Genomic DNA, 132,230 nt, shown 5'->3' with positions numbered 1-132,230 from the left:
GTACTCACTAATTCTGTGTTCACACTGACTCTATAGAACATTAACTACCGCAAATAATGAAAACTGACTTATTTCTTACTTAAGCCCTTGTAGTCTGAGATTAACCTTTACCTTAACTAATACAAGATTCTAATACAGTTTCTATTATCCTGAAACAATACTGTGTTTATTGATTCTAAGGTATACATTGTATCATCAGTGTTCCTACGGGAAACACACAACACACTCGGAAGGGGTAAGGAAAGAGTTTAATAATTAAGAACTATTTACAAAAGTGTAGAGTAAGGGGACTGTACTAGGTTGAATAGTGCCCCCAAAGATTCATGTCCTACCCAGAGCCTCAAAATGTGACCTTATATTGAAGTAGGGTAATTAGTTAAGATGAGGTCATCCTGGAGTAGGATGAGCCCTAAATCCATTATGACTGGTGTCCTTATAAGAAGAGAAGAAACACAGACACAGAGGGAAGAAGGCCATTTGAAGATGGAGGCAGAACCTAGAATTATGCATCTCCAAGCCAAGAGATGCCAAGGATTGCCAGCAACCACCAGAAACTGGAGGAGGCTAGGAACGATTCTTCCCTAGAGTCTTCAGAGTGAGCATGGTCTTGCTGGCACCTTCATTTCAGACTTCTGGCCTCCATAACTGTGAAAGAATAAATTTCTGTGGTTTTAAGCCACCCAGATTGTGGTACTTTGTTGTGCCAGCCCAAGGAAATGAATACAGGGACTAATAAGAAAAGATGGGACACCCTGGGACTAGCAATAGGGGAAACTATTACCAGCCCTAGGCCCAAGCAGCAAAGCAAAGGAGTGGTTTCCAGAACCCAGAGAGAGAGACCTGGAGCTGTAGGGAAAGGGTTGCCCACTAGCAACTATAGTCTAACTATGCACCTAACATAAATGTAGTCATTGTCAAAACTTGGCTTATAGGGAGGGACCAAACAGAATAAATATCTTAACCTCTGTCTCCAACTACCTTTTGACCATCTCTCTCCACCTTCCATGGACTGAACCCAATCAGAAGCCAGAGACAAGAGAGTCTGGTGGATGCAGTGCTTAGTGGTCAGACTTCTGAGCCCAGAGCAGGGTGGATGGAGAAGGAGAGAGAGTGGATCTGAAGGCACAAAGACTATACAGCATATATTTTCCCCACATTTGTATCTGAAATCTGAATACATCTTATAATCAATGGCATATCATAGTTCAATTGGCAATATCTTTTTACTTTATTAGTGGTACGTAAAAAAATGGACTGTATTACAATGGAAAGAGCCTTAGATTCAATGAAATACTGCTGCCCCATCTATGTGCAGCAGAATTCCAGATATTCAGGATTGACAGAAATATAGACATATTAAACACTACTCTATGTCTCCTGTCCAGGTGAGGAAACGGGTATAGTAAGTGAATATATTAACAATGCAACCAAACTGACAAATAAATATTTTACAACTGAGTGTATCTACATGCTCAACTGATCTGTTAGGACTGGACCAGAGGTCATGCTCTTGGCCCATAGCATAAATATGTGACCAGTCTCCTTGCTGCTCAGCTCTGGTCTGAATGGTAGCGCATTTCCCGTTCTAGGTGAGGAGAATATAGAAACTTTAAAGACCATCCATAGGAGAGCCACAAAGATGGTAATATCTTTGAGGAAAGGAATATCAGAGTGGGTCCCCTAAGAATCAGACGGCAAGACATATAGGGGGAAATCCCTATAAGTGATAAAGAGAGAGGGTGCAGGAGTAGGTGGGGAGAATCTCTGAGTTCTATGCAGGGAGAGTGGAAGGAAAGACGATTGGATGGGAAGAGCCTTAGCTCTGTGCAGCGCTGAGAAAATCTTAGTCAGACTGGAGGGGAGCCCCAGCACGGAGATTGGAGGAGCCCACAGTGGACAGGAATGGCCTGATTCTAGCTCCGCTGCAGGCACACTCACTGGCTGGGAGTTGCCCAGGAAGGGCATGCTCTTGGTGTAAACACTGTGTGGATTCTGAAGGTGTTGCTGTGGACATTGTTAGCTAACTACACTGCACACAGCAGGCTCCCACTTACAGGGAGGTTTGAGCAGTGCACTCCCATGGCTGCCACAAAAGGTTAACAAAACACTAATGTTTCAGTTTGGTTAAGGCATGATTTAAGTCTTTTTTCTTCCACCATCACAAAAATATATTATAGCTAAAAGCTACTAAGACTTTAGGTGATGGAGATCAACATGCATGAGTTCAAATCTCGGTGTTACAACTAACCAGCTGTGTGAACTTGGACAATTTACTTCACTCTCTGAGCCTCAGTCTTCTCCAATGTAAAACAGGGAGGAAAATAATAGTGATTTCCCCATAAGTTTTCTGGGAGGATTAAGTGAGAAGTTGTAAGCTCATGTAACACACAGTGCCTAGCACATTGCAAGCATGCAATAAATACACCCTTAGGGCTCCCATTTCCTTTAGTATACACCAATGCAGGCATCCAAAGGGAACTTTCAGTCTTAAAAAGCACGTACACAAGATGGTGATCAGCAACTCTCCATCTCAGTTGGGAACAGCATAAAAAGAAATAAGCAAGAAATGCGTAGTTGTAGAAGAGAATTATCTGATGAGGAGAACAATATCCAGCGCTCATATCCCTAATGCCCTAATGTGGGAGCAAGGGGATATGTGAGTTCTCTTTCAATGAGGATGACTGGAAAGGAGATGGGAATGTTTCTGGTCTTGGAGGCTTGGGGACCACAGCTGGCCTCCCAGATCCACGGCTTGCTTACAACTTCAAAGAGCAACGCTCCTTCCTTCCTGACCAATGCTCACAGCTGCAGGGCTTTGATGGACTTGCCCCAAGTTTGTCCCTTCTGTGACCTCTGGCTCACCACATTCAAAATCGGCCCCATTTCAATTTTTAAAAGCAGACCAAAGCCCACCTCTCCCTTTTAAAGCAAGAAGGCTGCTTCGGCCATATTAAAATTTTGGGGTGCTCATCATATACAGACAACAGGCAGTTAGAAAAGATAATGGGAGGTGTCGTTAATAACAGCAACACAAAGTAAAATACCTAAGAATAAACTCAATAAGAAATATGTAAGAACTAGATGAAGAACACGGAAATACTTCTGAGGGCAGAAAAAGAAGACCTAAATGAATGAAAACATATATGGATTTATTATTATTATTAGATAAGAAACTGTAACATTTAAAAAATGTCAATCTATAAATAATCTCTACATTTAAACACGATTACTGTAAAACTACCAATAGGATTTTGGGGTATGAGAACTAGGCAAACTGATTCAAAAGTTCCAAAGGAAAACCAAAACGAACCTGGGGGCTCGAGGGATGCGGAGTTATATGTTTCAGAGAGAGAAAAAAAAAGGGATGGTCTCATTAAGGATACAACTTGAAACGGCTAAAAACAGAATCTCCCAAAGAGCTGTTGGCGGCACAGTGCAAAACCATGTAAATGACATGAGGGGACCGTTCCTAGGTAACCGCAGGGACTCTCCATGAAAGGCCAGAAGCTTCCGACCAGCACTACAGTTGATAGTTGCCGCCTTTGAGCTGGGTGGTCATGTGATCATGGTGGGGCTGAAGACCCTAAACCTTTGATCCATATGTTCTTTTGTTCACATGCACAATGATCACAATGAGAATGATTCTTCTCCAAATCAAGACAGGGATAGAGCCCTTGTGCATTGGTTTTGAGATGTGGGGAGAGAGGTGAAGGGAAGATGGCCAGTGTGAAGAGAAGATGGTCCCCAGGAGGGTGAGATGTCACAGTTTCTATCTAACCATGTATAAGTATTCCTTGGCAGTGTCACAGTATGAAATATATACCTGCATTTAGAGGCCACTATTTACCCTTCTCTCTTCTTATCCCTTCTAATTACTGCCCAAGGTTTGGGAATGCTCTCAATTAAATTAAAAAAAAAAAAAAGCAAAGCAAAACAACACACAACACACACTCACACACACACACACACACACACACAAACACACACGAGATTGGAGCATTTTGAAAACTAAGCAGCAGCAGTGTGCTTAGAGGAAAGAAGATATTTAGGACAGTCATAGCTTTAATTCCTTAGCTCACACCAGCAGTCTCAACCATGTAGGTATGCAACCAGTTTCTTAGATGGGTTCAGATGTTCCTGCAAAGCCTTGTTAAAATCCACGACATAAACCCTCAGGAAAATCTGGAGAGTGAAACCACTTGGAGTAATCGTGAATGGCTGGCACCATTATAGTGTTATAAAAACTTTCAGTGAGTCACCCAGAATGAAGGAGGACCTCAGTGTAAGATTATGGCTTGTGTACCTAAAAGCAAGTAGGCTGCCTTAGGAAGGCTGGGGCAGATTGAAGGCTGGAGAGCTGAAGTTATTTGCAAGAGGGCTAATTAGCCTCTGGGACAAGCTGGTAGGGGAGCGGCCGGAAGGAGCCAGCAGAGGTATTTGGCTGCAGCCTCAAGTTCCTAGCAGCCTCCAAATTTGGCTACTGCTTAGTGGTAAATTTGTTCAAAATAGCAGAGGAGGCCTTTTATTAGCCATGTGGTTTCCTTTGCCACTTAAAAACAACAACAACTAATGTCTAAATGATCTTCTTGAATTTTGAAAATGATTTAGAAAACAATTTAGACATGATTGGTGTGTTGTTTTGGTAATGCAGTTTTGCAAAACTCAGTATCAGTGACATAAAAGTTCCCTTGTTTATCATTTTATTGTTTATCTCAAAGTTGGCCATTAGATCTTAATTGAAATTCATAGACTTCCTGGTACTTGCTAAATATTGAAAGAGATAGCACAAATCTAAGGGTGAGAGGGTCCCTAATGAGCTCTGTGAGCTTGTGCTGGGGATCTGTTCCCAAGTCCAATCCTTGCGTGTGGTTGGGGAACAATTGCTGCCTATTATCCTCCCAGGCGTAACAGCTGGTAGGGATCAAAGGCACCTATACTGTGTGGTGTTGCTCAGACTGACTTGTGGTCTAAACCTCAGGAAATGGTGCCAGGTCCCCAGAGAGGGGTGGGCTCTACTAAGCTGAGGAGCACATCTGAGAAGAGGTCTGTCCCCCTAGAGTCTCTTTGGAAATGCAAGAGGGAGAGGGTAAGATACCAGGGGAGGCCACAGAGGTAAGGAATTGGTTCTCAGAGCTGTGGAAATAGGAGTGGGCAAATACTGAGCTTATTTAGGCAGAGACATCACACCCAGTAGCAGTTGCCTCTTCAGGTCCTCCTCCACCATTTGCAGGGCCTGAGTGGAGAGTTCCAATGGAGGGAAGTCCACATATCTATGTCTAAAGATTAAATAATCATGACTCAAGCTAACAAATGTATTCTATCCTCCTATCTTGACTGTACCTTCAAACAACAAAATTTAGATATCTACGTATGAAAACTATGATTTTTATGTGAATGAAAGCTGGTAAAATATCAAAGACAATGAAATTTAATGATTGTGGTGCGTCTGGTGTTCTCTTGATGGGCCAGTGAATGTTGAATGAGTGGTAAAACAACATATATAATTCACAAGTTATTATGTATTTATGTTTTGTCTTCATTTCAGCAAAATTGCTAATTATGCTGTTTGGATTGTAACAGCATGATTTGTGCTTTATTGCCAGAAATGCCAAGTAGATAATAATTTTTGAGTCATTATAGTTCTTAGGTGGTTTTTTATTAATTTCAATTTTGAGATACTTCATTCTGCTGAAGTGGTAGCAACTGGCTTTGTCAATAAATTTCTTAGATTCAGAAATGAATCCTAAATTTTACAAATCACATTCAAGCATTGTATTGGAATTGCATATGATAAATTAACATTATTGCAGAAAATATTTTAATTTATTTATAAAATATTTTAATTTCATCATATAAATTGTTATCATTTATATTGCAATGTTTCATCTCTGAAAGCAATATCTAGAACCATACAATATTTCTTAAGATCTTCTTTCCAAGTTTCCAATTTGTTCGAATCTCTCTTCAGTTAAGACTATACCTTATTCTTTAATGGCCAGAAAATAGGCTGTATTGAAATTAGTTTAGGATTGTTTATGAATGACTCTTTTCCTTCAAAGTCATGCAAACATTTTCTTTTCCTTGTTTTGATTTCTTTATGTTTTATTGGAAGGTCATTTTTGTTCCTATGTCACACACAGTTTCATTCAATTTAAATAACCAATTTTCTCTAAAATTAAACAAGTATTTTTGATCCTTTTAAAAGCAAAATAGACAATCTTGAACCTATTTGTGGTTCTTGTAAGCTTTTTTTTTTTTGTCAATTTTTGTTTATTGCAGTAACATTGGTTTATAACATTGTATAAATTCAGGTGTACATCATTATACTTCTATTTCTGCATAGATTACATCATGTTCACCACCCAAATACTAATTACAACCCATCACCACACACATGTGCCTAATTATCCCTTTCGCCCTCCTCCCTCCCTCCTTCCCCTCTGGTAACCACCAATCCAATCTCTGTCTCTATGTGTTTGTTTATTGTTGTTATTATCTACTACTTAATGGAGGAAATCATACGGTATTTGATCTTCTCCCTCTGACATATTTCACTGTGCATAATACCCTCAATGTCCATCCATGTTGTCACAAATGCCTGGATTTCATCGTTTCTTCTGGCTGAGTAGTATTCCATTGTGTATATATACCACATCTTCTTTATCCATTCGTCCCTTGATGGGCACTTAGGTTGCTTCCAAGTTTTGGCTATTGTGAATAACGCTGCAATGAACACAGGGGTGCATGTATCTTTACGCATTGGTGTTTTCAAGTTCTTTGGTTAAATACCCAACAGTGGAATAGCTGGATCATATGGTAGTTCTATCCTTGATTTTTTGAGGAATCTCCATACTGTTTTCTTGTAAGCTTTTGATAACGTTATTAATGGAAAGTGATACTTACACCACATAAATGTGGATAGAGCAAATTTAAAATTAAATTTCATCTTCATTCTTCATTTGAAGATCTATTGTTTCACTTAACTCATCCCACACATCTTTTATCTTGTCTAGATTAAGTCTAATTGCTTTAGCAGCATTTAATAGGCACTCACATTGTGTGTCTGAAAGGTCAATTTTGATATGTATTTCATCAAGAGGTGACATCTCTGGGCAGATCCAGAAAATATTGTATATAATCTTTGAATTGTTCCAAAGAATGGCATTGCTATTAGCACAGTTGAAGCCCTGTCTCCTGAAATAAAGTGAAACTGTGCACTGCTCTACCCACTACGGCAGTCATCAAACACATAAGTATTTGAAATGTGGCTAGTCCGAACTGAGATGTGGTGCAAGTATAAAATATACACCGGGTTTCAAAAGCTTAGTACCCAACCCCCAAAAGAATGTAAACTATCTCATGAATAATTCTTTAAATATGACTTGCATGTATCTAATATTTTAGATGTATTAGAATTAAAGAAATTATTAAAATTAATTTCACCTGTTCCTTTTCATGTTTTTTAGTGTAACTACCTGAAAATTTAAAAATTACATATGTGGCCTGCATTATGCTTCTATTGAACAGCCCTGGTGTACAGTACAAAGAATGCTTCTGGATTTTTGGTCAAAATTCTGACTTGTACATTTTTCCCTTTACGAAGATGTTAGCACTGTTACAGACTTGCCCTTAGCAATGTTTAAAATCAATGCCTACAATTGAATTTTTTTTTTTATTTCTTCAATTCTGTACTTGAGTGAAAACTTGTACTTTTTACAACAGGCATGAAACTAATGAAACATTAATTTTGACTGTTTTAGCTTTAACTTTTGAATTCATTTTTATTAAATCTATAAATTTACCATTATTTTCTGTAAATATTGTGCTGTTAGTGCTATGAAAAGCATCATTGTGTCTGCCTAAATATTGGACACGTATTATTATTTTAGGACTATTACATGGATGTTTTATATTGGTGTTTAGTTGTCCCTTTGGAATACCATCAATTGCTGTTTATTTAGCCTTTTTTTTTTTTTTAGTTCATGTGGGATTTTTTTTTGCACAAGTGACAGTCGTTTTCTTTTAACACAGAATCTAAATGTGTCCTTTCACAAGTCCCATCATCAGCCAAAGCTAATCATGAAGACAGTTGTGAAATGTGAGAGAAGCTACAGAATATTTTGTCTTTTTTTTTTTTTTTTTGGTGAAGAAGATTAGCTCTGAGCTAACATCTGTTGCCAGTCCTCCTTTTTGCTGAGGAAGATTGGCTCTGGGCTAACATCTGTACCCATCTTCCTCTACTTTATAGGTGGGATGCCTGCCACAGCATGGCTTGACAAGTGGTGCATAGGTCTGCACCCGGGATCTGAACCTTCGAACCCCGGGCTGCCAAAGTGGAGCGTGTGAACCTAACCACTATGCCACTGGGCCGGCCCCCAGAATATTTGGTCTTTGTGCTTAGAATATAAAAGTCAGGGCCGGCCCCGTGGCTTAGCGGTTAAGTGCACGCGCTCCGATGCTGGCGGCCCGGGTTCGGATCCCGGGCACGCACCAACGGACTGCTTCTCCGGCCACGCTGAGGCCGCGTCCCACATACAGCAACTAGAAGGATGTGCAGCTATGACATACAGCTATCTACTGGGGCTTTGGGGGAAAATAAATAAATAAATAAAATTATTAAAAAAAAAAAAGTCAGTTTCTATAGTTTCTCCATTTGAAGGAATTTTGTTGTAAAATGAAATATTAGACTTTCTGCCAAGTTCATACAATGGAAAATTGAATAATCATTTATTTGAATTGAATTTTTTTTTTGCTGGAAACATTCTCATACTGGCAGAAGGATGTGACGGTCATTTTCCAGGATCCTTACCCAAAAAATATAGCAAAGTTCCAGAGGTCTCCTCTTTTTCATCTAGCTTGTGGATTTCATGGATGTCATTTTCTTTATCTCCTAATAGACAGTCCAGGTTAGCATTTGAGCTTTTGGAATGTAATTTACAAGGAATAATTCTCTTTTTAAATTCTCATTGCTTTGATTAGTCATTATTTCTCCATTTAGTAAAGAATTTGAAGGTGCGGAGATTTTCACTTATTCAAGGTGTAGACTTGATGAGAGTAATTTTCTAGCTAGATTTCACTGTTTTGATAAGTAATTAAATATTCATTAAAGAATTTCTTTTTTTTTTTTTGCTGAGGAAGATTTGCCCTGAACTAACATCTGCTGTCAATCTTCCTCTTTTCGTATGTGAGCCGCTGCCACAGCATGGCCACTGACAGACGAGTTGTGAAGGTCCACACCTGGGCACTGAACCTGGGTTGCCAAAGTGGAGTGTGCTGCACATAAGCACTAGGCCACTGGAGTTGGCCCTCATTAAAGAATTTCTAATGTCCTGTTTGCACATTTTGTATGGTCGTGTTCTACAGTTTAAGGTTTAAAAAATTTAAACAGATCACTCTGAAAATTTTCTATTTGTTTTTTTCTTTCAGCTTTTTTTCTGCTCTGAGTTCCATTTGGATATTTTCTATCACAATCTCAACTAATACTCATTGTCAGTGACCTAAGGGATTAAAAAATAAAATGTAATAATAGTCAGTGGCCACAAAATTTGATATATCTTTATTAAAAACATGTAAATTTGAAAAAATCCAACCATTTAAATTATTTTTACATATGTTTTTAAAAGGTTATTTTTAAATATATTAAAAATTATCTATTAAATTAAAAGGAAAATACAAATTATAACTAATGAATTTCAAATTGTTAAATCAAAATTATTAAAATAAAGCCAAAAACAGTTATTTAATTTTTTGAAATTTTATTAAATATTATTAAACACTTATATAAAAATTATTTCCAATTCTGGCATTCAATGTCCATTTCTAGTTGCCAATGTAAAGCACTAGTATCAAGCTTCATGCGTGTTATGTCCAGACCCACATATACACAAATTGAAGAATAACATAAATCGTTTACTATTGAAAAAACTTTAGCTGGCATATGCATTGTAAATACTGCACTTATTCATGAGTACTTCTGGAATCAAGAATTGGAGCACAGAACAGAAGCAAGAAAATTGTCTCCCAGTAATAACATAATCATTACACGCAAGAATTGACTGCATTCCTGCCATCTGAGAGGAAGGACTTGACAATTAATTTATCTCTTCTCATACCTAAGGGTTTCTGCTGACAAATGTCCTCATACTCTGAAGTAATTCATTCTCCAACATCAGGAGCATTCACACATGGTCCCTTTTTGTTTTGAGGACATAGGGCAAAAAATATGGAGAAGTAGTTCCCTGAAGACTAAACAGCGTTGTCATTAAAGTGATGTTTAGGGTTACAGGTTTTGCTGTGCTAGCCCCCAGCCCTCCCAGATGACAGAGGTACTTGCGTTGTCTTTAATAGTTCTTTTGTAAATGTGTTTGTGATACACAGGGCCCTCTCCAGAGTGGGGCTCAGGCAGAGGCTCTTCTTATCTGGCCTTAAATGTGGTACTGATCCTCTTGGAAGCTTATGCCACTCTCCTGAGCTTGAGGGATGCACACTAACTCTGTCTTGCACTGCAGCCTCTTCCCCAGGCACCAGCCTCCTATACAGGGCCTGACAGGCCAGGAGACTGGCACTGACTTAAGACAGAGAGGGCTGTATTCTACACACATTCCTAAGAATGAGGCCTTCAAGAACCACTGCTCTGTTCTTCAACTTGTGTGACATCTAAATAGTGTTCCAAATTGAAATCCTTGCTCCTCCAGAACTCTATCACACATATTTGTTTTAAAGCTTTTATCAATAAAAACTCATCAATAATAATAATTGTTTTAATTTGTATTTGCTTTTGAATTTGAAAAGCATTTTCTTGTAGGTTGTCTTACCTGCCTCGTGAGATGGCATTTTATGAATGAGGAAACAGGTTCAGAGACATTCGGTGACTTCTCCAAGGACACAGAGCAGAGCTGGAACTTGAACCGCAGTCTTTCCATTACTGTACACTGTCCTATCATCAGACCATAGACCTTGAAAACCCTCCACTAACACTTCAGTCCTTCTTCTATGAATCCCTTGTTTCCGCTGAGTCAGAGTGACTTTCTGCCAGTCCTACATGCCTAGCTTATGGGTAGATCAGACCTTCCCCCTTAACCAGGGGGAAACTAGTCTCAGTGATTTCGTTAGACAGATGGGCCTAATCCCTTCCATCCTGGCCTGCAGACTCCATCACCGTAATGTGGCTAACATAAAGATGTGTCCGATGAATCACCCTCTTATCCGTAAAATGATGGTGTTGGCCCATATTGGCAGACTCAAAGTCAGTTCATCCTAAGGTTTATTTATCTGTCTACCATAAAATGAGAAAAAGAAGGGCAATATTGTGAATTTTGATAGAATCTGAATTTATCAGATTAAGGATTATTCTTTATTCTGAGATTATGTCCCTCTTAATTTTTTGTAAGGGTGGAGAGAGAGAAAGTTTTAAAATATCCTTTCTTTCATAAAATCATGATGTTACTATTACAAATGGTAATTTAAAAAATTTAAGGGGCAGTCCGGTGGCATAGTGGTTGGGTTTGGCGCACTCTGCTTCAGAGGCCCAGGTTCACGGGCTCGGATCCCGGGCGGGGACCTACACCACTTGTCAAGCCATGCTGTGGCAGCATCCCAAATACAAAATGGAAGATGGGCACAGATGTTAGCTCAGGGCCACTCTTCCTCGAGCAAAATAAATAAATAAAATAAAATAATAAAAATAATTTAATGTCCTCACTTGGCAAAGTAACAAAGTGGCAACCTTATGTCTTTCCCCAAAATGTGTTAGGAGGCTTTAATGGTCTTGGAATTCCAGACATCTGGAAACCACTAACATTCTTTCGCTCCCAGGAGTGTCACCAGTGGTGTTCTATGGCCTCAGTGAGCGAATGGGTAGCTGATACAGCTCTCCAAATGTCATTTGGCTAAAATGTTAGCCTTGGGCTCAACACACAGCTCTGGCACATCAGTGTCACCAATTTCTACCAAGTGATTTATGAAAATATCAACAGAGCAGAGTAACATGATGGATGACACACCTCTCAATTATACAGGCTTTTTACGTGTTGAATAAAAGGAGGGCTCTAGACATGCTGATGTCTCAAACATGACTCTGGAGTCAGACAGCCAAGAATCAAGTCCCAGCTCTATGTCTTATCATGTCACATCCACTAGAAAAATTACTTATTCTAAGTCTCAGTATCCTCATCTTTAAAATAGAAGTAATGTTAATGGTGCCAACTCTCTAAGATTGTTCTGAGGAATATAGATACATATATAGTGATTTAATATAGTGTCTGGCATATAGCAAGCACTCAATACACATTTATTATAGATAAGCCAGGAGAGAAACGCAATAGGACTGTAGGAAAAGAATTCTGAGGTCCCCATAGGGGATAAGAAGAGTGACACGACTTGGGGAAGTATAAAAATGTTTTTAAAGGTTTCTCTAAAAAGAGAAAACAGAATGGTTTAATTTGGGCTTGATCCGAGTTGCTGTAAAGCAGCAAGAAATCATGGATCCAAAGGGCAGGTAAGAGAAAATGGAAAGACTAAGAGCCTTTATGGGACACGTGGCTCTGGAGGAGAGAGCCTGGGAAAGGGAGCTTTGCTGCACCAGGGCTGGGTCAGGCCCCAGGGCGGGGCAGCACATTGGTCTGAATATCAAACCCACAATTTGTACCAGAAGTTGAGCAACAAAGGATTTCTGTCAAAATCTTGGTTTAAAAATGTGCTAACTAGACTTGGGGACAAGACAGATCTAGGATAACCACAGTCGCCAAATCTAAACTTGAGATTGCGCCACACAGGTTGAAAATAACAATACAAATTGCACAACAAAATTACCGTGAAAAGTAAACAACATAACTCGATGCAATGCAATCTATCTTTATTGAACTCCGAATTAAAAGAAAATTAGTTAAAAAGCATTTTTGGAACTTCTGAGAAAATTTAAATAAGGCCTATATTTTAAGTGATATTATTTAATTGGGGTTAAATTTCTTTGGTGTGATAACAGTATTGTGGTCATGAAGAAAAAGGTTCTTGCTCCTAGTTGCTGCATGTGAATTATTTCAGGGTAAAATGTAATGAGATCTGCAATTTACTTTCAAATAATTTAGGAGAAAGAAATCTCTCTATACAGATAGATAAAGTTAACAGGCAAAATGCTAATAACTGGTGAATCAAGATAAAGGATACAGGAATGTTCATTTGTATTATTGCACCACACTTGCAACTGTTCTGTAGATTTGAATATCTTCTAAGTAAAAAGTCTGAAGAAAAACTAACTGGAAACTGGTCACGCCTCTACTTACGACTATAATAAAGTTATAGAGAAGGGGAGAAAAGTAAGAGACAAGGCCATTTCTCACTCTTCCCACGTGCAAAGTGCGGAGGAGGTGGCTGCAGTTTCAGGAGCTTGCTTGGTCGCTGGTTTCTCTCTTCTGGGCGCTGTGCCGGGATTTCCAGCAAGGGAAGCCGCCTACATTGCATTGGCTTCCGGGCCCCACGCTTACCTTCAAATGTTTTCTAAATTATTTGAATTTTAGTGAGAATATGTGGTTCTGGGGAATGTAATCATGGTGATTAAATGGGGAGATGTTTTTTCTTTTTTTAATGACAATACGAAAAGAACCACGCGTACGCGTGGGGGAAAACGAACTTGGCAAGTCAAAGCACCGCGCACGGGGATTCGCCACAGGATGCTCCGCGCGTCGTGTGATGCTCGGTGAGCCGGCGATGCTCCGCGCCCTTGGTGATGCTCTGCGTCCCGAGTGATTCTCCGCCGCGGGTGAGCACAGGGTTAACGGCGGGCCGGGGGGCCCGCACATCCTCTGCCCGCCCACATTCCGCCACTGAATGGAGGCGATGGCCTGATGCCGGTGGGGTGATGTCGCTGCTCCGCGTCCGATATTCCCACTGGCCAGGCCCGCGCCCCTCCCGGGCCAGCCCCGCGCTCCGCAGTCACGTTACTTTCACTGCCATTGACGCAGCCCGGCGGAGTTACAAAGCGGGTCATTAAGAAGTCTTCGGGCGTCACAGAAACTAGAAGCGTGGGGCCAGGAACGTGGAGACAATTACCGTGGTTCTAAAGGCCCCCGTCGCCCAGCCTTGTAATCTGACCCCTTCCGTGATGTTTCAAGGGGTTGTGTTTGCAGATCTGTTTCTTTGTCTGAATTTTGGAAATAAAGCCTGGTACAACTTCAGAAATGTGTGTGTTGTGCGTGCCTGCTCTCTCTCTCATTAAATCCATATGAACTGAATAAAGTGGAGACACTTTTACTGATTTGCCTTTGTCTAATTTTTATAAAGCATATCTCATAAAATGTAACTGTTTTTAATATTAGGGAAAAAAAAACAGGGTTTAAGTCCTCGAAAATCGAAATGAACTTACCTATTTTCATAAATAACTGTCCTGAACCAAGTCTAATCATGTAAACTTCTCTTGTGACAAACCACATTTTTGGGTCTTTTATCTGATAGCTTCAGCTGGCAATATTTCCTAAAATATTTCATAAAATATAGAAACATAAAATAGTGTAAATGCTTCATATTTATTATGTGATCCAATGACCATGAAAATGAAAGTGTGATTAACTGACATTAACATGACATTTATCATCACCAGAGAAAGTAAATTGGAATGGTCGAAACGAGTAAAAGAAAATGTCCAAATAGAAAATTAGTTCATTCCTTCAACCAGTACTTAGAGAGCCCACAATGTGCCAGGCTCTGGGGATTCAAGGGTGAGGGGGACACTGGTCCTGCCCTCCAGAATCTCCCAGTATTCCCGAGGAAGAGCGGCCAGTATAATGAAAGGGTAAGTACCAGGCACTACAGGAGGAACGCACCACAGGGTCAGGTCATGGGTGTGTTGAAGGTGATGGGAGAGAGTGAATCAGGAAGGCTTCCTGAAGAAAAAAAGAGAAGTTACGCCAGTGGTTCCCTAACTTTGCTGGGCATTAGAATCACCTGGGGAGATTTTAAAAATCCCTGTGGCCCAGGTTACACCCCAATTAAATCAGAATGTCTAGGGGTGAGAGACTGGTATCAGTGTAATAGATACATATAATACACATATATATGTACACATATTTTTTAAGATCCCAGGTAATTCCAATGCACAGCAAAGTCCAGGGAATTACTAAGGCAGAGGGAGGGAGGCTGATGTTTTTCGGTTTTCTGAAGGAAAACATTTGCCCAGCAGTCATGTAGTAGTTGCTGGTCTTTGTTCTTTGCTTCCTCCTCTCCTTTGCACTCCAGTACGCTTTCAGGAAATGTTTATTGACGTTCCAGCAAATGCTAATCAAACTCTAGACGTGTGAGAAAACCAGGCCTTCCTGAAGAACTCACTTGATCACGTACTGTCGACTAACTAGGTCGACAAACTGACCATGGCAGGTCCTCACCTAACGAGAATGTAAAATGCCGCATTTTGACAACTGGGAAAAAATTACTCTACTCTCAGTTCACCTGCCCCATCTTCAGTCATGAGCTGTAATGGTCGCTTCATAGGCAACAATTAAAGGACTATTGTTTCTGTCTCCAAATGGCTTCCCCCTCTTTATTAACAAAGCACAAGGCCTGTCAAAATTATGAGGACATTAATCATGAAAGGTCAAGAACAGCCTAAGGAGGAGGATACATGAAAGAATATTCCTTTATGTTAGTGGAGGCAATCTGTGCCGGCTGGAAGCTCAGGCTGTCTCCACCCGGGGCCGCTTTCCATGCCCGCTGCTCTCAAACAGCGGCAGGATTTGCCCACCACGCTCTCTCAGCTGGCTGAGTATTTTTTGCGATTCTACTCTACCTTGGCATGAAACAGCCTCTTGCAATTTCTCTCCTGTTTCAAATGGTAGTTCCAAGCCTACAAGCACCTTAACAGGGAGAGGGGAAAGAAAACCTTTTTTAATCCAGGCTGAGGCGACTTGCGTTTTCATTAGATCAGAGACCACGGAGTATGAACTCCTTTTTTGGGAAGGGTGGGGGGGGGTGCTATTGTCTGACATTCTAAAAGACCCACTGAAGCCCTGACTAAACAGCATGATGTCACACCACTCAAAGAGAGCCCCAGGGAGCCAACCCCACACTGGCTCTATTTTATTAATCTCTAGAACTTTTGCATCTCTCTGTAGGAAAGCGGGACGGCAAATGCAGGGAGTTTATTCCATTTCATCGGTCCTCCCCTGAAGCATTGGGTGCAACTGTGACCCCATGGGATTAACAAGGGCAATCTTGTGCCTACATTCAAGCCACAAACGTTCTCCCAAATCCGGGGGACTCGGAAGGAAGAGGGCCAGGAATGGGTCTGGAGGAAGAGCATTCTTTTCATTAGTCCGGCACGCGGCGCAATAAGGAGGCTGAGCCTCTGAAACCCACCAATCAGCACGGAGCCCCGAAAAGCGGGGGCTGACCTAAAATGAAGTGAGTCACAGGCGGAGCCCATGGACAAGGAAGGAGAGCGTGTTTCGTAGGAGAGTAAGCAGGCATTTTGAAGCAGGCTCTCCAAGGGTAGCTGGAAGCTGTTGCTGAGCCCTGAAAATAAATCCGGCTCTTCCAAATCTTTTCCTCTTGGGCACAGTGAGATAACGCCTCCTCACATTTATATGCAGCTTATAATTTGCTAAGTATTTTCACAGACGTTACCTCATCTGAGCCTCACAGCCACCCTGTGAGGTCGGCAGGGCACGCGTGCTCTTTCCCCTCTGTAACATTGGGAGAAACTGAGGCTCAGAGAGAGTAAGTGTCTTGACAGGAAAATCTGCCCCCTTGAACCCATATCTGACTCTCAAGTGCTCTTTCCACTCACTGTTTTTCCTGCAAATCTGAGCAGAGCATTAGTTCTATTTGAACCACCTAGGGAGCTTGTGGAAAAATACAGATTTCTGGGCCCCACTCTCATTTTGCAAAAGTGACCCTCTGGGGCAGCGCTTGGGAGACTATTTTTAACCTGCAGATTGCCCAGGTGATTCTGGTAAGAATCACATCTGGTAACTACCATGCAACTCACCTAGACAGGACCCAGGAGTGTTTCATTTTGATTTGTGGTTCTTCTTGTGAGCTCTTGGATCTAGTGTTTTCTTGGCCTTATACCAATTAGACTCGTGAGCTGCTGGAGAGTACAAAAGTCTACCTACTGCCTCCTTCCGCTAACGTCCTCCCAGCGGTTCTGCTGGAACGCCTGGGATGTCCACTCCAGAAGCAGTTCTTTGGGTTCAGGTGGTGTGACAATAACATGCACAGACATCATCTGGAGGAGCTGGTTAAATGCCGTGCTGTCAACTTAGGACACAGGCTGTCCAAAGAAGGTGAATGGGGATCTTGGTACTAGGAGAGAAAGATGTGGGCATTGCTTGGGAGGCCCATATTCTGGTCCTGTTTATACCAGATGGGTGACCTGGAACAAGTTGTTCAACCTCTCTTGGCCTCACTACTCTCTTCTGAAATCCAAGGGGCGTATTGGACCTAAATCCTTATTTCTAACAAAATCTTCTGCTGAACACCAATTTGCAAAACAAGCGAAGGCTGAACCGGGCAGGAGAACTGCAGGAGCCTGATGTGACAGCTTCCAGGAGTCCCCCAGGACTTAGCAAGCCCAAGAGTGCAGAGCACTGTTGTGTGAGGCTGCCTTTCAGGTGTCACCTCCATGAGTCATCTTTCTTCCCCTCATAGCATGGTCCACTGAGATGGAAATGCAAATAAAACAATACCCCAAATCATACACATCTTAAAAACAGATGTAAACTCTTAAGAGTTTTTCCAATTCTATGAGAATCTCAGACTTGAGCTAAATTGCTTTCTAGCTGGATGAGAAAAGAAATTAAACAGAATGATAACTATACCACACTGGAGAATGATTAGAAAATTCCCCCTTTAGATGGAGGCAACACTACACTGACATGGAAGTATCTTGGAGATATACAAAGAAAAAAAAGCAAGGTGTCTTGTGTACTACTATTTCTGTTAAAAAAATAAGAGAAAGAAGAAACCCATATATATATATATTTGATTATGCATAGATTCTCTGGGGAAATACACAGGAAACTGATGATGCTGGTTGCGTCTATGAAGGGAACTGAGCAGGAGGGGATGGAGTGGGAGGGAGGTTTGCTTTTCATTTTTCACTTTTCATTATATCCTTTCATATCTTTTGATTTGCACTATGTGCATTTTGCTTTTTTAAACCGCCCTTTGGTTTTCCCTTTGACCAGCAATTCCACTTCTGGGAACTGATCCTACAGATATACTGCTACATTCAAAACATGACATGACCATATAGTTGTTCACTGAAGCATTTCCTTTTTTTTGTAATGACAAATGTTTGAAACACTGTCAATGTCCATCAATAGGAGAGTGGTGAAACAGACTGGCACGTCCACAAAATGGAATGCCATGTATTTGTAAAGGAGCTCAAGATGCTCTCTATATTCTAATATGGAAAGATCCACAAGATACGTCATTGAGTGAAAATAGGAAGAGGCAGAACAGTGTGTATAATATGAATTTAAAAGGGGGATCAAAAGGGGCACATATGTATGGTGATGGATAAAAATTAGACTACGGGTGGTGAGCACGATACAGTCTATACAGAAATTGATAAATAATAATGTACACCTGAAATTACACAATGTTATAAACCATTATGATCTCAATAAAATAATTGAAAAAAATTTAAAAAATAAAAATAAAAAGGGGGTTAAAATGTATATATACACACATATATATTCATCTTTGCTTGTATATGTATTAAAATCTCTGGTAGGGTACACTAGAAACAAATACAGTCATGCACCACCTAACACCATTTCGGTCAATGACAGACCACATATACGACAGTGGTCCCCTCAGATTAGTAGCATATAGTTTAGGTGTGTAGTAGGCTGTACCATCTATGTGTTAAGTATACTCTATGATGTTTGCACAATGACGAAATTGCCTAATGATGCGTTTCTCAGAACGTGTCCCCGTCATTAATTGATGCATGACTGTAACAGCATTTATCTAATGTGGGAGAACTGGGTGACTGGGGAATGGGGATAGGAGAGACTTTATTGAGTATCTTTTTGTACTTGAATAATTTTGAACCATGTAATTATAATACCTATTCAAAACTAGATAATATTTTAGATAATATTTTAAAACAAATATATAAAAATTACACTTTGGCTTCCCCCTCCTTTACACTAAGCACTGCCATTATGATTTTGCTTCAGGGCCAGAAAAAAACAAAACAAAACAAAACAAAACAAAACACTCTTTTAAAGAAGTCAGCCCTTGGGCCTCCCTTCATCCTTTCAAATAGTGACTTACAGAAAATCCAAAGCAGCATCTCTTCCCCTCTGGCTTCCTAGTCTTTGGAACCATTCCATGCCAGCTTTTTATCCCCTCTTTCCCCTACCCACTCCCTTACCCAATTCTCATCAATCTTCCCTGGGTCTCCCCTCTGAACACTGCCGTAGCCACCAGAGCTCTGATTTATAGCACGACTTCGTGCCTGGAATTATAGGACAGCAGAAGCATGGCTCTGAACATGGGTGTCTCAACAGCTCCCTAGGGTTGGCCAACTCCTGGCTCTGTTGCAAGCTTTTAACTGGCCCCACATCTCATTTCCTCATACAAGTGACATCCCAGTTTCCTTCAAGGGATAAATAATTGTCTTTCACACTGAGTCAGCCTTCTCACACTCAAGGCCAGCTGAGCCTGCCCCCAATCCTTGCTAAAACTCCCACATACCCTGGTCACCCATCATGTGCTTATCTTTACCTGCTTCCTCCAGTTAACTCCAAACTTGGCTCAAACTGGTTCTCAGAGCCTCCAGCTCTCCCCACTACCCGCCAAAAGCCAGTGGTGGGTCTAAACAGGCTGCCACTCAGGCCTTGAATCAATAAACTCCCAAGGTCATCATTGCACTCATTTAATACAAATGTCCCTGGCACTGAGCTGGATGCTGGGAAGATAGTCATGATCAAGACTGATGTGGTCCCTGTCTGCATGGAGCCAGCAGCCCAGTTGGAAAGGTGATTGAACAAGGGATCAAATACTACGGCTCTCAACTATGGCCTCACATTAGAATTTCCTGGGATCTTTTAAAAAATACCAATACTCTAAGTCCACTCTTGACCAGTTGAATCAGAATCTCTGCAGGTGAGACTCAAGCAGCAGTATTTTTTAAACTCTCCAGGTGATTCTAATGACAGCCAGTGTTGAGAACCCCTAACACAATGGATTTACACAACCTCCTACTTAATGATACAATCTAAATGATTCCTACATGATAGCCTTAAATGAATCATAAAAATTGAATTTATTTTCTATAGATTCAAAGCTAAGAACTAGGGTACTCTTCTGAAAACCTATTTCATACCACAACAACACAAACAACAACGTTTAATCCTGACAATAAAAGACAAAAAGCTCAAATACATGCTTTAAAAAATATCCAATGGCAGGCATACAATATTATAACATACCATAGAGTAGTCAGGGCCTATCCATAAAACAGGATGGACCACCTTGAGGGTAAGAGTCCTGGGGAATCAGGAAGGCATTTTCCAACCTTCTTACCTGATAGAGTTTTGCATTTCTTGGTCCCACTCCATTCCTTAGAGGGTTCCAATGGAATTTCAACTACATAAACAGTCTTCTACCACCCCAGGCATCCGTTGGCTGTACATTGGGGGCCCAAGCATGTGGTGATGTGATGATGTAACTCTTCCGTCAGTGGGCCTCACAGTACAGAGTATCACTCCTTCCACACCCTCTTTGGTGGGCAGCTCTGAAGATTTCAGAAGGCAGCTGAAGAGCTGTGAATGAGAATTTTCCTTGAAACTTTATTTGGGGGTGGAGTGGAGTTAATGCTTTTAATTTATTATCTCTATGGGGGTCTAATTAGGCCAAATGAAAAAAATAACAACACATGGGAAATAGTGTCAGAACAATGAAATACATACAGCTTGCAAATATTTAACCCCCAGTTTCCTCATCTGTAAAATGGGCATCTTTATAGATAAAACAACATAGGTTTGCTATGAAAATTAATGGTTATCATTTAGGTTAAGACTCTGATATATAACACCACACAGTAGACGATCTTTGTTATTATTTCTTTTAGTATCTGAAAAGGAGGGCTGGGAAATGCTGTTTTATGATTTTATGATTTACAGATCTACAAATTAATCTCCAGAGGGGTTACACCAATTAACACTTCCACCATCAGTATATGAGAGTACCCATTTTTAGTATTACTCTTAAAAAACAATTGCCAATTTGGTAGATAAAATTGTTATTAAGTTGTTTTAACTTTCATTCATATGATTAATTCTAATGAACTTTTTCTCTTGTCATATTTCTGGCCTATTTTGTATTTATGTATTTTTTACATATCAAATTAAATTTTAAAAATGTACTCATACCTCTTAAGCTGATTTACAACTTCTTTTCCTTTATGCTTCCTCATCTTGAGATCATATAAATATTCACCTTTATCATCTTCTAGTTCTATTTTAAGAAAATATTTGACTTTTAGATCCACTTGGAATTTATTTAAGAATATGATGTGAGGTAACGATTTAACTTAATTTTAATTTTTCTCTAAATAGTTAATCACTTGTATTAGGACCAGTAATTCATTCTTTCCCCATTGATTTGAAATACCATTTTTTATTCTGTTTCAATAATTTTCACTCTCTTCTTTTAATAACAGCACATATTTTAATTCATTATTATAGCCTTATATGTTTTAGTATCAGGCAGTGCAAATTCAAGAGAGTCTTAATACTGCATCTTGTTTGTGTGACACACACTTGTTCAGGCACATTGTCCCCCGAAGTAAAATGTATTACTTTGGCTAATGTAACCTAAGTTGCGATACTTTATTCTATACGATGGGACACTATGCAGTCATTGAAAATAAACTTTTATAAAAACAGATATTTAGTAACATGGGGAAATGCTTTGGATGTAATATTAAAAGAAAAGATTCAGGTTAAACAATATGATCTGGCTTTGTCAGAACAAAAACAAATTACCTACGCATATGCATAGAAAACAGATTGTAAATAAACACACCAAAATGTTAATGGTAAGCTGTTTCTAAGTAATGGGATGACAGGTGGTTTTTACTTTGCTATATTTTTCCAAATTTTCTACAATGAATATGCTTTACTGTTACAATCAGAAAAATCAGTGATTAGCATTGCTTAAATGGATGTTTTAAGGCCCACCCCCAGCGCTTGTCAGGGCAGTTGGAGCAGTCAATCCCACGCCAGAGAAGAGACGCTCTTTCACTCCATGGGGAGTCATAGATGGGTATTCAGCCTGAAAGGGGATGCATTTACCACTTCAGTTCAGTCCTTTTGATTGGGAGATGCTGCCATTAGAAGATGTTAAATGCCAAATAACATCATCTGGAATCTCATGGTGACCCTTTGTGTCGCCAGCTGGGAGAGGGGTGTGTGGTGTCACCTCCTGCTCAGCCCTCTCCAAACTCCACCCAGAAGGTCTGGGAAGACACAAAGACAGTGTGTTACACCAGGGTGGTGTGCGAATGCCGGCATGTCTCTGACCCTCTAATCCTATCAGGAATGCTTATGGTGTTAATTTGACCATCTTTCACAGCTCATAAATCTACTGGTGGGCAAAGCCGAGCTGCCAGACGCCATCAAGCAAAACTCCTTCTGAGGCTGGCAGTTTGAGTAAAGCAGCCAGGATCAAGCCTCAGAAAAGTCCAATAAAAAGCTTTGTATCTGGGGGACTGGAAAGCAGCTTCTCACATTTGGATACAATAGAACAAAACAGGGGGAAACGTGAATGTCTGATTATCTGGACTGGTGGTCTCCCCTATGCCCCGCCTGCCCACTGAGCCATGGATCCTCATTCATTCACAATTCTTTGCATACAGATGGATCTATCTTGCTCCCAAACAATTGCCTGCACAGACTCCCATCGGATTAGTTTATTTAATCCCTGTCTATAAATACAAATTGACTATATTTGCTTCCACTGGAATCTGCTAGCCTTTTTATATTAAAATGTATTAATCTTCAGCCAGATCATTTCTTCCTAGATTCATTCTTCCTTTATTCAGTGATCAGAACAGAAACATTTTCCTTTTTCTGGGACAGAACACTCCTCCAGAGGAGTCCCAACTATTCCCTCTTGACAAATATGTAGGGTTGAAACTGCCACTAGAAATCAGTTTCAACTTCTGGATTACAGCTTTATCCAGAATCCATCTGCTCCTCCAACTGGTCAGTTTAAAATTCAGCTGCTTAGAGATTCTAAATAAAAGCATCCTTTCCAGCATCTGTTTCAAGAGGGGAGGCACTGAAACAGGCACAGTTCAATTTTCATCAACTTCCTCCTGGTCCAAGCCTCTTCAGAGGAAGGCAAGTCGGAGCAGTTTTCTGCCTTTAGGGACAGAAAATTCCTCTGACAGAATCTGTATGCCGACTGGGGTGGGGAGGAGTGCTGGCTCCAGGAGACACACAGCAGTTACTCCCCACGATCTGAGACTGGAAGTACCAGAAAAGTGGCAACACCTATGCGTCCTGCATCTCTGTATGGTGCAGGCAACCAATGACTTCCCCGCAGAACCTTGAGAAAAGACTCCCATCTCCTCAGGGCTGATGTACTGCCCACCAGGAGCACAGCATACTGAGGAGGCTTGAGGAGCACAGGGGAAAGGGAATCTGAAAAGATTTACCAGCCTTGGCCTTGGGCAAGTTTCTTTAACTCCTGAGCTCCAGTTCCCTCATCTGAAAGATAATCTACATGGGATTATCTGGTTTATGGTGCAGGGATTTAATACGTGGTAATTGTGGATTATTGAGATAACTGGTAGTGAACTTGATAACTGTCATTATTGATATTATTATTACTGGTGGTGAATTTTAAAAATGATAACTATGATGATTGATATTATGTTATTGCTGGCAGTGAATTGGATACATGACAATGATGATTATTGATATTACTGTATTGCTAGTGGTGGATTTGATAAATAACTATGTTGTTATTATTGTTTCTGCTGGTAATGCCACTATTATCTATTGCTCTCTCCATATGATGGTAAGTAGACTTTAAAAGAACTGAGTGAAGATCATATAAGCCCGTTCACTCACTTAACAAGTGTTTATTGAGCACCATCTATGCACCAGGTTCTAGGCACTGGGTTACATCAGTGGAATCCATCCTTGTGAAGTTTACCTTTTAGTGGGAGGAGATGGACAATAAATATAATAAATAAATAATGTTGAATTTAGAAAGAGAGCAGGGTAAGGAGGATTGGGAGCGAATTGGGGGAGAAGGGGCAGGATGCAATGGAATTTAAAATAAGGTGGTTCTTGGGCCGGCCCCGTGGCTTAGCGGTTAAGTGCGCACGTTCCGCTGCTGGCGACCCGGGTTCGGATCCCGGGCGCGCACTGACGCACCGCTTCTCCGGCCATGCTGAGGCCGGGTCCCACATACAGCAACTAGAAGGATGTGCAGCTGTGACATACAACTATCTACCGGGGCTTTGGGGGAAAAAATAAATAAAAAAAAAATTAAAAAAATAAATAAATAAAATAAGGTGGTTCTGGAAGGCGTCCCTGAGAAGGTGATGTCTGAACAAACAGGAAGGAAGTGGGGGAGTAAGTCATGGTGAATGCTGGGGGAAGAGTGTTCTAGGCAGCAGAAACACACCTGCAAAGACCTGGCAGGGGGAAGCGTGCCTGTGTGTTCAGAGAAGGATGGAGTGTCCGGGGGTAGAGTGGGAAATGGTGTTACAGGTGTGCAGAGGCAGGTCATGTGGGTCAAGCTGAGCATTTTAAGGACTTCAGCTTTTTACTCTAAGTGAAATGGGGAGTCACTGCAGAGTTGTGAGCAAAAGGCGTGACATAGTTTGACTTAGGCTTCAACAGGATCACTCTGGCTCCTGAGTTGAAAATAGACTACGGGCTCTGGGGTGGGGAGCAGTGGGGGACAAGGGTGAAAGCAGAAGCAAGGAGACTAAGGGTTGATGTGGGCTGTGAGGGGAAGAGGATGACGACTCCCAGGTTTATGTCTTGAATGACTGGAAGAATGGAGCGGCCATGACCTAGAGGAGGAAGATTGAAGATAGAGCAGGTTTGGAGGACTTCTCAGTTCAGTTTTGGTCACGCTTTTGCAGACTTATAGCTTAAAAGAACTCAGATATTACCTAACTCAAATCTCATCTTTAAACAAATTCTATTTTTATTTATTTATTTAGTGAGGAAGATCAGCCCTGCACTAACATCTGCCAATCCTCCTCTTTTTTTTTTGCTGAGGAAGACTGGCCCTGGGCTAACATCCGTGCCCATCTTCCTCCACTTTATATGGGACGCCGCCACAGCATGACTTGCCAAGTGGTGCGTCGGTGCGCGACCGGGATCCGAACCGGCAAACCCCAGGCCGCCCTCAGTGGAGCACGCACACCTAACCACTTGCGCCACCAGGCCAGCCCCAACAAATTCTATTTTTAAATGAGTGCACAGCATAGAAAATTCTCAGTACAACGAATACAGAATGGAGACTCAGCTTTCATTCCATCCCTATGTCTCCTGCCACCCAGATCTCCTCCTCGGATTACTGTTACCACTTACTTGATTTTTCCCCCCAAAATAGCCTATATGTTATTTCCTCTGTATTTATTTTTTTACAATGGTAACTGACCATACACACTGTTCTGAAGCTTGCTTTTTTTCTCCACTGAATAATCGATCTTGATCAGTACACACAGGACCCGCTCATTCTTTTCATGACTCCAGGCTTTCTGGTGTCTATAATTTACTTACCCAGTCCCCTATTGATAGACAGATATGCTATTTATAACTTTGTCTTTTCAAATAACACTGTGATGTATTTCTTTATCATGGGTTCTTTTACTCAAAGGGTATATCCACATAAAATTTGGACAAGTATTGCTCAGTTTTCCTTCTAGAGGTTGGTTCTCCATGATGCGAGAGAAGTATTCTCCTCCACCAGGGCTGATAGGCAGCTATATCGCACCAGTGGGGCTGTACCGGTTGTTGAGTAGCAGCATCCTTCCACACTCACTGGTAACCAGCTGCTGCTCCAAGCCCCCTGAATGCTCCTCTCTGATATCTCAGGGGCTCCGGTTCCCCCACAACCTCTCACGATCCAGCAACTAAAGGGTTAACACTAGGCAGAAGAGGAGTCTTCAGAGTCTACTGCGACTGGCTGGCCAGTGCCTGGGTGTTAAATATTTTGACTATCATTCTTCACTAATATAAGTGATGGAAAATGGTATCATAGTATATAGTTAAGTTGTATTTCTCTTCTTTAAATGCCATTTTTATTTCCTTTTCTCTATATTGTTCATTTTCTATTGGGTTGTTGTTATTTTGCTTCTTGATTTTGAGGTACTCTTTATATGTTAAAAAAGCCACTTCCTTGCCTGTTATGTGTGTTGCAAATATTTGTCGCGGTTTGCCATTTATCTTTTTATTTTGTTTGCAGACATTTTAAATTTTTATGAAATTGTATTTATCAATCTTTTTGTTCCTAGTTTCTGGGTTTTGGATTATAATTACAAAGGTCTTCGCTATATCAAGATTAGTAACATCATTCTATGTCTTCCTGTAGTTTTGTAGTTTCATTTTCTATCGTTACGTATTGGACTCATCTGAAATGTATTTTATGTGAGAAATAAGGCTTGGGTCCAACCTTATTTTTCCCAGATGGCTCCCCAGTTGTTGCAAGACCATCATCTTTCTCACAATTTCATAATATACTACCTTTATCATATACTGTGGATTTCAGACCATTTCTGGACACTCTTCCATTCCATAGTTTATGTGCCTGTATTACTGTTCTAATAAGAGTAGCTTCAAAATATTTTAATATATGGTATGGCTAGTAGCCCTTCAGTACTCGTCCAGATTTTTTTTTATTGTGGAATTTTTGTTGTACATTATTGTTTGTCAGTCACCATATAAATGCATCCCTTCACCCCTTGTGCCTACCCCCCACCCCCCCTGCCCCTGATATCTTCCAGATATTTTTAATAAGAATCCTTGTACTTACTTTTCCATAGTAGCTTTAGAATCAGTTTTTATAGTTTCCCACTCCTTCCTTCAAAAGGGTTGGTATGTTATTAGGTCAACAATAACGTATTGGTAAATTTACATACTAATTTAGGGAGAAATGAAATCATTATATCATTGAACCTTTCTGTCTCAGAATAGCATATGGTATTCTATTTGTGCCAGTACTATTTTCTGTCTCTGACATTTAATATTTTCTTTTTATTGTTAAGTTTATTCTTAGGTATTATATATATATATTTTTTGTTATTATAAATGGGATCTTTTCCTCCATTATATTTTACAAGTGCTTTTTATGTGTAAATAGGAAAGCTATTAATTTCTGTTTATTCATTTCGTACCTACTAATGTTACTGAATATTCTTATTGTTTGAAATAGTTTTTCAGTTGGTTTTCTTGGGTGTTTCAGATAATATTAATTGTAAGTAAAAATAATTTTACTTTCTCCTTTAACATTTTTTTTCCTTTCTTTACTAATAGCATCAGCTAGTACCTTCAGAACAAGGTTAAATAATGGACAGTCTTATCTGGTTCTTGACTTAAATCCTTCTAGTGTTTCTCCACTAAACATGATGCTGGCTTTTGGCTTATATATAAAGTTGATTTATATATAAATATTATATTAGGAAGTATCTATTTCTATTTTGTATATATGTATGCTTTTATCAAATGTCTTTTCATCATCCAAGGGGATTATCATCTAATTTTTGCCCTGTGAGCTACTGATAGGGTGAATTATATTATTATTATTTTTTTTTTGTGAGGAAGATCAGCCCTGTGCTAACATCTGCCAATCCTCCTCTTTTTTTTTTTTTTTGCTGAGGAAGACTGGCCCTGGGCAAACATCAGTGCCCATCTTCCTCCACTTTATATGGGACGCCACCACAGCATGGCCTGGCAAGCGGTGCGTCAGGGCGCGCCCGGGATCTGAACCAGCGAACCCCGGGCCACCGTGGCAGAACGCGGGCGCTTAACCACTTGCGCCGCTGGGCTGGCCCCTATATTATTTTCTAATGGTGAACCATCCTTGCTTTTTTGATATAAACTCTAACTGGTTATATATTATTTTTTACCAACAGCTTTATTGAGGTATACTTTACATACCATAAAATCCACCCATTGTAAGTATACAATTAAACTAACTTGAGTAAATTTATCACTGATACATGTTCTAATCCAGTGTTGGAATGTTTCCACCATCCCGAGTTCCCTCACACTTATTTGCAGTTAATCCCTACTCCTGTGGGTTTTATTCTTTTAATAGTCTGCTGGATTTTATTTGCAATTATTTTAAAGATTTGTGCATTAAAATTCATTTCTTTTTGTGTTATCTTGTTGAAATATTATATTAATTCTATGCTGTAGCTACAAAAGAAATTAGAAGCTTTGTTTTTGTACACTCGAGAACAGTTCAAATAGCATTGGCATTATCGATTCCTTAATGGTTTGTCAGAAGTTGCGTATGAAACTCACTGGGTTGGGGGTTGTTGGGGTATAGCTCTTTGACAGTATTCTCTGTCGTCTTTGGCATTTGGCTTTAGATTTGCACTCTTTTCTGGGGTTAGTTTTGGTCATTTACATCTTAATAGAATATCACCTTAGGTTTCATCTATGTTTCCAGATTTATTTGCATGGAGTTGAGCAAAGTGGTCTTTGAAAATTCTTTTACGTTTTCTCTGTATTTGTGGTTACTTCCCCATTTTAATTTTTTATATTGCGGATTTATGATTTACTTTTTCTTGATTACCTTATCTATTTCATTCCCTTGAAGAACTAGTTTTTGCATTTATCGCTTCTACTCAATTGTCTTCCTATCCCCTAGTTTCTGCTTTTATTTTTACTAAGTCCTTCTTCCTTGGTTTATTTATTTACTTTTGGTCCTATTAATAATTTCTTCAGTTAGTTTATTTTTATTATAAGTACTGAAGGTCTCAAATATTTTGGACACTGCTTTTGGTGTGTCTCATATTTTGAGTGTTCTCTTTATCCTATCTACTAACTCTTCTGCAATTTCAGCTTTAACTTTCTGTTTGAACCAAGGAAACACCTTTAGTATCCAGGTGTTTAGGATTTTTTGTTTGCTAACTTTGTTGCTAATTTTTAGTTTTGACGAATTGTGAACAAAGCGTATTGTCCTGCATTATTTCCAGTTTTTGGAATTTATTAAGGTTTTCTTTATGATCTAATGCATGGACAATTTTTGTAAATGTTCCATGAGTACTCGGGGAACAAGGTTCTATATGTATCAATTAAATCTACGTTATTATGTTATTTAGGTCTTCTGTATCTTTTTTTTTCTCCTTGATCTTTCACGTAAATGTCTTAAAATAACTGTTTGCTAGATTCAAAGTCCTAACTATCCTTCTGATTCATTAACCATTTATGCAGCACTTACTATGTGCTAGGCCCTATGACAGGGGCTTTCCATATGCTAGTTTTAAGAGGTCTTTCATCGACCAGCTTCTGCAATCTTCAAAAATTGTTTTGCTTGAGAATTATTTGGTAACAGGATGATACTACTAAACTCACTTTGACATGCAGTCACAGATTTCTAGTGAACCAAAAGTTTAGAGGCTGGTTTATGAATCTTTTCGGTCTAGTGTTTCTTTATCAGCTGACTAGGGGGCATGTCTATTTCTACCCCCCTCCTCCTCAACTCTTTCTTTGCCACACTTTTCTTAGCTCTTCTGGTTAGTGCTTAACATAATGGCTGGCATACAAGAAATAATCAGGAAGTGGCTATGGAGTGGCCCCATTAGTAATGATCTTTTATTATTGTTGCAGCAGAAAACAGATGCCACAATCAAAGCATGATAATTCAAGGAAGATTTAATAAAGAAACTATTTACAAAGGTACAGAGTGGAGAGAAATCACAAGGGATAGTGCAGTCGAGTGAAGCTGTTAAAACGCCTATGCCAGAAGGAATAAGTGGAGGGAGTAGTATTGAAACCTAGAAGAGTTGTTAAGAGGGAAGGCCATTCTGGGAGGAGCAGTGACTTTTTTAGCCAAGGGGACATCTAACCTAGTGGTTTCCACCCAGGGTGATTTTGCACCCAAAGGGACATTTGGCAATATCTAGGACATGTCTGGTTGTTACAACTGGGGGAGAGGTGCTATTGGCATCTAGTGGTTAGAGGTAAGAGATGCTGGTAAACATCCTACAATGCACAGGACAGCCCCCACAACAAAGAATCATCCTGCCCAAATGTTAGTAGTGCCAAGGTTGTCCTGAGATGACGGGGCAGGATGGGAGCTGGGGAAATAGATGTTCAAATCTCTCTCTCTTCCCTTCCCCTCTCCCTCCCTCCCTCCAATATCCTGCTGGAAGCCAGAGGGCAAGTGGATTTGTCCACATGGTCCATAAAGCTTAGTATTCCGGGGCAGAAAGGAGGGTGGATAACAGTGAAGAGTGAATCAGGAGGGCAGAGAGAAGACAGTCATTATATAAACATTATTGCTGTCCATGTTATGCATTCTGCTATATGCCTCCTAGAGCCCCTGAGCAAGGGTTTCCTCCTTACATACCCAGAAGTAGGATTTTTCGTTTTACCAGTAATGCCAAACTGTTTTCCAAAGCACTTGGACCCACAGCAATGTGTAGGAGATCCACATCCTCTAACACTTGCATTGACAAGTTTTTCACTTTTGTCAGTTCCAGCAGGTGTAAAATGGTATCGTATGGTACCTAATGTGCATTTCCCTGATTGCTAATGAGGCTGAGCACTTTTTGGAATGCTTAGCGGTTACTGGGGTTTCCCATTTTGAGAAATGCCTATTTATCTTTTACTCATTTTTTGTCTTTTCCTTACTGTAGTTTTTAATCTATCCTGCATATGAATCCTTTGCTCTTTATATGCGCCGCGAATATCTTCTCTCACTTTGAGACTTGTCACTTTACTTTTTGTGTGTGTGTGAGGAAGATCAGCCCTGAGCTAGCATCCATGCCAATCAACCTCTTTTTGCTGAGGAAGACTGGCCCCGAGCTAACATCCGTGCCCATCTTCCTCCACTTTATGTGGGAGGCCGCCATAGCATGGCCTGACAAGCGGTGCGTCAGTGCGCGCCCGGGATCCGAACCCGGGCCACCAGCAGCAGAGCAGGCGCACTTAACTGCTACGCCACGGGGCCGGCCCCACCTCTTTACTTTCTTAACGGAGATTTGGGTGAACTGAAGTTCTTAATTGTAATATAGTCAAATTTACTAATTTTTTCTTTTAGGGTTAGCATTCTTTGAAGCTCAGCTAAAAGTTCTTCCTTATCCCCAAATCAGAAAATCTTCTTCTTCCAAACATTTAAAATATTTCACTTTCATATGTAAAATCCACGTGAAATTTATTTTTGTGTATGCATCCATATATAAATCTTTTTTTCCATATGGTTAACCAGTTGTTCCATAACAAATTATTCAACAGTTCCTCCTTTCCACACGATCTGTAATGCTACTTCTGGTGTATATAACAATTCCATAAATAGTCTGTTCAGTTGGTCAAATGAGTCTATCGCTGCACCAATATTACCCTGAGTTACAAGAGCATTAATGTTATTCTTGATCTCTGGTCCTCCTGCCTTACTGCTTTTTTCTTCAGGACTGTCTAGCCTATTCTAAGCCCTTTACAGATATTTCCTATTCACTCTAGATTCTTTTATACTTTTGAGGGAAAAAAAAGTGCACGAGTCACCTGTTATTCCCATTTCTATTGGAGTGTTCATTTACTTTTTGTCTTTCACAGTTCTAAGAGTAATTATCCTTAAAAATTTAATATGTATACTTAAACTCCAAAGTTCATCAATATCTTAAGGTTTCTATTTCCCATGTTATTGTCAAGTAGTACTTTAAATTCCACCTTGTTTTTAAAATCTCAAATGTACAGTATTTTTATAGACAATGCTTATTTTATAGTGTTTTAAATAAATAAAATAGTCCTGGCACAAAATTCAAAAGGAATAAAAGGGTATACAGTGAAAAGTCCCTTTATCACTTCTGTCTCCCAACACCGAGGTGTCCTGCCAATAGTTTATGTGTATCCTGGAGGTATTTTATGCATAAAGAAGCAAATGCATATTGTACTTTATCTATATTATACAAATAGTAGCAAATCATACATACTGGTCAACCTCTTGCTTTTTTCATTTATTATGCCTTGGAAGATATCAGTCCCTGTCAGTTAATAAGGCATTTATTTATTCTCTTTTTACATGAGTACGAGTTCAGTCCGTTTGCCAACATGTTTACTAATTCCTTTGTTCACCAGCTTATGGCATCTCACTCCTTCCTTCTGGATTCAATTGCTTTCTTTCCTGAAGACCAATCCTGAGTTCTTTCAGCAAAATCTGAAAATATGTTGTTTATCTTCTCTTTTGAATAGTAATTTACCTATTAACAGAGTTCAAAGCTAACATGAATTTTTTCCCCAGCACTTGAAAGTTATTTTATTGTCTTCTGATCTATATTGCTGCCATTGAAAAGCCTGCTGCCAGCGTAACTACACCTTTGTAGGTAATGTCTTCTCTCTTGTGGCTTTTAGATTTTTCTCGCTTTTTTGCGATTCTACTACATGCCTAGAAGCAGACTTGTTTTTATTTACTATCCTAGATATTTTTTATGCTTCTTCGAGGATCCATATCCTTTATAAATTCTGGAAAAACTCTCAAATCTCTTCCCTCTCCTATTCTTTATGTTGGATCTTCTTGTTCTAGTCTCCACGTCTCTTAGCTCTTCCCTATTTCCCACCTCTTCCTCTGTTATAATCTGGGTATTTTCCTGCTTTTTCTTCTAGTTCACCAATTCTCTTCAGATACACCCATCTCTTTAGATATGCCCAATCTGTGGTTTAATCTGTCCACTGAGTTTTTAATTTAATTATGTATTTTTTAAGCTCCAAGACAGCTTTTCAAATCAACTTTGTCTTTTTCATAGCGTCATCTTTTCTAATGGCTTTCATGCTTTCTTCACCCCTCCCCCCAATCATTTTAAACATTTTTATTCCATAGTTATTGTGTTATTTGAGTTTGTATGGGTGCGAATCTTCGAAGACTGTGTCTGCTGACTTGTGCTCACAATGGAGTGTTTTGGACTTTTGACCATGAGTCCACCTGAACAGGGCTTGTTTCTTCTGTACTGTGGGAATATGATGCAGCTTGGGTTATGGGTATGTCTTCCTTCCCCAACCACGTTGCCGTCATGTCTGTATGCCTTTATCAGTAATTTTCAAACTGAGATCCTCACACACCTAGCGATTTATACACTTGACATTTTGAGTTTCTTAAGATTTCATTTGAACAAAGGGCTCAGTGGCTAAGAAATCTTGCTGCTTTGAAATTCTATGTTCTCTGTTTCCACAAGTGAGAAAATTCAACTACTAGTCCTGGAGCATTCAGGGAAATAATAATAATATTAATTACAATAAGCAGTTATTGCCAAGTATGGCACTTAGTGGCACAGACAGAAAATCATTTAGTTCTCTCAACACCCCTATAAGTACTTTAAAGTTTATGAAGATTATGTAGTTTGTTCAATGTTGCACAGTTGGTGAAGGATAGGATAAATTCAAATCCAGACCCATTTGACCCTAGAGCCCAATCACTTAATCACTATTTATTTATTCAACAAAAAGTTACTGAGGAACTACTATGTGCCAGGATGTGCTAGGTGATGGGTCTAGTAGTAAACAAAACAGGTATGTTTTTTTTTTAAAGATTTTATTTTTTCCCTCCAAAGCCCCAGTAGATAGTTGTATGTCATAGCTGCACATCCTTCTAGTTGCTGTATGTGGGACTCGGCCTCAGGATGGACGGAGAAGTGGTGCCTCGATGCGCACCCGGGATCCGAACCCGGGCCACCAGCATTGCAGCGCGCGCACTTAACCACCAAGCCACAGGGCCGGCCCCACAGGTATGTTTTTTAATAGCTTTCAAATTATCTGTGAGGGATCAGTTTTTTTTCCCCTCTTAATTTCCAATCTGTTGCAGATGGATATTTTGGTAAAGAAATTAAAACCACTGCAGCAATGTCAAACTGCTATAAAAGCTTCCTCTCAATTTTTGTTTTCATCTTTCCATGGGCTGGTAACAGTTCGCAGACCAACCCCCTGCAGGCCACTTTTGTGTAGCACTGCTCTACAGTATATGGGCAGACCACCTGGGGGGCTCTGTGTATACCTGTGGGATGGGGATGACAACCGTGGGGGGATGACGAAGTGGAGAAGACACTTCTGATAACGGTGGCTTGTGTGTCAAGAACAAGAATCTTCTAAGAGGGTATAATTAAGTATTTTACGTCAGTATGCCTAAGCTAGTAAGCATGAAGAAGGGTAGAGATTCAGGAGATAGTGAAAAGACCACATTGCAGTCTAACTTGATAAAAATTGGACAGTTCTCCTGGGGAAGAAGGGTACTACTACTACTTGCTTCCTCTGTCATGCTAGTCCTCTAACAGGACAGGACAGTAGGTAAATGGCCAGGTAGGAATACTAATGACAAAAGCTGAGGGAAGTTTATTTGTACGTTTTCTTTCCTCATCACCCTGCAAACAACTGGATCACATCATACAGTGACATGCATGTTTAGGAAACAGCAAGCAAACACTTCAATATTATCCTAACTGAACCAGTACGATAAAGCTGCTGAAATATATTTCAAAGCCAAATGACTTATGGGTTATTTGCACCATTATTCTCTTACTACAAAAACTGATCACATACCTGGACACTTAGCATACTGAAATCTAAAATACATATGTTATTATACTTTCTTTTATGAGTAATAAATACTTTTTTTTTGTGAGGAGATCAGCCCTGTGCTAACATCTGCCAATCCTCCTCTTTTTTTGCTGAGGAAAACTGGCCCTGGGCTAACATCTGTGCCCTTCTTCCTCCAATTTATATGGAATGCTGCCACAGCATGGCTTGCCAAGCAGTGCGTTGGTGCGCACCCGGGATACGAACCAGCGAACCCCGGGGTGCTGCAGCGGAGCACGCGCACTTAACCACTTATGCCACCGGGCCGGCCCCTAAATACCACTAACTTTAAGATTTGAAAACTTATAAAGAATTTTTTATATGACATAGAAAACAAAAATATATTCTTCTTTATAAAGTTAAGAAGACAGACTTTCCAGGAATGACCTTTAAGGTTTGCCAAAAGTTGTGCTGGATGGACTAAATGTCTAAAAAGCATCTTACAGATACTTTCATCTTAAAGCATCTGAGCAGGTATGGTCACAACATTCAGTATTTCAAACTTTAAACAGCTCTCTTTATCACTATTAGACTCAGAACTACACTGTTTTCCTGCAATTGTGATTTATTGTAATCTTTATCCATTTTCCCAAAGACCATTCAACACATTTATTCTATTCCAGTAATTACCATGCTACCCAGAAAAACAAGTGAACAGTTTATTAAGAATTAAATGAGAGTATGGAATGTGATACAGTACAAGTATGACACTCAAGATGAATATAATAGTACTACTCACACAAAAAGTTAAATCTCACTTCAAAAAAAAAAATCACAAGACAAAAGAAAAAGCAATTCCATCATTATAAAGTAAGGTATTTCATGCAAAAACTCCAAAACCCTCCCCAAGCCACCCAAGCCCCCGACAAACAAAAAGCTATCTGAAAATATTGCCATGCTAACATATTAACCACAACATAATCATTCATAGAAAAACAACACGCTAAGTAAGCAATGGATTAGATGAAACAACACAGGTTGCAATATTGTAAATTCATAGACCACGATGATTTTACATGATAAGAAATTCCAGATTCACTCATAGGGTGAGTAATATGGGCTAAATGTTGAGAGATAAGGTATGTAAATATAAATTCCATTAACTCATCTCATTATCTTCTAATTATAAAACTGGAAGCTTCCAGAACCTGAAAAATCTTACAAAATTTGGCATATTCCATTTGTGTTCCAAGAAATGACTTTACGATCATATTTGCAATTATTAGAGATCTGTATAAAAGCACTTCAAGGTCAGGAATTTACCTCTTAAATAATGATCACAATTTACATCATAGAAACAACTCCAGATAGGCATTTACTTTAACTCTTACTCAAGACAAGAAACATGGTTTTCTAGAACTTTATGTACAAATTACTGCAAAGGGCCAGTTAATTTAGAGACTAAATAAAATGTAAAACAAAGGTGAACTGGTACAGAAAGTGAAACGGAACATCCTTAATTACAAAGACTTAAGGGGGTAAAAGTCCTGCCTTGACTTCTGATGGAGCTGGCATCAACAAATAGACTGCAAGCTGTAACTCATGTCTTTGTACCAAGACGTTTTAGCACATTTCATGGAAAAGATAGTTTTATGTTAGAATATAGGAATGGCATTTTATGGGATAACATTCCCCTCCACAGCTGCCAAACTGAACACAAGCCTGGTCATTGTGTGATGCACAAACGAAGTGGATTTCCAATTGAGTGTAACGTCATGATGAGGGAACCCACGAGCAGGAAGTGCCCATCTCACTGCACCTGCCCATTCAGGAGGCCAGGAGAGAACCGGGACACCCACATTTCATGGTTCTGGGTTGAGTTTACCTATGGTGATTAGACTGGCTATAACAGCAAGGCTAAGGAAAAAGAACAGGAAAAAAATACTTAAGACAAAAAACTACCCACTCCCATTTGCTACTTTTTTTCCTTTAGGTTTAAGGTAATTAGAACAGATTGGAAAATTATTCAGGATTACCCTTCCCACTTCTGAAATTTTACTTCCTATTTACATTCCATGAACACTAATTTTTCAGTGGCAGGATTTAGCCTCTCTAAAAAAATAGAAGCACTCGTGTTAATTTTCACAGAATGACAGGAGAAAATTTTCCAATGAGGCACCCAGAGTCTGAGGCCAGTAAAGAAGCTTCTTTAGCAATCAGGACCATCAGAGGTAGAGCTCTTTGGAATGTGTCTTATACATACAAAGGTATCACAAATTAAATCCCCAGAGTATTCATGAAACAAGTTCTTAAATGGGAAAGATTTCTAACGAGAGATAAAACTTCCATCAGCAAATTAAATCTGATAAATAAATCTTTCCCAACTGACAAAGTCTCTGCTAACAACTCAACATAGCCTCTGGAATCAAATGTAAAGATCACTCAATCATGATGATGAAAGATGAAGTACAGATGAGCAGTACATACGAAAACAATTTGTAAACGGCTGCAGTTCTAAAACAGTAGATTTATATTACAAAGCAATGTAAATAAATATCGGGCTAGTACAAAAGCTCTTATTTACAGTTTTACAATTGAAACTGTATTCAGTGTAAATGCTGCGTTTTAAAGAACACAGTACTGTATTAGTAAAATGAAATCTGTCGAGGGGATTACAGTTTCTGTTAGAATCAATGCATAATGTATAAAAGATTCAAGTTAAATCTGTTTATAATTCAGTACAGATAAACCCAGTTTAACCTGGAATGGCATCTGTTAAAGTGCTGAAAAACAGGAAATATTTAGAAAACACTGTACATTATTAAAGCTTTATCAAGTCAGAATGTTAAACTTCTTTCACATTTTTTATCCTTTTGCCACAGGCTTGTGGACAGATGATTTTTCTCAGCAAAGGAGTAAAACTTAAGAGGCCACCAGCTGCTTAGATGATTTTAGGTTCAGTGGAGTTAAGTTTTCTAAAACAACTATTTATCCATCAACCATACCTTCAGGCCTCACAATCTGGTACGTAATTAAATATTCGGGATAAGCCTGGAAGAGACAGATTAATTCAAACATTGGTAAACAAATTTTTTTGAAATGAGATTTACCATAAGGATTCCTAATCTTTAGGGAAGAGGTGCTAAATTAGTGCTGTGGACCAGAATCATCTAAGGGCATTTTCTCAGAACATCCTTACCTTGACTCCAATCCTTTAGGTTCTGAATCAGCAGGTCTAGGATCAGTACTAAGCATGTGTTTGTCTGTTTTTAATAACTGAGGTGATTCTGCTACATATCCCCAGTTCAGAACACTGCTCTAGAGATGCTTTTGACTGGATCTGTGTTACTAAGAGCAAGAGGGCTTTGCTACAGACAGGTTAACTATTAAATATAGGATTCTGATCATTTACATTTTATAGAAGCTAGAAAAAGATTCAGTATAATAGGCAAAATCTGAATAAAGTCTACAGATTAGATATAAATTATATCAATGGTATTTTCCTGATTTTAATAATTTTAAGAGAACGTCCTTGTTTTTAGGAAATACACATTGAAGTATTTAAGGGTAAAGGAACACACCTATAACTTATTCTCAAGCAGTTCGGGAAAAAAAAGCATGTATGCACACATACACATACGGAAGAGGGAATAATAAAGGAGAAAAAGAATGATAAAATGTGAACATTTGGAAAATCTGAGTAAAGGGTATAAGAGAATTCTCTTTACTATTTCTGCAACTTTTCTGTAACTCTGAAATTATTTCCAAATAAAAGTCAAAAAGAAATCCAGTTCTTAAGGCAACATGTCTTGTCAATTTAAGAGCTTAGTAAGAAGAAGTTAAAGTAATGGCTCTAAAGCATTTCCGAAGACGAACAAATAAAATGGAATTACCTGTTCTCCTCTGTAAATAACATATTCAGCTAATGCTAGGCCATTTACACTGGGTCGACCAGTGACTGAGTGATGTCCTGGAGGAGAATGTGCCATTTTCATTGCACTGAACTGCAGGAAAGACTTTCCCAAGGTTACCCGGCAAAACAGCAGCTGCCTATAATATGAAGAGAAAAAGATCTTGAAGACAAGGCAGCATACGACAATTTAATTTGTGTACACTGCATAAGCCTTTTAACGCATTTATACTTAAACACTTATGATTGTTTTCATCATTTCACCCTTAAAAGAACTTTGTAAGAATATCTTCTACTCTTACTAATAAAAGAATCTGTCACTTTAATTAATCCCTGTTTTAACTATAAAACCTAAAAATGTAATAACCTTATAGAGATGCAGACTCTGCCATCCGGTTTGTATCCCAGCAAAAGCACAAATCATAGGCCAAGTGGGAAGGAGGAGAAGGTTTAAGGGGCTTTCAGGAAGTGGTTTGCAAAGGTGGATAATTATCCAACTAAAGTCCAGTTGATTCCACCTTCAAAATATATTTGAAATCCATTCACTTCTCTTAATTCTGCCGCCACCATTAAGTCCAAATCACCAAAATTTTCACCTAGACTGTAACGATGGCCTCTCAACTAGTCTTCCTGTTTCTATTCTAATTCCTGTCCAAACTATTTTCCATCCAAGCAACCAGTGGTCTAGAAAAAAACAACAAAAAACATAAATCAGATCACATCACTTTCTGCTTAAAACCCTTTAGAGGGTACCCACTGTACTCAGAAGAAAATCTAAATTCCTTACAATGCTCCAATTTCTCTAATCTTACCTTGTGTTCATTATGCCCCAGGCACGTTAATCTTTTTTCTTCACACAGGCCAAACTTGCTTACTCCATGGCCATCATACTGTTTCTTCTACCATCTAGAATGATTATCTATTCTACCACTCTTCACCTGGCTAACACTTATTTTTCAGGTTTCAGCTGAAAGGTTACTTCCTCAAATAGGTCTTCTCTTACCAGAAGTTTAAGCAGATTACACTCCCATTCCCCTCGGGCATATGATTTGGCCTTCCTTAGTTCCAACGTGCCTTTTTAAAATTAATTCATTGTTTCTCTCCCTTATTTTCATTTTTTTAGAGGAGAACAGGAGGTTTTGGTGGATCAGTTGATGATTCTGTTCTCCAAAGAAGACAGGCTATATACTTTTTATTCTAAATACACCCTTTGGAAACGTTCTTGGCATTTCTAACAGATTTTCTATTATAGTCACAATCAGTTCCATGATAATCCAGAATACAGAAGTCTTAAGTTAATAAACTTATTTCCGGACAACTAAGCATTCTGTTCCAAAGACAGTTTAGAAGAGGTACAAGAACACTGCTTATTACTAATAATCAGAACTATTTAGCCTCCAGATAATATGACAAGTAAAAACAGTAGTGTTCATTTTACAGACTCTCAAGAAATTACAAGCCTCCTAAGCAGTCCAATTTATGATCTAAAATAGAAGTGGGTGGGAGATCATACCCAGGAGGGCCGACTTTAAACACCTACATGAGTCTAAATTTGGGGGTAAACAGCAAGAACAAAATAAAAACAGACCTCGTTTCTCTCCAGGACTACAGTTCTTCACCTTGGCAATCTTTCAAAATCAGCTCGGAACCTTTAAAAAATCCTAATGCCCAGACTGTATCCCAGACCAATTAAACGAGAATCGCTGAGGGTGGGACACAGGCATTGGTAATTTTTAAAGCTCCCAGGTGATTCCAATGGACTACCAAGGCTGAGTACTACTACTCTAGGGTTTTTTTGAGATCAGTGATTGGAAGCATCAGCATCATCTGGGAACTTGGTAGAAATTAAAGTTCTAGGGTCCCACTCCAGACCTACTAAATCAGCAGCTCAGCAATCTGCATTTTAACAAGGCTTCTAGGTGATTCTGGTGATCTAGGTGATTCTCTAGATCTTTATAAGAGTGCCCTAACTGTAGAATAAATCTCAATAATTAATATGACTTGATTTTTTGAATGGGAAAAGATAACATATTTACCTATGAGGATTTTATCACTTAGGGCCAAGTTATTTGAATGATTTTAACAACTGAGTTAGACCAGGGTAACTAAAAGTGGAAAAAAAGAGTGCAAAGTAGTTATTTGATAACAATGTGCTTTCTAAAGGAACTGATGTGTTTTATTATAACTTTCTGACTAGTAACATCACAAATTGAGGATTAAGATCATATCACAGTGGAAGAGAGACTCCCTCACCCATTGCCATGAAATGATTAGACCTGGCAAGTAATGTCATTTTAGCATTTGAATACTGTATTTTTAAGGAGTCCACAGTCCTATAAAATTCAAGGCTACAGTAAAATCTTTCATGCCCAATGATTATTTTCTACTCCATATTCTTTAAAGCACCAGGTGTTCTAATGGTTAAATGAGTTAAATAGGTCAAGTGTTTAGAACTGTGCTTGGCCCATACAGATCACTTAATAAATATCAGCTATTACTATAACTGGTGAGAGGGCCAAAAGCAACCTGGAACACACCTAGCTTGGATTCCTCAAGTTGTCCAAGATAGTGCCTTGGCCCCCAAATTTCTCAAATATGACACCAGTTCTTATCTGATTCTTATCAAAATAAAAAAGAACAAGTGATCTCTTACCTGTGGCAAACGTAACAAGATCTGTCTTTGTGAACTGGACACCCAGTACCTCCTCCAATTCCATATACATACTGATTACTTTTGGAAGAGTTTTCAGCAAAATAAATCCCAGCTCCAAACATGCCACCTATGTAGGCATGCCTTTCATCGAAGCCTTTATGGATAATTGCATTCACAAAGGGTGATCCTAAAATATACACAGATGGATAACAATTTAAAATTATCTTAGAAGAAAAAGAACAGAAACTAAAGACTCTTAGAAGTTAAATTCTTGGGCCAGCCCCGTGGCTTAGCGGTTAAGTGCGCACGCTCCACTGCTGGCGGCCCGGGTTCGGATCCCGGGCGCGCATCAACGCACCGCTTCTTGGGTCATGCTGAGGCCACGTCCCACATACAGCAACTAGAAGGATGTGCAACTGTGACGTACAACTATCTCCTGGGGCTTTGGGGAGAAAAAAAAAAAAAGAAGGAGGATTGGCAATAGATGTTAGCTCAGAACCGGTCTTCCTCAGCAAAAAGAGGATTAGCATGGATGTTAGCTCAGGGCTGATCTTCCTCACACACACACAAAAAAAAAAAAAAAAAAAAAAGTTAAATTCTTAAACATATATATACCACCAACACAATAAAGCAAAATCAAAAAAAAGGGTAACAAGTTAACGGTCAGCCGGTTCACTACTTTAGAATAAATAACTATTTTAGAAGAACTGCTAACATCAATTAATATTTTTAATAGTGTGACGGTTCAGATGCCAAAGTAAGGACACATATAGATTCAACCAGAAAGACAGATCACTTGAAATATCAATGCTAGAGTTATCAAATTCTAGACCTCAAATCTATAAAAATCCAGAACCAAGAGTCTCATAATTCACCTCATATAGCAAGGTTGAATGAAATTAGGCTTACAATGACAACTATGTTTGTGTACTTTTTCTAGATATCAAAAGTGGCCAAAGTGGCCTTTTCATGTTCATTCTCTCCTTACACCTGTTCTCTTCTACCCTTCACTTCTCTGCCTTTCGTCACCTGCTATAGCAGATTCCATCTACAAATGTGGTGTGTTCCTTCATCTCCTGCATATTGACTTCTTTCTCCTCCTCCTTTGCAAGTGTGCCAAGAAAGGGAGCTTAGCCAAAGGGCAGGTACTGAGCATGGAAACCAGGCCAGGGACTGGGGTCAGGGTGGGGGTTGGGAAGAGCCAATAAACATAGCCAAAAAACTGATTCACCAAGATCAGTGGCCCTGTTCATAAAGGACAGGAAAATACACTGAATTCCACTTTACAGAAATACTGAACAACAGAATCATTTATTTGAATTAATTTGGAAAAACCAAAACCATACATATTATAAAAGGGAAAAGTCACTCATTATAACCATCAAGTCAATACATAAATAAATATTATGCTCTGTGCCAAGAGATTACCATTGATGATTTTTAGGCTTTGGGAATGAGAAGTACCGTTTAGATGTTATACACCAATTTAGTCTGCTCTAGCCATTCTTCCAGGGGATTGTGAAATTTAAACACTGTGTTTCACAGAACTTTACAGGTCTCTAAAAATTTCCTGCAATCAAGGCCAAATTAAGGAACAGACCGGAGCTCATATGGGTTATGTGCTTGGAGACTTGAGAAACACTACATTAATATCTATATTCATCTTTGCTATGAACTTGAAAGACCAATCAACACCTGCCAACTTGCAACATAACAAAAAGTAACGGTGTAGGGCCGGCCCCGTGTCCTAGCAGTTAAGTGTGGTTAAGTGCGCGCGCTCCTACTGGCGGCCAGGTTCGGATCCCGGGCGCGCACCGACGCACCGCTTCTCCGGCCATGCTGAGGCCACGTCCCACATGCAGCAACTAGAAGGATGTGCAGCTATGACCTACAACTATCTGCTGGGGCTTTGGGGGGAAAAATAAATAAATAAAATTAAAAAAAAAAAAAAAAGTAATGGTGCTCTCAATTTAACAAAAGTTCTCAGAAACCTCCACAGATTCAATGACATGGCTCTTTTAACAGCGAAGTGACATGTAGTTTTGACACTCAGAATTAAAGTCAGAATAGGAGGTATACATTCTTCTGAGGTGATTTTCAGATATTACTTTAATTCACTCAACTAATTAAAAGTAAAACCATTTCTCAGAATGATCATAATAAGCAAAATCTACTATATAAAGAAAAAAGGAAAATATGAATAGTCAACATTCTCATTTCTATCTTTTTTCCATTATGGTAATCCTATTTACAAATCATCCATTATATAATATACAAATTCAAAAGAGCTTGAAAATACAAATATAAATGTACAATGTACAGACATAATTAGGTTTGTTTTTTTTCAAATGACATGAGAAATATGCAGATTCATTATTATTTCATACCTGACAAAAAACTATCCTAATGTGGATGAGGCTGGTGGCAGGCAGGGAAAGGAATCTTACCGTGGAATAGCATTCTTTCATTTGCATGGTTGTGGTTTTCTTCGGAAACTTCTTTTCTCCTGTGAGTATATCTTTCCCATAGTTTCTTGTTGCAAACTTTCTGAATCTATAAAAGAGAAACCAGAAAAATCAAATCTTTAGGTTATAATAATTACTTATCTACTTGTTCATCTTAACCAAACATGGGCCACATACTCAGCCAGAAGAGAGTCAAAACTTCCCTCTGAAAGGTTAACTATGTGTCATTTTAGTCAACTAAAAATATTCTGTCCCAGCCATGAAGATGGAAATATAGCTACATTTTGGAAACCAAAACTTCAAACAGGAAAAAAAGCTACATATGACCACAGGTGACATAAAGTCAAGAATACCGTTAATTGATTAAAATACTTTCAGTCTCATTAATTTAGAATTATTACTAAAACATCTCCAAATCAGACATGCCAAGTTCTGTATTTAAGCATTAGAAAGAATAGTACCATTTTTCCTGTTTTATCTGGCTCAAAGTACCATCTTTATCTGTTTTTAATTAAAAAAGTTTAAAACAGCCACACCAGAAAACATCCTTAAAACACACACACACACCTACTACTCCCTCTACCTTTCCCTATCCCTCCAATTCCTAGAAGTTTTGTCTAGAGAAGAGTTAAAGACGGATGATGGTCTCATTAGGAGTATTTCCAGGGTCAAAATTCACTATCCTAGTGCTGTTTCTCAGCTCTGTTTAAAGATGCTACAGCCCCCTGCTGGTCCTAGAGCACATCTAGGAGCTGGTGGTTTGGCTCAAATTAACTCAAAATACAGTCACAGATGTAATCAAGGAACACAACTGGCATAAACAGATCTCATTTATGTAATAAATAAATAAAAGTTTTATTACTGAATAATTTTTTAATGAACAATGCATTAAAAAACTTTTATAGAGAAAGAAAACAGTGTATCTTTCTCAAATTCAATAACTTTGAAATCAAATACATATTCTCTCTCCTGTCCTCACCCTTAACAAATCAATACAATTTTGTTACTGCTTGCAGATAAAGTGGACTTGACTGAAATTTGCCTGTAGTAGGCAAAATTATTTGTCTTATTAAAAATTATTATATACCTGTGCATGAATGGAAATCTCCAGATGTCATTTTTAAGTCATACTATGATATAAACTAATAAAAATGAGCTCCCAGAAGTATTATCCCTTCACCTGAATAATGTGTGCTTGTTTTTTATTTTTTATTTTTTTAAAGATTTTATTTATTTATTTATTTTTCCCCAAAGCCCCAGTAGATAGTTGTATGTCGTAGCTGCACATCATTCTAGTTGCTGTATGTGGGACGCGGCCTCAGCATGGCCGGAGAAGCAGTGCGTCGGTGCGCGCCCGGGATCCGAACCCGGGCCGCCAACAGCGGAGCGCGCGCACTTAACCGCTAAGCCACGGGGCCGGCCCTGTGTGCTTGTTTTAAATCATCTAATTTCTATTAGTATAAAATAGCAAGCTCAATGGTTTGTTAGTATTCACTAACTCTAAAATATGACATCTAATACTATAATAGTATATTATTGTTAACCAGTAATACAACACAGCTGAAAGATTTGATACTGTTCACTTTTAAGTTTAAAATTGAGGTATTAAAGACTTGGAAGCAACCTAAGTGCCCATCAAGGGACGAATGGATAAAGAAGATGTGGTATATATACACAATGGAATACTACTCAGCCATAAGAAACGATGAAATCCAGTCATTTGTGACAACATGGATGGACATTGAGGGTATTACGCAAAGTGAAATAAGTCAGAGGGAGAAGGTCAAATACCGTATGATTTCCTTCATTAAGTAGTAGATAATAAATAAAATAAACAAACACATAGAAACAGAGATTGGATTGGTGGTTACCAGAGGGGGAGGGGAAGGGAGGAGGGCGAAAGGGATAATTCGGCACATGTGTGTGGTGATGCGTTGTAATTAGTATTTGGATGGTGAACATGATGTAATCTACGCAGAAATAGAAGTATAATGATGTACACCTGAAATTTATACAATGTTATAAACCAATGTTACTACAATAAACAACAAAAAAAAGTAAAAAAAAAATAAAATAAAATTGAGGTATTAGAAAGACATCTGCCACATTTTAATTCTAACCATAAATCAGATGTAGTTAATACAAAACCATTATGCATCCCAAGCTGAGTATGCAGTTTTGCTTGCTACTCAAGAAAAACATAGCAAAACTGGAAAACGTCCTGAGAAGAGTAACTGATATCAATAAGGAGACAGGACTCTCATCAGAATGACTTAAAACATCTTTTAACGATTGTTTTCGGAAAAGACGAAGATACAGAGGGAGTGCTATTAAAATTATAAAAAAGTGGTATGTACAGGGGCTCACAGAAACCTGTAGTCATAGGACAAATAAAAAAAGCATAATATAACTATAAAGATGGAGTTCTTCCATGAACCACAAAAAATCTGCACTTTGTTACCATAAAGTACCTTAATAGTAGTTTATAGGTTTAAGTCCTAATCCTATAGGATTTATTTTATCCCAAGATAAAGCATAATTCCCAAATTTGAACATGTTCAACAAGGGCTAAAAATTACTGGTTATAAAAATAGTACAGGGATTTTGAGAATCTTAACCTCCCAAGGATATAACCTTTCCCAAAATATCTCCTGATGCCATGTCAAAGACTTATTAGGCTGGACAGATCATTATATTCTCATGAAAGCTAATTATGGCTTCAGGCTTTGAAAACTATGGTCTCAGCAAACTTATTTTCACTAACTTATTACCTTAAGAATATTGTATCTGTTGAAGATTCCACCTGCATGACCTCCATCTCTGTGCTCTCGGACTGTACTCTGCATCTGATGGAAAAATATTTCAAATACATATGTATTAGCTTTTATGTCTTTTCTGATTTGAGGAATATGGTTCTTGACTCATATGATTTTATTTTTGAGAATACAAAACAAGTTTTTAATATTTTTGTTAAGGAATATGAGTTCTATAAGTTCACAAGTACTATTTTCTAGAAATAGCTGTTAGCTGGTACAATGTGAAAACAATATTTAGAGGTGAAAATTATATAATGCAAACTAAAGAAAGAAAAAGAAACAAGCAGATGATAAGTGAGATAAACATACAAAGCTAGCCACTTGAAATACTAACAAAACAAAACAATGATTTATTTGTTCCCATTTGTTTTGCCCTAATAAAGCACAATTTGTATTTCACTGAGAGTTGGAGTTTCTTAAGTTTTAGAACTAAGTCTCACTTAATTTTGTATCTCTGTGCTCAACTCACACATGTAAGGTACGTGCTCTTCAAAGTGTTAAGACTACTCAAAGATTTCAGTGGATCCAAGAGTTTTGTGGAAAGAAAGCTGGAAGAAAAATTTCCTGGATAAATAGCATCCACATGTTCTGGGTCTAGTCTGAGCTACTGGGCTTTGCAACTGCTTTCATGAAGGGAGAGAACAGGAGCATTTTCTTTTAAATGACAGCAATCTCTTCTCCAATAGAATTCTGTGCTATTATTAATTGTAGTGCTGACCCAAGTTACTGGAATTAAGGTTTATTGAGGGAGTGTACCTTAAATGCTGATTTTGAAAGTTTTCTAGGTGGTAAAGAGTTAAGGACAATTAAATACTCCTACTACATGTTCAAGCAGATCCAGAAACCTCCGGGAAATTTAGCTACTGAACCAACATTTATTTAAGGTATATGAACATACCTCTTCCTCCACAGACTGAAACTCTTTGTCATCAGGGGACAGATCTATGAGAATTGTTCCGCTTCCAGAGGTGTTCAGAGTTAAATATGGGTTAAGACCTATCAAATGAAATTTGAAGGTAAAAAAAATTTGCCAAAAAAACTGTCAACATCAACCAAAAACAACCACCTAATTTATCTGATGCTTACTACCAATTTTTAAAAACTTTTTATTTTGCAATAATTTAGATTTACAGGAAGGTTGAGAGAGAGTACAGAGAGTTCCTGTGTACCCTTCATTCAACTTCCCAATGTTACCTTTAGGAACATTAATGTTCCCATTTTATATAACCATAGTACAACAGTCAAAACTTATTAATTACAGACTTGATTTGGATTTCACCAGTTTTTCCCACTAATGTCCTCTTTCTGTTCCAGAATCCAAACCAGAAAACCACATTGCATTTAGACAACTAATTTTTCACCTGACAAGTCATAACAGTTTTGTGGGAATAGTTCAGAGACTCTTTCTATTGTTTACTTTTACTGAGTTTGTCAAACGTTTTCTTCAAATCATTTCCTTTACTAACTATGCAGCCCTTTCAGCATTTAGTCCTATTATTTTTTGTAAATATGAGGAAGAATTATGACAGAAACTTGCACAGCCTCAGATAATTTTAAATAATCCTAGAATGAGAAGTCCATAAAGTGTACTAACTACTGAATGCTTATTCTAACTCATAATTCTTTAATTCAGCAATGAATTTGTCAAATTTTCAGAATGTCAATGGTTAAGATAACCATATATATTTTTGTATCTTTACTCTCACAAAAGCTTTTAAACAGAATCAAACAGAATTTCTAATTTCTTTGGTATACCTGTAACATAACTCTCCTTTAATCTCTACAACAAGATCTCTAAAGCTCCGCTGTTTTCCGAGGTAGAGATCAAATCCTTTTCTGCTGGGTTAATGTGTAGCAGTTTGCCTTTGGAGATTAAGAACACTATTCTAGTTCTGAGTTCTTGTCTGAATAATAGGACTACCACCAACATGCCAACCTCTAATAAAGACTTAAAGGTACAGCTGAATTACAATGAGTGTAAAAGTATGGAGACTATACAGAGTAGGGTATTTTACAGAATAAAGACAACAATATAAAGACTGTGACAAATGCTTGACTAGGGCATCTTTAGACCACCTAAAGAAAACATTTATCAGTGCTCAAACATCAGGACAAGTAATCTATTGACTTGGCACACTGAATGATACCTAAGGCTGTCAAGTCAGCAAGATGAGACTTTCAGAAGATTGCCACCTGTTCTACTTTGCAAATTAGGATATATAGGTATAGAATCCTAGCTTTAAATGAAGATGAAGAAGGTGGTAACCTTATGTAGGAAAGTGACCCTGATGTGCTAGATCAGACACAGTCATTCTATGTCATGACCACATTTCTCCTCCATGTAGAAATGAATGTTCCTACCCAACTATAGCTGGATGTATCAGAATGACTACAGGACCAGAGGTGGCATGGAAGTACGTACCTCTGCCACTTGGAGAACAGTGTATCTGTTTTCGTCACTGCTTCCCAGGCCTTTCAACTGGGTCTTAACAACTGTATGCCCGACACTATGATGTGTTTAATGTATAAATACTGTCTGCTTTCCTTTTTAACATGCCTTTTTCCTAAATGACCCTTGTTATCCCAGTGCTCCACTGTAACTGCCACCCTACCAGATTGGTATTATTCTAGTAGTCGCAATAGCAGTCCACAACTGAGAGTTCTAGTTCCTCTTTTTGTTGCTGTTTATATTGCATACTAACATTCCAGGGAGCCATGGGTTTTCCCTCTTCTTTATCTTATAAAATTTTGTCATCTGTACTAGAAATATCCGAGGCTATCTCACATTTTAAACATTTTGCCCTAGTCCCTACCAATTTAAAGCATTCCTTAGCTTGAATCACCTAATTTTTAGAGATGTACTTTTTTCTTCTTCAAGAGATGGGCCCCATCGTGGCTAGCATACATTCTTCCCTGAAAATCCCCTCATTTTTGCTAGTGGAGGTTTATCTTCAATCCTAGTTGTATAGCCAGGACTTCAATTATAGGATGCTTCTGACCCCAAGGTAAATCACTCCCTCAGTTTAACAGTAAAGTTAAAATGTGGTTTTTGACACTTAAAACAATTCATCTTTTTATAGCCAGGACCTGGTACAAAGGAAGTGTTAACATGTGCTGCACAAATGCAATTTGCATATCAACCTTCAGGAGAAATAAAAATACTATTCAACTTTGTTTTGTTAAATGTCCTCAGCTGCAACATTGTTACCCAGTATTTTTACTGCAAGTGTTTCGAATTTAACTATTTACAACAAGAGAGATTTATAACATTAATTTATGGCCAGGCCTGAACATCTAGTCATCACCTATTACATTACCACTAAGATAAGAAATATCCAAGTTTCAGATTTTCTAGAATCATAAAATTTTAGAGCTAGAATGACTTCAGAAATAACTGAATAGAAATAACAGAAATAATGTCAGAGCTAAAACAATCCCCAAATTTCTGAATGGCCCAGAAATTTTATTTAGGTTCACACACAGTTAACAGCAGCTCAGGAAGCTTAACAGTAGCAGAGTTAAGACTTGATCCCAGGTTTCCCGAATCCTAATCAGTGCTTTTCCTACTAAATGGACTCTCTCTTACAGATTTTTAAATTGTCATTTAGTAAGTTGAGGACTGCCTTTAGGCAAACTGATAAACTGATGATAGCAATGATTGAAAATGAAATACCTTGTTGTCCAGAGATAAGTCTCTCAACTCCTTTAATTAGTTTGTGTCTATGTCCATAAGCATTGATTCCAATCTCCTTCAGCTCCTTGTGCCCCATCTCAACTAATACATCCAAAGTGATCTTACAAAAAGAGGATGAAACTGTTTAGAAGACTTACTCATTTGGGAGACATTCATTTACTAGTGTTCTCACAATATACTAGATTCATACATTTACCTCAAATTATTTTGAACAGCTTAGAAATGAAAGCAAACCAGTTATTAAACTGAAAATGAAAAGTTGCAGCTAACTAAACAGAAAGCTGAGTCATGAACTACCAAAAATATCATTATTTTCATTTAGCATAAGAACCCGAGCAGAACTAAACTGCAAAACAAAAATGCATTTTCAAATTAACCACATTAGGTACACTATTTTATCTTTTCCACCATCACTCTACATCCAACCTATTTACACGATGCCTTCAATGGTTCCTCCCGACTCTGGACTATGCTAACTGGTACTTCTGCATCATTGTTCAAACTAACTCTTTTACCTCAAATATATTATTCCTACTTTGTGAAACTGAAGACATTCTTTAAAATCCTATTTTATTTACACATCTTCCATGAAGCTTTCCCTGAATAATCCAGCTTAGAGTAACCTTTTTGTCTTTGAATTTCTAAAACCCATGCCAAAAATTTAACTTTTCATATGTTCTTTGTTATAGCTCCATAACTAGAAAGTAAGTTCCCTAGGGGCACGAGTCTATAGTAACTATATTTTCTGAATCCAAAAAATCAGTAAATGTACTTTAAATTGGGACTGTTGTAGAAAAGCCCAGATGTATAGTTGGTGTATCTATATCCCCTCTCATAGCAGCTAGCAAAGTTTCAGGTTTAGAGTGGGTAGTGACTGACACAACAGAACTGAACAAACAGAGCTCAAGGATAACTTACTTTAAGGACTGAATAAGCAAAATAAGCTAAATTTCTATTCAAGCAAGCTATTTTACTATTACTGTATGTGTCAATCTTTATGTGCTAATAAACTAAATGGAAATTCAAGATCAAGCCAAATTAGAAGAAGACTTATTTCCAGTTTTAAAAAAACATCCCCCTCACCCCCCAACAGGCTGAATGGCTCAGGGCATTTCAAGTATGTCCTAATTTTTACTTGAGGATCCATAAAACACTAAACCAAGCAAAACAATCCATGTACTCACCTGTTCTCTCTCAAATATATCCATTAGGTGCTCAAGCCCAAGATTTCTTACAAACTGAGTTATGCTAAAATCTACTCCTGGAACTGGAAAATAAAAAATCCAGAAAAAACAAAATTTCACATCAGAATAATGAATAATGTATATCAACATTATCCAGTAAAGTTTTGTGATATTACTATATATGTAAAGATGTAGCAAAATATTAATAGCTTGGGATACAATACTGAATACAACATCAAAAATTATAAAGAGAAAGCTATAAAATTTCATCATTAGAAGAAACACTTAAGCAATGGGGCACTCAGGTTAAAAAAATTTTATTTTTAACTGTATCTTTAAAATAAAGTTTCCATATAGCTGAAACTAATATAATACGTCAATGACATCTCAAAAAAAAAAAGTTCCCCTATCTGTGAGGCTGTAAGCTACTTCACAAAAAAGTTGATGAAAATAAGTTCCCCAAGGTCGCATAGAGTGAGATAAAGTTTAACAGGTAAAAAGGTAGCGAACAGCTCTATACAGACTGTAGGTACGTGTGTCTCTTTTCTTTTTAAAAAATGATTTTCAAAATTGGGTCTTTTCTGGATTGTTTAAGATGTGAAACCATAAAACTCCTAGAAGAAAACAGGCGGTACACTCCTTGACACTGGTCTTAGCAGTATCTTTTTGAATACCATGTCTCCTCAGGCAAGGAAAACAAAAGAAAAACAAATGGTACTACATCAAACTAAAAAACTTCTGCACGGCAAAGGAAACCATCAACAAAACGAAAAGACAACCTAACGACTGGGAGAAGATATTTACAAATCATAAATCCGATAAGAGGTTAACATTCAAAATATAGAAATAACTCATACAACTTAGGAAAAAAACCAAAAACCCGATTAAAAACTGGGCAGACCATCTAAACAGACATTTTTCCCAAGAAGATATACAGATGGCCAATAGGCACACAAAAAGATGTTCAACATCACTAATTAGTAGGAAAATGCAAATCAAAACCACAATGAGATAGCACCTCACACCTGTCAGAATGGTTATTATTAAAAAGACAAGAAATAACAAGTGTTAGAGATAACGTGGAGAAAAGGGAACCCTTGTACACTGCTGGTGGGAATATAAATTGGTGCAGCCACTATGGAAAACAGTAGGAAGAGTCCTCAAAAAATTAAAAATAGAAGTACCATACGATCTAGCTATTCCACTTCTGGTTATTTATCCAAAGAACAGAAAAACACTAATTCAAAAAGATATATGCACTCCTGTGTTTACTGCAGCATTATTCACAATAGCCAAGACCTGGAAACAACCTAAGTGCCCACTGATGGGTGAATGGATAAAGATGTTGGGGATATGCATACATATATGTACATACATACACACACACACACACACAACGGAATACTACTCAGCTATAAAAAGGTGATATCTTGCCATTTGCAACAACATAGATGGAACTTGAGGGTATTATGTTAAGTGAAATAAATCAGAAGGAGAAAGACAAATACCATATGATTTCACTCATATGCGGAACATAAACACATAGATACAGAGAACAGACTGGTGGTTACCGGGGGGAAGCATGTGTTGGGGGAGGGTGAAAGAGGTGAAGTGGCACATGTGTACAGTGATGGATGGCAACTAGACTTTTGGTGGGGAACATGATGTAGTCTATACAGAAGGTGAAATATAGGTACACCTGAAATTCATACAATGTTATAAATCAACGTTACCTCAATAAAAAAAGAGCTAACGCAAATAAAGACTACGTATATTAAAAGAAAAAAGACAGACAAGTGTTGGCGAGGATGTGGAGAAACTGGAACCCTAATACACTGCTGGCGGGAATATAAAATAGTGCAGCCACTCTGGAAAACAGTTCTTCAAACTGTTAAACATAGTTACCAGAGGACCCAGCAATTCCACTCCTAGGTATATATATACTCAAGAGAAATGAAAATGTGTCTACACAACAACTGGTACACAAATGTTCATAGTAGCACTATGCCTAATAGCTAAAAAGTGGAAACAATCCAAATGTCCAACAACTAATGAATGGATAAACAAAATGTGATATGTATACCCATACAATGAAATATGATTCAGCCATAAAAAGGAATGAAGCATCGATACATGCTACAACGTGGATGAAACTCCAGCACATTAGGCTAAGTGAAAGAAGCCAATTATAAATATATATTGTATGACTCCATTTATACAAAATGTCCAGAATAGGCAAATTTATAGAGACAGAAAGTAGGTTAGCAGTTTCCTAGGGCTGGGGAATAGAGTGAGGGATGGAGACTGACTGCTAATGGGTACAGTGTTTCTTTCTGGGGTGATGAAAATGTTCTAACCTGAAGATTGTAGTGATAGTTGCACAACTTTGCAAATATACTAGAAAACCATTGAATTGTATACTAAATGGGTAAATTTTATGATGCGGTTTGCATCTTCATAAAGATGTTCAACAAAACAAAACAAAAACCAGAACTGGGTATTCTGACATGGTGTAAAAAGTATTCATAACTCTGTAATAATACACTGGAAGAGGTAAATAAAGGCATAACTACTCATCCAAAAGGACTTCTAAATCTTTCAGAAAGTTTATTTACATCTAAAGAGTAGGTTAGCAGCATAAGACTCATCAAGTTCAACTTGGAAGGAGAAAGTTTCATTAGGAATTCTAATAAATAATGTAAAAGAAACAATAAAAGGCTAAAGCTTTTAGGCTATGTTAATCAATCTGATTACTAATAGTTGTATTTAAGGTTAAAAATGACTTTTTACCATTCTAAATGACAAATATGTGGCTACAATACCAGTTAGAAAGTTATTTGCAGAATGTCTCACCTTCCTTTTTCTCCAAACTGGAAGCACCCTCTGTTCCACTTGAACTAACTACTGAAGACAGTTCAGAAAAACTCCCAGATAAGTTGTCAAGACTGCTGGCTGCAGAAAGGCTTGATGGGCTGGATGCACCTGAAGACAGAGCATCTGCAGTGGCTCCTGGGCTTCTCACACCATTGAGCACTTGAGGTTTATAACATGAAGGCAGAGCAGAAGGGGGCATGGCTGCTGTCAGGAGAGCACTGACATCATCTGCCTAGGGTACATGTCAGAGAGAGATGAAATCTGAGACAAGCAAGTTTTAAAATTCTACTATTCTACCCAATACAACGCATTCAAAAATATGACAAAAACCCAGCAGATTTATACCAGAATTGCTTATTATATAAAAATGATTATTTTAAAAAGTGAAGCAAATAAGTGATATTCAATTAAACTATTAAATATAAAATACAATTAAGAATATCTCTCCCAAGACACATGGAATCACAATAAAACTGTTAAATGTGGCAAAGCATGAAAAAAATCCTAACTTTAGAACCATGATTGAAAACTACTGAAATGAATTATAGAAATATTATAAAAACGTAAGAGCTTTTGACACTATTGCAACTACTCTGAAAGAAGTTAATTCAACCTACACAGAACTTTAGTGAACAGAATGATTGTATTTCTTGGAAAATATTCAGCAATATATTTGTTCCTCAAAATTGAACATGGGTGGGGGGAACAAAGATAATTATTGTAATCAAATCTGCTAGAATAGAAAAAAAATCTCCAAATTTATTGGTACATTAATTTATTAGTGACATACACCATTCTTTCACAATGCTCAATTAAGACACTAAGTAATTAACATTCAGCAAGAAGTAAATCAGGACTTGTTTTCAGGGTTAGTCATTCATACTATTGCAATCCTCACCTTTTTCTTCCCTTGAGTCTGAGGACTCCCATGGCACTCAGTTTGTATATAACTTTTTTTTATAATATTAGCACCATTTATTACGTGCTTTTTACGTGCCCGATACCATGCCAAGAACTTTAAGTACATTACCTCATTTAATTCTCATACTAACCAGATATATTTTATCCCCATTTATACATGAGGTAACTGAGGCTGAGAGGTTAGGCAGCTTGCAAGACTGTACAACTGTAAGTGGTAGAACTGGAATTCTAAGGCAGGTCTGTTTGACTCTAAAGCCCACGCATGTTCTCTAGAGCACTCTGTCTCACTGTCACTTAATTATGTCTGGTAGACTAACATATGGGCGGACTGAATTAGAAAAGTTCACTTCTAAGGCAGTTTGGAACTGGAAAGACATTTCCCTGAAGAAATAATGTTGCAAATATGGTTGGCGTGTCAGCCTGCTAAGAAAAATCTATTGAATCCCCACTGTGGCTGAACTAAATCAGCTTCTCAATGTAACTTGGAACAGTGGAATCTCTCTCAGTAGAAAGTCTGTAGAAGAGACTCTCCTTCCTTCCCACCTCAAGAATTTCTTCTCCTTTTCCCTTCACTGCTCTGGTCATGTCCTCAGTGGAAGAGGCAAGAGAGGTACCTGCGTCACAGTAGCCAAAGCAGAGGTAGAGGCTACAATGGATACTCCTACAGAGTTTCCTCAGGAGAGGAAGGAAAAAAGGACTTCCACAGAAAACTGGAGGAACACGCTTGTTTCATGAACAGTTCTGGTGGGGTAAGCAATAAGAACTTTGGGATGAGGCAGTGTGGGAGGGGAGGGAATCTCCACTAGAAGCAGGCTTTTTGGCTGCACACTGAGGGCAATGCTCCCAGCTGCGGAAGTTCATAGACTCATGGCTTGTACTACCTTGCACAGCATGCACTATAACAGCCTTCACTGAGGGCCTGTGCCTGTTTTGTTTGCTGACTAATGTAAGCAGCTACAGCTTGTATTTCTTTCTCCCGTTTCCAAAGGTACGCAGCTGACTGACAATTCTATTATTTACTTACTATATTTTAATACCAAAGAGGTCCTAAATTTAAGTTGGGCTAAAAACCAGATTTTGCCACATTCACCATGAAGACATTTTATACATAGCAAGTGAATTTTAAAAAGTCACGAAAGTATTGTGATTTTTCAAAGAGCCCATCACTTACTGAAACTAAATCTAAAGGTGTTTGTCCTTCCTGATTTTTAAGAGTAGGATCAGCTCCATGGGCCAATAATAAAGCACAAAGCTGTGTTCGTCCCTTTTGGGCTGCTTCATGCAAAGGTGTGAAAGCCCATTTGTCCGTGGCATTGACACATGCATTATACTTTATGAGTAAAGCTGCTACATCTACATGCTGTAAAAGAAAACACTCCTGTTACAGTCTGAAATATTATTTTATCACCCTTTATTTATTTATTTTTAAAGATTTTATTTATTTATTTTACTTCCCCCCAAAGCCCCAGTAGATAGTTGTATGTCATAGCTGCACATCCTTCTAGTTGCTGTATATGGGACGCGGCCTCAGCATGGCTGGAGAAGCGGTGTGTCGGTGCGCGCCCAGGATCCGAACCTGGGCCGCCAGCAGCGGAGCGCGCGCACTTAACTGCTAAGCCATGGGGCCGGCCCTCACCCTTTAGTTCTTAACAAGAAACTAGGTACATATCTATTTTTCCATATTTTCAAACTTACTCTAGAAATGAAAAGAAAAACCATGTTTCTCCCCAACATCATAATTTATGGGTAGTTGATTAAAAATTATAGTAGACATTTCAATAACTTGAGAAACCATCTAGAAAACGATTAAGAATTCTACACAAGAGATAACTAAACTAATAGGACTTGAACAATTTCTCATTTATTCAAGTGTTACAACTGCTGAACATCAATTTATAAACCTTAGCAGCCTTCCTCAATTATTCAAACTATACTTTTCAAGATAGTCAGTACTGATTGTAACATTCAAGGCTATTATAAGACAGGAACAAAGCATCTGATCTCTACAGATTCCTATGAATATCAATGGATTTTCTGGGCACCAAAAAATAAACAAAAGCACCAACATCCCACTGAAAATAAGAGATGGGTGCTACGGAAGTTAATAAAACAAAAGATAAAGTGTGTTGCATGTCACACGGCAAGCTTACAATAAATTCAAAATTGAAACTTGAAAGTTATTTAACCTCTTTAGCTCTCATATTTACTTTTCTGTAAAATGAGAAAAGTCAAACTAAATTCCCTTTGGACTGCAACACTGATTTTCACTTTGGAAATTTCAGAGATTTTTAAAGGTAACATGAAAGAACTCACCCCATAAGATGCTGCATTATGTAAAGGAATAAGTCCTCCTTTGTCTTGGGCATTCACATCAGCTCCATGTTGTAACAAATACTCTGCAACTTCTAAATTATTATAACCAGCTAATTTAGAAAAAAAGCAAAATTACTTTCACTTGTTAGTATAAAAAACAGCTAAATATATGTATATGTATTTATCTATATATACACATTATTATATGTATACATACATGTATATATGTAAATATACACATTATATCTATATATACATATTATAGACATTATTTACAAGATAAAAAGAGATTTTACACAAATCTGAAATTCTCCATTGGAGTCTATTCAGAATTTATCTATGGAAAAAACTGCCCACTGGCCTCAAGTTAGAAGCTTTCAGTGATGACATCTACTTATTTTAGAGACTCTCAAAGTTATATTAATTGATTTGCTTCTATCTTTTTTTTTTAAACCTTACCAAAGTCCCTGCCTTCACGGTTGTTGTATATACCACTTCCTAAACTCCGGTACATGATCTCAAGGGCCGCAAGTAAAAGGCATCCAATCAGATAAAAGCCAAGTTAGGAACACAAGTGGCTGGCAGAGCAGGAGACAGCACACCAGTGTGGGTCTCAGGGTCCCACCTCCCCAGAAAGCCACAAGGACATGCTTTCTGCCAGAGAGAACTTAGCGGTACACATCTCTACAAATCTGGCAGCAGAACCTATGTGTTTCTAAAGCCATGAAGTAAAACTTAGTATTTTATATATGTATATAACTCCCCAGCTGTCATCTTGGGAATTGTCAGCTACCTTAGTACATACTTCTAAGGTAAAGTATATTTTATTGGACACATAACCATAGATTGAATGCAAATCTGAAACTTAACTTGGCCAACATAAAACTATATATCACTTGAAACTTTAAAACAGTTCAAAATACTCTATTCATTTATTTTTATTGTAGTTTTTTTAGCCTTTTGCTGAAGGAACTAAAAGCAAAAAAATTTAATAAGATCAAGTAAAGAAAAACACAAGTACAAAACTACCATATGTTAACTATTACACTGAATTCAAAAGTCGTTCCAGGTCTCAAGGTATAATATTGCACAAGTGGGCAGAAATATTTTGTGTATAGAACATATTGCCACTTACACAGACAACATAGACTTAAATAGTAATGTTAAATGTCTGGATAAGCTACCATAAAGATACAAAAAGCTATTATAAATAAATATGCACAGCACAATTCAAATCAGAGGCCAGGTCACATCTTGTCTTGCATGGACTAGAAATTCCTGATTGCCAGTGAAAGTAGAAAGGCTTTTTCTCACCATGTTAGCATTTGTGGCCTATCACTTCCAAAATGCTCTAAAAGACACATAGATGGAGTAATTCTTTTCCTTGGACAGTAGGGTCCCAACTTACATGGGGTGAGAATTTAAAGGGTAAAAACCACATGTAACTAAAATTCTCTCTTAAAAACTAGGAACACACTGAGTTACACTATGAGACTGAAATGAACTGAAAAAAGAGACTTCCATCTCCCATATTATACAAAGGGGCAGAAACACCTGCATTACTTTTTTCTCTTTTAAAACCATATGTATTTAGATAAACTTGTATGAGTCAAAAGTGCCTATGATGCATCTCCACTGAAGTATTAGCTGTAGCTCAGCGACTTCAATGGCCCATTCCCTAGCATCTTTAATGCAGCTGAAAAAGCTGTACCGAAACCACAGTTGTATACCTGCACTAAAAACAAAGGTACACTGGGCCAATTTTAGGAGTGAAAACTTAGAATGAATGTTATGTACTCAATTGTGTCCCCCAAAATTCAGATGTTGAAGCCCTAAACACCAGGACCTTAGAATGTGACTATCTGGAGACAGAGCCTTTAAAGAGGTAATTGAGGCAGGGCCAGCCCAGTGGCGCAGTGGTTAAGTTTGCACGCTCTGCTTCGGCGGCCTGGGGTTCACAGGTTTGGATCCCCGGTGCGGACCTACGCACCACTCATGGAGCCATGCTGTGGTGGTGTCCCATGTACAAAACAGAGGAAGATGGGCACAGATGTTAGCCCAGGGCCAATCTTCCTCAGCAAAAAGGGGATGACTGGCAACAGATGTTAGCTTAGGGCCAATATTCCTCACCAAAAAAAAAAAAAAAAAAACCCCAAAAAACCACACAGAAGTAATTAAGTCAAAATAAGGCTCTTAGGGTAGGTCCTAATCCAACCTGACTGGTGTCCTTATAAAGAGGAGATTAAGACATAGAGACACACCAGGAACGTTATGTACAGAGAAAAGGCATGTGAGGACACAGCCAAAACGTGGCCATCTGCAAGCCAAGGAGAGGGGCATCAGGAGAATTGATTCTGCCAACACCCTGATCTCCGGAACTGTGAGAAAATAAATTTCTGTTGCTTAAGCCACACAGCCTGTGGTTTTGTTAAGGCAGGCCTAGCAAACTAATACAATAACTTTCGCAAGAGATTTATATAACTTCTGAAAGGCTTTTAAGACTTTTTTCCCCTGCTTGGGCTTAACAGCTATCATTGGAAGAATGGAAAGCTTTAGCTTCCCATGAGGAAAGCTGGCTCAAGCGGCATATTTTTCAAGTTTCTGTAGCCAAAACTCACTCACCAAAGATGACTCAAACAATATGGTCCTTCCATAGCACATGGTGACTGGCAGAGGCCCTTTCGACTGTTCTTACTGAATGTAACATACCAGTACTAAAGTGAACACGAAGTAAGGCTGCCCTGAACAAATACACTAGAGTATAATGGCGGTATTAGAAGATATTTGATCTGAATCTTTCAAGTTTACTTACAGCAAAGATTTTAGTCAGGTAGAATGAATCTTAGATGTCGCCAACCTAAATCTATGAAACTTCATTCACTTACCTGCTAAGTGTAAAGGTGTTGAATGTCGGCCTTGGGTATCACGGCAATTTACATTATCAGGTGAAGACAACTTCTTCACTCTGGCTAAACAACCCTTCTTGGCAGCATCTAACAAAGCTGCGTCTCCCCTAAGTAGATCTTGGATATCTGTATCTCCATCTTTAACAAGATCCAAAGGGGTATTTCCATCCCTGTTTTTCTTTGTAGGGTCTGCACCATGCTGGACAAGTGAAAAACAGAAAGGGAGGAATTGGCTTAAGTTTGCCCTTGGTCAATGAAAAATCAATGTAACTATACCAAGGAAAACTATTTTATACTGAGACTCTACCTTAAAGGTTAACATGTTTGTTATTAATGTTTAATTTAATACACAGAAAATTATAATTAAAACACAGAGGCTGTTAAAAATAACCTTTTGTGTATGCTATTTTTAGTTTTCATAAACATTGAAATAAAGTATAAATTTAACTATACTCTTGTTTTTACTGTAAAATATTTACATTGGTACCTGTATTAAAACAGTACTATCAATTTCATTAGTGGTAAATAAATCTGGCTTATAAATTACATAATCCATCAAACATTTTGAGGTTAAAATACGAAATAGGAAAAATAAAGATAATCAGAGGACTATTAAATGATAGTTGACTTTACACAATAACAAACCTAGGCGTAGTAAACATACTTGCAGATTAAAATATAAGTGTTTACAACATTCTGAAATCTAGGTAGAGAATTAGATAACTTTGCTTCCTACCTCCTTATTAGTTTAAATTTATATTAGAGTTATTAGAAATATGATAACCATATTCTATATAATACACCTTGTCCACAGTAAGTACTTTAATATACCTGGAGCAGAAGTTTGCAAATTTCGTATTTTCCTTTTGCTGCAGCTTCATGCAAAGGTGTAAATTTCCATAAGTCAGCTACATTAACTACTGCTCCATGCTTAACAAGAAGTTCTGCAACTTCATAATGTCCATAAGAACATGCGTTGTGCAAAGGTACAAGGCCTCTGAAAAGTTAAATAAGCAATGCAACACAAAGATATGTTTTAATTTAAATAATTACAAATAGCTGATAAATTTCCTGAACTGCATAAGAGGTCATACTGATTATATTTTATAGAACCTATATTTATTGAAAGAAGAAATGGAATTATTTTTTGGGGGCGTCAGGGAGGAAATTTTTAAAATATTTAAGATTGCAGAGAATATAACAAACATTTATATATTCAATATCTAGAATTGAGAATTGTATATTTTCAAAGAAAAACAATTTTAAGATAAACTGGAGGAATTCAAATATTTTCAATGCAAACTAAAAATTTTACTACATTAAAAATCAATATCACATGAATGTTATAATCTCCGTGGCCATTATAAAATTACAAGACATTATGCAAATAAGTCTTTATATAAATGCTAACCATCACAAAATCTTAACTGAAATTAAAAAGGTATATTTACGCCAATCTTTCCTAAAAAGGTCAAAGAGCAGCCATGGCAACAGCTGGTACTTGCCCTTTATCTTTAGCGTGCACATCCGCTCCGTGCTGCAGCAGGTATTCCACCACAGACACCCTATTATAGCCAGCTGCAAAATGGAGTGGGGTAGACTGACGCCCTTCAATGTCTCTGCAGTTGACACTCTGAACAGTACACAATTTCTATGAGAAGGAAAATAGTATACACATGATGCTACATATTCTGACTTATTGTTTTCATTCATTGAGTAGAAATTTCAAGTATCTGCCTTATTTTCTTGTCTCATCAAATCAGTATTCTCAGAAACTCCTTGCTATTTATTCTTCTTATTTCATCTTGTCATTTACTGGGAATCCCTCTGGTCCTCTCATCTATGCCTGAATCATCATCTTTTGCTAAAGCTAGTAGGCAAATTTTATCATTACCACTACTATTATTTACATAAAGGTAATCTAAGTACCAATTACCAGCAATCAAAACTTCCATTTTGTGGCAAACATATGTTGAGGTACACTGGATCATGGGAGCACTGGCCTCACCCGGGGGCTTGTTAAAAACTCAGAATCTCAGACTCTCACCTACTGAATCAGAATCTGCATTTTGACAAGATCTCTAGGTAATCTGTAAGCACATTAAAGTTTGAGAAATAGTGCTCTAGACCAGTGGTTCTGAAATCTTCATGTCCCCTGGGTCCCACCTCCAGATTTCCTAATTCAATGTATCTGGGGTGGGGTCTGAGAATCTGCATTTCTAACAAGCTCCCAGAGGATGCTGATGCTGGTAGTTGAGGAACTACACTTACAGAATTATATCGCACTGTATGGAATGAATCAACTAATAGAATGCTACTGGTTATGTACCATCCTTAAGGAGAATTAAGAAAAGTCACTCAAATAACTTTTTGTGTTTCTTTGGTTCAAATGAGGAAGCATAGCTGAGAAAGGCTGAAAGAGTAACACTGAAAATACTCAAGAGTATTTGTGTGAAATGTATGAACATTTGGAGAAGGCAGCATAGATAAATAAATAAATAAATGGTGCTCAAAAGAATATCAATATTAGTAAAAACCTTTTCCCTTTTTTAAACATCCTACCCTAAAAGTAGGGATAACCTAAGCTTAATTAATAAATCAACCAGCCCTGGTAGTCTAGTGGTTAAGATTCGGAGCTCTCACCACCTTGGCCCTCAGTTTCCAGGTCAGGGAACCACACCACCTGTCTGTCTGTTGGTTGTCATACCATGGTGGCTGTATGTTGCTGTGATGCTGAAAGCTATGCCACCGGTATTTCAAATACCAGCACTGGGTCATCCACGGCGGACAGGTTTCAGCAGAGCTTCCAGACTAGAGAGACTAAGAAGGACCTGGCCACCCACTTCAGCTAGTTGCCTTTAACTCAAGTGACTTGTTTTTCACAAGTCAGTATAGTCAGTAAGAGAAACAAAATCTTCCTTTCCAAATCTTACTAACCTCCCAATTCAGGACAACAGAATGTAAATATAAAAGAAGTCAAACAATAAAACTGCATTATAATATCATTTTTTCTTTGAGAAATGAAATTAAAAAACAAAATCTGAAGGTTTTTGGAGATGATTGTACTATCTACTCAGATAAAGCAGTAGCAATGGATCACATGGACTTTTAAATCAATTTCCAGAAATCTCTCTTTTTAAGAGCACAGTGAATAAATTTCCTCAGAGCTCAAGCAAGTTCAAATGAGACCAACATTTGTATTTCCTCCTCAGAAAATCTAAAATTGACTTTGTGGGGTAGGTCTTAGGTCTGTTCAGGATTGAGAACACCATATAGAAAGACAGTGAAATTTCTTCAAATAGCTACTTCTGCCATGAATCAAATCAATAAATTTCATTTTTTATAAAACTTACTTTCTGTCACTGCCCCCTTAAACAACTGTTTTGAAAGTCTAGAGGCAGGGGGAAGGGGGAACACAACAAAGCTTTTTTCCTCCTACTAGCTTTGGAAATTAAAATAACTTTATCGCATTACTAAAGAATTATTTAATTTATGAAACATGCTGAGTTAATTTTAATTTATATTAGTTGAACTGAAAAGTAGTCTTGCTCTTTCAAAATGTTAGGCTTCTGAGTTATTTACCCAGATATACAGTTTCTGTAGGTAACAGAAACATCTGGTAGTATAGGCATTAAGACATTACATGATTCTACAGTAAAAAGCAAAGCAAAAGTTGAGGAAGGGTTATTCTAGAGAAGACTGCTATAGGAGATGGGCCATGTAAGGAGCTGAAGTTGGCTCTTCTGAGAAAGGAAACAAAATTTCAGCTTAGATGAACTGAAGATTATTAGGAGACAGTGCCTCTGAAGAGTGGCAACGCTGTATTATCACCATATTTAAACACTGGGTCCTCACAGAGGTAGAAGGGACAAAAAAATGAAAAAACCAGAAGAAATGTGTAGACAGAGTGACACACTGTTTAATCTTCTTCCCTTGTTGTTTTATGTGTCATATGTAAACAATGGACAATAATCTGATATACCTTATTCTTTTAAAGGAACAAATAGGTTCTTTAAACAAAATCCATTTCCACACACATGCAGTTTATTTAAATTTGTGACTGTGATGTATTTACTGAGATCCATGTGAAACTAAAAAGCTTCTTTCATTACTCAATGATCCTTATTTGCAAAGAAATAGATTAGCATCACTTACCTTTTAAAACAAGGCACATATAAATAACTAGGCTTTTCATTATTACAGATTCATTAAACATTGTCAAAATAAAACTCCAAAGTTAACAAAAATATAAGATCATATCTTACTTTTACAGTTTCTACATCTCCAGCCTTCGCAGCTTCCAGCAATTGTCTGTCTGCCTCTGAATTACCTAATGGGATACCCTCTAAAAAGAAAGAGTAAAGAGTGATTAACTCTTATTTAGAAGGTGGGAACAAGTTTTAAGGGAGGCATCCTATCTAAAAGTAAAGTTCTTTTACAGTTTGGTAGCTTATGTAGGAAATCTCCATGGTAGTAGGGGAAAAACAGATTTTCTTAAAACTCTTTTTTGAAGCATAATATATATATGAAATGTATGTAAATGGGAATAACTGAAAATGTGATTTAAGCAATATAAAGGAACATGAACTGAGCAACTCACTCAAACTTTCTGGACCTCAGATTTTTTCGGTTCTAAACAGAGAAGTTGGACTAGAAGATATCTAAAGTCATTTTCAGGTCTGAAAGTCCATGTTTTATAGCTCATTTAAAATCTCATACGAAAGGAAGAAAACATGTACCTTGTATCTTAGAACAAAATAAACGCTAGATGGATTCAGGACTAAAGTATAAAAAAATTAAACCTTAAAAATACTAGAAGAAAATGTAGGTGATATTTTTTATCCTGGAGTAGGAAAGTATCTTAGAGTAGTATATCAAAGGCAGAACCAAAATTGATTTGGAAAAATATCTGTCAGGAAATAACATAGCATTAAACAAAGTTACAGTCAAAGAACAAAACAGAAAAAATACTGCTACATCTTAGGAATGTAAATTAAAATGAGATAGTGGGTTTTATTTTTCATCCATTAGCGGGCAAAGAGCAAACAGGGAGCTGCACTGACAATATTTCTATAATTTGCATTTAAAAAAGCATGTATTACTTTTGTAATTCACACACACACATTCGCCCCATGGAAAAGATTAAGAATCAGAACATCTAGTGCTGACAAAGAAAATAGGTCCTGTCATATACTGTTAGTAGAGGATGATTTAACAATTATGTTATCCTTTGACCTGGAAATTCCTTTATGCTAAGAAACTGGCTGGAAAGGTAAGTAACAGCACTTAGCATAAAACTAGCATGTCCATCACCAGGCAACTGAACAGGACTAGTGTTATTACCCCCAAACTGACACTGAAACAAATGCGTGGCATATGAGGAAGTAAAGGAAATCCTGAAAGCAGTCTTGTAGTTAGTCCAGTTTTGGGAGTTCCCAGGAGGTTTTATCAACCTGCCTTCATCTATTCAAGCAGTGTTTTTCTGAAAATGTGGTTTCCAGACTATAGGCATAAGGATCATCAAGGTGACTGTTAAGGATACAAAAGGCTTGATCTGTTACATTTCTTCTCATTTGAGCTTTGCGATGTCAAAGATACTACACTAAATTCTAATAAAATACAGAGATGTAGGCAGACACTGTAAAATTTATGGGACCAGATTTCTAGGCTGAAATGTTTAACCTATGCCAAATGTGTAGATATTTGACCTAAACTGATTTGATTTTAAAATATAATGAATATCACTGTATTCAATAAATATGTTTTAATAAGTCAAATAGTTGGTTACCTTGTTCAAATTCTACATACCTTATGTAGAAAGGATCTAAAAAACAGAGTGAAGAGGCAGGGCCAGTCTTTAGAATATTATTTATCACTATGGTTGCTGCTCTTCTAAGAAACATCTACCTTTCCCAGTTTTCCCTTCTTTAAAAAGAAATAACTATTGTATCTTACTTTTAAAAAATCTTTCCAGATAAAAACTTAAAAGCTAACTATTTACTCAGAGAAATTGGGCAGCAAATGCTACTGGAACAAAATCATGACTAAGACTTAATAATATTTGGGCATTGAGTATGAGCTAAGCAGAAATAACAGCCAAAAATTCTAAAAAATTTTCTTTTTACTACCAACTCCTACATGACGTGAAAAAATTTAAAGGTTAATTAAAAAATTAATTTCACGGAAGCATTTAATACCTTGAAGAAGCTGCTGCACATTTTCATTTCCCATCTGTAAGGCAGTAAAGCCCTGAAGGGATATAATGTTAGGATCACACCCATAGCTCAGGAGCAGGCGGCAGGTTTGCAGATGACCACAATGTGCAGCTCTGTGCAGAGAAGTCTGACCAAGGTTATCCAAAGCATTAACCTTAACAATGGAGAAAAAAATTGAAATTAGCCTGCAGTGCAAAATTTAAAGCATCCAATCATGTATTTAACACTGGCTACGTATTTAAAAAACTCAATTATTTTCTTATTATTAGTGCCAAAGCAAATATTTTTGTTCAAATCTAGAGCATAAATTCACCAATTAATGAAGGTTGACATAGGAAGGAAGGAATCCAACTTTGGATTGAAAGTGTGAAATGTTGAAGAACAGTTGTGTTCAGCATTCAAGTATTCACAGATTCACATTTAGAGCTAGACATTGCCTAAGAAAGTCTAAACCATGTATTTTTATGATCTGAGGTCCAGAAACATGGGGACTAACTTCAAGATAGATAATAGTCAGTAACAAAGCCAGAGACTAAATTAGCATTAAAACACTTATTTCTATTGGCTTAATCTTCTACCTTATTTATCATGTAAAATATAATCTGCATGGATAAAGACACTATGGCATATGCACACAAGGAAATACTTCTCAGAAATAAAAAGGAACGAACTATTGCTATGTGGATGAATCTCCAAAACATTATACTAAGTAGAAAAAGTCTTACACAAAAGAGTATATATTGTATGATTTCATGGACATGAAGGCCTAGAATAGGCAAATCTAATCTATATCAGAAAAAATCAAAACGGTTGTTATATCTAGGGGTGGAGACTACCTTGGATATGGCACTGCCTCTGCCATGAGATGATGTTCTATATCTTGATGAGTTCTGGTTACACAGTTGTATGCATCAGTCAAAGTTCAGTAAAAGTACATTTAAGATTTGTGCATTTCATTGCATGTAAATTTCACATCCAAAGAAAAACTAAACAAATACTGACCTCTAGTTGATGCCTATTTGGAAGTATTTAGGGAGATGTGTATGGTAATTTGCTAATTACTTGGAAATATGTCAAAAAATAAGATATATTGATGGATAGAGGGAGAAATTGATGGATATGTAATAAAAAATATAGTAAAAGGTTAGTGATAGAATCTAGGTGGTGGGTATATAGTTATTCTCTGTAGAATTCTTTCCACTGGGTGGTATTTTTCAAATCTTTCATAGTAAAAAAAAAATCACCTGTAAGACTTCCCCTATCTTAACCCTACTCCCACCCTCCCCACCAGGAAAATAACTGTACAAAACGTAACTGAGAAATTAAATTCTTCAGTAATTAATCCTATGGCGACTAGTGTGTTTTGAGGCACTGTACAATTCATATTCATGGAATCGGAGAATATTTGAAGAGGAGTATAGTAAGACTTTCTCAGTGAACCTAAAACTAGATTATAAACAGCTAGTCTTCAAGTTTACAGAATCTGAAAAATCCATTTTCAATGTGCAGGGCAATTAATCTATTTATTCACATATCAAAACTCACTGAAATGTGAAATATAGCCACTTGAAAACTTTATTTCGGTACCACTCTGTGTTAACAGTAGAGTGACCAACTTGTCCTGGTTTGCCTGGGACTTCCCTGCTTTTAGCACCGAAAGCCCTGTGTTCGCAGAAATCCCTCAGTCCTGGACAAATCTGAACGGATGGTTGGTCACCCTAGTCAAGACTGTTTCACTGAGTTTCACAACTCAAATTTAATATGCATCCAGATACTCTATGAATAATGCACCACCATTACATGGTGCCAGTATGAAAAAAACAATCAACGAAAAGTTATAGAACAGATAGACAAATGAGATATGCCAAGCAGTAAGCAGAAATAAACTTTATTTTTTCAATAATTTACAATAGGAAAGACTGAGATTATACATTATCAAGAATCCCCCCAAATCAAAGAGAAATTAGGACACTGAGAGGCAACACCAAAACAAATTATAGAATTCTAAGTGGTTCCTTGACTGGAAACCCAAGGAATGACAGATCAGAAAACTATTCTGCAAAGTACATTTAGGGAAGAGCCTTAGGGGCAACCCAAGTGGTAAAAGGGTCTCTATTCCTTTCTTCTCCTTTCATGCAGAGCAGCTCCATTCTTTCTGTTAAATAATGTATTCCTACCGAAGATTTTGTTTGAAGAAGGCAAGGATCTGTGGCTAAAAACTATGAAAACTGCTGAATTAGGTGACTGTCATCTCTTCAATCTGGGATGCTATGTGTTTCTTTTACTGAGTAGTATTTTTTAAAGTTCCTGGGTAGGAAATGATGATTTTTAGTCTTGATGAAAACATAATTATTCCTTGAATAAAATGCTTTGTGTACAAATACCAACTAAAGAACAGTAACTTCCCAATATGGGGAGCTATGTTTTTAGTCAAGTTATTTAAATAATTTATTTCCTTCTGTTTCAAGTTCTTTGGCTCAGGCACAGAAATAATAGAGGTACGTAAGAAAGACCGTGGCTGGGGTAAATAACAGTAGTTATCATGGAAACCAAGGAAAAGAAGACACAAGTGAGGAGAAGACTGGAAAAGATGATAGGTCAGAATAGTATGTCTCTGGCTGGGGATATTCTCAAGAGTGTACTGCTAGAAAAAGATCTTAAGGATAACTCGACCAGTAGGGCGTGGTTAAAAGGAATGGAGAAGGAAGGATATATAGGAATAATGTATTTTTGAGTAAACCATAGGCTTTTCTAGCAAAAAAATTAGTACAGAAAAAATGTCTGCAGGACTGTTTTTAATTATAGATTACGAGGAAAAAAGTAATACTTATGAGAGAGTAAACAGTTTAGGAAGTCAGGCATTTCATCTGCTGAACAGAAAACAACTCATTGGATTACCAAAAAGAAGTATACCTTTGCTTCATGTTTCACCACTACTTCAACAACATCATTATGAGCTTTCTCAGATGCCACATGTAGAGGAGTCAAGAATCTTAAAGAGAAAAAGTCAGCCAGACAATGAGTGTATTTTCCAAAAAATAAAACGTCAATAATTTTTAATTATTAAAAGTATACTTACTCTTTAGTCTTTTCATTGATGTTTGCTCCTTTTCTTAGCAACAGCTCACATATTTGCTTTCTTTTGGGATACGGAGATGCGGCAGCACAATGCTAGATAATTTAAATTGCAGCATTAATCAAGGACTATACATAACTGATTTTTATTTAAGAACATTTGTTTCCAATCAAGAACAACCAAGAAGTTATTTCACTTCTTCATTTTATTTCTGACTTAACTTTGCTCTTCAAAGACTTTCTATTGGATAGAATGCACAATGATTACCAAATTCTGACAGGGCCTGAAAATTCTATCTACCAGGGTATCTGTTATTAAATATTCTGATCTTTATAGTTGCCCTACATCTTTGAAAAAGCCGCTACTGATGTGATGAAGAACTCAAATTAATGTGACCAACACTCCTTTCAAAACTGTTTCCATACAACACAGTGTTTATGTTATTCTAATAAAATATCCGAAAGGTTGGGGTTTCTTTACATGAAGAAATAACATAGCATGCATCAGCTCTGGATTCTGCTTGGTAATACGATTGATGGGATAGCTGACAAGCCGAGTAGTATTTATTTCTCTCTCAACGAGTGGCTGCAGCAGAATAAGGAGCCTGGATTATCTGTTGGGCAAAATCAGTGGTAGAAAATAATCACTCTGAGTTGGAGGCTGCAACAACTATATCTATGACTATCAAAGAGGAAGAGAGACAGGAGGTAGAGATTTGCCTGTTATAAACCTAATAAGTATTCATTGTTATGTCCCTAATCTTTGCATCTCAACATTCAGAATGATACTCATATACGACAGGTGTTCACTAAATGTCAGAATGAGTGAATGACTAAATCAATGTATATATATCTTAAAAGTTAAATTTGAAATCTGAGAATTCATGGAATAAAAGTTCTGGATAATTGTTAAGCTAAGTTGCTCTACACATCTAAACACACAGTACACATGAAATTTGTTCTTTGATTTTAACCTGTTTATAAAGCTTATATGATCTTCATGACTTTGCTTCAGATTCGTTCTTTGATGCCGTTGCTGTCACCAAAATCATTCCTTTGCCCTTGATAAACCCAGTTCTAATTGGTGAATATAGCTCCTTGGGTATGTTATGAGTAATCATCCCAGGACATCTATCAGAATAGCACCGAGAATGGAAGTAGTTTATATTCAAGAATTCTTGATCAAGAAGTTATTTCACATCCATTTCAAACTGTACCCCTATTCTTCTGCCCCATCCTGGCACAGGGCCTGTAATCTCTGGAACTTGGAAGACACTGCTCCTGCAACACAACTATCCACCAATACTTAACTCCTAGTATGTTTTAAGGTTAATAACAAAAATAAGTCATTTAATAGCAGAATATTTAGGGGAAAACAACATGTAGTATTAGCTTTTCAGACCAGAAAATTTTCCATGTCAGTTTTTCCAAGTTTCTCTGTTTCTCGGCTGTTATGATTTTAATTTTGAACTAGGATTTCTTATTAGTCTGTAGCTTTGCTACTTTTTTACAAGTTAAGTAGCAGAAAGGTCTAAAATGCTTTATAGATAGGTTTCTATATAAACTTCACAGAATTGACATCATGGCATAAGGAAGAAAATTAACCATACAAGACATTGGGTAAGCAAGGCTACTATGAGAGTTAAATCTTGTCCTAAACACATTAATTTACTTCGGGTCATCTTCCCTCACCCAAAGCTTAGGCACAGAAATAATAGAGGTACGTAAGCAATTCATACAACAGGACTTACTCTGTTCCTTTTAAATTTCTACTTCTCAGGTACCTCTGATTATACCATTCCCTTCCCTATCTTCCATCACTTATCCCTATTGGCTCCTATTCTTTTCTGACTGCTTTTCCACAGACTGTCTGATTTTCATCTACTTTGTTATAGCTCCACAGAGTCGTCATTACCTTTATCAGGGAGATAGCCTCTACTCACACAGATACTTTATTCACACAGTATAGAGGGGATACACGTAGACTTTAGATCTAATTTTGGAAAAAATTACAATACTGGAAGGAAAACCAAGTGGTTTTTATCTTGAAGGCAGATTTTTTTTTTTCATTACTTTCAGTAGGTTCCAAATTTTCAATCATAAACATTTATAATTTTCTTAATAAAAAAAGCAAATGGGGCCGGCCCCGTGGCTTAGCAGTTAAGCGCGTGCGCCCCGCTGCTGGCGGCCCGGGTTCGGATCCCGGGCGCGCACCGACGCACCGCTTCTCTGGCGATGCTGAGGCCACGTCCCACATACAGCAACTAGAAGAATGTGCAGCTATGACATACAACTATCTACTGGGGCTTTGGGGGAAAAAATAAATAAATAAAATAAAAAAAAAAAGTTAATGTTAAATGGGGCACACCTCAAAAAAAAAAAAAAAAAGCAAATGATATGTACCATTTCTGATATAAAAGTTACATATAAAATATACCAGTATATGAATAAAATTTTTTCCTGGAAGGATACTCAAATGAATAATAATATTGCCTTTTGGGAGGTGAGACTATCTATTTTTCTATATTGCTTGAAATTTTTTTATGTATGTGCAGGCCTTAATTTCTAAAAAACACAAATTTTTAAAACAATGCTATTACTGTATCCTGTATCATCAAAAGTAGGACATTTATTAGTTTAGCATGTTTTTGTATTTTTGTATTTTGTATTAGTTTAGCAGTTATTAAATTTTAAAAACTTAAATCTGAAACATTACCAATGCTGTTTCATGTGTTTGAGGATGCTTAAAATTCACCATTTCCAGAGAGAGATGTTTTTTGATTCGTGTAACATCAGCTTCCCGTGCAGCTTGCAGCAATGAGTGGCCTTTAAATTCATCTAAATGAAGAAAAAGCATTTAAATCTTCATGAGAATTATCAAATTGATGGGACTTACCTAGTAAAAGACACTTAATACCATCTACCAAAATAGCCAAACAGAAGCTCTAAGGATATTCTCCAAATATAACCTCTGAAAAGGGAGACAGTGGTACTCCAGTTCCCCTCAGTTATGACCCAATTCATCCCCAAGTGTATACACAGGTTTAGCCCATGGCCAACTCAAGGTCTATTTTGGTCTGGAGGTATCTGGAGTGCTGTAATATATTCCCAGACCAGAGAGTTCTAAGAATTTTCCAAGGCACAGAACTTTTCTCTGTAAAGAAATAAAACAAAGGGCAATCACAATCCCTACACTAACATTATGGCAGTAGCAGATGGTTTTGCTCACACATCAGAGAAATGGGGACTAGACAGCTTGGATATTTCCTAGAGTAACGTACTGATGAAAAAATGAAAGAGGGTATTTTCTCAAGATCCCTCTTTTATTCATCAGACTTGTGAAACCACCCATTATCCTTTATTATTCCAGAATAATACAAGTTTGATATAAGTTTCCTATTTATGCATAGTAATACTGTATCTGAACCAGGTGGCTATTTCTCATTGTATCTACTTCAGTTATAGAAAGAAAACCATGGAACTGCCCAGATATCAAAAAATATTAGATGGAAAGGTCTGGGGACTATGTTTACAAGATAGCAATCCTACAAAATAATACTTTGACCTCACAGCAGATTAACTAGAAAGTCATATCAAAGATAGGAACAAAACTCAAATTCTTTCTTTTCAAAAGCATACCATCTATAAGACTAACATAAAAAGCATTTAATTTGACTTGAAAAAACGAATACAAATATTATTTTCTTTTCATAGCATCTTAAAAGCAGAAGGAGTGGAAACTTCTAAATGATTAAATATGCTAGTCTGAACAACAACAGATACCCGTGGCTAAGGAAAATATTCCATTATTTAAAAATTCCTCAAAAACTAACAAGAAAGAAAAAATTTTTAGTTTATTGATATCATAATATCCTAGCTGAACATTCATCATTTTATACTCACATGCTAATCTTTCTTTTAACTGTGGTGTGGGAGCCAAGTCTATGGCACTTTTATTGTGACAATTCAGCAGTGTTGGATCTGCACCATAACTTAGGAGAAGAGAACACACTTCAACCCTGTTCTTAGAAGCTGCCTCATGAAGAGGAGTGAATTGCCACAAGTCCATTGCATTTACGCAGGCACCATGCTGGGGGGAGGGGGGATAAAATATATGTTTAGTGTTCAATTTTTAAGAGAATTTAGAATTATTAGTACTGTGAAATTTAACATTATAAAAGCTTAAACAAGTTATGTTCCCAAAGTTCACTTTATAAACTAATTACTATTTTAGAAAGAGAATACATTTTTTCCCCATGGAAAAACAGTAGCTAGCTGCTACATCTACCCACAAGGGCCTATTTAACTCTATTATTGTTAAAAACAGTAAAGAATGAAGATTTATATTTAATTTGCATCTTTTCCAAGAACTAATTTTTTCCTTTTTTGAGGCATAATTTACATATGGTAAAATGTACAGCTCTTAAGTGTATAGTTTGATGAGTTTTGACAAATGCATATATCTGTAATACCATCACCTAATTCCAGATACAGGGCACTTTCATTATCCCAGAATGTTCTTTCATGCTCCTTTTGTAGACAACTCCTGCCCCCATTCTGACTGTAAGTACCATGTATTAGATTTACCTGTTCTTGAATTTCATAAAAATGAAATAACACAGGATGTACTTTTGTGTCTAGCTTCTTTCACACACCATGTTTCTGAGATTCATTCATGTTGTATCAATAGTTCGTTTTTATTGCTGAGTAGCATTCCATTATGCAGATATACCATAATTTACTTATCCATCATCCTATTGATGGGCATTTGGACTGTTTCTAGTTTTTGACTATTATGAATAAGCTGTTATGAACATTTCATATACAAGTCTCTTTATGAACACATGCTCTCATTTCTCTTGGATGTATCACTAGGAGTAGAACTGCAGGGTCATATGGTTGATATGTGCTTATTTTGATATGTGCTCAGTTTTTATTAGAAACTGCCAAACAGTTTTCTAAAGTGGCTGTATTATTTTTGCATAGCCATCAGCAATGTTTGAGTTCCAATGCTCCACACACTTGCTAATACTTAGTATTGTCAGTCTTCTCAATTTTAGCCATTTCCAAGTACTGGAGTTGGATGGACCACAGAAGTCACTCTAGTTCAATCTCTCACCAAACAAAATCTCTTTCATAGCATTCTTGCAGAAGGCAAACCAGCTACTTACTCTTTTGGTACTTTCAAAAATGGGAAACTAATTCTCAACTAACAAGGCTTTTTATAACTACTAGATAATTCCTGTGGTTAGGAAGTTCTCTTCTATATTAAGTTAAATACGTGCTTTAAACTTTGACCTATTAGTCTTCTTAGCAGCAAAAGAAATCAATATTCTTCTTTGCAATATTTGAAGGCAGCTCTTACGTTTTCCTTTTCCAGTCTAAACACCTTCAGCTCCTTCACTCATCCTTCTTAGCAGATGGTTTCTAGACTTTCTATCACCCTAGTGGTCCTCAACTAAACATACCTCAGTTTAAAAAATTCATTTAAAAAATATTGAGAACTTAGAATAACAGCAGATTATCAATGTGGTTCGACTGTGAAAGTACAGTGCATCCATTATTACATTTGCTCTTGACACTATACTTCTGCTACTGGCATAAAATTATGTTAGCTTTTCAAGCAGTCACATCCCAATTTGTACAGTGTCCTGGTCAGGAAAAGCAGTCACTGAATGTTTGCTGTTAAATGCCAGCTTCTGCTAGCCAGACTCTTTGGCAAGGGTTGCCAACTAACTCAGTGTTGCCCAGGACCTCTGCCTGTATTCCCTGTCCCTTTCTACATGCTGTCTCCTGACTCTCCTGAACTTGTCTACTCTGCTAAATGCCTGCACTCTCATCTCAGCTAACCTCCTCTATATGTATGACCTCTAGTCAGCCTCCCATTCTTATTTAGTGAACACTAGGTCTTAGGAAAACACCATTTGGTTGTCTGTAAGTCCCAATGCAATCCGTCTGATGTTTCACTCTCATCCACAATAACATTCCACATGTTCTGTTGAATTGAAGATTCAGTTTTACAATAAGCAAAAGCACTACTGCTATAAATGTATAATACTGCAGCCACATCATAAAGTTAAAAAGGCTTACGGGCTACTCAAGAGTATCTAATCATTATTATAAAGTTGTTTCTGTGGGAAAATGTATTCTGTGGTAGCACATGCCCAAAAGGAAGCACAGAGATTAACAGAAACAAATGTCCTCTTTCCCTTACCTAACAGCTGCTCACAGAACGAGAAAAAGCATTAAAGGAGCAGAATGGGTACTAAGTAAGAGAAGTCTAAAGAATGTGGTCAAATACATATGTACAGACTGGGGACAAAAGGAAATGGGTGTGGGTAACATCCATGGATCCACTCTCAAGGAGAATATATATCTTCTGTTCTCATCCAATAGGGAGCAAATTAAGTTTCTTGACAGCCCTGGGAACCTGCGTGTTAAACAACAGCCACACAGCATACTGGAAGGGAAGCTTACCAAGTGAGCCTGTTTTGACCCAAAGTACAACTAAGCAAGTCTTGCAAATGTAACTGGTGGTTTTCATGATATACAGTTCACTAAAAATTACCTGCTGATATTTTCAAGAGTTTTGAAACTTCACCTTTAGCCATAAATTACAGAATCACTTAATCTTCTATTGGCAAGATGGTAGTGCTACTTTATATTTAAAATCTTAGGTATCTCAGAAATCGCAGAGAAGTCAGATGCTGACCTATAAATCATCTACATTTTATAATGATTATAAATACTCCTTCTATATCCACCAAGCACTAAAAACACATAGAAAACAGATATACTATGTATTTCAAGTAATTTTATATAATTATAAGAAAAGTACAAGAGAACTAACCTTGACCAGAAGTTCAGTTACTTCATAATGACCATAAGAACAGGCATTGTGTAAGGGTACCAGATCACTAAAACACGAAAGTGGGGGGGAAAGCCTGCGTTATTAGATTCCCTACGCTTAGTTTACTTAATTTTACTTAATTTAAATTTACACTTTAGATTTAAATACCAAATGGTTTCTGTGACCTAATAAAAATGTATAAAACTTAATAACATCCATTTGAACACTAAGTCCTAACAATTCTAATTCCCAAGTCTCTTTCAAATCCATCTTTTTTTTCCAACTGCCATTGCCATTGCCTCAGTTTGGGCCTTTATTATTTCTCCCTGTACTATTAAAATAGCCCCCACTTCAATTTATCTTCCAAGCTGTAGCCAGATTCTTCTAAAAGTTAAATCTGATGTGGTTATTCCTTGTTTTAATGTCCTTCATTGGTTCTTCCTTGCTTTCAAAAGACGGATCCAACTGCTTAGCCTGGCATACAATGATCTGACCCTCTCTAGCCTTGTCCTCCAATAACAATATGCTAAATGACTTGCAGTTCCCTGAATACACATAGTGTCCCCTGGGTGTAGGACAGATTTCCCTTCCTCCTGGTTTACTTCTAACACGTCTTCCAAACTCAGACCTCAAACACTAGCTCTTCTTTTAAACTTTTTTTTTGAGATTCCGTAAGGTAAACTGCTATATTCCTTAATAAACTAAAACCCAATTCCTTCATAATGGCATTGGAGGAGCAATTTTCTACATAGGAAGGTACAGTGGAACCTCAAAATCTTGACTCATATCTTTAGGCTGCTCCTCCATGGGATCATTCACTAATTAATTACCAAAGACACCATCATGATGGCCTCTGGTGAGTGATGGCCGCCCATGGCTTAGTCTTTAGTTCTGTGTCCTCTCTTTAAAGGCTCATGGCTTTCCTCACCATTTTTGATTATATGATTTCCTACTTAACTGAACACCAATTTCATTCCCACCTATCTATTAGCTACCTCTACATGAGTTCCCATCATCATCTCATAAAACCAAGAGTTCTAAAACTGAACTCAAAGTTTTCCCTCAAAATAATTTTCCCTCCTGGATTTCAGTAAGTGTATCATTAGCTCTCATTCATTTAGCTTCAAAATTTGAAATGTAGTAATCTTATCCCTCTCTTTCTCATCACATGCAGATAGTCAACAAATCTTACTCATTCTCACACTGTAATATCTCTTGCATCTGTGTCTTCTTTTCTATTTCCTCTGCCACCACTATTATAGAGCCTCAATATGCCTGAACCCCTACAATGCTCACTTTCCCAACTGTTGTTTTTCCCTCTAGTCTCCCTCTCCAATCTACCGTACACATTGCTGCCGGAATGTGCCTTCTAAAACTCCTCTTGTAGAAGGATCATGCCTCTTGCTTAAGATCCTTGAATGGCTGTTGTGGCTCACAGAACCAAGTTTAAATTCCTTAGGCTAGAATAGTCCTCTAAAACCTGGTTCTTACCTATTTCTCCAATCCTAACCTTCATTTCTCCCCCATGTGAATCATCTGCTTCAGCCAAGCTGGCCTAGTCATTGTTTCTTAAATATGCTGTAATATCTGCTTTAGCAACTCCTCTCACACCAATTCTCTTGCACAGAGTGATGTTTCCTAAACTCTCTGCTTTCTTGAACTGAGTCCAGATCAAGTACCACCTCCTCCTGAAGGATATCCCCACCACTACTGCCATCACTGAGCTCCCTCCTGGGAACTCCTGTAGTATTATCCCTCTCTATTTATCACCTCATACTTAGTAGGGAACTTGTATTGCCAGGTATCTTTCCATGCCACCTAATGTGTAGTGTAAGCCCTCTGAGTGGAGGCCTTAAGGTTTTATAATTCCGTGTTCTCAGAGCAATCTGCATATTGTAAAAGCTGATGAATGTTTACACTGTTTAGTAAAAAATATGATTTTTATAAGGTTACAGACGTTATTATAAGGACAGTGATATTTAAGAAACCCTCATTTTTGTTCAAATGCTTACTTACCCTTTATCTTTAGCATGGACATCTGCTCCATGTTGCAATAACAATTGTACAATCTTTACTCTGTTGTATCCTGCTGCTAAATGCAATGGAGTTGACTGAAATATTAATCAGACAAATCAATGAAATTCAAATAATGGCTTAAAAAAAGGGTGAAAAGGTAAAAATCCAAATATAAAACCAGAAATCCAGAAAGAAACTTTATAACTTCATTGTCTACATAGGTATCAATTTGGTTTCACAAAATCCAACATATATACCGAAGACATAGTATAAAAGTTTGTAAGTTCATTATTGCAAATGGGAAGCAAACAACTAAATGTTATCAATAAAGTTTTTTACTAAGTCTAATACAAATTACTGCTTAAAAGAAAATATCAGCACTCCCATCAAATGTTTTAATTTATAGTAAGATAAACACATTTTCATGCTACCAGATGAACACAAACTTAGTTGCAAAAGAAAAGTACCTTTCTGCCATCACTTGCATGGCAGTTGACATTTAATGGTGTAAGTAGAGCCATCATTTTTTCCTCATTGCCACTCCTAGCACACAAAAAATGTATTAGCAATTTATATTCTTTATCAGATCCTATATGGAGACATGCATGTGAGCATTAAAAAAAATTCTCCTTTAAAGTTTGCTTATCGTTAAAAAAAAAAAGGTGAAGTATTCATGGTACATATTTATAACACTAGTACACACCTGGCACTTTCCAAGAGTTCATCTTTCTTATATTCACCTATAAGTTAGAAAAAAAAAAAGGGGGGGCAGAAATTTTAAAAATTTAATTACAAAAGTAATGACAGTTTTATGCATAAAGATACTCACTGAATTATATTTAAAGTAGAAAAATCTGGAAATTTATTTCCAGTAAGTGGCAAATGGTTAATCAACAGAATATTGTGCAGTTTAAAAATATTTATATGATGAACATGGGATACCTTTGTTATGAAAGCAAAAAAAAAATAATACAGTGTTATATAATGCAGTGAAACTACAAATATATGAAAACAATATGCATACAAAAAGAAAAGCCAAGAAGGAAATATACCAAAATTTTAACAAAGTCTATCTTAGGTGGTAGGTTACAGACGAGCTTTTCCTTTTTTACTCCTCAAATTTCCTAAAACCAGTATGTTATTTGTGTAACAGACAAAATGCATCCACAACTTCAATTCAAAAGCAAAACAAGCAAAATCCAACACACCAACATTACAGAAATGACAAAAGATAATCTATACCATTACCAACTGAACATAATCATTAACATTTTTATGAATCTAGAAGATTTTTCAACACTAAAATTGTTTTTATGATACTTTAAATATATACAAATAAAAACAGGATTAAACAAACTCTTTATGCCTATAGCTTTTATATTTACAAATGAACACAAACAAAACTTTAAAATCAATACAATTTAAATTAACATAATTTAACATAACTGATAGTGTTTATTGACTTGCTGAAACAAAATCCAAACTGCTGCCCACAACATGAATTGTGTACTAAACACTAGTCCAAGGCTTCTTTTGAGCCTCAAGATTTCTAAAAAAGATAAAAGCAGGGAATAGCATGGAATAGTGAAGGAGGAAATAAACACTGATAGTTACAATAATAGACCACTCTTCTAGAACCCTGTTAAATTTTCTCAGTAATACCAGAAAAAATATCACAAAGTTCAAGCACAAAAGCTCATGCAGAACCCCTCAGACTCTTGGCTATTAGATTAGACATAATTCTAATGGTGATCACACAGTAGATAAGAATCCAGAAAATAACATGGCAGAGGGTTGCTTAAAAGGAAACACTTGGATGAGAGTGAAAACATGTGAAGTAGCTACTACCACTCAAAAAAGCTTAACAGTCTAAAATGAACCTACAGACTACAGCTTTATACCCCTTAATAGATTCCAAGGACATGACCATGTGACAGTAGAGCACAATAATTGGCACTCCTCAGGGTAGTGAAATTGGGGTGCCCAGAATCCCCTATTTAGAAAAGCAAGAGAGATCGCTTCTCGGCCTTTTGGCTAAGATCAAGTGTAGAAAAGCAAGAGATTGGTTAAAGCTTTCTGAAAGGGTTTCATTAAAAACAAAAAAGAAGAAAAAAGATTAAAATACATTTTTAAAAAAAGAATAGTATACAAAAGTATATAAATGTAAGTTATCTGGAAAATTCAGGAATATTTTAAAAATATCCTGAAAACATGATAGTAACACACAATTATCTATCACCCCTGCTCCCAGTAAGGCAGGAATCACAAATTTAAACACCAATTTAAAGAGAACAAAAAAGTTTTACCTTTCTTAGACAAGAATCAAATACTAACTGTCCAGAGGTAGAAAAGAATAAGCAACTGAACTGACACTACTTTAAAAATCTAGTTAAGGTCATTAACCACAGGAAGGCAACTATCTACCAGGCAAGTTCATTCTTTATACTCTTCCTGGAATACCCAAAGAGTACACAGACTTACCAGTCAGCACAGCCTTGGCAGACGGGTCTGCTAAATCCAGTGCTGTCCTTCCATCTGTATTTCGGATGGTTGGCTCAGCTCCATGCTGTAAGAGCACTGCAAATAGCAACACTACCTTTCAAAATGATAATCATGACAATTTGATTTTAGTAAATCATTTTCTCAAAAATTCTGGTCCAGAAGTCTCAAAGTTATAAAGACCTTTCATATCCTGAGAGTATGGTAAATTTTATATCTTAAAGATAAAAATATATAAAATATTCCATTATTTAATGTATTAGACACATTAAATAAATGTCCCCTAAGCTCAATGTCAGATTTTCCTTTGCTGACAAGTGACTAGGGATAGATACGAGTGTATAAGAAAATAAAAGGCAAGTTTGCTTGAAAGCTCATTTTCTCATTCCAAATGAACACTGCATATGTTAGAAAGATTGTTCTATTATAACAGAAATGAAATTTCTACAGCCATAGATAGCCTAGGAATCTGTGGGATTAAAAAAAGAAAAAAAACCACACAGGCAAATTCTTTAAAAAAACGAAAGAAAAATACTCTCTGTAGGGTAACAACCCCAAATCAAAACTGCTATATTACATACAACCCAAAGCACATAAAAAGAGAAGACTTATGCTATACTCTGTATTATTTGTTGTATGAAGATATTCCAGCATACTCTATAGATAAGGAGCTGGGGAAAGACAGGCAAATACAAGCAGAAAGGGAAGCCCAGTCTCTGTTCTTCGATAGGGTTAATATTCATTCCACTCTACTTCTATCTATAAAGTACTGTCCAACAGAAATAAAATGTGAGCCACATAAGTAATTCAAAATTTTCTAGTAGGCACATTAAAAAAATAAGAAGAAACAGGTTAAACTAATTTTAACACATTTTATTTAACCCAATATAACCAAAATATTCTTATTTCAATATTTACATTTATATTATAATCAGTATAAAACTGAGATATTTTGCATTCCTTTTTTACGCACCAAGTCTTTGAAATCTGTCATGTATTTTCCCCTTACAGCACATCTCAATTCAGACTAACCGCATTACAAGTCCTCAGCTATCATATTGGACAGTGCAGATCTATGACTATATTTGGAAAACTCTACATTATTAAAGCTAATTATTTATATGTCTGAGACTCAGGTACCAGAAAAGGATTATGAGCAGAGGGCAATAGCAATTTAAGATAACATACAGGAAAGGAGAAACTAGGTAATCCGTTTCATATCTTTATAAATTACCTAATTTAAACTAAGCTGGTGTCTTTGGTATAAATAATGATTTGGGTTTTGGGGTAAGAGGAGAGCAAGTCCAGCACAGAGCCCCTGGACTTTTCCTAGTGCACAGAACTGGTTTTCTGTCTGTCTCGGGGATTCCAACTGTCCCTGTTTTGCATCAGGAAATACAGTTAAGGTAGCAGAGTCCAAAATTCCTTACGCTGTTAGGCTCAGAAAAGTCAATACCAGGTTAATGAAAACTCTCAAATAAGCAGCCTTCTCACATATAATTTTCTGCTAGTGATCAACCAGTCAGGCAAATCCTATCTCATTTGTTTGAAGTATTCTAAATGACTGATCATTTTTCCTTTAAATGCTTCTTTACTTACCCTGCCATTTTTATTCTCCTACAACCCTGGTTCATGCCCTCATTATTTCTCATCCTGGTTATTCCACCGCTTCCTAGCTAGTCTCCCTGATGCCATCCACTCTACCCAGCCCCCTACCAGATCACTCTTTCTAAAACATACTATCATACCAGTGTTCTCCTCCTTAAAAGTCTTCAATGATTCCACACTACCTACATAACAATATCAAGCCCCTAAATCTGGAATTCACAGCTCTTTATAAAGAAGTCCTAACTACCTTTTCCATCTTTCTCCCACTACTTTCTGGAAAGACTCTGGGAAGGAATGATTTCCTTCCAGTAGCCAAGTCACTACACTCTTTATCCTCTAACACTCCTTGCTCACTTCCACCATGCCTTTATCTGGTTCTTTGTTTGCCTTATCTCCCAAGAGACTCCAAACTTTTAGAGAACAGGAATTTTGTACTCTATTCTCTAAACAATTTACGCTCAGTGCCATACACAAAAAAACACTCAGTGATTAGTGGGTTAGATTAAATCATAAAGTGTTCTTAAAAAGTTAAATTCAGCCTCGCAGAATTTCAATTTAGATTCAGAATAGTTACAACCTATTTCAGGAAAATTCTAGAAAGTAAATACAGTCTTACCAATACAAACATCAATCTTTCCTTTAATTGCAGCTTCATGGAGAGGAGTATAATTCCAATTATCACGAGCATTTGGGTCTGCACCATGTCGCAAAAGGAGATTGACTACTTCAGCATGACCAAAAGAGCACGCGTTATGAAGAGGAATAAGCCCCCCATCATCACGTGCCTGGACATTTGCACCATTCTGAAGCAAATATTCAACTACATCTTTTCGCCCAAAACCTAGAAAAAAACAAATTATCCACATTTACGTTCTCCAAAAAAAATACATCAAATTAGAATACATAAGTACAAACCATGCTAAAATGTTTTGGATAGAAGATAATAACCGAGTCAACAATTCAAGAATTTATTGATGAAAAGGTGGTTTGAAATACATCACTAACTAATCTTAATGAGAAAGCCAAGGGTCTCTCCAATGCCTTAGGTAGTACTAACTTCAGAGAGACGTTATGCGGGTGACTGCAAGCCCAAAGTTCAAACGTTTCCCACTCTACAACAGCATTTCTAATTGCAAATACAGAGTATTTAATGTGTGTACATTTTCAGATGTTGAAAGTATATAACTCTTGTTAGAATCCCTTTCCCACATCTGTCTCCTAAAATGTTTCTACTAAACTGGGAGACTATGAGATAGCAACAAAAAAAGATCTGCTTATAGTTTACATTTGTCTATGTAGTGAAGATAGAGGCAATCCTAGGCAAAAGTGCGAAATTAGGTGTCTTTAAAGGAGCCCCTACTTTGCCATTTGCACAACACAAGCAAATTCCTTCTAGGTAGACCTCCTTTAGAAATCCATGTCCCACAGTTCTCCTGCAATTGCCCTCATATCAAACAAAACAAAAAAGGCTGACAACTCATTTATACTGGTTTACAGATTTAGTACCAATGAGTTTCAATCTCTTACCATTTTCAAATAACAGCACAAAATCTTTTTACAGTTAACTGTGAAATGAAAACGATTTCAGGCATATGTTAAAGTAGATGGGGAGGTATATATGTGTGTGTTGGGAGAGAGAGAAAGGACCTTTTCACTCATCTGAAATTTTACCAGAATATTTTTAAAACCACCAAGTCTGAATGTAGTCCTTCTAAAAAGACCAGAGTGGGAGTGGAATGAGAAAGCAACGGTACAATGTTTCCAAGGTGTGTGCCTGGGGCTGGCCTGGCTGAAGCTAATGGAAGAGTTACATGGTTGAAGAGATTAACTGGATTCTTTATTAGTTTTGTTTTAATATCGCTAGGCTCTAGGCACCAAGATGAGTCTCTATCTTTTATTCTCTCTATTCTCAAAGAGCTTACAATTTAAGATGTGTAGAAACAATAAGAACCAATAATTTCAATACAATGTAATTGTCACAGTAGAGGTATATATAAAATACTACTAGAGCTCAAAGAAAGGAATACTTAAATTAGGGGAAAGCAGAGAATAGAAAGGACTATCCCAGAGGAGACTCCAGCAAAAACATCTGAGCTGAAGGCTTACAGAAAAGTTAAGGAATCATTAGAGAAATGAGGAGTGAAGAGGTGGGAAGGAAGGAGCTGAGCAAGAGAAAAGCATTGCAGTCCAAGCAGAAGAAACAAAATGTACACAGGCAAGGAAGCATGCAACAGCAAATCATTCGTAATAGCCAGGACACAGAATGCCCAAGTAGGCAGATGCCAGATGACGAAGAACCTTATATGTCATGCTAAGGTGGCATTTGGACTTTGTCCTATAAACTAGTGTTCTTCAACTGCTTTCAGGCAGATTTTAATGAAATCTTTTTTAAAAAACTGATTTAATCAACACATAACGTTATATTAGTTTCAGGTATACAACATGATGATTTGCTATTTGTATATATTGCAAAATGATCACCACAATAAGTCTAGTTTACAGCCATCACCACATATAGTTACAAATGTTTCTTTCTTGTGATGAGAACTTTTAAGAAGTATTCTCAGCAACTTTCAAACATACAACACAGTTTTATTAACTATAGTCACCATGCTGTACATTATGTCCCCAGGACTTATTTATTTTATAACTGGAAGTTTGTACCACCTTCAACCATTTTACCCATCCCCTCACCCACCTCCTCTGGCAACCAACAACCTGTTCTCTGTACCTATAAGCTCAGTTTTGTTTTTTTCCCCCCAAGATTCCACAGTGAGATCATACAGTATTTGTCTTTCTCTGACTTATTTCGCTTAGCATAATGCCCTCAAAGTCCACTCATTTTGTTGCAAATAGCAAGATTTCATTCTTTTTTACATCTGAATAAAATTCCATTGTGTACATATACCACATTTTCTTTATCCATTCATCCATCTATGGATACTTAGGTTACTTCCCTGTCTTGGCTATTGTAAATAATGCTGCAATGAACATGGGGGTACATTTATCTTTTCGAGTTAGCATTTCCTAAGGCAATTTTATATAAAATCTAATATATGTCATGTTCACCAAAAAAATACCCAATGCCTGGTACATAGTTGGCACTCATAGAGTTGCAAATTAACTGAACTAGGGCCGGCTCCGTGGCTTAGCGGTTAAGTGCGCGCGCTCTGATGCTGGCGGCCCGGGTTCGGATCCCGGGAGCGCCCCGAGGCACCACTTCTCCGTCCAACGCGAGGCCGAGTCCCACGTACAGCAACTAGAAGGATGTGAACCTATGACATACAGCTGTCTACTGGGGCTTTGGGGGGAAAAAACTGAATAAATAAAATCTTTAAAAAAAAAAAAAAATTAACTGAACTCAATTTAATAAAATAAAACTATTCAGGTTGAATCCTCCTCCTTCTCACAAAGACCCGAAGGAAATTATCCCTGTATTCCTGAGTTACCTCTTAGAAACTGTACGAAAAATACTGCTACTGTCCTTCAACACATCAGTGGTGGCTGAAGGACAAATACCTACTAATATTTTTTTTAAAAATTATTTTGCATCTTCCTTTTCAAAAAACCTAATATTATCCTAGAAATCAATTGCTATCAGTACATATTTTATTGGTCGCAAGTATCATAATTTAACCAGTTCCTTTCTCATGGGCAGTTGGGTTGTTTCTAATCTTTTGCTACTGTACACAATGTTGCCAGGAGCAACTAAACAGAGTTAGGAGAGAAAATTGACGGCAACTGACGACTTCTTTCTTTTGGAGAAAGCAGAGAAGGAATGGGAGTGACCATCTGATCTCTGAGATACAAAATAAAACAGGTTTTGTTGGACAAGATGATTTGTTTTTGGAAATGCTTAGTTTGAGGTGCTTGTGGAACAAACGTCCAGTAAATAGAAGGTTCTGTGGATCTTGAACTCAGGAAACCAGTATAAGCTGGAGACTGACATATGGAGTTGTGACCATAAAGATGGTATTTGAAGCCATGCACGAAAATGAATGAAGTTGACTAGAGCACACTAGTTTTCTACCTGTTTTGTTGAAGGAAGTGTACTTTCTATCAAATTTCAATCCCTTCTCACCTTGCATTGTAGTCCTTTCTCATCTTCTTAAGGTCTTTTTCTTTCCCCACCCCCAATCTCTTCCTCTCTACCTGATCATTCCTAACAGTACATAAACATGTTCTAATATCTTCCATTTTATAAAAGATATTCTCCCTGAATTCACATTTCCGTTTCTCTGCTCCCCTGCATAACCAAATCTCAAAGGGTTGTCACTAATTCTCTATCTTCCATTCACTCTTCTCTCAGATTCAGTCTGGCTTCTGCTTCTTCCTTACAACTGGTACTTATTTTTTTTTTTAATTAATTAATTTATTTATTCATTTTTCCCCCAAAGCCCCAGTAGATAGTCGTATGTCACAGCCGCACATCCTTCTAGTTGCTGCATGTAGGACGCGGCCTCAGCATGGCTGGACAAGCGGTGCGTCGGTGTGCGCCCGGGATCCGAACCTGGGCGGCCAGCAGCGGAGCGCACACACTTAACCGCTAAGCCACGGGGCCGGCCCACCACTGGTACTTAAAATCTCCATGTTGCCAAATCCAAGGGACACGTGTCTGTCCTCATTTGACTAGACCTCTCAGCGACAAGTGACACCCTCTCCAAAGTTTCTATGACATCACACTATCCTGGTTTTCCTCCTGTCTCACCCATTCATTTAACAAATGATCAGGGAATATCTACTATGGGACAGACACTTTTCTGGGTGTCTGAGACACACCAGTGAACAAAAGAGACCAAATTGCTGCCTCTGAGGAACTTTTATTCTATGGAGGTGGGGGAGATGAGCAAGAAATGAAAAAAAAATATGCATATTAGAAGGTAATTAGAAAAAGAGCAGAATAAGGAGTGATCAAGGTGTGTGTTTGGGGGGGGTGGTTGTAAAGTTGAATAGGGAGGTCACCACAGGCATTGTTGAGATGGTGACATTTGATCAAAGACTTAGAGAGAGAGAGCCTTACTGGCCAACAGTAAGGAGGCCAGAGTGACTGGAGCCAAGTAAGAAAGGGTTAGCGTAGTAGGAGATGACGTTAGAAGCAAAGAGGGCCAGACAGAGAGGCTTGAGGACCACCGTAAGAACTTTGGCTTTTTACTCTGAGGAAAATGGAGAGTCACTGCAGGGTTTTGAGTTGATAAGTTACATGATAGGACTTACAACTGAAAAGTACCCTCTGGCTGTTGAGACTAGACTGTAGGGGTTAAAGGCAGAAGTAGATGAGAGATTATGGTGATTTGGACCATAATCTGGTGATACTTGTCAGAATAATAAGTGGCAAATTCTGGATACTCTGAAGGTAGAGCCAGCATAGCTTCCTCATGGATTGAATGTGGGGTGAGGGTAAGGGTGAGAAGGTGAGAAAGGGTGAAGGCAAGACAGGAGTCATGGATGATCTCAAGGTTTCTGGACTGAGAAATGGAGGGGTGGAGCTGGCACCAACTCAGATGGGGAAGGCTGCAGATGAAATAAGTCCGTGGCAGAAGATGGGAGTTCAAATTTTGGACATGTCCTAGCTCCTCGAGACTACCATAAATAGCCAATTGGCTTCCTCCACCCAATTTCTAAATGCCAAGATTTCTCAAGACTCAGTTCTCTACCCTATGTTCCCTTCTTAGATGACCTCATCTACTCCTATGGCTTTAAATGCTACCTAGATACACAACCCCCAGTCTAGACTTTTCACCTGAATGTTTCAAAGGCATCTCAAACTCAACATCTTCCCCATTTCTGTTGATAACAGCCCTAACCAAACCACCACTGTCTCCAACCTGAACTCCTGCACCGGTCTCCTAACTGGGCCTCTGATTTCTACTTCTGTCTCCCGGGATCTTTTAAAAACAAACATATCATACCGCTGTTTAAAGTAATTGACTGGCTTCCCACTAATGCTCTTAGAATAAAATTCAATCACCCTACTGTGGCCTACATGGCCTGTTGCCCAAACTGGCCCTTACCTACTTCTCTAACTTCATGTCATACTGCTCTTCCCTTTCTGAACTATGATTCAGCTTTCTTTCTGTTCATCAAGTATGCTAACATTACTTCAAGGACTTACTACATGCTGCCCTTCTGCTTGAACTGCTCCTCCCTTGCTCTTTGCATCCCTCAGTTCTACTCATTGTCTAATCTGTTTAAATATCACCACTTTAAGGAGGCCGTCCCTGATCACCCTTATCTAAAGCAGTCCATTCTGCCCACCCACATTATTTCCTATCTTAACATTCTGTTTATTTGGTCTCCCCCTCTCCTCTACTAGAATGCACGCTCCAGAAAAACAAAGATTTTTATCTTTGTTGTTCACAGCAGTATCCTCTGGCATTTATTAAAATTTGTAATTACTGTTTACTTATCTCCTGGACTCTTAAGTTCCATAAAGGGCAGGAGCCATGTCTATCTTAGTCCATCATTATTTCCCCAGGGTCCTTCACACTGTATGGCACATAGCAATTTGTTGATATCTGCTGAATTAATACATCATGGTATGAGAAAAGGAGCCTGGGAAGTAAAACTAACAAAGAATGGCACTGCAGAAGCCAAGAGGAAAAATTTCAAGGAAGGAAAGGCCAAATCTGTTGCCACTACGCCCTAACTTGAGTCTTCCTCCTCACTGCCCAGGCATTGTTCATCATATTGTCCTCCCCAAGGAAGCCATCCATAGTTGCCCCAATCAATGGTTCCACTAGCCCAGCCATTCAGCACCCACCTGGAGGAAATGCTTTTAGAAAAGACTTCTTAAATTGGAGAGTAAGAGAAAAAGAATCAGAATAAAAAGCAATTAATAAAAGTACCTCTTCCTTTGGAAAGTTACTTGAGGTACCCAAGCACTTTTAGAAGAAGGATCACTATTTCTTCAGTGGTAATCAACACATCTGAAGTAATCAAAATGGTGACTCACAGGCTAACTTCCCAAAAAAGGAGAGTGAAGTGGGCAAAGAAATAGCTGTAGTAGAACATCTAGTTGTTACAAGATAGTGTCAATTAGGAATATATCTGTTCCAAAGGATTGGTGATCTAGCTGAAGAAAGGTCAAGTAGTAGCCTTTTGTCAAAATATCATCGGGAAGAGAAGGGCTGCTTAAAATCAGAGTCAAAGAGAAACAGACTCAATACTGACATGTACGACTCAATACAGAAATTGAAGTTTTAGCTGGAGAGGAGATATGGGTGGAAAGAGTCAAGTGATTCTATTTACATAGTTACCAACAGTCCCAGACAGAGAGGACTTCTACTTCAATAACTTTTGTATCAACATGATTCCCTAGCCATTAAGATGTCTGAAACCTGTCTGGAGACTTACAGCAGAGATCAGCAGGTGTTCAAAGTCACATTGTAAGGACTACAATATGTGAGTGGAGGTCATGCTGTTATCCTGAGAGAATAGATGAAGTCTGAGACCTAGAATGTTTGAAGCCACTTCTTGGCATGAAAGGAAATTATTTAGAGGGCGTCAATAGGTAGCTACTTCAAATGTAAAAATATTCCACCATTGGGAGTTTGGTGAAACCTTCAGATTTAAGATGCTTCCCAAACTCTGAGGGCTAATACCTGACGAAATCCCCATTCTATGGTCTCAAGAATAGTTCAAAGCACTTCTGTTATGTACTCATTTCTTGAAGGAAAAATTGCTTTGCAGGGTATATTCTGATCATGTTCTCACCAGCCAAGCAGAACATGAATAAGTATCTCTTCAGAGTCAATGCCAATCTCCATATCCTAAGGATCTCTTTACAAAGGAATCAGAAACCTAAAGTTAGTAGTCACGGCTGCTCAGGATATATTGTGGTTTATTTTATAATTATGGAACAGCACTCATCTTCAAACACTGCTTTACATGTGAAAATCATGATGGAATCTATACACTGAGTTTGAATCTATTACAAAGCACCGACAGCGAAACAAAGCAGGCTTATCTGGAAGGTATATTTGCCAATCAAAAAACTGTCACTTAACGGCAGGTATTGTGTCCCGTTCATTTCTGTTCACTGGCCTAGGCCAGTATCTGGCATACAGTAGGACCTGATAAACACTTGCTTACTGCATGTCTAACATTTTATTGGAATTGTAAGTAAATGACTCTTACAGAGAATATGGAGTTGATGATTTGTGACCACTAAGAAAAGCAGTCTATTCAATTTCTCTCATTACTATCTAGGCATCATCAGTTTCAGCAGCTCCAGGAACTGTCTTGCCAACCATGACTATTGTTAACAGTATCACATTTTGCTGCACTACTGGAAACTTGCTTTCATCTGAATGGCTTCCAAAAAGCTGTGAAGCAGTGGAAGTCACTACAGAGAAACCAACTTAGACTCTTAGGAAGTTTCACTGAGAGCCACCACCTTCCCATTTTTACAGTCCAAAAGTGGGATGGGCCATTAATGATACAACTGGTCCCATACGAAATGATAGTCATGTCTTGCCAATCTAAAGGCAGGCTGGTATTATGTAGGACTTTGTCAGAAGGAAATGTTCAGAAGCAGAACATGGCAACAAATGCCATGAAACAGAGAAGGCTCCTGTGGTCTGGAAATGGGAATGTATAATCAAGCAGCCTTCAGCTTTGACTTAAACAGCCAGGACTCCTGTCAGATTTTTCTGAGAGATGTCATTTTAAACTTCTCATTTACTATTAACTTTAGTTTACTAAGATCCAGAAAAGGTATTTCCCACATACCTTTCTTTAGAATGACAAATACAAGGGAGAAGGTTTTGCCTAGCTCAACTTGGGACACATATACTATCTGCCTGGTTAAAGCATGAGAAACTTGGAAAAGGATGCCATGGCCTCTGGGGTGACAAAATTCTGACAATCTCAATGGGGAAGTACTGAACCAAGTACTCCAAATGAGATGTTATTGAAGTCAATCACCTATTCTAAGTCCAGCCAAACCTGCGGAAAAAGTTGTAGCTCAAGTCTTGATACTATATTGGGAGATCTGATAAGTCAAGAAAGATTCTGAACTCTTAAACAGACTGGTCTTTATTTGATATTGAGGTTTTCTACTGATGTAGGATTTAATCATCCTCCACAGTAAAAACTAATCCTGGAAGCTATCATCTATAATTCTAGTCCTAGGTAAGAAATGTGGGTACATTTTGTGCATCTCCCATAATTACGACATTGGCCTACAGCCAAAACAAGGAAATGCTATTGAAAGGTTATTGGAGGGCTTCAATAGCATCATTTTGGGAAAAGATATGAATGACAATAACAAATACGATTATATTTTTAGCAGCTGCGTTGTTATGGGGGAATCATTCCACTTTCTTATACCAGTCAGATTCTGACCTGTTGGTCCAATTGCCCACCCTATGCAGAAAGCCCTTCTATAACATCTCTGAAAAATGTCAATCCAGCCACTGGTAGGACACTTCCAGCTTATTCTACAGTTGAGCAGATTGTTAAATGCAGCCTGACTCCTTGTAACCTTTGACCTACTGGCCCTGGTTTTGACTGCCGAAGCCACACAAGTCACATCCACTTACTTTTCTACTTGATTGTCTACTTCACTCACATGTGAAGGCAGTTGACATTGTCTAACCTTAGCCTTCTGACAAAGTAACTCTAATTTTCATATCTGGTGATTGTATAATAAATTCCAGATGCTCTAATTTCACCTCCCTCTTCTGAATTAAAAAAATCCTTTATATGCAATTAACACAATTGAATATAATAAGCGAAGTTCAGTCTCACTAGTCCAATGTACACGGCTGAGTAGCACACTACAAATACAGAACAGTAACACAACACACTACAAATACAAAACAAGTGTTACCTTGTTTAGCTAGAACTCGACAATGCAAGCTCTTTTCACTTAAGCTTAAGATTTCAAGCCATGGAATTCTGTTTCCCCCACTCCCCTATCCCGCGTTCTAAAATTCCAGAGAATGCTATGTATTTTTCTTTGACTATGATGGACAACAAGATGACTTTCTCCAAAAGTTTGTCCCTCTTATTTTTCAGAAATAAGTTCAGAGAAGCAATCTCCTTTACTGAAATCTGTTTCCTATGGGATTACACTGTCAAGAGTTTCAGACACTATTGCTTTTAGTAAAATTAGAGCTGCAGCCTCCCTACCACCAACTTGCCTCTACAAGTTTCCTGATGTGTCACAAAAAAAATCATTCATATCCTGTGTGTGGGGGGGAGGAGGGCTAGCAGCAGAGGGATTAAAGAGGAAACAATTTTTCTCATAAGAAATGATTTCTTTTTTTTTTTTTTCCACAAAGTGGTTCAGCCTCTCTGGAAAACAGTTTTATTTATTTATTTATTTTTTTTGTGAGGAAGATCAGCTCTGAGCTAACATACATGCTAATCCTTCTCTTTTTGCTGAGGAAGACTGGCTCTGAGCTAACATCTATCACCAATCCTCCTCCTTTTTGTTTTTCCCCAAAGCCCCACTAGATAGTTGTATGTCATAGTTGCACATGCTTCTAGTTGTTGTATGTGGGACACGGCCTCAGCATGGCCAGAGAGGCGGTGTGTTGGTGCCCGCCTGGGGTCCGAATCCGGACCGCCAGTAGTGGAGCGAGAGCACTTACTTAACTGCTAAGCCACGGGGCCGGCCCAGAAATGATTTCTTAAAGCACACTTATCTAGAAGAAATGTAATCTAGTTCACTAATAAAAAGCACCTATTAGAAGAAAAGTTCCTATTTATGTTGACTATTTTTTTCATTAACAAAAGAACTTAACTCCTCTGGGGCTGGCAACTGATTATTCTCTTAACTGAACTAAATATTTTAGATGAAAAGACTAAACTGTTCTTCTATCATTGATTCATATTCCTTCCTCTGCACAAATCTTATTCCTGTTCCCTGGAAATCAAAAAAAAAAAAAAAAAAGACAAAAACGTGCCTCCCCTCCCCCAATAAAACCTCCAAACTTTAACTGGCTAAGAAAAAGATTTTTTTCCCCCTATGGCTTACTCTATAATGTACAAACACAAAAAACTGCTTGGTCAGGCAGTTACATAGTCCCACTACCTATGTTGCGCTTCCCATGGCATGCTTACATGCACATTAATACAATTGATAACTCACTACCTACAAAAGAGATCACAAAAGGTATTCCCTATATACAGAGAAAATGCAGCTGGATGCATTTATTTAAAAATTCAGTTCTCTCTCATTAATCTAATTAATAATTTAGATTGGATTTACAAAGCTAATTTTTAAAAAAGTTTCTTATATGCCTGGGTTAAATGCAGGGCTTTAAAGCTCTGGTTTAATGTAGACCATTAGAATTTTCATTTTATTACTCTTTTCTTATACCTTAAATTCTTAATCTGATAACCTGTACCTGATAATTTGGGTAAATTGCGAGGGGTGGGTTGGATCCTAAAATTAAGTTTTCTATTTCAGTCTGAACAAACCACATGAAATCTATGTAAAAAGTACTCTGAAATGTTGGGACAGAAGGGAGGATGGGATGGTGGGGGAGGAATAATGTCAATAAGAAGCTAATGCCATAAGGTTAAACCCCTAAATATTACTATTTTCAGATATGAACTCACTAATACACCGAATTCTTGAAAGGTAGCAACTAAGATCTTCCTTGGTTATTTTTACCCCACAGATCAAGTGAACAGAATCTAAGTAACACTACCCTTTGGACTGCATATCAGTTGGTTATGACAGTTTGCCAAATCAGTTGTTTAAGGGTGACCACATGGTCAAACAGGACAACCCAAATTAGCTGAGCAAAGGCAGCACTGATCACAAAAATTTTAGGCTAAATGGCTAAAGAAGTGAGATTTGACTTTAGTATTCCTCTCCTTTCCCTTTCTGCTGCCACAGACTGTTTCTAGCTCTCCTGCCAACGGTCCTCCAAACCTTCTCTCTTAAAAAGGCTCCCCAACGGGAATTCAACAAAGTTCTAATTGATCAAGAAAGCATACCCCTACTAGTATTTATATTTTAAAACAGGGATAGGTTAAAGCAAACAAATCTCCAATTGGTAGAAAGTGTACAAGCAATGTCTGTGAATAAGGAAATCTTTCTTAACGCTCCTCTGCTCATCATTCCTATTCGAAAAGAACAGAGAGCTTTAAAACCTATCCTTCTGCTTTTTCAAAAAATTATTTTAAACAATTATGTAACGCATAAAATAAAAAATCAGGATTATCAGAACCATGAGACTCTACTCCCATTTTCAATCATGCATGGCCCATTTGAGGATAGAGACAGTTGCATCTTTCTTCAAAGTGAAAAGTATAAATGCTTTATAGAAATAAGCTGAGTGTCTCTCATCCCTAGCTCTTTTAAATTCTTTAATTGAATGTAATATGCTTATATCATAAAGTGAACCTAGTAAATATTAAAAGAAAGTAATTCAAACGATCTAAATCCCAGAACGAGGCGAGGTTAGTCCCAATTTAAATTCTAGATCCAAGCTCAAGTACCTACACCATCTTTCCTCTCATCCCACTACTTTCCACCTCAACTTGTGTGTGTGGCGGAGGCTACCCGCCCGCTCCTAGCCTAAGTCAGATCTCAATTCTCCCAAACTCGACTATTTCCAGTTCTAGTCTCCCCAGAAACTTGCTAATAACTACCCTGATAAACCCATTAACGCTAATGTGTCAATGGCCAATTAAGCTACTCCTCCTAAATTACATCCTTGCATTTTACAAGGGCCTTGAAGACTTTAACCCAAAGGACTGATAACAGTTATAGTGGAATTTGCAAGAAGATAGATTTTGGAGATAACTGGCCTTTCGAATCGCAAGGTCTACTACGTCCCCTACTCCTTGTGCGTGGAGGCCTCTTAGAGTAGCAAGACCGGAAGTTGGTACAGGTATTGTTGATACAAAACAAAGCAAAAAAAAAAAACTTCCAGTGAGTGCGGCACGCTGGCCCCCTAGCCCAACGTCTTCAGTCCTCACTCGACGAGGGGGAGAGGACCACGACCGCAGTCCTGGGGGAGCGCTGGGGGCAGAGAAGCACTGTGTCTGGTTTCGGGCCTGCGAGCGCGGGTGCGCAGGTGGGGTCTGGGGCGAGGCGGCGCTGGCCCGGGTTACCTGCGGCGAAGTGGAGCGGGGTGGACTTCCTGCCCGCCGTGTCGCGGCTGTTCACCTTCTCGGGCGTCACCAGCCTCTTGACTCGCTCCACGTCCCCGTTGCGGCAAGCCTCGAACAGCTCGCGGGCGGCCGGCTCCACGGCCTCGGCCGCCGCGCCCGTGCAGGCCGCGCCCCCGCCGGCGCAGCGGCGGCCCGACATGATCCTGGCCGCCGCCGCCGCCAGCAGCAGCGCCAGCAACGGCAGCAGGAGCCCCGGCCCCGCGAGCAGGAGGGCGAGGCCCCCCGCAGGAGACGCGCTCAGGGCCCGGACCGCTCGGCTCCCTCCTGTCACCGGGCTCGGCGCAGTCCCATGGCCGCGCCGCCGCGCGCTCCTCGCTCGGCCCTGCGACCCCCGGCTGCTCCGCGGCAGCGTAAGCACCGCGAACCCGCCGTTCGAGCCCCCAAGCGACGCGGCGGCGGAAGGTGGCAAGGCCCCTCCTGCCAGCGCCGCGGAGCCCTGGGAGCGCACGTGACGTCGTGCCGCGCGTGCGCAGTGGTCGGAGGCCGGCCCGGCAGGTTTCAGCGAACCGGGCCGCGCGGAGGGGTTTGTGGGAAAAGTGAGGCGAAAGGCTTTGGCGGCTGGCGGAGTAGGGGCTTCGTCCCAGCGCCATGTTTGCGGTGGGTTTTGCTGAAGTCCAACGAGTGTGCTTATTGTCTTTTTTTAAGGCACAGATTTCCCGAGCTGAGTTCCCTTATTGTTACTACACTGAAAAGTGCCCTTGAAAGTTTTCCCTCGATCTTACATATTGTTTTGAAATTCTTTAGTGTGGAAATTTTCTATTTTTTTCAGCTTCCACAATCCCTTTCTCCTGGGGCATTTCTTTTCTGGTTTCTTTACTCTCTCTTCCCCCGCAACTCTTATTTTATTGTTTCTTGTAAGCCGTTTCTCGGAAATGAAGGAGTCTATCTCCACTTGATGGGAAGTTTTGATGAGCTGCCCCAAGATCATTGAAAGGAAATTAGGCAAGCGATGAAAGTTTGTTCCAATTCTAAATTAACGATAATCAGCTGTCATCTGATTAATTCTCTTTCCATAGTTAAGTTTATTAGCTCAGGAGTAACGAAAGGGCCAATACGTAAATCGTTATACTGACTTGGCTGAGGTGTGGATACACTGGGTTTACGCATCGCAGAAAAAACTTCATGTGTTGCAATTTTTGTGTTTTTTTTTTGACCATTGAACCAAGAAAAGCACAGAATTAATTCTCACGCTTAAGGTAGCGGTGTAGCTGTTGATGATCATTCCCTACTTTCCATGCACTATCCTCAAGAAACTGGTTAAAAGAAACGTATGCTTACATAAAATGATACATGTTGACATTTGGCATGCTGACAAGCATTTCCCTCCTTGTTGTTTTAACTTCTTAACCTGTTTTTCAGGAAATGCAGTTTTTATTTGGGAATGTTGACTCACTACTGTGCTAAAAGATAGAGGGTGTACACTTTGGGAGCGTTTTATAAATATGTAAATTATGTAATTATATAAGAGCATAATATATTTAGTATAAATTTAAATTGTTACATATTAATAAAATAAATAGCCATGAATGCATCCAAGAACTAGAACACAACTGATACTATTGCGTTTATCATTTTTCTCCCCATTTCATCCACTTGCCAAATGTATTCCCAATTTTGTTTATTATTCCCTGTTTACTACTTTGTCCTTATTAATCCCTTCCCATGTGTGTATCTGTCAACAGCATATTGTTCAGTTTTACATACTTGTTTTTGAGCTTTAAAAAAATGCCAGTCTTTGATCTTTTTTCACTTAAGGAGATGTTTGTCAGATTCATGCATTACTTTATAGAGTTGCCTTGTGTGAATATACCACAGATTTACAATTCTTATAGCCATTTGGTTTGTTTCCAATTTTTTAAATTGTGAACAATAATGCTATGTATATTCTTATATATTCTCCTGGTGCACTTGTGCAAGAATTTAATATGAGAGCCTTTCAAACTTTTGACCACTACCCATAGTATAAGAAATGCAGTTGGTGTCTTCAACCAGTAAACACACTCACATGTCTAAAACAAAAGTTTCACAAAATAATAAAACAATATTCACCTCTCTAGTGTTTAAAAGATGCTAATTGTGACTGTCAGTAAATGGATTACAGAACTCACAAATGAGCGGTTTCCCAAGGTTTGAAAAACACTGCAGGAAAGGACTACATAGGAGTGGAATTGCTGAGTCATAGGGAACTAGAATGTTCACTTTACAAGGTAATGCCAAATTGTTTTTCAAAGAAATTGTTAATAATGTACATGCCCACCAGCAGCATGTAGGAGTTTTCTTAATCTCTGTCTCCATCAACCCTTGGTATTGTCAGGTTAATTTTTCCAATGTAGTGGGTGTAAATGGTATCTCAAAGAGGTCTTAGTCTGCATTTAAAAAAATACCTAATGAGTATTAGAGAAATGTAAATCAAAACCACAATGAGATATTACTGCACATCCATTAGGATAACTACCATCAAGAAAACAAGATAAGTGTTGGTGAGGATGTGGAGAAGTTGGAATCCTTAGTGCACTGCTGGTGAGACTGTAAAATGGTGCAACCGCTATGGAAAACAGTATGAAGTTTCCTCAAAAAATTTTAAATAGAACTACTGTATGATCCAATAATCCCACTTCTACGTATATATACAGAAGAATTGAAAGCGTGGTCTTAAAGACATATTTGCACGCTCATGTTCATAGCAGCATTGTTCACAATAGCCAAGAGGTGGAAGCAACCCGAATGTCCAGGAACAGATGAACGGATAAACAAAAGTAGTATATACATGCAATAGAATATTATTCAGCTTTAAAAAAGAAGGAAATCCTGTTATATACTACAACATGGATGAACCTTGAGGACCTCATGCTAAGTGAAGTGAGCCAATCACAAAAAGACAAATACTGTATGATTCCACTTATATGAAGTATATTAGTTTGTTAGGGCTGCCATAATAAAATACCACAGAATGGTTGGCTTTGACAACAGAAATTCATTTTCTACAGTTTTTGAGGCTAGAAGTCCAAGATCAAGGTGTTGACAGCTTTGGTTTCTCCTGAGCCTCTCTCTTTGATTTGCTGATAGTCATCTTCTCTCTGTGTCCTCACGTGGCCTTTCCTCTTTTCATGTGCATCCCTGGTATCTGTGTCCAAATTTCCTCTTTTTATAAAAGGACAGCAGTCGGATTGATTAGGGTCCACCCACATGGACTCATTTAACCTTAATTTCCTCTTTAAAGGCCCTATCTCAAGATATAGTCACATTCAGAGATACTAGAGGTTAGGGCTTCAACATATGAATTTAAGGGAGGCCACAATTCAGCCCATGACATGAAGTATCTAATGCAGCTAGATAGAAACAGAGAGTAGAGTGGTGATTATCAGAGGCTGGGAAGAAGAGGTAATGTGGAATTTATTGTTGAATGGGTGTGGCGGTTCAGTTTTGCAAGATGAAAAAGTTCTGGAGATCTGTTGCATAACAATGTGAATATACTTAATGCTACTGAACTGTACACTTAAAAATGGTTTAGATGGTATAAAAAGTGCAAATAAAGTTGAGTATCTTTTTAATGTTTTTTTTTTGTGTGAGGAAAATCAGCCCTGAGCTAACATCCATGCTAATCCTCCTCTTTTTGCTGAGAAAGACCAGCTCTGAGCCAACATCCATTGCCAATCCTCCTCCTTTTCTTCCCCAAAGCCCCAGTAGATAGTTGTATGTCATAGTTGCACATCCTTCTAGTTGCTGTATGTGGGACGTGGCCTCAGCATGGCCGGAGAAGTGGTGCGTTGGTGTGCGCCCGGTTCCGAACCCAGGCCGCCAGTAGCGGAGCGCGCGCACTTAGCCGCTAAGCCATGGGGCCGGCCCTGAGTATCTTTTTAGATGTTTATGGTCTTCAATAAAATGCCTACTTATGTCTTTTGTCTATTTATCTATTGGGTTGTTTGCCTTTCGCTATTGATTTGTGGGCATTCTTTATATATTCTGGATACTAATTGTTTGTCAGCTATATGCATTGAATATGTCTTCTCCCAGTTTGTAGTTTGCTTTTTTATTTCCCCAATGAAAAGATGTCTAAATCTTAATATAGTTGAATTTATAAATATTTTCATTTACAGTTGTGTCTCTGTGTGTGTTTAAGAAATTCTGTATTTTCTTCTAAATTTTTGCCTTTTGCATTTAAGTCGTTAATCCTTCTGGACTTGATTTTGGAGTATGGTATGAGATAGATATTCAATTTCTTTTCTTGTGGCTGCCTGGTGGCATATTGGTTAAGTTCACGTGCTCTGCTTCGGTGGCCCAGGGTTCGCAGGTTCGGATCCCGGGTGTGGACATACGCACTGCTTATCAAGCCATGCTGTGGCAGGTGTCCTGTATATAAAGTAGAGGAAAATGGGCACGGATGTTAGCCCAGGGCCAATTTTCCTCAGCAAAAAGAGGAAGATTGGCAACAGATGTTATCTCAGGGCTAATCTTCCTCACCAAAAAAGAAAAAATTTCTTTTCTTTTTTTCCATATAGATAGCAAATTATCCTAGCACCATTTATTAAGAACTCCATCCTTTCAGAAGAGAGCTACAGTGCCACTTCAAGCTTCCATATATTCATGAGTTGGATTCTGGACTCTATTTCATTCCATTAATTGATTTATATATCCCTCCTTCAATACATCTTAATACATCTTCCAATACTATCTTAGTACAGCTTTGTAATAAATTTTGATACCTGGTAGGGCAAATCTCACAGTTTATTCTTCTTTGCTTTTTTCAAGGTTTTGCTCTCCCATATAAATTTTGGAATCAGAGTCTCAAGTTCCTTGAAAATTCCATTGGGATTTTGATGAGACTTGCATTGAATTTATAGATCAATTTGGGGAGAATTGCTATGCTAAGGATACTAAGTCCTCCCATCCTTGAACATGGCATATCTCTCTGTTTATTTAGGTCTTCTTTAATGAATTTCAATAAAGTTTTGTAGTTTCCTTCATATAGATCTTGCATGTCCTAGTTTTATTGCTATCATGAGTTTTTTTTTTAAGTATGACTTGTCAAACCACTGTAAAAAGCCATTTTTGAAGAACTTGGGGACATTATAATGTGGACTGGATATTAGATGATATTAAGGTATTGATGTTAATTTGGTTAGGTTAATATGTTAAAATGATATTCATTATGGTAAAAAGAAAAGATCTTTATCTATTAGAAGTTCATACTTAAGTATTTACTGGTAAAGTGACATGATGTTTTGTTTGTTTAAAATAGTTCATAAAAATAATATTAAATAGTTCATTAAAAAAATGAGGTAAGAGATAGAAGAATGGCAATTGATAATTGTTGAAGCTGGGTAATGGATACATGGGAGTTCATTATACTATTCTCTCTATTTTTATGTATGTTTGAAATTGTGCATAACAGACTTTAAAATTATATTTTCTAATTATTTTTTGCTAGGATATGTGTGTATGTATACAAATACACACACACACACACACACATATATAGTCTTATCATCTGTGAATATGAATGTGTGAAAAAACTTTCTCCTTTTCCAATCCTAGGCCTTACTGAATTGGCTAAGGCCTCTAATGGAATGTTGAATAAAAGTGTTGATATTGGGCATGCTTGTCTTATTCCGGTTTTTAAAAGGACATCTAACTTTTTACTGCTAAGAATAATGTTTTAAAAAAATACTGTTTTCGGTAGTGTTTTGGTAGTTACACTTTTTTAGGATAAAAGAGGTTTCCTTCTATTTGTGCTTTACTAAGAATTGTTATCATGAATAGATGTTGAATTTTATGAAATGCTTTCTTATTTGTTAAGTTTTTATCATAATTGGATGTTGAATTTTATCAAATGCTTTTTTCCTACATCTAGGAATGCATTGAGATGCATTTTTTCTTCTTTAATTTGTTTGCATGGTGAATTATATTTATGGATTTTCTAATGTCAAATCAATCAATAATTTAAAATTTTCACACACAGTAAACATCAAGTCTAGAGAGTTGTTCAGGCAAATTCTACCAAACTTTCATAGAATAGATAATTCCAATCTTGTTTAGAATCTTCCAGAGACTAGAAAAAGAGGAAATACTCCCTAACTCATTTGATGAAGCTGTTATAACCTTGATACCAAAGCAGGCAAGGACAAGAAAGAAAAATTACAGGCCACTTTCAATCATGAACATAGATGTAAAATTCCTAAATAGAATATAAGCTATTAGAATCCAGAAAAGATGATGTAGAACCAGCTGGTGCTTGAAAAAGAAATACTCAAAACAAACAAATAAGAACACAACAAATAGCTCCAGAGGTGTTTATGTGTGTAATTAAAGCAGCTATGGACTGCATCTGACAGTAGATTTCTTAATTTTTAACAGGATACTTTCCCTTGCTAGCCTTTATCTTTCTCTTCATTAAGAGGGAGTGAATAGCTTGGACCTGGAGACAGTGAGTTAAAACAGAAATGAGAAGGTGGCAAAAGAAGACAATACCAGATTGAATAGTGTCTCCCAAAATTCATATCCACCCAGAACCTCAGAATGTGACCATGTGAGCAGGGAGGCAGAGATTGGAGTGATGTATCTACAAACCAAGGAATTCCAAAGATTGCAGGCAACCACTAGGAGCTAGAAGAGGGAAGGAAGGATTCTCCCCTATAGCCTTCAGAGACAGCAGGTATTGAAATCACTACCTTGATTTCAGACATCTAGTCTCCAGAATTGTGAGAGAATAAATTTCTGTTGTTACAAAACACCCAGTTTGTGGTACTTTGTTATGGCAGCCCTAGGAAACTAATAATAGATTATGATACTGCGAAGGGGGTGCTGCTGTAACAAATATCTAAAAACGTGGAAGTAGCTTTGGAATTGGGTAATGGGTAGAGTCTGGAAGAATTTTTAAGTGCATTACAGAAAAAGCCTAGATTGCCTTGAAGAGATTGTTGGTGGAAATGTAGAAGTTAAGGGCAATTCTGGTGAGGGCACAGAAAGAAGAGAGAACTGTAGAGAAAGCCTCTATTGTCATAGGGCATACATATATCATCATTAACAGAATTTCACTAGAAATATGAACAATAAAGTGTTTCTGCTGAGGTCCCAGACGGAAATGACAAACATTATTGGACACTAGAGGAAAGGTAATCTGTGTCATAAAGCAGCAGAAAACTTGTCTGAATTATGTCCTACTATTGGGTGAAAGTAGAACTTATAGGAGATGAGCTTGGATATTTAGCTGAGGAGATTTCCAAGCAACATATAGAAGTGTAGACTGGTTTCGCCTTACTACTTGTAGTAAAATGAGTAAAGAAAGAGATGAATTGAAGAATGAACTGTTAAGGAAAGAGGAACTTGCAGTGGATGATTTAGAAAATTCTTAGCCTATCGAGAGAGCATGTTCTGGAAACAGAGCCAAGGATGTGGCTGGACAACTGTTTGCTATAGAGATGAGGGGTGTGATTTATGGATCCAAACAACCATGTTAGCAGCAGCCAGCAACAGAGACGATCATATTTTCCTCACTGCCTCTCCACTGTTAAGCCGGTGCCACACAATTTAGGCTTTTTTTAAACACCACTCAACTTCGAGGTACTAATTTCTGTCTTAATTAAGGTAATACTGGAAAACCATCAAAATTTCAGTGGCTTAATGGAATAGAAATTTATTTCTCACACACATAAAGTCTATGTGATAGGGCTGTGGGGAGGGAAGGTTTTTCTCCACAAGATCATTCAGGGATCCAGGCTAACAGAGGTTCTGACTTGCCATTGAGTTTATTCTAAGGCTGTTTGACTACATCAATAGTTCAAATTGAGGTGTGCTACAAGTCTAAAATATACATTCATTAAGAGATATCATAATAATAATTACATATTGGAATGATAATATTTTGGATATATTTGGTTAAAGAACATATGTTATTAGAATTAATTTTACCTGACTTTTTATTTTTTAAATGTGGTTACTAGAAAATTTAAAACAACGAAAAGTTACCACTTTATATCCATCAGAATGACAAAAATTAGGAAGTCAGATATGGGGAGGATATGGGAAAACCAGAATCCTCTTGTACTGTCTGTAAAATATAGACTTGTTCAGTTATTCTGGAGAGCAATCTAGCAGTATTTAATGAAATTACTTATGCTTATTAACATATGTATTTAAAGTTATATGTGTGGCTTGCATTATGTTTTTATGCAGTGCTAGTCTAGATCAGAGGTTGGCAGATTTTGGTCCATGGGCCAAATCTGGCCTGTCACTTGTTTTTGTAAATAAGCTTTTATTGGAACATAGCCATACTCATTCATTTATGTCTTGGCCTTGGCTACTTTTGTGCTACAATAGCAGAGTTGAGTAGTTGCAACAGATTGTCTGGTTCCCAAAGTCTAAAATATTAAGTATCTGGCTTTTTACAGAAAAAGCTTGCTGGCCACTGCTCTAGATTATTAAAACTGGGTTGTTGTTGACGTTGCAAATATCTTCCGCAATTGAAATCCCTGGCTGTTACTCTGTCTATGATTTCCTTTGTTGAAAAAAAAATCCTTTATTTTAATAAAGTCAAATCCTTTAATTTTTACCTTATGACTTGTGTTTTTTGAGTCTTGTTTAAGAAATTCCTCTCTTCTCAAAGATCACAGAGTTATAATCCTTCATTTTCTTAGCCTTTCACATTTACGCCTTTGATTCATATCAAGTTTACCTTTTTTATTGGTGTGAAATTGTGATCAAAATTAATATGATACACTATTTTCCCAACAGCACCCATTAAATAATACATTCTTTTCCCATTGTATTATGATATTACCTAGAATTCTTACTTCATTCTATAATCTTGGGCAAGTTCTGTGTTTCAGTTGCCTTATCTTTAAAATGATGATAGTAACAGTACTTACCTTAAAGGTGACTGGGCAGCTTAAATGTTTCATTACAACTAACACACTTAGATCAGTGCCCAGTATATAAAAAAGTCTATAATAGATGTTGGTTATTACTACTTGTATTGGCTCTTTCTGTGATATTATGTGTATCATGTTTTTTCACGGCAGGTGGCAGATATGCAAGAGAAGCCAAGCCACGAAACACATGTAAAATCTCTGCTCATGTCACATTAACTCATATTCCATTGACCAAAGCAAGTCCTCTGGCCAAGCACCAAATTAATGGAGCAAAGATGCTTGTCTGTAGTGAAACTATGGTAGGGGCAAAACACAAAGGAAGAATTGTGACAAATAACATCATCTTCCACATTGTTATTGTTGTTGTTCTTATTATTTACAAAATTCCCATACACGAATGCATGGGTCTGTTTTTGAGTTTTCAATTCTGTTCCAATGGTTTATTTGCTTGTTCCTGTGACAGAAACTTATGTTTTTGTTATTATAACTCTATAATATACTTTCATATCTTGTTAGTTAGTTTCCCTCCTTTTTGTTCTTCTTTTATAAAATTGATTTTCTATTTGTGGACTTTATTCTTCCATATAAATGTTAGAAAAATTTTGATTTCCTCAAAAGTTCTGGAATTCTAATTAGAATTGCTTTTATTGATTAATTGGGGGAGGACTGGCATATTTACAATGTGAATTAAGACAATGAGAGACCACTTTACACTCATTAGATCACTAGATAATATTAAATGCAGGTGGAGATATTGGGCAACTGTTTATGATTGAATGGTATGGTGCTGCCTTTCTGGAGAGCTGTCTATCAATATTTAATAAAACTAAATATGTATATATGCTATAATGTAGCAGTTCCATATATAAGCATATGATTGAATATGATGGAGTGATCAGTAGAGATGAACTAGATTTTCATAGAACAATATGGATAGACCTCATAAACAAGGTTATACAAAAGAATTTAAAAAGAACACACTTATTGGCACAGTTTCATGTATGTAAATTAAGAAATACACAAATAATACCACATATTTTCAAGGATAAATGCAAGTATGAAAGGTAGACTGGAAGAAGATATATTAAATACATGAGACAGAGCATATGATGGGATGCAGAAAGAAAATGGAATTGGGGACTAGGGATAGAGATAAAGGAAAAAGACAATAAATAAATTAAAAAATTTTCTTAAATGGAGTTTAACTTGGATGGATAATGATAGCTTGCCCTTAAATTGATATTATCAATTGAATTCTGTACATCTGAGGTAAAAAAAGAATCCTCTGTTAATAAATCACTGAGCTATACTACTTTTTTGAAAGAATTTTATTTTTATTTCATAAATATTCTAGTTAGATTATCTATACCAATATGAAATAAAGTAAATTTAACATTTTGCTTCAATATTTTTTAATTGCAAATTATGTTATGTTAATATAGCATACATTTATGTAATAAAAACATTTCTATTTCTATGAAAACCTTACCAAGTTTTTTTGGCTTCAATCTTGAATAAAATTTGTTTTCAATGTGCTTTATTAATTGCATATTTGTTTTTTACTTTGTATATTTATTTTTCTCATTTGTTTCTTGACAAAATAGTCCAATGACAAGTTCTCTTAATTAATATAAATTCATATTTTGCCATAGGGGACTCTAATTACATACAGTTGGGATTTAGGGACCATCATATACCCGATTAAAAATAAAAGAGAAACTCTCTTATTCAGCAATCTAACTTCCTAAAGCATGATCAATAGCTTCACTGAAGGGAAAGCTCTAAAACTCTGTGGTTAGGACTTCTACTTTCAGCAAGATAGAGTAACTTATGGCAGAAAAATGCACCCTTTAAGAATAACTAGAGAAGTTGGATAAACAAACAAATAGAATCTCTTTATGGATATTGGGTAGCTGCTAAGGCAACTTAGAACTTCAGAGGTCAAAATTCTGGAGAGGAGAAAACCATGGAGAGCTGAACTAACATTCTGCAGCCATATTTTCCATGGGGAATTTCACAGTTCTGGGCTCAAGGAATGTGGTTGAATACTCAATAAAAGTCTTGGGCAAAGGGCTGCTGCTGGAAGGCAAAGAAACCATTAGAGCATTTGGCAATCCTGTGGGTCTAAAGAGACACAAATTGGAGGCTGGAGGGGCAGAAAAGTGAGCTCAATTGGTCAGGTTTTTTTTCAAGCCATTTTGCTGAATTCTGAGGCTGTGAAGTACAGGAGGATAAGAAGACAGGCAAAAAGTTTCTACAGCAGAGTGGAGTTTCTGGCAGTCCGAGGCTACTGAGGAGCCAAGGATTAGAGTTCAGGACATGTCATGGAGGAGGGGCCCTGGGGAACTACCCAGGCTTTTAGTTGGAACTCTGCAAGCTATGTTCTATGGTGAGAGTGATGAAGAGTTTGAAAGAGCCTTAGTAAACCTGCAGCCTAACCTTGAATCAGCTCAGTCCCTGGTTGCATTAAAGTGATCAGCCCTAAGTCTGTCTGCCTAGCAGAGGAAATGATGAACCCTCTCTGGAGATTTCCTCACCATCCAGAGCTTCTACAATTTTTCAATACAATATATGACTGTCAATCAAAGAATATCAGGCATACCAAGAAATAGGACAAAATGACTGAAAAAAAAAGAGAAAAATCAGACAGGTGATTCAGAATTACAGATATTGGCTAAATATTTTAATATAACTATGATGAATGTATTCAACAAAATAGATGAAAAAATGGAGAAAACAGATTAAGAAAACGAGAATTTCACCAGGAACAAAGGGGACACAGTAAACAGGTCTAATATACATGTAATTGGGGTTCCAGCAGACTAGGAGAAAAAGAGAAAGCAAATACTACAAGATGGGAAAAGAAAATGCAGAAAAAAATGAAGGGCAATGAAAAAGCTATGGGTAAATATGAGTGGATTTCGACTGTAAAAAACAACAATAATGTTCTTTGCAATTTAAAATATATAGAGTTAAATGCACGATAACAATAACACAAAAAGCAGGAAATGGTAAATGGAGTTAAAAGGTTCTAAAGTTCTAGCATTGTCGGGGAAGTAGTAAAAGTAATAGTTAGTTTTAGGCTATATTGTGGGTTAAATTGTGTTCCTCCATAAAGATATGTTGAAATCCTCACCCCCAATACTCAGAATGTGACCTTATTTGGAAATAGAGTCATTGCAGATGTAATTAGTTAAGTAGAGACGAGGTCATACTAGAGTAGAGTGGGACCATAATCCAGTATGGTGTCCTTATCAGACGACAGCCATGTGAAGACACAGAAACATAGGGAGAACACCATGTGAAGATGGAGGCAGAGATTGGAATGATGCATCAGCAAGCCAAGCAATGCCAAGGATTGCTGGCTGTCAACAGATGCTGGGAGAGAGGCATGGAACAGATTCTCCCTCAGAGCCTTTGGAAGTAACAGTTCTGCTGACACCTTGATTTTTGGACTTTTAGCCTCTAGAACTGTGACAGAATACATTTCTGTTGTTTTAAGCCATCCAATTTGTAGTACTTTGTTATGGCAGCCCTAGGAAACTAAAACAGACTGTAATAAACTATAATATTTAGGCCAACCACTAAAAGAATAGCTTAAAAAGTATAAATAACTAACAGTTGGAAAAAATAGAATAATATAGCCTTTTTTAATTACTCCAAAAGAAGGTAAGAAATGAAAGATAAAAACCATCTGGGTGAGATACAAGACAAGTAATAAGATAGTAGACATATTATTCATTATATTATATATTAATCATTACATTATATGTACACATAATTATATTAAATGTAAAAGGACTAAATATTCCAATTAAAAGATTGTCAGATTGAATAGGAAACAAAACTCTACTATATGCTGCTTATAAGAAACATACCTTGATATAAGAATACAGAAAATTTTTTTTTTTTTTTAAAGATTTTATTTATTTATTTTTTCCCCCCAAAGCCCCAGTAGATAGTTGTGTGTCATAGCTGCACATCCTTCTAGTTGCTGTATGTGGTACGCGGCCTCAGCATGGCCAGAGAAGCAGCGCGTCGGTGCGAGCCCGGGATCCGAACCCGGGTCGCCAGCAGTGGAGCGCGCTCACTTAACCACCAAGCCACGGGGCCGGCCCCAAGAATATAGAAAATTTGAAAGTAAAAGAATTAAAAAGTATACCATGCAAATGCTAATCAAAAGAAAATTAATGTAGCCTATATCAGTATCAGACAAGAAGACTTTAAGGCAGGAAACATTACTAGAAATACAGAGAAACATCTAATAATTTTAAAGAGGTGAATCCTTCCGGGAGATATGAGAATTTTAGACCTATATACACCCAATAACATAGCTTCGAAGTATATGAAGCAAAAATTTGACAAAACTAAAAGGAGAAATAGGAAAATCCGCATAGTGGGACACTTTAAGATGGCTCTCTCAATGGCTGATAGAAGAAGCAGACAGAATACTAGTAAGTATAAAGAAGATCTGACCAACATGATTAACGAAACAACCTAACTGACATACATAGAACATTACACACAATAACAACAGAATATACATTCACTTCAAGTTCACATGGAACATTTATCAAAATTGACCATATGCTGGGTCACAAAGCATGCTTTATCAGAATTTCAAAGGTTCGGAATCATACAGAATGTGTTCTCTGATCACAGTGGAATCCAGTTACATATGAAAAACAGTTAACTAGAAAACCCTCAACTGTTAGGAAATTAAGCAATATAATTCTAAGTCAGTCATGGCTCAAATAAGAAATCACAATGGAAGTATTTGGAATTGAATGGTAATGAAAATATAACATATTAAAACCTGTGTCTTTTACTAAAGCTGTGCTTATAGGGAAATTTATAGCTTTAAATGCATACATTACAAAAGAAATAAGGCTGAAAATGAAGGACCTAAGTATTCATCTCAAAGCATTAGAAAAAACAACAGTAAAATTAAGTAGAAGGAAGTAAATAAAGATAAGAGCAGAAATTAATTAAATAGAAAACAAATGCACAGTAGAGAAAACCAACAGAACCAAAAGTTGGACCTTTGAAACGACTAATAAATTGGACAGACCTCTAGCAAGATAAATCAAGGGGAAAAAAGAAAAAGCATAAAATTACGATATCACGAATGAAAAAGAGGACATTTCTACAGACTTTATAGACATTAGAAAGATGATATATACAACACATGTTGGATAGTCCCTATCTACTAAATAAGTTGATTTTATAATTACAAACCTTCCCATAAAGAAGTCTTCAGGTCTAGATGGCCTTGTGGGTGGATTCTTCCAAATATTTAAGGAAGAAATAACACTAATCTTACACAACTCCTTCAGATAACAGAAAAAGATGAAACATTTCCAACTTATTTTAAGTAGCTAGCATAGCCTTTGGTGCCAAAGCTTGAGAAGGACATTCAAGAAATGAAAATTACAGGCCAATCTCTTTCAAGAACAGATATGCAAAAATCTTAAACAAAATATTAGCAAATTGAATCCATTAATATATAAAAAGGATGATATGTCATGATCAAATTGGTTTTTGTTGAGGTTGGTTTGACATCTGAAAATTAATCAGTGTAACTCACCATATTAACAGAAAAAAGAGGAAATTTGTGATCATCTCAGGAGATGCAGAATAAACATTTGATAATGCAAAAGTCATTCATGATAAAAACTCTCAGCAAACTAAGAATAGAAGGAATTTCTTTCATCTGATAAGGAATATCTACAAAAACCCTAGAGAAAACATAATACTTAAGAGTGAGTTATTTAAAAACACCCTCTTGAGATGGACAATGAGACAAGGTTACCTTCTATCATGACTTCTACTCAGCGCTGTATGGGAGGATGTAGCCAGTTCAAAAAAAGCAAGAAAAAGAAGAAGGAAACACATTAATCTCAGATGACACGACTATATATGCAGAAAATCCAAAAGTGTTCATGAACTATTAAAAATAATAACTAAATTTAAGCAAGGTTACAGGATACACGATCAAAATTTTAAAAAATCAATTTGTACTTTTATACACCAGCCACAAATGATAGCAAATAAAATTTAAAAAGATAAAATTTACAATTGCATCAAAAACATCAAATATTGGGGCCAGCCCGGTGATGTAGTGGTTAAGTTCACATGCTCAGCTTTGGCAGCCCAGCGTTTGCAGGTTCGAATCCTGGGCGCTGACCAAGGTACCACTCAGCAAGCCATGCTGTGGCAGCATCCCACATACAAAATAGAGGAAGAAGAGCACAGATGTTAGCTCAAGGCTAATCTTCCCTCAGCAAAAGGAGGAGGATTGGTGACACATGTTAGCTCAGGGCCAATCTTCCTCACACACACAAAAAAATCAAATATCTAGCAATAAATATAATGAAAGATGGGCAAGACCACCACACCAAAAAACTACAAATCATTATTTAGAGAAATTAAAGATGATCAAATTAATAGAAGGCTATACCATGTTCATGAATTGGAAGACCCAATTTTTAAAAAATTTATGTCAATCAGGGATCAATAAGAGAAGCAGAATCCCTAAGATAAGATAAATAAATACACAGGCACACATGTATTATATACATATATATAAACATGTACATATATATATGTGTAAATATATATATATATGATTTATTATAGGAATTTGACCTCACACAATGTGAAAGCTTGTTAAACAGTCTCTGTAAGTCTATTGTCTTTGTGTCTCATGCTGGAGCTTGAAATCTATGTGGCAGGCAGTTGAGAAGGGAAGATGGATGTGAACCAGGCAGAGCAAGGACAAGCTGGAACAAGTGAGTACAGATCGGAACCTGGATCAGCTCACCTCTCACTGCCTCCAACGTTGATGATGCAGGTGTCCTGCAGGAAAAATCGTGCCCACTGCTAAGGAGTCAGAAAAGCTGAAAGAGGATTCGGAGGAAGTTGGAGCAATTACAGGCCTGACTGCTGTTCCAACACCAGCAAGGTGAGCTGAGATATAAGTGACAATGTGCAGGAGCTATAACAATGCCTGTTCTGGAATTCTGAAAATAAAAATTATGTCTGCCGTTTCACTTCTGCCCTCTAAATCTCTTGCAAAAAAAGTCTCCTGTGGCCCTTTCTAACCAAAAACCATCAAGGAAGGGAATTCTGGGAGATGTAGTTTGGCCTAGCTAAGTAGACACATTATAAAGCTACCACAAATGTCAGTTTTCCCCAAATTGACTAATTGATGCAATTCAATTCCAATAGAAATCTCAGCAGTTGTTTTTATTCCCCTGTAGAAATTGTTGAGTTGATTCTAAAATTTATATAGAAATGCAAACGACCAAGGACAGTCAATATAATCCTGAAGACAATGTTGGGAGACTTAGACTATTAGGTATTGTTATATGGTTACAATAATGAAGGCCATGGGCCATGGGCCCAAGGATAGACAAATAGATCAATGAAAGAGAATAGAAAGTCAAGAAACAAACCCACATGTATATAGTTATTTGATTTATGACAAAGATGAAACTGTAGTACATTAGTAAGATGATGATCTTTTCAACAAATGGTGCTGGGACAATTTGTTATCCATATGAATAAATGAATTTTTGTTCCTGCCTCACACCATACACAAAAAGCAATTGCAGATGGATTAGATATAAATATAAATGGTTAAATAGTAAAGCTCCAAGAAAAAAACAGAGTAACATATTCATTAACTTGAAATAGGCAAAGATTTTTATAAACAAGACCCATAGAATGTGCTAACCATAAAGGAAAAAATTGATAAACTGGATTTTGTTCATCAATGATACCCTTAAGAGAGTAAAAAGTCAAGCCCTAGACTGGGAGAAGATAGTTACTGTATATTTATGTCTGACCACTGACTTGACAAGTCTCACATACACAAAGAACCCTTACAAATTAATTTTAAAAAAGATACAAAAGACTACAGAAAATGAACAAAAGACTGATAAATTCTTAACCAATAAGCATACAAACAATTTCATTAGTCTTCAAGGAAATGCAATCTAAAACCACAACAAGATATCACTACAAACCCATCACGATGGCTGCAGTATAAAAGGACAATACCAAATGGTGGGGAGGAAATAGAACATTGGAACTCTTATATCCTGCTGGTGGGAATAGTTTGGTACAACCATTTGAGAAAACCGGCAGCATCTACGCAAGCTGAACATATGCAAATCCCATGACCCAGCAATCCCACTTCTAGGTATATATTCACCCCAAGAAATGCGCACACATGTTGATTCAAGGTATATATAAGAATGTCATAGAAGCACTATTCAGAATAGCTCCAAACTAGAAACCATATTTGTCCATTAATAATAGAATGAATAAAAGTTGTGATATACAACAGTGAAAAACAACGTGGATGATTCTCACCAACCCAATGGGAAGCAAAAGAAGCGAGAAGATTTACACAACCTTCAAAAACAGGCAAAAGTCATCTATGATATTAGAAGTCAGGATAATGGTCACCATCGTGGGGAGGTGACCAGGAGGGAGCATGAATGGGCTTCTGGGTGGCTGGTAGCATTCTAATTCTTAGTCTAGGTGCTGATTACTTTGGTGTAACCAAACAAATAGCAAATGAAATTTAAAAAGATGAAATCTAAAAACAGCAACAACAAACAAACACAAAGATTCAAAGAATAGATTGGTGGTTACTAGAGGGGATAGTGGAAGAGGGGAGGGCAAAAGGAGTAAAGGGGGACATTTGTACAGTGATGGATGGCTGCTAGACTTTTGCTGGGGAATGTGATGTAGTCTATACAGAAGTCAAAATATAATGAGGTACACTTGAAATTTATGTAATGTTATAAACCAATGTTACCTCAGTAAAAAATCCAAATTATTAGCATGAAAAATTCATTAAATTATATTTATATGTAAATCTGTAAGTTCTCATTTCCAGATGAGCAGATATAACAAAAAAGTATTTGAAATATCACAATAAATGAGAAAAAATGGATGTTAGGGGATTTGCCAAATTAAAAACAGATCAATCAACTAATCAACATTGATTTATCTTCAACTATATTAAAGTTATTGTTGTAAATACTGCATCAAACAATTAACATACAAAATTTTAAAAAGATAAAATCTACATTGCACAAAAACATTTACATTGATTTCACTTTGTGAAAATTAATTGTGTATTTTTCTTTAGTTATATTATACTTTCAATAAAAACTTTACTGAAAAACTATCAGCCAACCAATCCTCCCCAAACCCAGTGCCCAATTTTTCTAATCAAATAACTAGTCACCAAATACTAATAAATAACAAAGCGTGTGAGGAGAAGAAACAACTTCATTGATGACCAGAATAGAAATTGTAGCATATAGTAAATTCTACTCAATAGGTTATATTTTAACTTAAAAATATCTTTATCACTTGGAGAAAAGATGCAAAACAAATGCCAACTATAAATAGTAATAGCCAATCTCTTTTCCCAAATAATGAACACTTAATTTTTATAATCAACAAGTAATTTTTTTTTTTTTTTTGCAAGGAGGACTAGCCCTGAGCTAACATCCGATGCCAGTCCTCCCATTTTTTCTTGAGGAAGACTGGCCCTGGGCTAACATCCGTGCCCATCTTCCTCCACTTTATATGGGACGCCGCCACAGCATGGCTTAGCAAGCTGTGTGTCGGTGCGCGCCCGGGATCTGAACCTATGAACCCTGGGCCGCCACAGCGGAGCTCACGCACTTAACCGCTGCGCCACCTGGCCGGCCCCAATCAACAAGTAATTTTTGATCTGAGAATACGAACAACAATTACCCAGAGATAATACTTACATATGTCTTTCAGTCTTTCTTCTGGTTGAAACTCCTTATTTCTTTAAGAAAATTTTCAGATGCTGTTTAAGAGTACAAACTTGCAATGGGTAGTAAACAAGTCCTGGAGATCTAATGCACAGTATAGTGAATATAGACAACAATATTGTATTATAATCATCAAACTTGCTAAGAGACTAGAACTTAGTTATTCCAACCACTAAAAAGAAATGATAATTATGTAACATGATAGAGGTGCTAGTTATTCTTACAATAACTGCCATATTACAATACATAAATGTAACAAATTAACATGTACACTTAAATTTACACTATATTATAGGTCAAATGTATTTCAATATGAAAAGAAAAAAAGAAAAATTTCAACCTGAATCAAATAAAATTCCCATTTTTTAAAAGCATATTTCATTTTCAATATGTATTGAAGTTTTCCAAGGTGGGGGCTAAAAAATGGAATAATAGATAGCTTTGTATGAGTAAGTCTACTAAATGGCTGCATATATACTTATCTCTGTAAAGGCAGGCTTTAAAATGCAAATTGCCAAAAGCTGGCATAGGTCTTACAGCTCTTGGTAAAGACAGCCATCTAGTGGAAATAGTTCTACTGATTTTTAAAGACTGGCAAATAGAATGAATATGAACCTCAGCCCTACTGCAAACTGCAATGTTGGTTTATGGCTTAAAAAGAAATATAAAAAAAGCATCCAATATTCAGATGCTTCCTTATCTTATGTCCAGGTCTGGAAGTGGAGGGGGGCAGGTTGTGGGGTAGGGAGAGGAACTGGTGCTTTGTACATGGTCCAGGGAAGACACTGCCATTAGAACAGGGAGAGCTGTGGGTTCCAATATGCATTGCTTTGAGCTGCGTTGAATGCTCTTGCAAGGTGACAAGAAGAAGACAATTATTATTATTATTATTATTATTATTATTATTATTATGTTTTTTTGTGAGGAAGACTGGCTCTGAGCTAACATCTATTGCCAATCCTCCTCTTTTTGCTGAGGAAGATCGGCTCTGAGCTAACATCTGTGCCCATCTTCCTCTATTTTGTATACGGGACACCGCCACAGCATGGCTTGATGAGCAGTGCTCTTGTCCATGCCTGGGATCCGAACCCGCAAACCCAGGGGCCGCAGAAGCGGATTGCACAAACTTAACGGCTACACCACTGGGCCGGCCCTGAAGAAGACAATTTTAAAGCACAGCAAGAAGTTTCAAAATGAAAGCTGAACAACCAACACCTAGTTGTGACGTAGGAAGTTCAGTTAGTTAGTAGCCATCAATCCAATTAGAGTTCCAGGACAAGTATTCCCTTTAAGTTGGTGGTTTAAATAACTAAAGCATTGCACTATACCAAATGCACCCAAAAGGCTCTGGTTCTGAGAAGGAATGGTGTAAAGCAGAGTCTGAGTAGGGGTGAGAAGACCTAAGTTAGATCTGCTTCTCGTGTGTACAATCTGTATGGCTTTGCTCATTTTACTTATCTAAATGACAGTTCTCTTGTTTATAAAAATAGTATAGTACTATAGTAATAGCACTCACTCCCATGACCTGGGAAGAGAGTGACTCTCTCCTTTTGGTTCCTACCTGAAACCTTGGATGCTAGTTGTGAGTCAGTGGTATCCAGAGGCACAGAGTAAAATTTTCCAACTTCTGATGCCCACGGACCACTTACTGGATTTTTAGAGCACATGCGAATCACCACTGTTAGGTATAAAAATTTACTAACATTAAAAAAGTAAAGCATATTGAAATTATCAATAATAATCTCTGACAGGTTTGATGATGGATAACTTGAACTGTAGGTCAGGTTTTACACATTTGTTTTCTTTTCTTACTCTTTATTTTCTTCTAAATTAGAAAATGCTAATTCACAATTATAAGTCATGAGAAGTGGGAACAAATGTTTGCAGACTTTGTCAGATACTTTCAGATTTTTGGATTGAATTCAGATCTGAAAATGTTGGAGAGATTTTTCTCTGAACGACACATTTGGTTCTCTTCTTGGTCAGATGCTGTTTCAAATGTTGCAAACATTTGGATGTCTAATAACACACTCTTTGGTTGTGTGTGGCTCTAAGAAATATTTCTTGATATTCTGTTGCAGCATCTGGTTGTAGGTTTAAAATATGCCCAATAATGTATCATAAATTTCTTTCTTTGAAGAGTAAAGAGAATCAAGCGTTGGCAGAGTGAAATTCTTGACTATTGAATCATTTTAACTACAATTCAGCTTTCTTATGAACTCTCAATACTTGAACTTTAGCATTATAGACATCATGATATTTTTACCTTAAAATGAGAGGTTCTGGCTAGTCAAGATACTAGGTATATTTCTGAGATATGCAGCTTAATGAAGCTGTTTGAAATCCTAAAAATGGTCTTTACTAGCATTATCAGATTCTAGAACAAAATTTTATTTTCAGTCTTCATTTTAAACACTTATGTGATCAGCTGGCATACTTTAGCATGAAAAAAAGTTTTGCTTTTTTTAAAATTTCTTCTCAACGCAAACTTAAAATATTTACTAGCTGCCCCCTGATCATCGTCACAATTGTCACTATTACATTCGACACTGAGTGAGGACTCAGAGGCATGTGTAGATTGTTGGCTGTTCTCTGTGACTACAGCAGCCTGTGGATCTGCTTCTAGTCACTGCCTCTTTTATTTGCATAGCAGCACATCCCTTGCTCTAATACTAACTGGCACTCCATCATTAGCCTGCCCTGGTGGTCTATTGGTTAAGACTCAGCACTTTCACCATTGTGGCCTGGGCTTGTTTCCGGGTCTTGGAACCACACCACCTGCCTGTCAGTTGTCATACTGTGGTGGCTGTGTGTTGCAGATGCCACCGTTATTTCAAATACCTCCAGGGTCATCCATAGTGGACAGGTTTCAGTGGAGCTTCCAGACTAAGACAGACTAGGAGGAAGGACCTGGTGAAAAACTAGCCACGAAAACCTTATGAGTAGCGGCAGAGCATTGTCTGATATAGCTCTGAAAGATGAGAGGATGGCCCGAAAAAAGACCTGGTAGGGGCAGCTTTATACATCTATATAATGTGTATAAAATTAACAGGAGATTCATAATTTCAGTGGTTTTGAGCAACTATGGAGTGAAGTGTCTTCTAGTGTGGATGTGATAGCAGTTGCCTTCCACAGCTATGGTCTAGATTTCAGAATTCAGTAGGATAAATAAATTTTGCTAAATGTTTTCTTCCTAAGAGAAAAGTATCCATTTTATTGATTCTGGTTCTTATTACAAACTTATTACTAATACTATAACTTATACCTGTTCTTACTACAAGGAATGAAACTTTGAATGATGCCTCTTTAATTTTGGCCTCTTTTATGCCTTTAGCAACCCAAATTCCTCAACTTAAGACTGGGAAGCATTATTTTGTGCATACTTGGCCTACTGGAGAAATTATGATGCTTAAATTGAAAATGAATCTAATATTTCAATGGCATCAACTATTTGAAAAGTTTCCATAACAGATAATGCTCTGGAGACTAAGAGCAAATGGATTGTCAGTTCTCAAAAATCCTGTTTAGATATCAATCATCATACGTAGTTTCACTTTTTTTTGCAGTTTTTGTATGGAAAATCGTGTTCAGAGATGTCCCTGAACCAGTTCTAGTTCTGTATTTATGCTGTAGACATGTGATATAATTCTTAATGATAGCTCTTTCTTATCACTGTTTATTTTTATCACTGTTTGTACACCTCAATGAACCGCTGTTGAGCTTTGAGATTTTATATATATATGATATACATAAAAGTATATTATAGTATACTACATCAACATAATAGTAAAAAGTTGCAAATTTTACAAATATGAAAATTAATGCCAAATGATGTAAAAAAAGTTAGTTCGAATGGACTTTACCCTATTTACTGGATTTTATCTAAGGTGAATTGACTAATGCACTCTTTGAAGCATATGTGACACTTTTAGGAATAGAATGGCTTTTGAGACTGGAGTCAGATCTCTGTGAAAAGCATAATCTAAACGTCAAATTTATTAAATGTGTGTGAACAAAATACTTTCATTGTTTTTTTCCTCTGATACTGCCAAACTGCCTGTTGGGTGACAGTTTGAAAATCATTGCCATAGATTCTGGCAATTTAACTTCATTGTATTTGGAGAAAGAGAACATAAACAAGGTTGGTTTTTTTTTTTTTTTTTATAGTTTTATTTATTTTTTTTCCCAAAGCCCCAGTAGATAGTTGTATGTCATAGTTGCACATCCTTCTAGTTGCTGTATGTGGGACGCAGCCTCATCATGGTCGGAGAAGCGGTTCGTCAGTGCACGCTCGGGATCCGAACCCGGGCCGCCAGCAGCGGAGCGCGAGCACTTAACCGCTAAGCCACGGGGCCGGCCCAACAAGGTTGGTTTTTGAAGACAATGGGTAAACACGGTGAATGGGAATCTTTGACATTGAGATGTCGAATTCTTAGCAATATTCCCTTGAAGCAATTCACTTGCTTTTCTCTGAGAAAGATTAAACAACATAGGCGGTATTGGGAGCCTAAGTAGCCACTTTTACTTTTATATGGAGAAATGAGAATAATTTTTAAAAATTATACTGATCCTTAAAAAGGAACTCCGAAGAATGGATGTGTGTGTGTGTGTGTGCGCGCAGTCATGCATGTGTGTTTACATTTTTTCAGTTCTTTATTGAGGTATGATTTGTGTACAGTAAAATGTACCATTCTTTTGTTTTTTGTGAGGAAGATCAGCCCTGAGCTAACATCTACGCCCATCTTCCTCTACTTTATGTGGGACGCCGCCACAGCATGGTGTGATAAGCGGTGCGTCAGTGCATGCCCGGGATCCGAACCCATGAAACCTGGGCTGCCGAAGCCGAGTGCGTGCACTTAACTGCTTGAGCCACCGGGCTGGCCCCTAAAATGTACCATTCTTAAGAATACAGCTTAATTATTCTACCCTTGTCTACCCCATTGTGAACACTACCCAAATTAAGACAGAAAACATTTCTATTATCCTGGAAAGTTCCCTCATACCCTTTCTCAGTTAATCTCCACCCTCCCACTGCACCCAAGCTACCATAATAGATTAGTTTTGCCTGTTCTTGAATTTTATATAAATTTACAGTATGTACTCTTTTGTGTCTGGCTTCTTTTGCTCAGCATAATGTCTGTGAGATTCATCCATGTTGTTGTGAGCATCAGTAGTTCATTCCTTCTTATTGCTGAGTGGTATTCCATTGTATATACCACTATTTATTTATCCATCCTCCTGTTAATGGACACGTGGGTTGTTTCCAATTTTTTGCTATTATGAACAAAACTGACATGAATACTTGTGTACAAGCCTTTGTGTGGACCTATATTTTTATTTCTCTTGGCTAGATGCTTAAAAGTAGAATTGCTGGATCATAGGGTGGATATGTTTAATGTGATTAGAAACTGCCAGTTTTTCAAAGTGGTTGTATGTACCATTATACATTCCCAGCCAGCAGTGTATGAGAGTTCCAGTTGCTCTGCCTCCTTTCCAACACTTGATATGGTCAGTCTTTTTGATTTTAGCCATTGTAGTATGTAATGACATATATTTAAATGAAAATGTATTGCTGTTTTCAATTTTATTTATTTATTTTTGCTGAGGAAGATTCACCCTGAGCTAACATCTGTTGCCAATCTTCCTCTTTTTTTTTTTTTTTTATGCTAGAGGATGATTAGCCCTGAGCTAACATCTTTGACAACCTTCCTTTTTTTTGTATGAGAGTCACTGCCACAGCATGGCTGACAAGTGGTGTAGGTCTGTGCCCAGGCTCCAAACCCATGAACCCGGGCTGCCAAAACAGAGCATGCTGAACTTAACCACTATGCCATGGGGCTGGCCACTCTGTTTTTAATTTTAAATGCTACATTTGTATTTTTTTTTGCATTTGTTTTTGAATTACAAGACATTGTGGTTATACAAATGCAATATTTTTGATCTATTAATTGCTTTATTCCTGGAAATAGCCTGATTGTTGTTGTAACTGATTATGGTTTTTAGGATATATACATATATTCTTTATCAAAAATATATATTTATATATGTATATAGATTAACACTAAAATGTTCACTTTCAAGGACAAATGTAACTTGGAGTCAACACATGTATCTATGAGGTTATCTAAGGTATAGTTATTTTTAATAGCACATGATTTCTCTTATTTTTAGTTGCTTTTATTAGATCCTTAATTTTGATAGAACCTTCTTTATTTATTTAGAAATGAGTTCAATGGGCCAGTGCCCTGGCCTAGTGGCTAAGTTTGGCAAGCTCCGCTTCAGCAGCTTGGGTTCAGTTCCCGGGCACAGACCTACACCACTCGTTGGCAGCCACACCGTGGCGGTGACCCACATACAAAATAGAGAAAGACTGGCACAGATGTTAGCTCAGGGTGAGTCTTCCTCAAATGAAAAGAGGATGATTGGCAATGGATGTTAGCTCAGGGTGAATCTTCCTCAGCAAAAAAAAAAAAAAAAAAAAGAAAGAAAGAAAAAGAAAAAAGAAATGAGTTTAAATATAGAGTTTACTCTATACTTAAAAAATGAATTTCCTTTTCACTATAGGCAAACTATATACAGCAAAAATATAAAACAATGGTGTTTTTGGAGGGTAACTTTTACTTTCCAAAAATTAATTCTTAAAAGCTTTCGTTCTAAACCACAACATTTTGGTTTGTTAATTTTGCACTAGAGATGACTTTTGTTGTAGTAATTTTTGCTTAAAAAACAACCACCATAGCTTTGTTAAAACAGGTAGGTGGAATTCTGTCTAAACATCATTTTACTATGATGCAGCCAAATTTTTTTAAAAAGTAACTTTTAAAATCTTTATGTTTCTGTTCTTAAGACAAACAAACGAAAAGATGGTGATCACTAAGCTCAGTTCCCTGGCTGGTTTGATTACTTAGCCACTCTGGAATGTCTAGGTTTGCTCATGGCTGAGTCAGCAGTCTCATATCAAGGTACTGTGTATATTTAGCTTTTGTCATTGCTTTTCAGCTGTAATATACATCATAACTCTTCTCTTTTGCAATTATAAAGGGATTTTGTAGATTGGTCTTACTCTCAAAGAGCGGCTCTTAGCTTCCTTCTTGAGGCAGAAACTAAAAAAGACCTCCTAGTCGCATAAAACATTTCTACAGTGTTTTTTTTTTTTCTTTTCCAAATCAGGAAATGGTTTCTCAACCTATAAAGAAAACCAGGATAAAAAAAAAACTTCCCTCTGTTCCCTTTCTTTGACTCTTTGCTTTTCATGGACATCTACAATCTTCCTTAGGTAAAGTTGTCCTGAGTATGTCTCCTTGATTGGATGATTTAGTATTAAAATGATGTCAATAATCCAAAAGTTAATATATAAATTCAATGTAATCCCAATAAAAATTCCAGTTGGATATTGTGAGGAATTGATAAATGTCTAAAGTTTATATGGTAGAATAAAGACCCATAAGTAGCTAGGACAATAATAAAAAGGAGAACAAAAATAAAAGGACTTGTTCTTTGAGATATTAAGACACATTACAAACCGTAATAATAAAGTAGTAGTATTGGCACAAGAATAGATAGACCTAAAGAACAAAACAGAGAGTTCAGAGACAGACACATGTGTATTGAGAATTTAATATGCAATGAAGGTGACACTATAAATCAATGGAGAAAGGATGGATTTTATTAGTGGTGTTGGGAAAATCAGCTCAGTACATGAAGGAAAATAAAATTGGATCCCTACCTAACCTCACATATGAAGTTGGATTCCAGATGCTTGAAAGACTGCAATGAGAAAGGTGAACTATAAAGCTAATAGAAGAAAACTTAGGAGAATATTTTTTTGTGACCTGGGGGCAAGGAAAGACTTAAAATTACAAATCTTTAGATATATATATTATATCAAAATGAAGGGTTTCTACAAACGATACTATGGACAAAACTAACAGATGACATAATGAGAATATATTTTCAATGTTTAAAACTGACAAGGAATTAATATATCCAAAGAAATCCTAGATTTCTATATTCTAGAATATATATATCCTATATTCTAGGATAATATATCCTAGAAATCAACAAGAAAAAGACAACAATTTTAATAGGAAAATGTGCAAAGGATATGAACATGAATTGCCTAATTTACAGTATAACTCCAATAAGCAAATGAAAAGATGCTCAACTGCATCAATAATCAGAGAAATGCAAGTTAAAACAATGAGATATCACTTTCCATTTATTAGAAAGCTATATCATGTCAAGTTTGAAGTTATAGGAACTCTCAGGTGCTGCTGGTACTGGTAGACAGATGCAACTGGGAGTACTTGATAAAATTAAACGTTTATATACCCCAGCATATAGCAATTCTGCTCCAGGGTGTATATGCCAAAGAAGTTTCACACAGGTCCGTGTGGGAACTCATATAAGAATTTTCGTGTCAGCATTATTTGTGGTGGTAGGTGGCTGGATGCTCTCTTGAGTGTCCATTACTGGGAAAGTAGTTAGGTAAAATGTGGTGGTTGCACACCATGGGAACAAGGTAAGAACTAGAAATAGCTAAGTGGATTTACACAACCAATATGGATGAACTTAAAAGCACAGTGTAGACGGAAAAAAAAAAAAATGGAAAGATATAGCATAATGCTATTTAAGTAAATAAAATTATCTTTACACCAAACAATATATTTTGCAAGTACACTTACAAACAAAAAGATACCCATTCAACTCATTGGCATGGTGCCTATGGAGGGATGAAGGAGAAAGGCATGAGGAACGGGGATTAAAGGGAATGAATAAATAAAATAAGGGCGAGGCCGTGCACAGACCAATGATGATAATGTGCCGTGAAGAATATGATTAACTCAACCCTGTGCACCTGGGACATCCACCCTACCCTCCCACCTCTGCCAAAAAAAAAAAAAGACCTGAGATAAAAAGACTCCTGCACCCTTTCATCACGTATTTGTATTTCAGATAAAGTCGTTCCGAGCAAGTTTGGGCATACCTGATTTATAAAAATCTCACTTTTGAATTTGCTTTTGAAAAGGAGCTACAAAGGACTAATTTATTACAGATTTTATATTTTTCCCAAACTACCATAATAAGAAACAAAGAACTCCTCCAAGCCCCAAACCAAAAAGTAAATAAAATAAGAAATTAAATGAAATATATTACATAATACTATTTATATAAATTAAAATTACATGTACACAAAACAACATATTTTGCAAGAACACATGTAAACAAAAAGATATTCATTTAACTAATTGCTATAGAGGAATGGAAGGGATGTTTACATATATCCCTATTGGCTCATAATAGTAAGAATGGAAGTTTAGAGATGGGAAGGGGTTTAGAGGAAATTCACTAGATTCAAGGCACTGAACTAGATAGTATTTCACATATATTCTCTCATTTAATCCTCACAACAGCCCTGTGAGGTGGGTTATTATTTTTATTTTACAAATAAGAAAACTGAGACCTGGAAAAGCTAATCATGTCCTTAATGTCACATAGCTCTTGAGTGGTAGAATTGCGGCTGAAATTTTGATTAATTCTTAAGAAAATGTTAATAAAAACTATGAGTATGCTTGAATCTGTTTAACCTAGTCCTCACACTAGATAACTTGGTAGAAGTTATTTATTGTTTCTGTAGTTCGATATATCATATTATATCTTCCAGAGACCCTAAGGAAAAAATCAAGCCCAGAATATAACAGTAACTTAACCTGTAATTAAATGAATTTATGTTTTCAATTCTCCCAGCTATGTGGTATTTTTCCATGGCCTTTTAAGTCATATTTGTTACTCTTTAACTGTGTAAAAATAGAAAAATCCAGTGGTCTGGTTTGTACATATCATGCTGCAATCAAACTGAGATCTTACTCTGCAGCTAGTTACTCATTAAGTGGAGCATATGATAATCAGAGATTTGACATTGGAAATGATTAAAGTTGAAGTTGGAGCTCTGGGCTGCCTATTAAACTCATGTCATCAAATCCAGTAGAAAAGAGTTTATAGTAGTTCAGTTTTATTATCTTATCATAACATGATATTGGCATAATATGAGTATGCAACCTTCCAAAATAAAAGTTTACTGAGAAAAAATTTTACATTTCTCCATAAAAGCACTTTATAATAATACTAAATACATCTGTATTCAAATTTGTAGAGAAATAAATGATCTGTTGAGTCAAATCCTATTCATATCCAGTTTTTATATACTGACCTTAAAATCTCAATGATAGATTACCCACAATTCAGTTTAGTTTTTAAAATTTCTGTTGTTCAGGTAGAGGACAAGAAAAATGAGGCCAGGGAACAGAAAAGGGAAAATGGGAAATGTAGTAGTTACTGGCGACAAAAATATTTCTTTTAATTGAGAAGGGAAAGAAAATAGGCCGAAAAGAAAAGCAAAAATCGGAATAACTTGCCATTGGTAAGGGGACAGAGAGAGTATGAATTCGGCTCTTGCTTTTTAAAAGAAATATTTTTTGAAATAATGTGTCTTGGTGAATGCGTGAAAACTGAGAAACAATCCGAAGTTTGGCTTTTTGTTGTGGATGATACAGTTCCAAGGCTACAAGCCCATCCTGGGAAAGCTTGCTGGATATGTTCTCTGCCAAACATCAGCTAATGACTGCAATAAAGGAAATGGGCAGTGTCCACATTTGGAGAAGAATATTGTCTTCCTTTTACAACATGGACTGGCACCCTTTTAAAATTAGGGTGCCAAAGTTCCTCTTCTTTCCCTTTGGCATGTTGGAGGCAGCTCATGGGAGCATCTTTGGCCATGAAGTGGAAGAATAAGCATGCTGACTGCCAATTTTTGTCACTGAGGCAGGTAGCAGTCTGTCATAAGCAGCAGAGAGGTGGGCATGTCTTGGCAATCAAGTCCATACACATAAATGCTAATGGTTGCCAATCTATATTCTGATTTAAAACATGTATTTTTGATTTGGTGATGTGTGTAATAGTGGTGCTGGGTGAAGGTGGAGGAGTGGGACTGGGTGGGGATGGTTAATGTCTGACCAAATTGAGTTCTTCTATGGCTCTCCCCTTGCCTGTTAGGAAAGACTTTGCAAGGGGCAATTGGGTAAAATTGGTGGACCCTTGTAGAACTTCCTAAAGGAGGATTTGGTTCTTCATTTATTGTTGCTGATTATAATATCTTTACCACTTAATACAGGATTTATCTTTAGCCTAATGGTTTGCTGATAACTCTTGGAACATAAAACATTTATATCCAAACATTTGTTTGCACACTGGTTGTGTAAACTGGCAGGTCAGGGGTTCTGTATACTCTTTCCATTCAACAAGTATTCATTACATTCTTACTGTTCTAGTTGTAACATGGGAGATTAAAAAAAAAGCACAATGCATTCTAGAGGATTTACTTGTGAGTAGGAAATTTTGAGTCTATAAGAGAGATAGGCTATAACTCACATAGAACACTTTGCAAAACGAATAAATATATATACTTAAATGAAAACTTGAATCTAAATCCTGTAAAAGTTCAATAAAAGAAAACCCTGCTGTGGTCTGGAAAGGTTACTTGGAGAAGATTGGATTTTGACATGGGCTCAAGGAATGGAGCAGGATTTAGACGTGAGGAGAGAAGATGGGTTCTGAGTGGTCAGGGCTAGATTTAACCTTTAGAAAAAAGTTTATGATGTCCTTATACCTTATGTAATTCAAAATAAAACAATTCTAAAACTGTAAAGCACAAAACAGGCACATATGATGAAATTAAAACAGTTTATTCCAGATTTTCTGGTTGCAAAATTCTGGATAAGTCCATTATAGTTGAATCTCTTTCTCTCTCTCCTCTGCTTTGCTAGTGTTTTAAATACCTACTTACTTTGTCTGTTGGTCATCCAGCAACTGGGAACGGTGAGATCAATGGCTTGGATGTAACAAGGAATAAGAGGGAAATAAGTAGAATTTGTTCTTATTTGTTTATTTGAGCGGGAAGGTTTAGACAGGAAATAAATTCAGGGAGGTAAATTCAATGGATTGGTGAGATTAAATTTTAGAATCTTTGAATGCTAATTAGGTGAATATCATCTGATTATGAGAAGCCATTTAAGGTTTTATAGTGTGGGGGTAGATTTATGAAGGCACTGGCTTAGTTTATGATCCTCCAAATTAGTGGAAGGATCAGATAAAGACAAAGTGTAGGAGGTTGAGACTAGGTGATAAGTGAAGAAGATATGGAATATATACATATATATATATATTGCTTCCGTATCCTTCCTGTAATTCACTCCATTTCCAAGATTATTTCATCCACAAGTTAGTTGAATTTGTTTCTTCCTTCCCTCTCTCCCTCTCTCCTTTCCTTTTCTTATCCAGAATGTTCTACATAAAGGAAAAACATATTTGTCCTCAAAAACACATTCATACATAAAATAATTGAATCAGTTAGGATTTCATTTGGCTGTTAATAAAAGAAAATCTAACTAACAATAGCTTAAAACATAAGAACATTTATTGTTTACTTAATAAGAACATTGGAAGTGGGCAGTTTCAGGTTTATTCACTGGCTCAATGCTGTCATCAAGGACCTACTGTCTTTCTATCTTTCCATTTTACCGTCCTCATTGATCTGACTTTTAGTCTTCACATATGTCATCTCACGGCTGCAAGATAGCTGCCACAGCCCTGAACATTATATCTTCACATTCATATTACAAGAAGGAAGGAAGAGACAGGTATAAAAGATAAATTACTTCCAAGATTCTGTCTTTTTATTTGAGAAGGGAAACCTTTTGGCTAACTTTCCCTTTGACGAAATCAGATCACGTGTCTACTGTATAACAATGTGTGGCAAAGTGAAATAGAATTACCATGACTGGTTTAGGCGAATCACGATTATCACTTGGGACTGGGATAGATCAATGGCTGTGTGGTTACCCAAATGAATCAAAGTTTTATTGTAGAAGTGGAGTATGAGGCTTATGTGATAGGTGGACAAGGAACAATGTCTGCCATAACTATTAACTTAGAAAAAGTAGAAGAAATGATAAAGAATGGTATAATATAGTATAACTCAAGTCTGGACAGAGGTCTACGGGAAGTTTACTAATTCAACGAATGCAATTATTGAGCTCCTACTATATGTCAGGCAATTTTTTAGATGCTGGGGATATAGTGGTAAATAAAATTGTATGTGTGCATATGTGTGTGTGTGTATGTGTTGGAGAGACAACAAAGAAATAAACCAATACATATTAAACATAAAGTCAAGTGGTAATGTGTGCAATGCAGTAAGGGAAGGTAAAAGGTAGAAGAATGCTGGGCAGCGTGCTATTTTAGATACAGTGTTCAGGGAAGGTGCCTCTAAAGGGTGATGATTGAGTAGAGGCCTAAATAAGGGGGAAATGCGGAGGAAGTGTTCCAGGCGGAGGGAACAGCAAACCAAAAGGCCTTGATGAGGAACATGCTTGGCATGTTTGAGTAACAGAGGGAGGCCAGCAATGCTGCACAGAGAGAGCAAGCAGGAGGGTGGTGGACGTGGATATGGAGGAGGTAGCTGGAAGTCAGATCACGCAAGGCCTTGTAGATTATGGTAAGGAGTTTGTATTTTATTCTGTTTAAAGATGTTGACGCTTTTGAGCAATTGAGTAATATGATGAGGTTTGCATTTTTAAAGGGATAACTTCAGCTCTTCTTTGGAAAATAGGTTGTAGATGGCAAGGATGAAAACAGAGAGACCAAGTAGGAGACGATTGCGGTGGCCCAGGCAATAGATGATGCTGACTTAGATCGAGAGAGTAGTGGTGGAGGTGGTGAGAGATATTTGGATTTGGAATATGTTATGAAAGTGGAGCAAACAGAATTTGCTAATGGATTAGATGTGGGGTGTGGGAGAAAGACCGGAGTCAAGGACGACTCCAAGTTTTTGACGTAAGTGTGTGGGAGAATGGAGATGTCTTATTCAGCCAAAACTGTTCACTTAACCATCCTTGGTTTTGAGGGAGGCTGGGAAAGTGATTATTCAGCTTTCCTAGCTTCTATAGTAGAGGAAGCCAAGGAAGAAAAGGTAGGGATGGATGTCAAGTGAGCCAACCTGTGGTGCCTGCAACATAGTTATTCTGAAAAATAGCGCATGCCGTATCCCTGATGATTGAGTTTGTATCAGCGCATGTCAGTCATTCCTTCCCAGTGTACTCTCTGTTCTCAGGGTACAGCTTTACTTGGCCAGTGCCTATCAAGGCCTTCCTGGTTTTCACTTGGTGATTTAAGCCCTATGTCAACTTTGGGGTTGCTGAGTGTGCATTACCAAATCAATTGATTTCTGGATACTTTCAAGGCTGTTCTTCTGAAAAAGCCAATCTGTAGAAAATTAGGCACTCTTATCTTATGTAACCATTGCTTTTTTCCCTGAAATTTTGTTAACACAGATAGCACTTACATTGTCCTTGAAGCCAGTTTAGAGAACCTGGTTTATTTATTTCCAGTTCATTGTGGGAGATAGAGTTAAATCTGTAATATTTTCAATAGCAAAGTGTGATTCAGGGGCCAGTAGTGGGTCATTTTAGAATTTCCTATTCCAAATGTGCTTTCCACATTGGAAAGTGTTGGTTTAAGAAGGTAGAAGCAGGTCTACTTTCACCTTCCTAGGGAGGGAACTTTTCAAGAAGGTTCTTAATTCATTCTTTAACGTTAACTGACTCTAGCCATGTGAGTTGGATCACTTGGCTAAACGAGGAAAGCAGTGTTCCAGGTAGAGGGAATAGCATGCGTGAAGGCCCAGAAACGACACAGAGTATTGGTTCATCTAAGAACCCAAAAGAAGTTCAGTGAGACTGTTTGTCAAGTATGAGTGATAGGTACAGCACTCAGTGGGGAAAAAGGAAGCAAGTCCTGAAATTTACCAGTTTGGGGGAGCAAGGAGAGTGGTTGAGAAAGGAATTATAGAAGAAACGAGGATCTAGCTGAATCTTCATGTATTCATTAATCCAATTGTTACAAAAATCCCAAGACCATGTACCAGGTGCTGGCAGAGTGCTGGGCATAAAAGTGACGAGCCAAACAAATATTCTCTGGACCTGTTCTCAAGCAGTGTATGATCTAACTCTAGTGGAAAAACACACTAGAAATAGTCACAAAAATATGTCTATAATAAACCAGGGTAAGTTCTATGAAGGCCAAGTACAAGATGGTATAATAGAGAAATCTAATTTAGATTGGGGGTGGTGGTGGTCAGGGAAAGCCTCTTTGAGGAATGACATTTAAGCTGAGACCAGAATGATAAATAAGAGTTAGGCAAAGAGTCGTGGAAAGTGGTTTAGTAGAGGAAAAAACACATGTGAACTCCCTGAAGTGAGCAGAGTTTGATATGTTTGAGGACTTGACAGAAGAGCAGTATGGCTGGAGTCGGAAAAGATATGAGATGAAGCCAAAAAGGTACAAGGAGCCAGATCATGTAGAGTCAGGGTGAGGATTCTGGATTTTTATCCCAGTTTTAATAGGAAGCCGCTGAAGAATTTTGATCAGATTTACATTTCAAGAGTATTTTTCTGGCCATTGAGTGATGAATAGTTTGGGGAAGGGAAAGAGTGGAAGTGAGAACATCAGTCTAAAGGCTATGAAAGTAGTATAGAAGGAAAGGATGGTGGCTTGGATGGGGACAAATCCTCGGTAGAAGAGGATGGGTTTGAGATATATTTTGGAGGTAGAAGCATCAAGAATTGGTGATGGATTAGATATGGAAAGTGAGGAAGAGGGAAATATCAGTGAGGACTTCCAAGTTTCTGGTTTGAGCAACTGGTTTAATGGAGGTGCCGTTTACTGAGATGTGGAGCAACAGGCTTGGGTGGGGAGGGTGTGGAAAGAATAAGAGTTCTGTTTTAGACTTGCTGGATGTGAGAAGCTTACAAGATATCCAAGTGGTGATATGAATCTTGAGGTCAGGAGAGAAACCTGGTTTGGAGATAAAAATTGGAGTTGGTAGCATAGAATTGATGTTAGAATAAATAAAAATGGATAAGATCATCGATATAGAATGAGAAGAAAAGACCTCAGAGTAGAGGCCTGGAATAACTCCACTTTTTAGAGATTGGGAAGAGAGGGAGAGTTGGAAAAAGAAACTAAGATGGAGCAACCAGGAAGGTAGGGAAGAAACTAAGGCTAGTGAAGTTTCATGGAATCAGAGGAGAAGGGTGTTTCAATGTGGATGGTGTGGTCAATTGGGAGATTTAAGAAGATGAGGATTGAAAAGTGTCTATGAGATTTGGCAACCTGAGTTAGAAAAGTTTTATTAGAATGGGTCAGAGAAGGGGGCGGATGAAGGCAGGTTGAAAATTGTGTGAGAGATAAGGATGAGATAAGCATAAGTTGCTTGGGTGCCGGCACAGTGGTGGTGGGGTTCTGGCTGGGGTTTTGCCAGGTGAGATGTTTGCCTGTGAAGTTGGTAGATAGGGTGAGACTTGGTGGGGATGTGAAGCTTTGGGGTAATGTTTGGTCGGGAAGGGATGAAAATTCTAAGCTAAAGTAACAGGCATAGGGTTGAGGAGGGGTTGTGAGAGATGAAGCTTGAAAGTTTTGAAAGGAGGTATAAAAATTGTCAGCTTCGCTTTTGTGGACTTTCTATTCATGTCCTTTTCACATTGGCCATTGTCCTTTATATATTAATGGTCTGGACTTTTTGTTGGTCTTATAATTATTTTGTTTGTTTTTTTGTATACATTTTTGTTCAGTTTTGTTTGTGGCCAGTAGAAATTAAATTTTTAAAATATTTTTAAAATTTTTTTATTGTTTTCAATTATATTATTGAGGTCATAGTGGTTTATAACAACATTGTGTAATTTCAGGTGCACATTATTATTTATCAGTTTCCGTATAGACTGCTTTGTGCTCACCACCAATAGTATAATTTTTATCCATCACCATACATATATACCCCTTTACCCTTTTCGCCTACCCCCCAACTCCCTTCCTTTCTGGTAACCACTGATCTGTTCTCCTTATCCATGTGTTTGTTTATCTTCCACATATGAGTGAAATCATGCAGTGTTTGACTTCCTCTGCCTGGCTTATTTCACTTAACATCATACCCTCAAGGTCCATCCATGTTGTTGCAAATGGGATGATTTTGTCTTTTTCAATGGCTGAGTAGTATTCCATTGTATGTGTATACCACATTTTCTTTATCCATCAGTTCAAGGGCACTTGTGTTGCTTCCATGACTTGGCTGTTGTGAATAATGTTGCAAGGAACATAAGGTTGCGTCAGTCTCTTTGAATCATTGATTTCAAGTTCTTTGGATAAACACCTGGTAGTGGGATAGCTTGATTATATTTTTTTGGTATTTCTACTGGTATTTCTATTTTTAATTTTTTGATAAATCTCCATACTGTTTTCCATAGCGGCTGCACCAATTTGCATTCCCACCAGCAGTGTATGAGGGCTCCCTTTTCTCCACATCCTCTCCAACATTTGTTAGTTTTTGTCTTGTTACTTATAGCCATTCTGACAGGTATAAGGTGATGTCTCATTGTAGTTTGATTTGCATTTCCCTGATAATTAGTGATGTTGAACATCTTTTCATGTGCCTGTTGGCCATCTGTATATATTCTTTGGAAAAATGTCTGTTCATATCCTCTGCCCATTTTTTGATGGTTTGTTTGTTGTTGAGTTCTTTAAATATTTTGGAAATTAACCCCTTGTCGGATATATGATTTGCAAATATTTTCTCAAAGTTGG

At 37.4% G+C, this 132,230-nt stretch overlaps 1 protein-coding gene across 6 annotated transcripts; it reads right to left on the bottom strand.

The window, feature by feature from the left end:
- Positions 1 to 20,734: 20,734 nt before the first annotated feature.
- TNKS2 (tankyrase 2) lies at positions 20,735 to 96,223 on the bottom strand. 6 transcript variants are annotated; one of them, XM_087432268.1, is made up of 29 exons: positions 95,786 to 96,222; positions 83,325 to 83,549; positions 81,083 to 81,178; positions 79,305 to 79,341; positions 79,069 to 79,144; positions 78,602 to 78,696; positions 76,586 to 76,652; positions 73,639 to 73,825; positions 72,452 to 72,573; positions 69,740 to 69,831; positions 69,574 to 69,652; positions 66,643 to 66,814; positions 64,711 to 64,790; positions 61,951 to 62,096; positions 61,277 to 61,442; positions 60,425 to 60,644; positions 57,540 to 57,649; positions 56,398 to 56,586; positions 54,285 to 54,537; positions 51,432 to 51,514; positions 50,227 to 50,347; positions 47,452 to 47,549; positions 46,509 to 46,583; positions 43,720 to 43,825; positions 41,273 to 41,459; positions 38,603 to 38,759; positions 37,715 to 37,760; positions 21,378 to 21,462; positions 20,735 to 20,768 (listed from the first exon to the last, which is right to left on the bottom strand). In XM_087432268.1, exons 1-29 carry the CDS (start codon positions 95,982 to 95,984, stop codon positions 20,750 to 20,752), a joined length of 3,588 nt encoding a protein of 1,195 aa, XP_087288394.1. In that variant the 5' UTR covers positions 95,985 to 96,222; the 3' UTR covers positions 20,735 to 20,749. The 6 variants fall into 6 exon arrangements, with proteins under 6 accessions (XP_087288394.1, XP_087288393.1, XP_087288397.1 ...); XM_087432267.1 differs by lacking the exon at positions 20,735 to 20,768 and having other exon boundaries at positions 21,338 to 21,462; XM_087432269.1 differs by lacking the exons at positions 20,735 to 20,768; positions 21,378 to 21,462 and adding an exon at positions 22,404 to 22,465.
- Positions 96,224 to 132,230: the final 36,007 nt, after the last annotated feature.

Source organism: Ceratotherium simum, chromosome 6, assembly GCF_057802395.1.
Source record: "Ceratotherium simum simum isolate JZ-2026a chromosome 6, ASM5780239v1, whole genome shotgun sequence".
NCBI lineage: Eukaryota > Metazoa > Chordata > Mammalia > Perissodactyla > Rhinocerotidae > Ceratotherium > Ceratotherium simum.
This window is presented reverse-complemented; position numbering and strand designations above follow the sequence as displayed.

Bases quoted from the DNA above. Each gene is read 5' to 3' on its own strand.
- TNKS2 (XM_087432267.1), bottom strand. From the start codon at position 95,984: ATGTCGGGCCGCCGCTGCGCCGGCGGGGGCGCGGCCTGCACGGGCGCG. The intron at 62,097-64,710 runs GTAAGATATGAT...TCCTTCTCATAG, and splicing joins GAGATGTAGAAACTGTAAAA to AAATTGTGTACTGTTCAGAG. The intron at 21,463-37,714 runs GTATGGTTGATG...TTCTTAAAATAG, and splicing joins CCAGATTGTGAGGCCTGAAG to AACTAGAAGATGATAAAGGT.